The sequence below is a fragment of the Notolabrus celidotus genome, chromosome 6 (assembly GCF_009762535.1).
Source record: "Notolabrus celidotus isolate fNotCel1 chromosome 6, fNotCel1.pri, whole genome shotgun sequence".
In the NCBI taxonomy this organism is placed as follows: Eukaryota; Metazoa; Chordata; class Actinopteri; order Labriformes; family Labridae; genus Notolabrus; species Notolabrus celidotus.
This window is the reverse complement of record NC_048277.1, coordinates 8,922,521-9,066,699: the sequence shown is the minus strand read 5'-3', so window position 1 is coordinate 9,066,699 and position 144,179 is coordinate 8,922,521. Positions and strand designations below refer to the sequence as shown.

The following is a 144,179-nucleotide window of genomic DNA, read 5'->3' as shown; positions in this document are numbered from 1 at the left end:
GCAGAGTGGCGAACCACTTCGACCCTCTCTCTCCCTGTCTCTCATCTACTGGCATTACCCCTCTAATCCTCCTCTCATTCACTCTCCAGGCCCGGGGATTTGAAGTGGCACTGCCACAATCAGGCAACCTCTCGAATCTTGGAGGAAAGGTGAAACTTGTGTGCATAACTTGCTCAAGTTTTGTTTTCCTCCCCCGAAAGTTTGACTTCAGGCTTTAAAAACAGCAACAAAACAAAACAAAAACAAGGAATCAAGATGATTTGCTTTGTAATTGAGCTGCACAGTGTGCAGGAAGCAGTGTGCGCTGTTTTCATTTGAATTGCCTGCTGCTGGTACATTGCACAGCATGCTCGAGATTGTAATTGCATGCCTGATTGGGACACATTCTTGCTAAGGGGTGTCTGGAGGTTTTTCAGGGGGAGCAAAAATAGTCTGAATTCTGACGGGTTCCTATTTTTTCCCACAGATGCATAGCAGAAATAAGCCGCTCTATCCTGACAGATATTCAGATACCTTCCTCCATTTTGCCTCTCACCTGCAAAACTCTCCTCTCCTGATCAAAGACGTGGCGTGTCCTTTATCCTGTGACTGCAGATTTTCAAACAGAATCCTGACGGGCGGCAGGGAGGACAGGCCTTTCTTCTGCTCATCTCATCCCCAATCCCCCCATACACACCCGACAGTGTCCATTTCAGCTGTTTTTTATTTTTAGAGATTTAACCTAATCTCCCACGTGAATTTTGCCTCCTCTGGCTGAGTGTGTGTTACAACAAATTCCTGGTTTGTCTCACAGATAAAGGAATGAGCTCATAGACACATCAGAGTGTGAGAAGGATGAGTGAGCTGCTTTGTATGTGTCTTTGTGGGTGTTTGTTTGTATGCAAGTGTGAGACTGCGTGGTCGTACCGAAACTGACCCCAGGTACAAACACAACAGTTCTAATAAGGCCCTGTGCGTTTCATCGTCTCGACTTATCTTCGCACCGTGAACTCTCTGTAGCACGGAGCTGTCCGTGGTGCTGACAGTCACCTGCTGAATGTCAAACAGAAGGCTCTGTCAGGCAGGCAGCAGTCTACCTGCAGTTCAAAGCACAGTCTCTGTTTACCTTACAAATATTTATTCACATGCAAGCGCTAGACAAAATAAAGAGCTCTCACAGAATCCAGTGACACAGCGTGACAACCCAACCTCAAAAAACCCGATCAGAGCTGGAGGCGTGCTTCTCAAAGATAGCTACAAAGGTCCAGAACTACCTGTACCTTTCCAGGTAGCTTTGGATGCAGCAGCTCTGTGGGGATCCTGTTCCATGGCTGAGCCTTCCTTTCATTATCTCCACACCTTGTGAATGCAGAGTCACTTTCATTCTGCTCCTGGTCCTCTTCTTCTAAAACATCCAAACTGCGGCTCCCCACACTTTCATCACAGCTTTTATAACTGTTAGCATGAAGCTCCTCTCGTAGCATAAATGTAAATGTGCACCATAGTGCAAACAGACATCCCTGCTCCATGTTTACTCCCCTCCATGGCTCCAATAATGCACACGTTAGCTTCAGCCTGTGTGTGTGTGTGTGTGTGTGTGTGTGTGTGTGTGTATGTGTGTGTGTGTGTGTGTGTGTGTGTGTGTGTGTGTGTGTGTGTGTGTGTGTGAAAAGATGTGGTTATCAACTGGTGAATGCAGATGTGCATGTTCATTAACTGGTTAATTTGGGCTTGAAATGCTAATCGCACTGGTGTGAGGCTTTCTTATGTTAATAAGTTTGCTGTTATGATTAGAGCCATCAGTGGAGCTGATTTTTCTGCCGTTCAGATGAAGATTAAAAAGTCGACTGTGACACTTGGATATCTCAGATTAATTATGCTGGCATGCTGCAGATAAGAGGGAGATGGAGCAGCAGAAGTGGATTACTCTCAGCAGGGGTCCATCTTTGTTGATACAGTTACCTGAGAGAAAATGTGCTGCTTACCCAAAAACTCATCCTGTGCCCCGTGGATGTGGCAGGGTGCACTCAGATCAGCCTTTTTAGTCTCTTTTATTCCCTTTTACAGCTTTGAGTTTTAAAGAGTACAATATGAGGTGCAAAAATGTGCGATTGCATTGTTCATTTTAGCAATAAGTACAATATGAAGTGTGATATAGATAAGTGTGCTAAAACTGACTGTTTCTGTGTATCTGCTGTTCTCTCTGTTTCATACAGAGCTGCATGTCCCTCCTGAGTCCAAATAAATTCAAAAAGCTTTTTTTTTTTTTAAACACTAAATTGGCCCCAATTAATCTGAGGGTGGCTGGTAGTAAGCTTAGTTTCATCTGACTGCATCAAAATGGTGTGAAAGCATCCAGGACTCCATCCACAGGTAAAATGTGCACATGCCGAGTGAGGATTTACAGATTCTTTTGATTTGATTTTTTGACTTTAGCATGTATTTATGGCAAATATCAAACTTTATTTACTTTATTTTAAAACAACAGAGTAAAACAGCATAACTATGTACAATCAAAAGCTTAAAATGATGGTAAAACAAAACGAGAATCACAAACAACAACACTACAAAAACGTTCAAAAACAGCCCACATAGACCCAAACACTGAAAAATAAAAGGTATCGCGTTATCTTAAATTAAACAGTAGGTTTTTAAAAACTTTATAAAAACACTCTGGATATTTAACTCTGCAGGGTTCAGAAGCTCAAACAGAGAAGGAGCAGTCACCTTTGGTTCAAGTTTTAAAGGTGGTATCAACAGGAGGTTCTGGTCGAGAGCTTGGAGAGGTCAACCCGGGATGTAAGGGGTGAAAAATTCGGAGATGTTAGCTGGAGCTAAGTCATGTAATGCTTTGAAATTAATTCAAATATCTTGAAATCACTTTAAGTATCATTTACAGCCAGTGCAGTGAGGATAAATCTGGTGTGAGGTTACATATTCATCCCAGTGAAGTCCGGCTGCTGTTTCTGGTGCGAGTTGAATTTGGGGCTTAAAAAGAAGATGTTGGTCATAGATCACAATTGAAGGTACTAATTGAAGAAAAACGTTACATCTACAAACAAAGAAAGCCAATGCAGCATGTTACAACCACTGACGGTAGATAGAACAGACAGCGTGCCTTCATTTCTGTCCACTTTGAGATGTGAAGCTAACAGACTGCCTCTCTGGGTGCTGACATACTACGCTGATGCAGCCAAGGCACGTGCAGAAATGACCTGGCTGTTAGAGCTGTGGGACTGACGTCACATCCTTTCCTCTGACCAAAGTACTCATTTAGCTTCCTGATAAAACATCAGAGTTCCCTCAGACGGGTCAAGTCCACAGCAGGACCGATTCTTGTGTTGGTTTGAAGCAGACACTGACTTATTGAAAGTTGAATGACTCTTGTGTTAGGGTTTGTTACGTATACTCTCACCGTTCCTCCTCTACTCTTAAAATCTGGTTCACACAGCACTGCAGGAGCCTCATTGGTCAAAGGAGCTGTCAATCAATCATCTTTTAAAATCAAATAATTAAACTAAACTTCTCGGAAACATGAACACTTGGACTAAGAACTAACTTTGGATGTGCCCCTTACTGCAAGGGAGTGTAGTTGTGTAGCTCCTGAGAGGTTTACACATAGTGTAGCTCCTTACCTTGGCTCCACCTTCCCTTTCCTCTTCCTAACTTCTCTCATCCCCCTGTTGTTCTATACTGTGTTTTGTCTTTGTGCATGTGGGTGTGGTGGGTGGAGAGAGTTTGCATGGAGAGGGACGATTCTGAGATGTCTGAGTTAACTGCTGAACCTCCTTGAAGTGTGGTGGACAATATTTTGTGTCTGCAGAGCTGGAGTCTGCAGTTTAAGGACCGCAATTCTGGGACCAGGTCTCCAGGACCATTGTGTTGTTACAACACCTAGAGTTAGGGTTAAAGTTGGACACTAAAAATGCAGTCCTTTGTTGTCCAGTGTACTTGGTGGTGCTGTCACAAACACCAAGGGTCTTAGAATTGCAGTCCCAGAGGCATCCTGAATCTGCAGCCTCAAGGTCTGCAGACACATGCTGCTTATTGTGGGCTTAACATGGTGGAGCTTAACATAGAGGAGCACGATTGATAATCCTGAAGCTGTGTTGGCTCTTGTTGGCCGTTGAGTCCTACGGTGAGGGTGTGGGGGGCTGTTATGGGCCAAGTTGTAAGGTCGGTAGTATCAACATTGTCAGGTGGCATTGCCGCTTGGGTTGCTGAGGCCATTAAGGGCCATTTATAAGGCTCTTAGTGTGTCAGACAGTGGGATGAGGGCACAGTTGTGGTGTTGGTTCCTCACTGTGTGCTGATTATTCACATTAGTAGCTTGTGTTTATTTGAAAAGCCAGGTAAATACGTTTGTCATCCATTTATAAAAAGGTAAACGTGATTATACTGCAGCCATGAATATGATTAAAATGATTCAGCGTATCACTCACATCCGCAGTGATACCGTCGAGATATTCCTGCAGAAATTGATCATTACATTTCCTCTTGTGAAAAAGTGACACACGCTGCTCTTTGCAAACAATGCCTCGTGTTTCCACATTGGGAATCTTCTTTACTCCTGCTCATTTCTAAAGTAATGTTCCTACATTACATATCATCATCATCGCAGCGCTATGATTCATTACACCACTTACTTTGTAATTACACTCCCAAAGTTAAGAATTTCTCTTTTGCAAAAGCAAAACAAACAGTTCCACTTTATTTTTTCTTCTCCTTGTAATCACACTTTTCTTCAAACTTTCTGACTGATGAAGAAACGGAGGTTTTCTCCCTCATCACTGGGTTGGAAAAAGCAGTGTACAGGCAGCACCATCACCCTGTTTGCAGGAGTGTTCTGCAGCTTTGGGCCCCATGACAGCATCCCTCCTCTCTCCTTGACTCGATCCCCTGCTAATGTTGGGGAAATATTTACCTTCTAAACTTTATTCAGTACACCAAAAATCCCTGGAGAAAACAATGCAGTGATATTTTTCTGACATTGCCTGTGTGTATCAAACCAGCAGCAGAGGAGAAAAGAAGGTAAAAGCAATGGAAGTAGGCCATGACTCATGAATCACACTAACTGGTTGTGTGGTGTTGTTTGGAGGAGAGGGAGTGAGGGACCTCTTCAGCTCTTCCTGTAAAGGATTTCTGCCGGCCCACAGAGGACGTCACTTTAGATTTGTATTGGAGGGGAATTTTTTTGCTTTTGGTTGTCCCGCCTGAAGAATCCTTTTCTTTGCACCCGAGAAAGAATCTGTTAATGGTGTTTGACATGTTTGGAGGAGTATTGAACGAGTGGTGCAGTCCTTTGTGAATTGGAGTGGGGGATATTGGAGTGGTTTGTCCCTCTCCTTTAGGTGTCTGTGGGCAGGGTGTCATTCAGCTAGTGGTAATCACCTTTTCTCAGCCTGTTTTGTTAGGAAACCTTCTCCTCCTCCTCCTCCTCCTCCTCCTCCTCCCTCTCTCTTTCTGTCTCATATTCAGCATCTCGCCTCATGCTGTCTTTAATCCAATTTCCCCTTTCCTACTTACCCCCTACACCCCCCTGTTATATTTGCATATTCCCCTTGTGATGTGAAATGAATTGAGAGGAGACCCTATCTCGTTTTTTGTTTGTAATTTGTGACTGTGGGGCTGTTTGTTTAAGTAGAAAACAATTTCACAAAAAGCTGTCCGCATCTATTCAATTTAGTAACAGAAACCGCCCTTGGTGATTATTCTTTTTGTGTGTGTTTTAATCGTCAGTGTGTGTGTATGTGTGTGTGTTTGTGTGTGTATGGTTGCATGTGCAGACACTTTTTAAACGTCTAGTTGTGTAAATGTGTCTGTGCATCAGAGAGTGTACATGCTAAACGCTGTGATTGTCCTCTCACTATCCAGAACCCCTCAAGCAGAGATTCTCAGATTTGTTGCTTCTGATGACATGCTGCGAAGCTGCAACACGCCTGCAGCTCATGATTCCTGCTCTGTGGTCTCTCAGATATCAAATGGATGTGCACAAGCTGCAGCCCTGCAGCCCTTTCTTCTCTACAGTCATAGCATGTATCTGGAGCCATGTAGGAGGGAAGGGAAGTGCATTTGCCACAGTCTTTTTTCCCTTTTTTTTTCAAAAAATGGGCTTAAGAGGAGAGAGAGCTGGAGTGGGGAGAGGCGGGGAGGCCGCAGTGTTGTACATGAGGAAGAAACATTTAAAAAGGGAAGCTGAGTTAATATCAGGGGCACAGAAAGGTCAGGATTGGGTGTAATGCAGGGGCATGGTCACAGAGCGTGGCTTTGAGGTTAGGGAGGTTAAGTGAGGCAAAGTTTAGGAACATGAGGCGAGCTGAGAACGAAAGAGAAGGATGAAGGCAGAAAAAGATAGAGTGGGTGAATTTACGCCTGTGTGAGATTGTTTTTTGCTGCGTGGCTTTAAGCCCCTCAGATGATAAGAAAGGGCAGCCAGATCACAGGCGGGGAGTTGTATACTGCCGATGAGGTCGGCTTGGTGAAACATAATTGTCAGATGTTTAGAGGGCAGGAGAGAGAAAGTGTGGAGTGGCAGGAGGGGAATGAGGTGAGCATGTACTCCAGCCTGTAGTAGGGAGTGGATAGCTACAGGCTGCAGAGAAAATATAGTACTGTACAGCTGCGAAAAGGGCAATGTGGACTAGTATTTGTCTGAAGATCGTTTGAGGGCAAATGGAGGGAAGACAGGCAGAAAAGTATGAGTTGCCCTTTGGAATGGCATAAACAGAGAAAGCAGAGAACAGAGAGATAGAAGGACAGATTATCTCTGAAACAGACGGTCAACTGATGCTTTCCTTTTACTTCTGTTGTGGGATTTCTCTGGCATTGAAAAATGAGTTGGCTGTGGGATCAAAAAATGTTAAAGACAATGATAAAAAGTTTATGTAAACCTGGGCATGGATCAAATTGGTGGATCCTTACTGACAGGACAACTGGCAGAGGGAGGAAGGGAATGTTTGTGTGTGTGCATGCTGATGTCAAAGCAGGATAAGTTGCCCTCAGTTGCCAAAAAGCATAATTATAGATCCTCAGCCGTGGATCCAGCAAGTATGCATATGTCGTTCTGTTTACACAAGCGATGTATATCTCATTACAGCAGAAACCTCTGCATAGGAACACATAAATTACACAAGTTTTCTTTGCGAGGTGCAGTGGGAGGCGTGAGTGCTGCATATGTCGCAGTGCTGTGAGGACACTCGTGGCGACAGGGAGTTTTTATCTGGCCGAGGGTCTGCATTATTGATGCCCATTACCACAGACATTGTCAACTCCAGACTCTGCACGGAGGCAGGCGCTGTCAGGTAAATGTCTTGCTGACCTCCAGCAGCACAGACTCACAAAAAGCCTGAGTGCAACCTGGTGTCTACCTGTGTGATAAATGAGCCTTACTTGCACACTGTAAGAGGAGCTTATCACCCACTGAGAAGGTTTTCTTTTATTAAATATAATGCAGGACTGGCTGGCACCAGCGGTGGGTTTCAGTTTGAGGGTTTTGCTCCTGTAATTGAATTTTCTGCCTCTGTGTTTGCTGTGATTGCCTAAATTTGTAATGATTTGTAATGAACAGAGAAGCAGTTGATTTCTCTGGCCGACTGTCCCCTCCTTACCTGCCACTTCCCCACCACATCACTTTGAAACTTTTGTTTCAGCCCCACCTTTACATGCTGGATCACCTCTCTGTGCCATTTCCCCTGAGAGCTGCATTGATTTTGTGCTATTGATTAACCACAAGCTGTTTTGCTCCCAGTCACAAAACATCACTTTAAACAACAATTTATATGTCGCAGAATAGGCTGTGACAGACTGTTGCTGATAGTTTACAAAGTCAGGGGTAGGTGTGTGATTGAGTCCACTGGCTGATAGAACTGTCCTGAAGCACTCTAATGAATCAGTCTTTCCGTCAAGCCGCCTATAGGCCTGAATGAGCCGGGGAAAATTGGAGCTAGCGCCGGGCTATGCCATGGGAATTCAATGCTTGTACTTATTTATCTATTTGGTCTTGAATTTCTCAACCTTTTGTACCCAAAGGTCCAATTAACTGAGCATAACAATGGTTACAGCTGTGCTCTCAGTGGCCCAAGGAGGCGCTCATAAACACCCAGGACACAGACAACTTTGAAAGCTTTGCTGGGTGAACTGTGAACGAGGAGATTTTTAATGCTGGAGGAAAGATCACATGGCTGGCCAAGTCACCCAGTGAGATGTTTTGACACGCCATGAACTTTGCTTTAGAGTAAAGTGCACAAATTGCAGAAATTGTAGTAATTGCACGACACCAATTTGCAGAGTGTGAGCGCGGCTTTTGTTGAAAAGATGAAAATGACTGCCATGCGAAGAGAGAGATGGTAGAATGAAGAGTGAGATTTTTTCCTCTGGTATTTTGGTCTGACTGGCAAATCAGAACGACGGTGGAAAAGGCAAGGGAAGTGCAGCACGTATTGGGAAATGTGTTTGAAAATGATGTCCATCTCATGGTTCAGTTATTTAATCAATTCCAGGAAACAAGGAGACAGTCTGCATCTCCATCACAGCCAGAGGGCGGCTGATTACTGTAGCAGGTGTCTTTGATGCAGAGAAAATGTAGTGCCTCTCAGGGCTGATGAGCATCCAGGAGAGAGTGAGGGTACAGGGGCTGTTATATGGATATTTTCTAATATTGTCTTTGTGTCTGAGAGATAGAGGGGCAGAGAGAGAGACAGAGAGAGAGAGAGAGAGAGAGAGAGAAAGAGACAGAGATATGCAAAGAAAACATCTAGAGTCACAAAGGAGGACATACAAAAGACCATTTCTATGTCTGATGTTTTAGGATCTGGCTTGTGGACTGTCTGTTGTCTCCTTTTGTTACTTTCTTCCCATCCACTTTTGGAAATTTCTGTTATTTTCCCGCAGACTGGGCTCATGTGTCTGTGTTTGTGAAGCATGCATGTAAAGGTTTTTTCCTCTTGCTGCGTTCCAGCTTCCAATTTGTGTCTGTTCTCGGCAGAACCAGTGACAAGCATGGCTTTCTGTTCGTCTCTCCCGCTGCCTCGACAGAGTAGGGCTTAATTCTGTGGACTAATCAGACCATATGGTCTCTACAGTCTTATGATGTGCTGAGAAGGAAGGGGTAGGGATGCTGCTGTGTCGTTAGTGGTGCCAGCCTTTGTGGAAACACAGAGGCACGCACCACTGCCACACATTAAGGATCAGGATCTGGAACTGACTGCACAGACTTATCCCCCTGTAACCCCATTCACCTCAAATGAAGCCAAGAACAAGATTTTACAAAATAAGGAAGTGGGAAGACACAATTTGAAGTTTTATGTTGCAGAACAGCAAATCTGCTTTTCTGTTTGACACTTTTCACAAGTTATGGACTCATAATTACTGCTGCCCTTTCTGCCCTGTCACAGCAGCGTCTGTTTAATCGAGTCATTTCAATAATTAATTGTTGGAATGAGCTGAACTTGGTTTTGATGGATATCTCTGACTGAGAAATAGCTGCGTCCGTCAAACAGTAAATTGAGGATCTGTCCCTAAATGTTCAGTTATCCCTCATGAATAATCACCCGCTGTAAGTTACAGATGAAGTCAGATCACTCAGCCTGTCTTAATATTTGGACTGAGCGCAATCTGACCCGATATTTAAATTAAATCCCACTGATGGAGCCTTTCAAAATATTAACACCAGATCATGTTCATCCTATGTGGATGTGTTAATATGATCACAGATTTGGGACATTAACGTTGATTAATGTGCTCTTTACCACATATGCTTCATATAATCATAGATTTTGGTTGTGGACTTTCCTCTGAGAGCCACATCGTGATGAATCGTGATGAGGTGGGGGAGTTAACGCTCGCTTTCTCTCGCAGACAGTGGGTGATAAACATTGATCTTGTTTAATCTTGCTGGCCTGCTGTTAATGATGGGAGATGATGGTCCACACAGGACAGACTGCTCCCTGGATTAGATATCTAAATGAGGACTTTATCCTCATCCTCTCTTCCTCTTCCTCCATTACCAATAAGCCAAACCGCTGTCACATGCTGGGCTACATTTTAATGCCTATGACGAGTGTGGTGTGTGTGTGGTATGTTTTGTGCACATGTGTGTGTGTGTGTGTGTGTATGTGTGGTGCACACAATGGACAAAGCGTGTTGTTGGGGCTCTGTGCGGTCATGCAGGCGTTTGAATCCATGCTCACTCTGCTGCTTCTCACTAATCTGCTGTACTTCCGAGGGAATACATCTGCAATGTTCAACACGTTATTATAGCTCTGCACAGTCCCGGACATTGATGGGTTGTTCCCACAATACCATCCTCTCTGGTGGGCTAAACAAACACAGACCTAGGTTCTGGTAGATTAATGCTGTCTGCACCCATACACTCAGGCTTGTTTCCTATTAAACCTGTGTGGCTCCCTCTGTTGCTTCTGCCTGGCCCTGCTCTCGCTGTGTGTGTGTGTGTGTGTGTGTGTGTGTGTGTGTGTGTGTGTGTGTGTGTGTGTGTGTGTGTGTGTGTGTGTGTGTGTGTGTGTGTGTGTGTGTGCGTGCGTGTGTGTGTGTGTGGAGGAATCTCAGACTCTGATTGGCTGGGTGTTTACGTTTGTTTGCCTATATATGTGTTTCTATGGAGAGATATCGAATGGAGCTCCAAAGACAACCTCCATCAATCACCAACTCAGAAGCAAATGGAGAGAGAGATGGAGGATGGAGAGAGATGGAGGTCGCCACAGGAAGCAGCATTTGGAAAAAGCAGAGAGTGGATGAATGGATGGAGCGGCCGGGCTGGCTCTGATTGAGCTGGGTAGTGTAGTTTATATCCTTTAGAGATAAGACTGGGGAGCACTGCTCAGCAGCTTCCTCCCCCTGTAGCTTGAACTGAGCATGATAATAAGAAAGCGTGAATGGGGCAAATTGAATTAATGCTGCAGCACACCATAAAAGCCCTAACTATAATGCATTTTAAAATCCTATAATGAGCAGAGAGCTAAAATAATTTCACACTTCAGTGAAGAAGATGGCCTTGGAACAGATTTTGGGCCTGGCTGACACCGCTGGGGCTTTGTCATTTAATGTGACCCTAGGTGCTATGTCAAAGTGATACTTAATCTTACTCCCAGCAGCATGAGGCAAACTCAGCAAACCAACTATTCAAATTCCTGCGTGAGCTCGTGCACGCCTAATATCAGAGCAGGAGCGCCCGCTCGCCTGCTGATGTCTCGCTCCGGTCAGTTTTACAGTCTCGGGGTAAAACAGTTGCAGAGAGGGCACATCTGCCGTGAAAGTGCTCCCTCATTACTCTCCATTAACAGCCCATTCAGTGATGGGGACAGTGCTCGGAGTTGGACCCCATCCTGCTTGAGTCCACACGTGCACACACAGATACACACAAACACACAGAGCGGGCACAGATGTGGGCTTCTCTCTGTGTGTGTTGAGAAACACTCAAAGTATTTTTCACTGTTGCCCGCCCTCACATGCTCTCAGCTCCCCCATTCTCATCATTAGAGTCATACTGTCATAAAGCTGAAATTACCTCTCCATCATCAAACCAGGGGGAGAGAGAAAGATGGCTCTCTGACACACACTAACACTAACAGACGGGTGCTGATAGAGACTAATGACCGAATGAAAGCCTCTGGTATGAGCAGTGCAGCTTTCTGACTGGAACAGAGGAGAGCAACAATCGCTATTTCCTCTTCTCCTCCCTCTTCTCCTATGCTTTTATCTTATCCTCTCTTTCGATTCGCTCTCAAACTTCTCCGGCATCAAACCCAACCCATCCCTCTTGGATTTTTTTTTTCCGCAGCTCTGTTGGCTTTCTTGGAACTCCTTCTTCTTTCCAGTTAACCCAAGGCAATTGTGTGCTGAGGGGTGCATGGTTCCAGCTCACTCCTCTGCTTTCTACTGGAACTCACACTCACACATCTGCACATGCAGCTACTTTTACACATCAGTACACAAACATCAGACAAAGCAAAGCAAAGCTCGCCACACACACACACACCACATCAATACATGCATGCATACTTCTGTTGAAAGCTCACAAACACACATGAATGGACAAACAATAAACAATCCAATAAAGCTCTGACATCAACAGCACCCACAAGGACAGCACAGAACACACATAGGCACTCAAACATAGTTTATTCACAAGTTGGGAGAACATATAGAGCACATGTTTGACGCTCCATGCAGGGAAACACAAGCCCGGACTGATCTGAAGGCCCGGTGGGGAGAGGCCAAATAACAATTTATGTCTGTTTACTTTAGATCTCAGTGAGAGATTGCTCTGGAATATTCCATCCTGCACTGTCGCTTACATTAACTCTCCTCGCCGCCTTTCCAAACGACTGCTCTCTGCCGTGAACCGTGCGACGGGGGTTGCACATGTGCAGCCGCTCGTCCATGTCATTTGCAGTGTAGAGGGTTGGTGGGTGGAGAGGTGGGTGAGTGCACTGTGCTGTACACTGTACACACACCCTGAGCGTGTATTATTCTACACCAGGAGCGTGTTTGGACAGCAGCGACATTGTTCCAGCACAAACCCCGGGAATAGAAAGCGTACTTCACAGCTCGATCTCATTATGTATGATATCACTGATAGTCGTCAAGATCCAATGCTTGACTACTAATGTAGTGCTTATGCAAATGTGACCCTAATACCTGTCTGTACAGTTGTTCTCCAGTTTCATTAGAGGAGGAATCTCACACACTGTCACATCACCTGTTTGCACGATAATCTGGTACTAAAATACCAAACACAGAGCTTCATATACTTTATCCTCTGCCTGACAAAAGCACATAGAAAAGAGAGCTGCTTCGTCAACAGAGCTGAGACAAAATGTGACACTAGCTTGTTATTCCGAATCTTGTTTCTTATTTTTACAGAACAAAAGAACCGCCTTTCAGGAAGCTCCCAATCTACATTAATCTAACAAACAAGCTAGCACTTAAAAAAGCTGTTCTGCTTTGACAGTTGTGAAGATAAGAGACGAAAGATGAATGAGCAGCTTCAAGCAAGAGCTAAAACTTTGAAGCCACATGCCTCAATAAAGCAAATACCAACTCTGAACCGTCTTTGGATTTATACACAGTTGAAAACCTAATCACCTCACATCCACAGTCAACCTGTCACCGCCCTCATTACTCTGCAGGACTGGTATTGATTTGTTTGGAGCTCTGGCTCCTGTTGGCTTTGATGCTGTGGTTTGCATTTACTAAAACAGTGAGAGGACTTGAAGGCTTGTTTTGCCGCTTGTTGAGTTGTCTGACTTTAAACAGTTTTTATGAGCACTTTAACTCGGGAGTTATCAGCTCAGTATCAGTTTCGCCCTGTTGATGAATATTATTGACAAATAATTGGGCATTCACTGATTGCGGATAGCTGATAAACCCCAATCATTTATAACATATGGCCACTTGAGTAATCTAATACAGTCCTATGCAACAGCTCTTATTTGTTGTAACTCACATTAAAGTGAACATTTCATTGAAGGTAACGTTAGACGAGGTGAATGGGACTTCGGCAAGAATATTGATTTTTACATTTCTGTCCTCATTCAGCTCTCCTTCTTTTTTTTGACGTTGACACACCTTTAAACATAAATGAGGCAAATGCCTCAGCTTTGAACATTTTTGTTATTATCTCCACCTCTTCTGGTTTAAGAGACTTTGTAGATATCAGCAGCTTAGAGATGCTCTCAACAGCTCTGCTTCCATTGCCTGGATTGCAGGACAGGATGCTGCTCCACTTTTCAGGGTGGCTGTGATTTAGTGGTAGAGTTGTTCATCTCTCAATCGGGAGACTGGGGGCTCGATCCCCCCTTTCACATGACAAAAGTGTCCTTGGGCAAGATTGAACCCCAAATTGCTCCCACTGTTGGTCAGCAGCATGTGAATGTGTATAAATGAGATGAGCTAATACTGATGGTGCCTTACTATAGCAGCATCTAGACCAGAAAAGCGCTATACATGTACAAGTCCATTCACTGTTTTCCCTCTCAGAGATGGTTGAGGTCCAGTAGCTCCTCAGGCTGCTCTCACATCTGTACCCACTAGCTGTCATTATTTCTCCACTCTCAAGACCAGCCTGAGACCACACTAACATGTTTACCACATTGTCGACAATGTCAACTAGCAGAGGGGGAATGTGACAGACTGCTTTCTGTGGCTCAAGTTAATATGTTGTGTGATCAGGTTGTTCTTGGGTTACTGTTACTACTGAGAATGAATAACCATTGATGAGGCGTTTTGACCAATCAGAATCAAGTATTCAATGTAGCAGGCGATTAGAAAGGAAGCTGGGTAATGAAGAAGTGGACAGAAGCACTTTCCAAAATAATGCACACCAGTTCACCCCCAACCACTATGACTTGAACTACATATAATCATAATTAACATCTTTCTGACCATGTCAACAAAAACTGAAACTTTTGAAGTTCCTCAAAGTAGAAATGATAGTAGAGATGAGAGGTTAGTGTTATGTATGATCAGTGTATACACTTTGCAATGCATCAGCTCAGGTATGTTAGGCTTTTAAGCCCCATGTTTCAACCCAATAAGCTTTTTTCTTCTAGAAATGAAACTAACTGAATGAAACAGCTATAATTATTCATCATCCATACTTTAGATCATTTTATTTCACTTCTTTATTCAATTTACAGTTTGTGCTTTTAATCTCATTGCAACGTTACAGTGTTTATGTTTGAATATGAGGCAGGTTTTTGTTGGGCTTAAAGTGGCTTCTGAAGCAGCTTCTTGTTTTTTCACAGAGAATCTTTTTGATGTGAAAGGAGGTTAATTTCAAAGTTTTATGCGCATGATTTGAATTTGTGCTCCCTGACAGTCAATGTAATAAAGGCCTGGAAGACTTAAACAAAACTCCATCATGCTTTCATGAGGAAAAGTAATTTGTGTCCCTGACCCAGACGGGTGAACTTATAACAACAGATAAGAATTAAACATCAATAATTGATTAATAAGAACATTTGCTACCTGTTTATTTGGGGGATCGGTGCATCCCTAACAGGAACATTTGGGGCAACATTTTGTGCGTGTTGATATGAAGAAGCAGAGACTGAAACAAAGACTATCTATCAAAGTGATCTTTGAATATTCGCTAGAGGGCTGGGTGTTTATTATAACATTAGCTCAGCACAAAGGATTTTATATTAGCCGAGTTAGCTCAGATAACACACAGAGAAATAATCAGTCTAATTAAAGAAGATGAGTTTTTTTTACAATCTTACGCATTTTAACAGATGTAGAAATTCATTCAAAGCCTTAAATTGATGTCTAAAAGAATGCAAACTTAGAAAGAAGTCCTCAAAATCAAGAGATACGAGCTTCTGGTAGTTTTGCTCTTTCTTTTGAATTCGCCTGCTGCTGTCTCTCACACACTCAGCAGAATCCGACTCTCCATGCTTCCAGCCTACAACAAACAGCTAAGACCACTCTGGCTGCAGAGAGATTAAACACTGCCATCGCTCATCTCTTCTGACTTTACACATAGCAGCTTTCCCAAAACCTCAGTTTGTTTTTTTGGAAAGTACTGCAACAGACTGAGGAGTCAACATTTAACGTGATAGATGTTAAGACCTGTTTGTTATGTAAATAACCTGAGAGCTCAGCCCTGTGCGATGAAGGTTTAATGAGTCTAATGTAAGTCTGGGTGTGAGCGGGTGTTATCACATTAAAAACTAATGTTACTTACTCTCTATTATTTATATCTCAGTGTTTGATTCGCCTTCAGATGTTTATATTCACAGAAAAAAGTCTTCCATTAAAGCTCCTTTTTTAGCTGCTTATGAAACAGCCAGAAATTAAAATGCTGATTCCTCATTATGATCGAGATACAGCGCTCTGCAGCAAAACACTCGATGAGTGGTATGAGTAATTGTTGAAAATACACAGCATGAGATCCTTTTTTTTTTCAAACACTTATGCATAAACAGGGTGAGAACGTGTTCTGTTTTGTCCACAGGGGGCGCCAAAATCAACATCCTCCAAACAGCTTTAACTCAGCATTTCAGTGCAATTGTTTGCAGTTTGTATCATAGTTGTTAATTTTACCAGGGCAGTTTTATAAAGAATTAATTTACAACGCCAAGTATTCTGAAGTACTCGTATCAACTTTAGAAATTAATTTAATCTCTGCTTCACACACAAGCATAATAATCATTTGCATCTGTGTGCATGGATTTGTGTTTTCTCCATTATATTCGATGATCTGAATCAATCAGTCTGTGTAGTTTCTTTGTGCGTTTATATAAACGATGATGTTTGTATAAAAGAGGCATTTTTTGTCTCGTATTGATGTTGGGCTCCTGGACTACAATGGACCAGAATCGTATTGTGACAGACGTTGCGATATCAGTAATAGTTGTATTGTGATGAAACTTGTGATCAACACTTCACATTGTTCAGTTGAAACTGTGGCTTTGAGCCTTTTCAGTTTAAAAGAGGAAACTCCAGATGTGTGAGACATCCCGTCTCTCCACTTTACAGAGCAGAATGTTCATCATTCAACACTTTACTTTAGAGTTGACTTCAAGCGTGACATTGTGCCCTATATTAACTTACAGGGCATTGTAGAAATGAAAGGCATTATTAGAAGTGTTGATGTCTTCTTTCTTTCTTTCATTAAAGTAGTTTTTGATACCTACAGTGGCAAAGCCTTGTTTTACTCCAAACGTAAAGTGACACTCAGCTCAGTGCGAGTGTCACTGCAAATTACAGAATCAACAGTGAGCTATGTTCACGTGTGCAGTTTATCTTCAACCCCATTCAAATCACTCAGCTTAGAGATGCCAACCTCTCTGTTTACATGGACGCCAAATAAAGTGATCTGATTAAGACGTGTGTGCTCATGCATCAAGTACTTCATCTGAATAAACATTCCGACATGTGCAGAGTTGTTCTGCTGGTCTAATGTGGTGGAAATAACTGAAGGAACTGTTCCCTCTGTCTGTTCCTGAAGAGTCAGAATTGTTTTTGTTTTTGAGTTTACAACAGTGATTTCAGTAGAGCCGGTAAGAATAGAATATGTAAGGGATGACGTATGGTTAGCAGGTGGTTATGAAAAATAAAATCATGACAGGGTGAGACAAGACCCTGACGCTTATTACCCGACTACTAGCTTGAGATACAAATACTTTGGTTTAAATTGATTTGTATATACAGCTTTTGAAAAATGGTCCTGCACCAGTTAGCATTCCACTGTGATGGATTCTTATATAACTGTTGTGGTTGATTTGACATGGAACTGTCCTCATTCAGCTCCCCTTGTTCTCTGAGCTCTGTGGTTTACACACCTTTAAAAATAAAGGAGGTAAATGTCATGACTTTTAACCCTGCTGCCATCATCATCACTACCACTCACAATTTAGGTTTCTTTGTTGTGATCGGTAACTTGTTGCTAGGATTGCTAACGGAAACTAACAGATTTACCTCACCTTACGGTCTATGGCTTCAACGAGCAGAAGCAAATGTGCCGGAACTCTTTTCCACTGATTGATTTGACATGGCGTGTGATCAGTTTGCCTCTGGCGTTACTCATGTTAATGAAAGTTAATCACTGTCGTCAAGCATCTTAAACAGCCGGAAGATCAATAAGAATGTCAGGTAACAATAATATACATGCATCTTTGCTCACCCATTGCAGCCTTGTATACCCTCAGGTGTGCAGAGACTACACATTTTAAAATTCAGGACTGTATCAGGGGCAGGTTATGATCAGTTCTCAGTATGGGCTCAAAAAGATCCCTACCATAAACATGTTGGGAAAATAAAATAATGATTAGGAGGCACTGCGAGTGGGTGCCCAATCTACATAGGCTACAGTCCTCCTCTCACCCATCATCGTATCGATTCCTGGTCCCAGCATGACTTGGTGCATGTCACCCCCCCCCTCTCTCTCCCCATGTTTCCAGTCTTAACCCTCTTGTTATGTTTGTTTCTCAGGAACAGCAATAATTTTCCTGGGTCAATTTGACCCGGGGCATATTTAATTATCCAAAAGTGTCAGAACCCAAAAAAATTCCAATAAACATTTTTTAATCTCATTACTACTACCATTTAAATCAATATTAAGTGCAATGGTGTTCTTTAATCCTCACAGATAATGGTTTAATGAGGATGTCTCACTTTTTTTTAATGAAAATTCACGTTAAAACGTTTTTAAATGTACATTGGAAAGACTTAGATATAAATACAATAGTTTTATATGACATAGATTTTTGTTTATTTTATTTTGATTTTCTTTTGTTTATGAAGTGATGTTGATAGATTAATACAAGACACCTCTTCTGTCACATGCTGCCCAGATTTTAAGGCTGTTTTTAGCTAGTTTGGAAGGCATATATTGCCTAAAATGTGAGATGAACCATTTTAATTTTATATGTTGATTTGACCTATTAAGCCAAGCAGAAGACGTTTAATACCGAAAAAATACTTTTAACATTTTTTATTAGACTTTTGAACTTTAAAAAGGGTCAATTTGACCTGCAACATAACAGGAGGGTTAAGCTGTCCCATCAAAATAAAGGCAAATCTCAAGAAATCATCTCAAAAGAAAGAACACAAGTGTCTCTCTTATCATGATCCTATTGTTTCTTAGCAGTATGTCCAACCTCAGCTTGCTCATTACAAGGCTTCATGCAGTGACCATGTGCATGACAACAGTGGAAGGAGGGACGTTAATGATCTTGAGTGACCTGAGCCAGCTCATATCAACACGTGTTGTACCTTCTTTTCTAAAGGAAGACATGAAAGATGAGACTGTGATTGTTTTTTTCGCCCAGATCACTGACTTAGTAATTACAAAACTTAATGCACAACCTCTCTGCAGCTTGTGCTTTAATTCGGTTCAGATAATGTGCAGTCACACTATCAAAAAAGGGTTAATGCACTTATTTAATGCACTTCTGATCATCAGCTAGGGATAGTTTAAAAGAGACACAAAGTAATTTTAAGAGTTGATTAAGACACCGTTTTGAAAACAAGCCCCCCAAAAGGGGATAAAGGAGAAGAAGACGATACAACACATGAATCCTAAAACCATACAAGGATTATTTTCTCTTTTACTTGATACACTCGATCTAATAAATGTGAACATGGACTGCATACCAAGAGTGAAATATTTCTGACACTTTTGTTTGCTGCAGATGTAAGAGAGTAGAGTTTTGAATTTTTCAAACATTTCCCACTTCACCGTGAGCAGAGGTCAAACCTTTCAAAGGAATTAACACGCTTTACAGGTTGTGCAGAACTGCAAATATCCATCCATATTCATCTGCACAGTGTTATTTGTGTCATATAGTAACCTCAGTATGTGCGCGGTCGATCAACACCCTTGATGTTTCTCCTTGCCTTTGTGTTTTATAACAAAGCCTGACATGGTGGGAGGGCAAAGGGGCTTAGTAACAAGGCAGGTGGCCAAAGTCAAGGACTACTAAGAACAAATTCTCAGTAATATTATTCAGTGATAAAATTAGACTTCATTTGAAACTTCTTTTCCAGTAATTTCTCTGGTCACCCTTTAATAGCAGTGACAGTTTGGGGCCTGTTCTGTAAAAGAAGCTTTTAACTGTGTGATTAATCGTTTCTCTTTATTGCAACATGCTGTGGCCAAGGTAAATGTGGGATGAGAGGCAACAAACAGTAAATGAGAATTGTCAGGAGAGTTAAACGGCAAGGAATAAATTAAACTGAGTGTTTGCACCTTGAAGTCACAGTTACTTCATAAAGACACAGAGCTTAAAGTGAGGTTTGATCAACAGATTCTTTGTTATGTAGCTAATATGAATGTTTGAAGTCTTTCCATGGAGGCTGTTTGGAGCTTGTGAAAAACTGTCATTGTCACTGTTGGCTTTCAGACACAATCAGCCCCTTTTCAACTGCGTATTGATTATCTAGAGTCAAAGGCAGGGATCTATTAAGTGTCCTTTGTCTGCAGAGAGTATGAGGCAGAAGGAGCAAAGTCTGTGCACATATAAGCATGTTGCTTTTCTTGACACACGTCTCTTTGTGTTTTTTGGACAGTACAGCCTGACAAATATAACAACGTGACTAAAAACATCCACCAATGCATGACGCACATTCCCTTAAAGAGCAGGCCAAATGTTTTGTTTTGAGGGAAACTGGAACTGACTCTATTGACAGCCTCGACTTTGTATCTTTCTTACTCACATAAATAATGTGTGCATTAAACATCGGGAAACACGACAGATTTTGAGCACATGCTGTGAAATTTCATGGCAAAATTTTTCCTACGTCACAGCGTAACATAGCTGTGACCTCGCCGACAGCAGCTAGTCAGGTTTCTGATCGATCTCAATGACTCAGACGTGTCTTACTGAATTTTCTGGCTGTAAAAACTCACCTTTGTTTCTCACTTTTAAACACACCGCGACTGAAGGGCTCCATGATGCTGGATTAGGAAGAGACTTTGACTAACACCACTGAAAAAGACACAAGCAGCATTTTACATGTAATTTAATTCATCAAAAATGTGGGTGATTTATCAGTTTTTCTTCTTGGAGAGCATCCACCATGGGGAAATAATCAGTGTGTGTGTGTGTGTGTGTGTGTGTGTGTGTGTGTGTGTGTGTGTGTGTGTGTATGCAAGTGGAACTGTAACAATGATCTAATCTCCAATGCTTTGAGCCTCAAAGCATCAAAAGAAATCTGACATTCAGTCAATTTTTTTTATTTGACTCTGTTTCCTTTGATCAGTTTGATCAGTGTGATGCTTTCAAGCAAACATTTCGTAATACAGCTGAACTTTTCTACACACTGGTGAATGAATGAATGAATGAATGAATGAATGAATGAATCAATCAATCAATCAATCAATCAATCAATCAATCAATCAATCAATCAATCAATCAATCAATCAATCAATCAGGGTACTTCTCTGGTTTCTCCTGAGATATCTCCACAGTTCTCATGTTGAAATAATTCTTCATCAATGTTAGATGTTCTCTCTCTTCCTGTTAAATTTGGCTTTCTCGGTTCGGACATGATATAAACGTCATTCCGCTGGCTCGTGGTTAATTTCCTGCTGTGCTGTCACAGCTCACCTCCACTTCCTTCAGAAACTGTACTTGGGGCTGGCAGGTGAAAGTCCTGGTGAAAATTTCAGCTGGTTGCGTTCCAGCAAACTTGAGTACGTTTTGAGGAGTTTTGTGTTAATGCAGCTTATGATTGGCTATTTCTATATGAGGCTGAAGTTGTATTAGAAACAACTATTGCTGCTGTGAGTCAACAAGTTTGCTTTGTATTTTATTGTGTCACAATTTATTTTATTGGTTCTTTGATTTGGCACTTTGGATCCTTTTGAGTCCTTAAAGCGTAAAATATTTGCAGAAGATGCTGCCACTTGTGTTACCTTGTAAAATAAAAAAATATCTGTATATTGGAATTTAACATCCATATGCCACTTAGATGTTTGTCGTAAAAGTAAAAAGGAGTTGTAAATAAATACTCATCCAATGTGTGTGAACACATACTTAAAATAAGGCCTCTGCATGGACACATTTTTACTTACACATTTACGTGTAAAAGCGGCTCGCAGACTGAGCAGAGTGAACTCAGATGAAAAGACAATCAAAGCTGACTGTATATTTAATACCATTACCACTTAATCAGTCCAGTCAACGTTGACCTTTATTCTTGAAATGGATGCATCATCATTTTAACACATTTAGTGCTAAAGAATTTGAACTGAGTCTTTTTTTAATATTCTTTGTCCCATCAGATAAAAACTGTGTTTGCATGTTTTGACCGTTGCTGGACTGAAACCTGAAATGTTCTCTCAAAAGAAGGCAGGCGGCCTGATTTTGGTGCAGACATGATAAATTTGTATCCTCATCTTTATAGCCAGCGGGGCTTTGATGAGTCATTTAGATTGTGACTAATGTTTATGTCATTGATGTATTTTTGCTTCTCCTCACTCCTGTCAGTTCACGTTCACGTGATGTCTGGTCAGCGTGTTGTTCCATCATGTTACAGGCTTTTATGTTACAGCTTTGATGTCATACGAAAATTAAGTGACGCTTGTCCTAGTTTGTAATTTTCCTCAAATGCAATCACTGTTTGCCGAGAATTCAATCTCAATACACATACAAAGGCTGTCACTGTCCTTTAGATTTTCACTTCACGATTATCATGTCTAAAACATTTACGGTTACTATATTTACTTTGCTAACTCTCGCTTCTAGAACGTTGCCTGAGCGCTTTTCAAAGCAAATTACAAAGCACTTTACAAACAATTAAAAAGGCAGTAGGCAGCATTAAGAACATATTATTATCCAACATAAGTATTAAAACAAGCATCAAAACAATAAACCATAAGATCAATAAAAAGTCTAAAATAGTAAGTTTTACTAAAAGTGAGTTAAAAGACAACAGTGTGTTAGCTTCCTGGGTATCCTCCAACAGGTCATTTCACAGCTTAGGGCCCAGCAGAAAATGCTCAATCGCCTTTGGTTTTTCAGTTTGAGCGTGGAATAGTTAGTAATGACCTGCCGGAGGATTTGAGGTTACATTAAAGCTCCTAGGGAGTCAGGAGGTCAGCAATGTTTTCTGGAGCTGACCCCCTCCAAGCTTTAAAAGGTGTCATTTTAAAATCAATTCTAACATGGACTGGGAGCCAGTGAAGCGATTTTAGAATAGGTGTGTTCTCACCTGCTGGACCTGGTAATGAGTCTAACTGCAGCACTCTGGATCAGCTGAAGTCTATTGAGGTTATCTTTTGTGAGATGAGAAATCTAACCTTAATGAAATAAAAGCAAGTTTTGGATTGATAAAAATGACTGAATTTCTTGACAGTTTTCTTAATTGAAAAAAGTATGCTTGGGCAACAGAGGTTGTGTTTATCTAAACTGAGGTGGGACTCAAAGATGATACCAAGGTTTTTACAGGAGTCAGTAATTGTAAATGGAAGGGGACTAAGATGGGCTGAAATATTATTTTGGTGTAAGTCTGGCCCTTTAATAATTATCTCTGATTTTGAGTTTAATTGTTAGAAATTGGTTGCCATTATCTCAACAGTATGATAGTTTCACTTTAACACTATACAACAAATATCTTATGTTGCATTCCTGTCCCAAATTTAACCAATTTAACCAAATCCAAGAAACTTCCAAAACCTTTTTTTGGGTGCAGGTAGAGTACCTCTCTTCCATCTGTCCTCTCCTCTGACCTGATTTGCGCTGCAGTAGAAACCACACACTGTGGTAAAGGCTAGCTAACTAACTTCTGAGTCTTCTTCTTCTTCTGCTGCTGCTGCTGCTGCTGCTTCTTCTTCTTCTTCATCTTCCCTCTGCTTTTCAGCAGGTGGATACCAGGGTAAAAAACACTACTGCCCCCAATGAACCAATTAGTTGAAACAGTATTATTGTATGCTTATTTCTAGCAAAATATTATTATTGCGACAGTCGTACAAATTACTTATTTACTTTTCTTTTTTTTAACTTGTATTTTTGGGGCTTTTTTGCCTTTATTGATAGTGCAGCTGAAGAAAGACAGGACATATGGGGAGTAGAGAGCAGGGGAAGACATGCAGCAAATGGTCGCGGCCAGGAGTCGAAGCGGCGACCTCAGCGACATAGACTATAGCCTTTGTATGTGGGGCACTTAGAACGCTAGGCCACCAGCACCCCCTTTCCTTTTCTTTTCAAGGTGGGTATTTTAACTGGACAGAGAAGCAAAGAAAAGGTGAGGCTAGAAGTACTAAAGGAACTGTATGCATACATAATTTTTATATTTGTCGAGGCATTCAATACATAAAATTCATTCTGTGTCAAAGGTAAGAAAAGTTTGCTGTGGTTGCATTCTGAGAAAATTAAATTATGTGGCCTACCTGCCAACCTGAAACTACCTGAGCCTACACACTCATCGTACTTTGACAAAGTCTTCCAAAAGCTGACAGATCAAGGTAGTTTCATCCAGTTGCAAATGATGTCGATGTGCTGTGCTTCACCCGTCCACTGTCCCTCATGGCCTGGACATGCTGTGAAGCCCCTTTCACATGAGTTCCACACAATTTTTCCTTTCCCCTTTTGCACATTTCCCAAGCAGCAGGAGATTGTCAATGTCTGACACATCCTCAAATACTAAAAATACTTATAGCTTGTTATAAGTGACGGGGCGCCTTTGGTTAGAGAGTGCTCAGGAGGCGGAGGAGAGTCCAGCAAAGGTAGCTGTTTCTGTGTTAATATGTTGTAAGTGAGGTCTTCCTGATACAAACCTAGCAGCAGGAAACAGAACACAGATAACTGAGGCGAGCAGTAAAGAGTACAAAGCAGACAAACTTAACAGGAAGGACGTCATTGCTATGCTCACCTGGTCTCTGTTAATGTCTATTGCCTGCTGTGTTCACACGTCGGCTCAACGGGACATTACACAGAACTCATACCAGAGCTAGTTTTCAGTCTAGTTCAATGGATTTGGTCGTCTTCTCTCAAATTCAGCCTCCCTGAGTCATTTCTGTACATTTTCAGAGTATGCTCGGGTGTCAGATCCTCCAGAATCTAACTTACTGTGGCTATTTTTCATTGCATATTAATGATGGCAGCATGATACAAAATTTAAAGCCTACTTTCTTAGTTTACATGCACTCACTGTTTAAGAGACATGCTTTGTATTAGTGCTTCTTGTTTTGAGTCTTTTTATGGTGTTAAAAATAGAACTGGGACGATGCAGATGCAACTTACTGGCTTTACACCGCAGAGAAGCACAAGTTTTCTTCAACGCTTCCTGCTTTTGCCTGAGAGCTCATGCTTGTATTAGGGTGAAAGTGTGTGTTTGTGTGCGAGTGAGCGGCGCCTGCAGTCTTACCAACTGGGGTTTAAGCCTTGGATGGTGGATCCAAAAAAAAAGCCGTGTGATGCATGTGAACCCTTCTGTAATGTGCAGCTTCTTATCTGGCCCTGTGTGGCTGTAGCTCTGCAGAGCAGCAGGAAATGTGGGTTAGGTGGGGTTGGGGGTTCAAATGTGACACTTCCTCTCATGTGGATCAATTTAATATCAACCTTTTTTTATTTACTACCGTGTAACTATTTTAACAAATTGATTCCTGAGGTAAAAGCTCATTATTCATCTCACTGAACAGTCACTACATGAATTATTTAACGTGTGCTAGTTTGGGAGAAACATTGGATGGTAGATATCTAGTAGATTTGAAAGCAGGTTGCAGAAGTGGAAACAAAAGTAAATGTAGACGTTTCCACTTGTGAAGCCAAATGCATAATCCAGAGACGAATTCTGCTATTTTCTTCCTTTTTCTTCCTCAAAATATTTCAGTGAAATTTTATTTTCCCTGAAGGCTTAACAGTTACAGTATATCTCCATCCAACACTCGCTCCTATAAATCCTCGTCTTTATGTAAGTACATGGACGTGAATGTGGGACATCTCTCTCTGCTTAAAGCCACAATACAAAATGGAGAGAATAGGTTTGGAAAGTTTTTTGTATGAACAACAAACAAGAAGAAGAGACCACTGGATAACTGAAACCACTACCTTCCATCCATTCATCCATCCATCCATCCATCTATAAATCCATTCATCCATGCATCCACCCATTTACCCCTCTATCTGTCCATCCATCCATAAATCCATTCATCTGTGTATTAATCTGTTCACACATTTATCACTTGACATATCAGTCCATCCACTCCTCCATCTTTTATCAATTCATTCATCCATAAACCCATCCATTCTTTCAATCCTTAATCCATCTGTCAAACCATCCTTTCATCTATCAATCCAAACCTCCATCTTAATTTCAAACTCTAAGCCTATCCAAGAATCCATCCCTTCAACCCTCCATCTCTCCATCATCAATCTATCTGTCTATCCATCTGTATGAATATATTCATCTTTCCATCCATCCTTTAACCATCCATCACTTTTTGATCCATAAGTCCATTTGTCCATCCCCTATCCATCAATTCCCCAATCTATCAATCTATCTATCTATCTATCTATCTATCTATCTATCTATCTATCTATCTATCTATCTATCTATCTATCTATCTATCTATCTATCTATCTATCTATCTATCTATCTATCTATCTATCTATCTATCTATCTATCTATCTATCTATCTATCTATCTATCTATCTATCTATCTATCTATCTATCTATCTATTTATCCATCCATCCATCCATCCATCTATCTATCCATCCATCCATCTGGTCTCTCGTCAGACTATATATCCTTTGTTCATCTCTTTAGCCATCATTCATCCATGTATTTTTCTGTCTATCCGTCCAACTTTAAACATCCATCCATCCATCCATCCATAAATCCATCCCTCCATTGCTGGTGCAGTCAGGATTTGAGTTTGACTTCAGTCTTCTTCAGTAATGGAACCAGTGTTACTCTGAGTGCATGTAGAGGAAAATGTTCGGGGGTTTGGTTGATTTGATTTTTTCATAAATTGAAGCTTCACTAATGTTTGTTTCTGGGCCTCAGAGTTTTTCTTCTTTGTTAACAGATGCTGATGTTGCATGCAGATGTTCATGTTTTTCACATGCTGTCTTATTTTTATACCTATTTTTTTATTATTTGCAAATGTGAGCTGTGGCCAAACCCTGTCAATAATGCTGCAAATTGTTTTCAGATAAAGTTCCTATAAACACACACTGGCCGTTTAATCGATCTGTTTTAGTGCATTTTCTGCAGAAATGCAGATTTGCAGTAAAAAAAGTGCAGATCTTGAGAACGTCTACCATTTGTAATTGTTCTGGGATGAAAATGCCTGCTTGCGAGTTTACACGGTTAGACTGTCAGCCTTTCTGAGCTGCAGAGCCCACAGGGTGTGCGGTGCTGGGATCCCTGAGTTAATAGATTTCCGTCCCTGGTGCTTTTAGTGTGTTGATCTCCTGCTGACGACTTCACACTCTGCTGTAAGCACAGAGATCAGGGGTGGGGGTGGGCGGCTTAGAATAGAGCCTCCTTAACACTGCAAACATTTGGTTAATGTACCTTATTACTCCCCCATTGAGCTGAATTTCACTTTCCATTCACATGCTGCTAAAAAAGCACTCCTGAAATTCCACGTCTCGCACGGGCCATTGATATTTATGCTTGCAGACGCAATTTGTTTAATCCCACAAAGAAATATTTGTTTCTTAATTCCCCCTCTGACTGGACGTAGGAGGAACAAGGGACCCATCAGGAGCCCTCAGACATTAATTATGCTGTATGTTCTCTGTTAATTTTCTCCTCTTGTGGTCTTTACTCTACTGCTGTATGTTTTCTTTCCAAACATGGATGCTCCCAGCTATCTGAGCCGCTCTGTTTGTTGTACTTCCCCTGTGCTCTTGTCTCTGTTATGTTACTCTACGTTCTGTGCTTAGCATCACATAATACTCCTTCCTCCACGCTGCCGGCTTCTTCTTCCTCTCGGTCTTCCTCTCCCTCAGTAGATATTTGTGTTTCTGTATCTTTGCCTCTCTACTTCACTCATTTTCCCTTTTCCTCTTCCCACACACACTCGGTGTCCTTGTACTGTGGGCAGCCTACATGTGCACACAAGCACTTGAGACAACTTTTTTTTTTCATACCAGCAAGCCACTTAGCAGCTTTATATAGCAACTACCCAAGGAGAGGATTAACAGCAGGAAACATCAACAGAATGGCTTGCAGTGATATGGAACTCACTCTCTCTCTCTCTCTCTCTCTCTCTCTCTCTCTCTCTCTCTCTCTCTCTCTCTCTCTCTCTCTCTCTCTCTCTTACTCTCTTTCTCTCTCACTCACACACACACACACACACACATGCAAACCCTCCACAATGATTGTACTACTCACTGAGCCTTAGCCAGCCACACAGTACACCCTGCCATCCACCTTTTTGTGATGCATTATCATGTTAGTCATCCAGCGGATGCTCTTGTCCTTATGGGATTGTGGAGTAATGTGTAGCCCAGCTTTTCATCACTTTCAGTGAGCAGGAAGCATATTTGACTTTGAAAAATCCAGTGGCGCCTCTGAACGTGCACATTATTTGATCTTTTGTCTCGGTCAGGTGAGGAGGGGCGTGTCGGTTCAGTGCTTGTGGGGCATCGCTCACAGCTGCTCTGCTCTTAACTCACCGGATCAGAGAGGAAAAGTCACACACGTCTGCAGCCTCAGAACAAGCTACATGCACTTTTACATGCATTCTCTCACCTCCCAAACTCTCACACACACACATATGCAGGCTCACACACTAGTATATTCTTCATTATCATTCCAGGGCTGATAGGCTCTAATTATCTGCCTTGCCTCTGATTAGTCTCTCAGTAACAAGCTAATTAGATGGAGCCTTGTAAAATCATCACCAGCATTACCACAGAGACATGGTTGGGAAAGACACCAACAAGCAGAAGGCAGGAATGTGTCTTGCTCTGCTCCCCGCCAACATTTGATAGTCAACTAAATGTTAAGTGCTGGTGCTCTGATTTCTTTTTGATTAAGTGCCTTTTAAACCCCTTCTAGCTTTGCAGAGGAATCTTTATCCTTTCTCATTATTCATCACGCAGGGATTGTTCCGTCTTACAGGGCAGGATGATCTGGCTTAAACTGCATAAACTGCCGCTGTCGACATTTTCGGAGATAGCATCTGAACATTGATTAGTTTCTCTGCCCCCACGATACAGTGGCTATTTATCCAAAGCGATCTATCGTCAGATCCGAGTCAGAACTTTCCTCTTCGCAGAGCAACTTTAAAGCCTGAGCAGAAAGCGAGATTAATTCTCTCCTCTCGCTTCTTCCTCCCTCTGTTATTATCCCTCTAACAATCCTTTTAGGAGCTGTCACACACTTTATAGCTATTGTGTTACAGTTGTGAACACTCCACAGCCAGTCTGGAGCACAGCACATTGTATTTTCCATCAAAATGCATCTCAACTGTAAGCCAGTTAAAAAAGAAATAGGAGCTGTGATCTCAGCGCCTGCTTTCTGCTTTCTGGCTCATTTGAGCGAACACGATGTGCAGTAAAAGATTTATTGGTGCAATTCATACAGATTGAGGTCTTCATATTGTTTGCTGTATGCATGCACTTCTCATTACCAGCGTATAGTTTTCTATAATAGCCTATAATCGTCTTTTTAGAGATATTATGTCTCAGAAAATTAAGAAAATCAGTACATTAGAACGCTTTCAAACAGCGACAGCTCATCTGTTGAGTCAGCCCTCAGCCAGTGAAAGGATGCAACGCTAACTCCTGCTGCTTTTGTCTGGGATTAAAGAGTGCATATATAGCCTGTGGTCACACACAGGGGAGCTTTTACATAATGGGATTTGAAATCCATAGTTACTTTTAGCCCTCAGGTTACTAAGGTGGTGTGTGTTTGTTTGTGTGTTTGTGTGTTTGTTTGTGTGTTTGTGTGAGAGAGACGGAGGCCTGCCAGTGACAGCTATACGTCAGCAGTGCATCCATGTGTCTATCTGATGGGATGGCTTGCTTGTATCTCAAATCCTGTGACCGTATCTGTGTGCGTGTGTGTGTATGTGTGTGTGCGTCTGTTTGTCCTGGATGGGGTTCCTGTCCTCCGGGGTGAGGCAGATGGCCTCTGTGGATCTCAGCCGACTGAGCTGGTTGGCAGCTCTTCTGACATTCCTTCATGCCACGTTGACACAACTTCACAGCCAATATTTGCTGAAATAGTGTCTTAGCTCACAATTGGGTGACTTGCTCCACTTTGCAGGAATAGATTGTACACAGAAAGTGCCCTAGATCTGGCCTGTGGCAGTGTCAGGAGTTTTTTGTGCACATTGTTTCCAGATTTTGTCATTGCATTTAATGTGGATAACGAACCCCTGCCATCAGTTCCAGCTACAGGCACACTGCACTCCTGTCATAGAGACTGCAACGCAGTTGTACACCACTTCTCCTTGGGCGCTGCTGTGCACTCTTGCTGTCTGCCCCGGCTCAGGGTGAGTGAGTTGGTAATTGGATTTCTAGAATCTTCTTATTCACTCCAGTGATGCAGTGTGCAGGCGACAAAATGCCTGCAGCCATGAGGCTTCATCCCCAGGCCCTGAGGGGAGATCAAGGTAGCCTTATACAGCCCACAGATGAGACTGTGGCTGAGGCTCTCTCCCATGGGAGTCTGGGAATCTGGATGGAGCTCTAATGGAGAAGGTTTGATGACATCACATCCGCCAACCTCCACCTTGGGCCCAAACAGCCCTCCTGACATCCACTTAAACCAATCTCGCAAACCTGGCAGCTATGGTGGAGCAAAATGAAGTGAAAAGATAGTGGGTACATTGCGTGTGAAAGATAGTGAAGTAATGACTTTGACCAAAACTCTGCCCTGATCCGAGGCCGTATTGGTTTCAGTTTCACTTCACTGATAAAAGATTCACTGAGAGTCTTTCTAATGCAGCATTTATATCTCACGTACCTTTACCCTCAGTGACTCTCCTGCTGTCAGTGTGCTGGGTTCCCCTGGCTGCTTGTCTCCCTTCTACACACACAGGTACATGACAGCTGTCACTTTCAGTAACCACAGCTCCTCCACTATCTCTGCTTTCCCCCCAGGCCCAGACTGGTACCTGAACAAGGTGAAGCTGAAGATCACTGATGTCAATGACAACGTCCCTGAGTGGAATATGAAGCCGTACCCGTACCTGGCTGTAGTTTCCCCTGAGGCCCCCGCGGGAACATTTGTCTACCAGCTCCAGGCCCAGGATGGAGATGAGGGCAAGAGTGGAGAGGTGGAGTACTTTCTGTCCGATGGTAAGCTTCCTGCTCTTTGTGCAAACACAGAAACACACACACACACACATGCGTGATGTATAGAAGGGAAGCGGTATTAGAATGGACTGTGTTGTTTTTAAAATAGGTTGACAGGCTATAGCGCCTGGAAAATAAAAACAACTAGTCAGACACCAGCACAGTCACTACACAGACTGCCACAGGCGTTCACACATTCATTCATGCATTCATACACTCTTTAGGTGTCCATTAGTTTCCGTCTCTCTGTCACGCCGTCTCTCTCTGCCTCTGTATCACCACCGCTCTCTCTCTCACTTTCTCCCTGAAAACACACAGACACACAGACACAATCTCACACACACACAGCCAGAGGCTCTCACACATTTGTTTATGCACTTCTCATGCACTCTTGTCTATCTGTCTGCTTCTCTCTGTTTCATGCACACACAAAATCATGCAAGCACACACAATCACACACAGCGGGCTGCTGGAAGTCTGCCAGCGTGGTAGACCCCCTGGTGGTTGTGGGGATAGAGGTTTGTTGGCATGTCAAAGATGGGGGGATGTGCTAATCTCGCCAAAGGGGCTTTACGAAACACTACAGACTTTCCTTTGACTCACATTAGTCTGTTGCACAGCTGCCTGATGTGAGGTAAACCACATTTACCACAATGCACCCCACGGTCTGTACGAGCATGATAAGAACTCTTGTAAGCACTGAGGTTTACCTCTAAAGCTCAGAATTAAATACTAAATACCCTCCCTTCAAAGTAATTTAGACCCAATTTCAAGATTTCAGATGTATTTATTTAACCCTCTTATCTCCTGATTAAGATTTAAGACCTCAAGAGGATGATTGTAGCCGGCCTTTTGATGTGCCTGGTCAGCCTGTCTGACCCCATTTTTCAGTGTTTAACTGTAGAGGAAAAAGTTGATCTTTTATTTAAAAGGTGCCCCGAGGAGTTTACACTCGCTGTGTGTTTCTTTGAGGTCTAAGACATGTGTTGAATGAATTTCCTTCCTCATGAAACATTTGTAAACCCTCTTTTTATATATGCAAAATATGTACCTTGTTTACACCCATGTTTGCTTGCTTGCAGTCTTCTTCACTTCCTCTCACACCTTTGTGCTGTTGCTGGTGAGATTCTACCTCCAACTGTGGAAAAGTGGAAAATTGAACAGTGGGATGGAAACCAGCAAGAAAGAAAGGAAGGAAGGCAGAAGGGAGTAAGGAAAGAAAGAAACAAACTAATAGTCAGTGTAGAAAAGAGGGATGAGCCCAAATGTGGATATGAATTCGGAAAGACACAGATAACAGGATGGATATAGATATTTTTATATTTGAATATACTTATTACCAGAACTAATAATAATGATGATAATAATAATAATAATAATAATAATAATAATAATAATAATAATAATAATAATAATAATAATGATAAAAAATGATATTAATATTGTTTGTTATTATTATTAATAATAATAATACTTTTTAATTATTATTGATTTAATTATTTTTTATCATTATCAGAAATGTAAATAATAAGTTAATTTGTTTTTTCTCTGGTTTAATGACGCAGCATGCACCACCTGAAGCCTGCAACTCCAGTAATCTTCCTCTGCCCCTCCACACTTGATTCATTCCCTGAAGCTGTGGCTTAATTTCACTTAAATGTCAGCAACTTACATCAAAATAAAACGTACAGACTGCTGTTTAAACGAGAAGTGTTAATTTTCTCCATCTAAACAAGCCCCAGTCCAAAGTAATTTAATTTAGTCCACATTATTAAGGTTATTCTCCAGGTACTGCGAACCTCATCTCTTTATTCGCAGGCAGCAGGCTGCAAACCAGCGTAAAAACGTCTATCACTGTCATGCATTCAAGGAGGAGGCATTAACAGTGCAGCAGTGACAGCCTTGAGTCAGACAGATTTTTTTAACACCCCCCCCCCCCCACCACCAAATTAGAATCAAGCTTAGAACTTCAGTTCTTAAACGTCTGTGTAAAAATCCTCCAATTAAAACAACCCTGCTCTATTTTAGTTTAAACTTTGTCTGCATCAGTCGGGGAAACTCAGCCTCGCATTGTTCCTGAAAACACCAAAATAAAGGATTTATACAGTTTAATTCTCAGTGCCAAAGACTTTTACTGATTTCTAAAAGTGATAACACATCAAACTGAATCGCAGAGTTCCGGATGAGGAGTCTTTGGTAAGTGTTGTTGGAAAAACTGTTTGAAAATTAACACAGGGCACATTTTCTTGGAGTTATCTTGAAGTTTGGCTCAAGATTTCTTTGGGTTGGACTTGCCAAACTGTCAGCACTGACAGAACTCAACTCTCTCCAGAGCCACAGAAAGACGTCATGAATTCATCTTAAGACTGCAAAGTTTCAGTAGTGTTCAAGGAGTGTTCAGAGGAGAGACGACAGCACAAGCCATACGTCTGAACCCATAAGTCCAGGTCCCATTATAGTTTCCTCAAGTTAAACCAGAGTAACAGATTTAAGGTAATCATCCAGAGGACGCTGAAATCTATTTTGGCCTGAGTCCCAAAGAGTTAAGTGCAGGAATAAAAAACGACTACACAATCACAGACAGACAATTCTTACATTAAAAATGTATCACATTCATAAAGACAAATTAATACAAGTACTTTCAAATAAATAGATACAAATAAATGAGAGGAAAAGTAATCTAAATGTTTTGTCTGTGGACGCAGAGGTTGTTTTATGTCAGTTATAACTGAGTGATGCCATTCAGGTTAACAAACATCAGTCCTCCTTTAATTCACAAAAAACAACACAAGAAGTGCTCACACAAAATTATAAAAAAAAGTATGACTGTGACAAAAATATGCAGCCCTCTTTAAGACAACAATCAAACATTAAAATACCCTCCACAGAGGAACAGCTGGTATTTATTGAGAACATATGTGTGTTCATCACAACAAAAATGAGCATCTGTCTTTTTAAATGACATTTAAACTCCTGTTCTTAAATTCAAAACAGTCTGTACCCAGCTGCAGGTTTAAGATCAAACAGTTTTCAGTTTTTAAAGTTTTGTTCTCCTGCGGAGGCTGAAGGCTCTGAGAGCTACAGACGGGGCAAGAAGTCAGGTAATAGTAAAAGATAGATGATCATGTCTTCTTACAGGGTAAGGGTTAGAAATATGTACAGGGTAATGTATAGTGCCCTCCATCATCCATATCATCAATCAACTTTTATTTATTTAACATAGACCTTTATAAATGTATCATCAGAGTCATGATATTTGTTGTAACTCACATTATAGTTAATATCTCATTGAAGGTAACATTAGGTGAACGGGACTTCCTCAGGAATGTTGATGTTGACATTTCTGTCCTCATTCAGCTCTCCTTCTTATCAGAGCTTTGGCGTTGACACACTTTTAAACACCTTTAAACATAAATGAGACTAATCTATCAACTTTGAACATTGTTGCTGTTATCTCTAACTCTTCTGGTTTAAGTGACTTTGTAGAGATCAGCAGCTTAGAGATGATCTCACCAGCTCTACTGCCATTGTCTGGATTTCAGGACAGGATATTGCTCCTATTTTCTCAATCAGAGATTTTTTAGGTCCAGTAGCTCCTCAGGCTGCTCTCACATCTGTGTCCCGCTCACTGTCACTATTTCCCCACTCTCAGGATCAGCCTAAGCCCACACTCACGTTTTTACCACAATGACAACAGGCAGAGGGGGAATGTGACAGACTATTTTCTGAGGATCAAGTTAATATGTTGTGTTAATAGGTTGTCCCTGGGGTTACTTTTACTGTTGAAGAGGCATTTCCAATCAGAATCAAGCATTTAAAAAAGCTGGGTAATAGTATAAATAAAATAAATGCTCTTTCTTGTTCTCAAAAGGTAACTTTTTGGTTTTAAATCCCTTTAAATGTATAATACAGAGTTTCCCTCCCCGGGATAAATAAATTATTTCTGATTCTGATTCTGATAAATGCTATTTGTAGTAATGATATTATCACATGCATGTGCAACATGTGAAACCTCATGCATTTGCACAAGCATGCAAAGAATGGCACACACACACACATCCGATGATAGTCTCTCGGATTAGCTACAGGTACATGTGCAATTTTTCTTCCACCTGATTCAGCTCTCCTTCAATTTGTCATCAGAGATTCTAACTTCTCTGTCTAAATAAGCTCTAAATAAAGTGATTATGAAGTGTGTCTTCATGTATCAAGCATTCAATCAGAATAAAACCGTTTTGACATGCTCAGCATTGTTCCACTGGCCTAATGTGAACATTTCAAAAGTAGGAACTGTTCTCTCTGGGTGTTCCTGTCAACAAACACAGCTGTTGTTGTATCCTTGTATATACTGTTTACAAATACTATCAGAATGTCTAGCCCCCTTGCTGTGCACTGGAAATTTCTTGTGTCTTTGACTTTGGATGTCTGTTTTTCATTCTTCATATATATATATTTTTTTACTATCAAGACTTCCAAAAATCCTGAGTTCATCTGTAGGCTCAAGGAAAAAGTTGTTTCAGCTACAGATCAGTTCTGCTTTTCTCCCGCCATGTGTCTAACGATTCTGGCAATATTAGAATTGGAAACTCATCACGTCATGTGAGTCAAGACACACACAGGGAAAATAGTTTTGCTCTAACCACAAAGAAACAATTGGATCAAGTGTTTCCCTGTATACTGATCCGGCTAACAAACAAGCACCCTCCATCTTAATCTGAATGAGATTTGTTTCTGATCGTGTTGGACCAGTCTGTTCTTGATGAGGTGTTAACGTGAAGCATTTTTATTCTGATCAGGCTGTTATTCCAATTACTAGTGGTAAAACAATCTACTCACAGTGATGCTGGAAGTGTAAGAATAAGCATCAATGTATTAAAAGAGATCCCTGATAGAAGGCTCATAGCCACCAGGAATAGATACTAACCTTGTTTGCTCCAAAATATGAATGTATTTCTGTTTTTCCAAAGGTGTAGGCTCACTGAGATCAAGAATGTGTTTGACAGAGATACCTGAGACAAACAACTAAATAAAAATAGAGATGAAAATCTATTAGTTTCTTTATTCTTGCCCTCTGCTACAGTTCTTTTTATTGCACAGCGAAAGCGTCTTACTCACATACACTTCAGTATGTTTGTACTCAACATGGAACTTCAACAATCTTTGAAAACGTTCAAAATTAAAAGACTAACTTCAAACAATGATATGAGGACATTAGCCTCACATGCCTTTGGAGTTCATGTGAGTTCAGAAGTGGAAGGCAGTTCAGTCTGGGATTTATAGACCCAGCCTCTCCTGCTTTAGTACCATCAACTGTTGTTTAAATTAGTGAAGAGATGTGATGTTCTGCGACAGCTTTACAAGGAGACATTCATTATAATGATAATTGCTCATAGACTTCTGATGACCAGTGAAGTATTCACACTGTGCACAGTGTGAGTAAGACATTAATAACCTGAAATGAAAGCAGCGCACAGAGGTAGAGTGCATCAGGTTGTTTTGAGGTGAAAAAAGCAGCAAGTTAGTCAAGGATTTTACAGCAAGTGGTTTAATAGCACCATGATTTTAAAAGTAAAGCGTCCACCTTCACCAGATCTGATGATGAAGGTTTTCAGTCTTATGAGGCCTTATTTTGATGATCTCAAATGCACGGTCTAAAGCACACAGCGCACAGTAAATGAGAGCGTGTCCTACCACATCCTGCCACTTAAAGCGCTTATTATTATAAGTCATTCGTCAGCTCTCATTCACCTTAAGGCCAGGTGTAACTGTAGACAGGCGTATTACTATATACATGTCTCTACTCAAATACACCGGGCTCAAGCTGACATATTTAACTTCTCCTCTTCCACTGTGCCTCTAAAACCACAGAAAACACACGTAGGCCAGAACAGATAGAATGAATGAATTTGTTAAATACTACCAGCAGGTATACACCCCCAGAGTCTCAAGAAACTAACCCAGAAAAAATCTGGAATTACCTGAAAAATCATAAATTTACATGGAGTAACAGAAGAACAAAATACAGAATTGACAAAGAGAATAACAGAGGAGGAACTGGTAGAAATTATTCAAAAGACAAAACATTTGAAATGCCAAGGTAGTGACGGCTACACAATTTAATTTTATAAAGAATTTCAACAATAAATAATATCATAGTTATGTTAAGTATATAACTGGGCCCTTAATAGAAATGAATATGCTCACACATGGAATTCAGCAATCATGAGTGTAATTCAGGAAGAGAGTAAAGACCCATCAAACTGTCTCGTTGGTGAATGCTGAACAAAAACTGCAGCAACTTAGCAAATATGCTAATAGAAATACATTTCTGATGTTATAGATTTAGATCAGTCTGGCTTTGACCCTATAGGTACTTTGGTTTTAACTTGAGGAGGACGATGAAAATAATGGAATACTCTCAAAAACCAAGACAATAATTAATCATGTTGACACTTGACACAGAGTATTGTGGAGGTATTTGAAGAGGTACAAGACAAGGGGACTCTATCTTTCCCTGGATCTTTGTCCTAGCTGGAACCACTAGCAGAACAAAACCGGAATAATTAAATTGATGAAGTAAACACAATGGCTATATATGCAGATGATGTTATCTTGCACTTAACGAATGTAATCCAGTCACTTACTGCGGTGATGGATGGAATCAAGCAGTATAGTTAGATAGCTGAGTATAAGTTTAATAATACTGATAAATCAGAGGCAATGGTAATTGGCCAACTAATAGCTCAAGATTCAACTGAGATATAAATTAAATGGGAACACATTCAATTAAATACTTAGAGGTGCTCATCCCCAAATACCTCAGTAAATTACTTGAATGTAACTAGGCAACATTGGAAAACAATCTTAAACAGGACTTACAGAGATGGTCAACAATACCATTATCTATAACAGATGAATTGAAACAATTAAAACGAACATTTGCCAAGAGCCGTGTTCTTATTTCAAAACCAGCCAACAGACCATTGAGTACCTTTATATGGGAGGGAAAAAAGCTCATATCAAACTTAAGACACTTAAAATAAACTTATTGTCTAGAGGACTTGCATCACCAAACTACTATATTAGAGCCCAAATAAGAGTAATCCTAGCCTGGATGAACAATGACTGAACATTGAAATATCACAGATTAACAAAAAAAGAACATTGAACAAACAGATATTTACCAAAGTCACCAGGCCAACTACTGATAAAATGGATAATATCTGTATTAGCAGTACACTAAGCCTGGATAAATGGAATACGAACAAAACAACTTTGAAAAGACACTGCATATTTGAGAGATATTGCCAAAGATAGAGGATTCAATCCAGATATGATTGAAACTATGGGCTGAAAAAGGGCTGACTTGATTTAGCCAGGTTATCAGAAATAAAGGGGTGGGTACTTCTCAGAATATCTCAAAAAGGTTCAAAATTCATACCTTCTAAAATGTCTTCAAGTTAGAAGCTATTTAATAAAAAAAAAGGGCAATAACAAGACCTAAAATTATATACACCCCCCTAGTTACATATATAAAGTTAACACATACAATAAACTAAACACTGAGAACGTAATAGGACAAATGTATGGACTTATTCAAGGGGAGAGGGAGGAGCTCACAATTTAAGCATTGACTACCTGGGAAAAAGCACTACAGGTGAACATAGAGAACAAGAATGGGAAAATATTAACACTAACACCTGGGCAACTACAAGCTCTTTATTCTGTAGAGGGTTCTCCTGAAAACATCAAATACGATACCTCAAAACACCTACCATTCAATCAAAATACAACTACAATATCACACCAAGCTGTTGGCTTAACTGAAGAAACTGAACCCCACCCATATATTGTATATATTGTGTTGATACAGTACTGGTCCTCAGTCAGGGAGGAAATACATGAGATTGTAATATTTCCCTGGGTCCATCACATCTGCACCTAGGGACCATCCCTTAGGCACTGTATCTGATATCAGACAAATACCTGTATAGGATTTTAAGAACAGCAGCAATGAAACAGGTAACTAAAATCAGGCTGAAACCACAAATAACGAAATGGAAAGCAACCATTAATGAAATTCCCAACATGGAGAGACTAACGCATAGATAAGGAATTCAGGTGACGTTTTTGAGTGATGGTGGAAAAAGATAACTAACATTGATGTAACATAAAAGAAGATAAATGACAAATGTAGATGTGTGTGAGCTCCAGCATTGGATTTGAGCTGGAAACAGATGGTGAAGAATATAAACAGGGTACAAAACAAACACATTTCCAGGCCCCAAGTAAAATCTGATAACATTTACTCTGTGGTTTCACTTTCACTTATTTTTGTTTCTCTTTTCTCTCTTTTCTTTATACAAATTATGAGCAAACTCATCCATGTTAATGCTGACATGCTGTGACTTCTTTGTTTTGTCTTGTTTTGGTTTTGTGTATTTTCTCTCTCTTTCCTTTCTCGAAAACTATGAACTAAAAAGTAAAAAAAGAAAAGAAAAGAAACACGGGTAAATGTCTGAGTTACGTCAATGCATGGATTGATGTTACATACACTGAAACAATGACTCTGCACAGCAGTAACAGTCAGTAACTTTACAAATGAACAGGCGTGTACATTTACACACGAGACACAGCAGCATATCTTCATTGAGTCTTTAAAAGTTTGAGGATCTAATGATAACTAATATCCTGTTTGCTAAACTTTTAAAAGTAGGCTACACATTTTTATTGACTCATTGTTTTGCTGCTTGATCACATGGTTTTATTCTCTGCATGTGGGTAATATTTGGTCTTCATCAATATATAAGTGTGTTTGTCTGTTATTGTGTGTCCATCAGTGCGCACCAAAGAGCTTGCATGATGGAAAGCTTGGTCGCATGTCAAGCTGTAGTTTTTGGCCTGTGCAGGGCTGAGGTGAAGCAGTTGTGTGAGGAGATGGCAGTGACCCTGTCCTTGTCTTCTGGCATCTGTAGAAGCTCCATGTACCGAAAGCAGTATCATGATGTGGGGGAGACTAGGGAAAAACTACTCACAACTTCAAGCCCTCTGTTTGATTAAAAAAAAAAAAAATCACTGTATCAGCAAGTAAACAGAAAACATAAATATTTGATTATGAGTGGGAGCACTGCTGCACGCCTTTTGTATGTGTCTTACTCGTAGGAGCATGCACATTTTGAACTCTTAATACCATCTCACTGATACACCCCCAAAATATCAGGAAATTACTGCATCACAGACTTTAGACTTAAGACCAGCTGTTTCTGCCTCCTCCAGATGCCTCCTGACCACACCTCATTTAAAGATCCACCTACTCATGGGGGCTAAATGTGAGTGCAAGTTCACTTGGTATTTTCCCAACGTGGGTTGCTGAATGTAAAATCGATCATCGTATCTGTTGGAAAACAAAAGTGACACTTGTGCTGCACTGAAAGATGCTTTGCGCGAGGGTACAAGAGGGCTCAAAGACTGAAAAACTTATATTAAGAACCATTATGTGTTTTGGTGGAAGAAAGACGTTGAGTTAGAGGTTCTTGAGGATAAAGCACTTTCTGTCTTATCAGCATTCAGTTCAAGTACGAGAGCATGAATCATAGCTCTTCACTTTTAAGAAGTCCTTTTTTTTTAAATTAAGAAATATTTCTGAAATTGGCTTTTTCAAACTGCTTCATTGGAAAAGAAGCTCCACGTGTCTGTTAGAGCTCAAGGATACAAACTGTATAGTGTGATAAAAACACAGTAAAGACACGCAGTAAGAAAGCTCCACAGGGCACCTTCAAATGCTGTTATTGGGTAACTATGGTTTTTATCTTTCCCCCTGGGATTTACTGCCAACACTCCAACTTCCTCAAGTACAGGAAGGCACGTGTTTGTTGTTTGGTGTTAACAGATTCACAATATTTGGCTCTCCATCATCCATATTCATCAATCAATTTAATTCATGATGCCCCAAATAACTACTGGAGTTGTCTTTCCATAAAGAGCAGGTCTGGACTCTACTCTGTATTTTTTACAGGTAACCGACACAAATCCACCTTGAGCAAGAAAAACTTTCTTTAACAGGCAGAAACCAGATTTATTGGTGAACTGGCATCTGCTGGGACTAAAAGAGCAGAGAGAGTGAGATAGAAAGACAAAAAGAAAATGTGAGAGAGAAAGGGAGACAGCATACGTGACAAAAAAGGAGATGTCGTTAGCTACAGAAATAACAAGGCATTCCCGAGAGTAGTATATTTCTACCCAAGCTGTTAACGCAGGACAAGACCTTCCAATGGTTTACAATTGTTCTCAGAATATTGTTCTCAGAATATTGTTGACCAATCAGGTATCAGCAGGCTTGGGTATCTGCAGGAGTCTATATGGAGAGCAAAAGCAGGAGGAACGCAATCCAGCATAATGACATCCTAGCTCACATGGTTGGTAATCTGAGGAGGATTTATTTCTCTGTATAAACAGATATCTGCATGAAGAGCAGCTAACAATCTGTTCTAGATCAAACATTTACACTGAGACACAAATCTGCTCCATGCTGTGTTATGTACTGCCTGAGTGGAGGTATGAATTAAAGTTTAACGCCAGCCCTAACCTGCAGAGTGAACCATAGATACAGGGGATAAAGGTTGGATATAAGGGACTGGTTCTTAATAATGGAAATAGGAGACTGGGTCAGCTCACTTGCAAGCCGGTCTGCCAGGTTCTGGACAGCGTGGGGGTGGGTGGCGAGCCCAAGCTTCGTCTATGAGTTTAATTTACTTTTTTTATTTGGTTGGTTTGGTTTTCAAAAGATAAGGACTGGTTCTCCAAAGTTCATGGGTATCTATCAGCTGGTGGATCCCGTAATAGTTTTCCAAGTCGGTGTCCTCACATCACATCTGCAGCCTGTCACATCAGTCTTGTGACGTCATGTGAAGGAGACCAAGCATCTTCTCTGTGCGTACCTCAGGAAACAGTGCGTTTAAACTATCGGACAAACCAGGCACGACTGATCCTGTTCCTTATTTCCCACATAAGAACCAGTCCAAATAAACAGAAAAGAAAGGACAAGAAGAGGAGGCTTAAAGTACCTATCACTCCTAACTCTCTGTCACTGAAGACAATCAGCATTTAGATTTCCTGAAATCCTGGAAAGCATCATAAATGATTGACCCCATCGTCATTCAACAAACAGACATTGGAAAAGTTTTTGTTCTCCTCCTCTTGAGCTGTGGATCCCCAAGTGGGGGTCGTGTGGGCCTTCTAACAATGATTTGATTTTTTAACGATTATTTATTCTACAAGTTTAGAAAACATGAGAAATGTTCAAAGTCTTTGGCGATCAGACTCCATTGTGTTGTTTTCATGCACTGGAACTGAGGCCCAGAGCAGGATAGGAAACATCCCACTGGTAGGATGCAGGATGAGCTGAGGAGCTGAGGAGCTGGACACTGATGAGATTGTAGATTAGGTGGTGGAGGAGGGTTGTAATGTTTGAACTGGAACACTGATTGAAAGTGGGGCAGAGGAGAACAGATTTATTTTTTTGGACAGCAGCAGGATGATTGGTGGATAGAGGTAGAGAGTGATTGAAAGAGTTAACGCCCATAATAAGCTGATCACCAGAACAGGAAAAGACAGAGAGGGAGAGAGATTGAGGATTGATGTGATGAGTCTTCCTGAATGACCTTACACTGAGTTTCATTTGTTAAACTTACAATAAAACAATGCATATTAAAAATGTTACATCAGTTATCTACTTTTCTTTGTAACATTAATCGTATCATTATCTTAGTTTTTGTGTCTGTTGTCCTTTGTTCTTTCGCTGATTCAGTGTCTTTAAGCTGAAACTTTAAGTTCCCCAGCTTCTTATTTTAAAGTTGTTTACCATTTTCTTTGGCTTCCTTGCTCACTGTCCCTCCCCGAACTTTCAGCCTGATTCACTAACGGATGGACTTTCACACAAAGACAGACGTTTCTTCTGTGTCTCCATTACTTCATACTGTCATTACTTGAAGACAGCTAGGTTGAGGACACGTGAAGAGGGGACCTGCAGCGTGGAGAGGAGGTGTCTCATTAATGTGATGTCTGTGAGTGACAGGGAGAGGAACACTTTTACTTCAGTACTGTGGGGACATTTCAGAGCGTGGACGCTAAACTTGTCCTGCAGGAAACTAACTCAAGCCATACCTCAATTGTTCCTATTCTTTTTAAACACCAGTAAGAGTATTTTTACTTTAGTAAGTATGTGCGGCTTCACCTCCTCTGGCATTGGCTGTTGTCTCGTCCTTGTGTTGATCATTTCATATCTCCTTACTGTCTACATTAGTGATGTGCATCAGAGTGGTATGGATATAGATGTAAAACTTGAACAAAGAGGGATCTGTTGAACTCACAGCAACGTGCTGGAATAACACTTCTTTTGAGAATTAATGAATAGCTATTCAGCAAATAATCCTTTTCATACGACCTCAAGCTTTGTATTCAAAATGATTACAGAAATTAAAGGATGAGTTATGAAAGCATTCACAGAGTCTATGCAGTTTTTATCGACCTCTATATCAAAGAAAAGGGGTTCAGGCACTTGAGAATGTAAATGTTTCTTCAGGGACTTTGATTGTTTGGCTTCCAGCAGGTGGAAATCTTTCTCAAAGTTTGTACTATTAGCTAGCGTCTGTGTGTCTTTGGAAAAATTCAAACCACTGTGGACGTAGGCTGAAGTTTCCATTAAAACTGCCCCGCTGTCAGTGATAATAACAGTGAGGAAGGCAGAGCTCCGGGAACATGGAACTGAGTGTTGAGACATTTATTCTCCACGGCGTCTTCTATTGTGGCCGGATTGTTCCTAATTTGTACATCGCTCTGGACAAAAGCGTCTGCCAAATGGATTCATGTAAATGTAAATGCAAATTCAGCTTAAAGTCACCGTTGATTGTCTGCCATACTGCCTGAATACAAAATAGCAATTAAAGACCCATTTTAATATAGCTGCTTTATGTATCTTAATCCATGTATCATGATAAGACTATGTAGAACATGGATGGCTTCTATAGAGGTCAAATTGGTCCAAGCGTGACCACAAAAAAAGCTTTATTTAAATGTGAATGTTTTCATGCCATAACTATTGACATGTTGTGATAAATAAATGAATTGTTCAGAAATGTTATATTTCAACTTTATTTCGGACATGAATCATCAGAAGGAAAATGTGCTGCTCTGCACTAAGCAAACCCAGCAAGAAAAAAATCACCTATTTCACAGTGTAATTTGGGCAGCATTAGTATTCCAGCCAGCAATGTTTGGCTTGGATTGGTTTGGATCCGCTTCTATAAAAATAATATAATTGTATTTCCCTGTAGGCGGTGACGGCTGTTTTGCAGTGGACAAGAAGACGGGCCAGGTGGTGACCACAGGGCTGCTGCTGCAGAGGGACAGGGAGTACTTGTTAAGCGTGGTTGCTCTGGATGGACCCGGCAGCCGCAGTGCCCCCGCCATGCTCTCTGTGGTAGCCGGAGCCAGAGCACCGCAGTTCACCAACAGCAGCTACGCCATCTCCATCCCAGAGAACACGCCTGAAGGACAGCCGTGAGTAAAGCCACGTGTTTGCATTCACACACATGCACATGCAGGTCGGAGCAAGGGCTGTGTGATACATCATAATACAACATGTCCAACAAGTCTGGACATGGAAACATGGAAACCTGATTTAATAACACAGATACTACATATCACTACAATTGTTTTTAGAAAATGATGTGCTCATTCACCGCTGCCATCTACCTCTTTGTTTTATCATCTCTTTTTTAACTACAGTCAATATTTGTGAACTACATGGTAGCATCCAAAGTCTGTATTGTTCAGCATTAATGGTACCCCTATAAATGTGCAGGTTATTCATGACATGTGCTGCAATGCATCCCCGAAACCATCAGGGAAGCTGGCTTTGAACTGTGTACTGACAACCAGCCAAGTGGTCCTTCTTTTCCTTAGAGTGGAGGACACAGCATGCATGATTTCCAAAAAGAATGTCAGATTTTGATTCTTCAGACCACAGGACAGTTTTCCAGTTCCTCTCAATGCATGTTAAACCGGCTCAAGTCCAGAGAAGTCTCCAGTGTTTCTGGATCATGTTTATATATGGTTTCCTCTTTGCATGGTTCAGTTTTGACCTGCATTTGTGGATGCAGTGATGAACCGTCTGGTTTTTAGAATTGATTTTCAGGCCATGCAGTGATTTACAGAGTCATGTCTGTTTTTAATGCAGTGCAGCTCGAGGGCCCGAAGATCACGTCCATCCAGTCCTGGTTTTGGTCCTTGTTCCTTTTGCACAGAGATGACTCCAGATTATCTGAATCTTTTAATGATATTATACTGTAGATGATGAAATCCAGTCTTTCTTTCTCATTTCAACTGTTGAACTATTTGCTCACACAATCTCTCTCAGAGTGGTGAACCTATTCCTATCTTTCCTTCTGAGAGACTCATCCTCTCAGGAGTGTCCTTTTTATACCCAGTCATGTTACTAACCTGTTCCTTTTTAACCTCATTAGTTGGGAGATCTAACAGGTGCTGTCTTTTGGCATTTTACCATTTTTTACATGTTTTTGGTGCCCCTGTCACAACTTTTGTGAAACGTGCTGCTGACATCAGATTCACAATTAATGTACGGTTTTCTAAAAACAAAGACATTCCTCAGTTTCATCATTTGATATGTTACCTTTGTACTATTTTCAGTTATGTATGGGATTTTAATGTTTCTTAAATATTCCTATCCTGCTTCCATTTAAAGTATTCAACTTTTTAAAAAAATGGGGTATATCTAAATTATATAATTTATTATATTTCCATCTTTATGTGACAATATTTGGCCTTTTCAGTTAAAATAACAGTAAAGTGAAATCTATCTGAAGTCTTCTCTAGCAGTAAAACCGTTTCTGTGGGGTTTTATTCAAACCTGGTTTATTCCCATGAGGCTATCACCAAACACTCTGTCAGATGCTTTGATGTTACTGCAATAGGTCTGTCTGATACTAAACTGTGTACGGATGAACAAAATATAAATAATACTGTTCGTTTACCTCATATCTGTAAATAGCCAAACACTGGAATGAATTCATTATGATCCAGTGACAGGAGATTTAATACCCTGCATTTGTAACAATTATAACAGTAATAATTAAATAAATCTGTGCACAAACAAGTCCTAAAATAACTGCAGCATACACACTTGTTTAAGGTGTCAGTTTCCAAACACTACCTGTAAAGACTTATGATGGTGATGTTGATTTGTTTGGTAGGACCAGTGCACTGAAGCATGAACTGAGATATTGTAATCACACAGCATTATGGAAAGGCAAAGTCCCTTAACCATAAAAACAAACACTGCATGATAGTGTGACATTATTACATACTGAGGATGATTGACTGCATTAATGACACACAGTTAATGGGCTGTACAGTCATTGATTTCATTACAGAACAGTGCTGATGCAGGATAAGCGGATTTTAGTTTTAAATCAACATGTATGCAATGAAAATCAAATATGTTAATATATATTTTTCATCTATTCATTGTTCTTTGTTCTGCAGCTTCCTGGTAGTGTCTGCCATTTCCTTCCAAACGCAGCCAATTAGCTACAGCCTTCTGATCAATCCCAGCAGCCTTTTCAGCATCCGGCAGGAAACAGGGGAGATCAGCCTGACAAGGACGTTAGATTACGAGAGCGACCAGCGGCGATACCTGCTGATGGTGCGAGCCAGCGAGGAGGCCGGCAGCCTCAGCACGGCCACAGAGGTGAGTGAAAATGAAGAGGGAGACAGACTGAGACCAGGCAGCATCCTGTGGTGTCAACAAATGAGCACAAATGTGCAAAGAGCAGCAGTTACAAGGGTGTCCACTTGAGGCTGTCCCCAAAAACCATAGAGTGGATAAAACATGGATGTGCTCTCTGTAAATATTAAACAGACTTTACTGTGATGGATCTATCTCTAGTCCTCTGACCGCTTTAATACGCTTTTACCTGTTACATTCACCCTTTAACATGCATTCACACACTGCGGGCAAGGCCACTGAGAGAGGTCTGGGGTTCAGTGTCTTGCCCAAGGACCCTTTTACATGTGGACTTCAGGCAGGGTTAATTATGGCAGCTATTTTAGATTTGACCTAGGTCTTTAGACAAATATGCTTTTCAGTTATGCTCCATTATCCCTGCTGATCTACTCAGAAGGTCATTACACATTAACAAACATGGTAATGTAGAGGAATGATCCTAATGGTGCGTTCATACCAAACGTGAACGATCGCGCTATTTGCGCAAATATGGACGCGAGAATGTTTTGTGTTTACTCGCTCTATTCGCGTGAATGACTCGCTCAATTCTCACGAATGAATTTGCTTCATGCGCGTGAATGAATTTGCGCTGTACGTGCAAATGTGCACGATTCGTGGGAATGATGTGCGTCATTCGCATGAATCGCGCCATTCGTGTCGCCCAATTTGCGCGATACACGCCTTCAGACCAGTACTCGCATCTACTCGCGTCTCTGCATTGACTTTACATATACTTCATTCGTGCAAATGATTCTATTCGCATTTGGTTTGAATGCACCATTACAAAACACTCTTTCTTAGGCCACCATGGATTTATTAGCCTTACTAAATACACTTTCTATTACATCCTGAAGAGGATAAATCAAGGCTTTAACACAGAGTTATTAAAATAAACGGTAAAAACAGCAACTTTAAATATTGAACCAATGTCACCCTGGTAGCTTGTTGTGGCTCCATCACTGACAGAAGAAATCCTCAGTGAAAATGAGAGGGATGAACGGAGGCAGTGACAATTTGTAACTGTGGGTGCATTTGTTTCAGATAAGTGAAAAATGAACACTGAGCCCAGATCAGACACTGCACAGTGGGGGATATATCACAGATTTTTTCATCTTGTTGTCTCCTTGTCATCATCAAGGGAAGATAAGGTTGATGGCGAACATTTATTGTCATAATTTTTGTCAACAAAATGAACACTAAGTGCAGAAGCTGGGATCAAACCACTAACCTACTGAGTGAGAGCTAATTGACTCTACCACTGAGCCACAGTCTCTGGGACATCAGTGATTGGTTTCTGAAGCTGTTTTATGAAGCACAATGATAACTGACGCCATGTTGGAAATGATGACTCTGGCTAATGTTTGATCAGCCTCGAAAGAAGCAAAGAGGAGGAGCTGAGGCAGGCTTTAGCCTCCTGGCTAACAGCTACTATGCACCTACCTGTCTGTCAGATCAACAGTGGCCCTAATTATGCAAATGTATTAACAACTCCTAGCCATTATAACATTTTATAAAATCTGCCTTTAAAAATGTCACCTCTCATATAGTGTGTGAGAGTAAAGAAAGGATTTATCAACACCAATGTTTCTTTATTTGTGACAAACAGAGTTAATTATTCCATACCTTTCCAATTTTATTGTATTTGGCTCACAGTTCTGCATACTTAGACATGATTTGAAGTGTCGATGATTATAGTGACAGGTGTTGACTGTAGTTGTTTGCCAGGCAGGTGAGTTGGAGTCAGCATTTCCCGATAACTATATGCTTCAGAAACCAGTGGGTGACATCACAGCGCCCATGTTTTTTTCAGTCTTTGGATGAAAACATGAGTCACAGAGGAGTTCAGGTCAGCTGAGCGCAATGCTAAGGTGCACTGCGATTTTTATTATTGCTTCTGTCACAGAAAGCTTTGCTGGAATAGAGGGTAAATAAATACATCTGCTTTGTTGCTGAGAATTGCTGCATTTTGCTCTCCAACTGGACTCTCACAGAGCTCTAACTCAGACCAGCTTTCACCTCTATGTTCTTATTCCAAGTGACAAGGCTGCTTTTACCAGCAATGATCTGATCTCAGAGCTGACCTATTGACACTGCACTGCTCTGCCATAACCACAGAGAAGAAGCAGCAGAGTGTGTTGCTGCCTGCATGGCTGAATAGGTTTGAGATGTTAACAAGTGGACCCGGGGCCAAAGTCGTTTTTTTCTCCAGTTAGTTCCACGTGTTAGTTTTTGTCTCAGAGAGAGCTTTTCGCTGACAGTGTGATCTGTGGATGCGAACACATAGAGCACACTTTGAGAGCATGAGAGCTCGAAATCCAAAAGCTTCATTCACAAACAAAAAATTCTGGATAAACTATTCATGAATTCACTGCCCTTAAATTATTAATTGAAAGATTCTGTTACCCAATTATCATGTCAGGCACTCACTCCGCACCACAGATTTAGTGGGAGAAATCTGCCCCTGCTCAGCTGCATGTTGTGGAGTTGAAGATGAAGCCTAGGAAAACCTATCCCTGCTATTTCAGGACTATTACTCAGCTGTCACTTCACACTTTACACACAGTGGTGACAGGGAGCTCGTAGGGTGCAGGGCGGCTAAGGGCCTTTGTCGAAAACACACACATGCTCAGAACATTTCTATTTTTGACTCAGGGAAATCATGAAGTGGAAGATAAAGAATGTGTTGAACTGGCAACCCGAGAAACTATAAAATGCAATTTAGATTAAATTTTTGGGTCAGCTTCCTGTGCACATAATTTCAAATGGTGTCTCCTGGATGTGAAGGTTATTAAGGAGAAACTAATTTTGCATCTTCTTCTCTTAATTCTTCTGTGTTCTCTCCTCTCTTCCCTTTCCTTTCTTCTTCTCTCCTCTGCTCCCATCACTCCGGCCCTAATAAGGTTCAGGTGTTGATAACGGATGAGAATGATTGCGTCCCAGAGTTCCTCCAATCCATCTACAGTGTGGATGGAGTCCCCGAGACTGTAACCACAGCAACGTCGCTGCTGCAGGGTGAGGCTCCTCTGACCCCATAATTCACATCCATCTGTTTCTTTTTGAAGTGAGGGGACAAACTATTCAGAGAGTCTTTTCTGTACAGAGAAAACAACAGATGCACTGTGCTGCTCAGACCTCCAGTCATTGTATTGAGACGTAATGTTTCCATTTCTGCATGCATCAAGAAACTAATAGATCCTTCAGTGCTGAGATCATGCTCCAATTACACTGAGCTAAAGTAGCTACTGCAAAGGAGGCATACATTTGTTATGATTTATTATTTAATGTATAAACAATGACATGTCACTTTATCTGGTACTGCATGAGGATACCTTATAATTACCAAACAGCAGACTGGAGGCATTTGTGCATCTGCAGTATTCTCTTGATATTGTACTCAAAGGTTTGATTTACAATCTTGTATAATCTGTGTTACTAAACATGAATGCCCCCCCCTCACTGGCACCTTGTCTTGTTTGCTGCTTGAAAAAATTACACTTCCAATTGCAATCATTACAGTCTGTATTTTTAGATACCATAACTGTCAGATCCCTTTGCAATATCTTGCAGCTTCCAAACATAGAAAAGTACCTCAACAGGATTTTAGAATCTCTCACAGTCTCACACTTCGACAGACTTTCTTAGAAAAAATCAAATCTTCACCTTTCACCTTTCACTGTTTCGTTATTGTCAAATGTTTCCTCCTTGTGGGACGTCTGTCCCCCATGGCCGCTGTTAGACGAATCGTGGGAATCTCAAGCTGAGGGATAGTTTCTTGCGGATTCTGGGTGAGAAAAATGGAACAAATTTAATCTGAAAACATTCGAACACAGCCTGGAGCGGTAGAAATTGTTGGCACAGCAGAACCAGCAGTAGGAGAAAACAGCACCCAATATAAACCAGAGCATCAACGAGAAAAATAAAACAACCGGTACGGAAGAAAGAACTCAGCAGTGGAGAGATCCAAGGTAGCGAAAGCAGAGATGGGGAGTCTTCAGAAAGAGCTTGCAAAGGGAAAGTTAGATCTTTATGCTATGAATAGACCCAGGCTCACATTAAAACCCAGAATGCGCCGACAATTTAGATCAAGGGGGGAAAAATTCAGACAAACTCTCTTATTTATACAACCTCAGTTCCATAAGAGCTGGGACGCTGTGTTAAGTATTAATAAAAACAGATTTTGATGGTTTGCAAATCATTTTAAATCTATATTTAATTAAAAATAGAGCAAAGACAAAAAATATTAAATGTTGAAACTGAAACATTTATTGTTTTAGGAAAATAAAAAATGCACTTTCTAAATTTGATACCAGAAACATGTTTCAAAGCAGTAGGGACAAGGACATGTTAAGATTCATCAGACCGCAGGACAGTTTTTCACTTTCAGTCCATCTTCAGCGGGCTCAGGTCCAGAGAAGTCTCCAGTGTTTTTGGATCATGTTTATGTATGGTTTCTTCTTTGCATGGTACATTTTTAACCTGCATTTGTGGATGCAGTGATGAACTGTGCTCACTGAGAATGGTTTTTGGAAGTGATTTTGAGCCCATGCAGTGATGGCCTGAAGATCAGGTCCATCCAGTGTTGGTTTGGTCCTTGTCCCCTTTTTACAGAGATGTCTCCAGATTGAATCTTTTAATTATGTTATACTGTAGATAATGAAATCCACTCATTCCTTGTCATTTTACTCTGAGGAACATTATTCTGAAACTGTTGAACTATTTGCTCACGCAGTCTCTCACAGAGTGATTAACCTCTTCCCTTCTTTCCCTCTGAGAGACTCAGCCTCTCTGGAGTGTCCTTTTTATACCCAGTCATGTGACCAACCTGTTGATAATTAATCTCATTAGTTGGGAGATGTTCCTACAGCTTTATTTTTTCTTTTTGTTACATTACACAACTTTTTTGCAGTTTTGTTGTCTCTGTACCACCTGTTTAAAACGTGCTGCTGACATCAGATTCAAAATTAGCAGGTATTGTTCATAAAACCTTAACATTTTTCATCTTCAATATTTATAATAAAAGCTCTGTTAATCTGTGATGGGAACATGGCAACGAAATGTCTGGCTCACGCTGGTCACCCAACGAAACACCTGTACAGCTTTCCACCGGTTCTCGTGGTTCTGTTACATCCGGTTGTTCATTTTGGTGCAGATATTAAAAAGCAAACACACAAAAATAAGTGACTGTTGGGATTTAATTCTTAGGTTTATTTGAAAATATACAATTTAAATAATTTCCCTGCACATTGATTCTCTCAAGTCTCCGTCCTGCAGGTTGCCCTTTAAGGAATTTTTACGACTTAGTTTCTGAAACATACAAGTCATTCATTATAAACAACAAGCACAAGAAATGTAAAAAATATGTATATAACAAGACATTTATGTGGACGGAGACTGGACCAAGTGTATATGTTTATATCTATTTAATCATTAGGAGCTTCTATAACATCCTGTTGTTACATATGATCAGATATGGTCAAGAGTCTGCTACACTCAGTTTGAGCTGCATCCATAATAGCGGCTCTATAGCCTTCTCAAAATGAGCTAACGCAGCTGTTATAACATCAAACTGAACATTTCCATGGTGGAGTAAAACTAGGTGAACAGGACTGCATGTATCAGAACAGCACCTCATTAAGTCTGTCAGAGTCTGTGACATTCTGCTTCCTATTAATCAGTCTGTACACACCGCTGTATCCCATACTGTGCTCTGTTTAGTGTTTACTTCAGGAACCAGCTTCAGTTCAGTAGATTCCTCCGTCGTAGCCTCTCCTGCCCCTTTTCTGTTGTTGTCGTTCTGTGTTTTTTTCCACAGTGACCAAACTGGTGTCCAATTAAGCAGACAAAGATATGATGACAAATGTATCTAAAACTGCAAATACTAACCTGTCCGATTATGTTTAGATATGATTAAAAACATACAAGCTTGCATTCACTGGATACAGTGAAAAAATAATAGTGTGTGCAGATTAGTTGCATGAAAAACCTCCCTGGTTTGCAGAGACCTCAAGTTCTCCAGAGCTTGTCATTAGATGCGCCTCTTTAGTGACAGTCTGTTGTAGAAAAGTAGCTAACCAGTGCTGTAAAATGTAGTTTTGTAATGACCTTTAAAGTCAAGTACACAACACAGCAGTGTTATACAGGAAAACGACGTATTGATGTTGGTACTAACGTTAGCTTACAGCGCCTTCCTAGCTAATACAACTGTTAGTATTAGAGTAGCTGAATGCCAAATCTACCTTTTGAAAACATTTTACAATAAGATAGGTATTTAACTTAACTTAAGACAAAAGCTTATTAACTGCTTCTCTGCTACCTATAAATGTACACCTTCTTTATCTGGTCATCTGTCATCTCTCCAGAGTGTCACCATGTATTATGTCCTCAGTTACTGATCAGCTGACATGCAGTAAAAATCTAACGATTGATATGATTCAGTATTTTACAAGACGTGAGAAATACAGCAATGAGACATAACAACAGTTTAACTTGCCAGCCTCATCGTGAAGTCAGACAAAAATGGCTGCCTTGTCAGTACGGTGATAGAAACAAGGAGATGTGCAGACTGTTAGTGTTTCCGTTTTATAGCGAGGAAATAAACACATCAGAAAATATGCAATATAAAACGTGTTTCAGGGGGCTGTGTGAGAAACTGAGAGCTAAAGTGAAATCCAAACTTACATTTAAATTAGCTGCGCAACCAAGAGTGTCGATATTTGTGGCCGTAGTCCTGGAAAGAAATCTCATCACACATTAGAAACAAATCCATATTTTTTTCTGTGTAATTACCTCAGTATAAAAAATCATTTCCAAACACCGTCTGCAGAAAACACTGTTGTTCATTTATTTTGTTTCTTGTTTTTTTTCTCCCTCTTTGAGCTTATATTTTGCAGAGATGGTTATTATTCCACAGAGGCACCGTGCAGTTTGTGTGCTAGTAATTGTAGCTGTCACAGCTTATGATCTATTACATGTTTAGCAAGGCCATAAAAAGATAATGATGTACACAGTTGTCAACATATTCATCAGCTGATGCTGTCTCATCCGCTCATTAAATTGTAAATTGATGGTCGTGGTGTGATATTTTCCCTCCTGCAGTTTTGGCCACAGACTGTGACTCCGGGTTAAACGCTGAGCTCACCTATTACACACTAAGCCCTGACTTCACCATCTCACCCCACGGGACTGTTTTCCCCGCGGGCAGGCTGGACTATGAAAGACCGAACCATCTGTATGAATTTGTGGTGATGGCTACAGACAGCGGAGACGAACCTCACTCCGGCACCGCTACGGTCCGTGTGCGGATGGCGAACATCAACGATGAAGCCCCGGAGTTCTCCCAGCCTGTGTGAGCAGATTTATACAAAACACAATCCTCTCTCTCTGAAACCCTCTCCCCCTCAGCAGTTATTCTTGTTATTTGGTTTAAAGTCACTTGAGTTTAATCGTTTCTGTTTATTTTATTAGACAGGAACAGCGCACTTTCACGTATTGCTTAAAAAGAGCAAGAATCTGATTCATTGCACAGAGTTTATAGCTTTTGCCTTGTTTAAACTCTTATCCCCATGTGAACTTCTATATGCACAGTGTGATTAAAATACAAAGCTGTATTTTTCTGACTAAAAATATAATTCGTAAACAGTGAAATGTATCTTGCCTCATGCAAATTTGATGAAGTAAAAAAAAAGGTCTCTCAACTTAGCTGTAAATTGCCTCATCTGACATCCAGCAGTTGCACGCATTCAAAGTTACAATTGTTATGATTGTCAAGCTTTTCGCTGAGTTTGCTTTCAAAGGTTATAAGAGGCATCACTGTTATTATCAGTCTGTTTTATTACTGGGTAAAAACTCCTCACAGGAGCTTTAATTCACTTCAGTTGGACAGCGTTGTAACAATTGTATGAGTTTGGCATGCAGGCTTTCAGATTTATTTTATGGGGATAACATCTTAACCCCCATGTCAGAGAATACAAACGGGGGTGGTTAGGCCTTAAGTTTAGGCACATGGTGCAAAGCAGGGGTGGCAACTGACCTGAGTCCCACGACAGCCATCTTTTTGTGACATCAGGTTCAGCGTGGGGAGCTCAAGACCTTGTGTGAAAAAAGTTTATAAGTTAGGTTATTTTTATTTTAACCAGGATTTGATATATTTAGTGAGGGATTCATTTGATTTCGTTTTCATGCATTTATTTCGTCTATTGGCATTTTAACTCACAATAATGAAGAGCAACCTGATTCCCAAGATGTAATAAGAGAAAGGGATGAGGGATGAAGTTGTTTTTTCCCTTTTATTTATTTATTCAAACCCTTGGAAACACATTGATTCTCAGTGGCGCCGAGGTTCAGACACCAAGAGTTAGAGCAGATACCAATATCAGAGGAGGCTAGGGGTAGCATTAAGAGAAAACAACACGCATAAAACAAGAAAATTGATCATATCAGGAGGTAAAGGAGTAACAAGTAGGGATATAATAGATCAAATGAAAAAAACAATCAATAAAAACAGTGAGAACAGTGAGAACAAATACATATTTACAGCAAAAACAATTCAAACAGTTGAGACCAGAGATAAAACTTGGGAATGTTTCTGAAATATCAACGGTATTTGTGGCATAAGGCCAGAAATTAGATCTCCCCGACTCTGGGTGAATTTTGGGAACCTGCAGAGTGAGGCATTGTGATACCTGTAGTATCTTAAACGTAGCTGCTTTAAGACTTAGCTTTGGAAACAAAAGTGCAAAGTCGAGACACAAAAGTGCTCCGAGATCAATAAGCTATTAAAAGTATTCAGGGTTTGTTTGGGTGTTCTGTGCATGAAAATGTGGCTTCAGCTATCAGAGTAATACATTCATTTGCAAAGCAGCTGTCTTACACTGAATTCTTAAAGCTCAAGGTACACTTGTTATGCTCTGTTCTGTATAACTCAAAAATTCATATATCATAAATCAAAGGCTGTCTCCTTCAGCAGACTGATGGTTGCATCACAGATATTTAGGTCGTTACATCACACATCACGGACCTGCCTCCCTTCAGGCTATTCCTCGCAACAATTTCTGATACTGGGAGTCCTGCCATGGCGAGTTGGCAACTTGTGTTAATGCTGCTGTTGTTAAATCACCACCAGCAAGATGAACTGTGTGTAATTTACTTGGTGTGTTAATCACAGCAGAACAATCTGTTACTCACTCTCCCCGTGTGACTGTGTTACTTTTATATCGTGTTGTGAAGCTCTGCTAAAAATGTCTCTTTTCTAGTATTTCAGTGAAACGGAGCATTCACATGACTTTGTCTGAGGTTTGTCTTGGCCTCCTGCAAAGATTCGCAGCAGACTGACATATGGACTCAGTCCAGGTTGTCCTCGATTGCCTTTTTGGCAAACTTGTGTGAGTGTGTGGGCAGAAACTGTCACTGGGTCTCAGCTGCATTTATTCTCCCGAATGAGTGAGCCGGTTGTCCCGTCAGTCCCAGCAGTCTGATGTGTACCTGTGTTTCCTGCTCTGGATGCAGTGTCAGGTTTCAGTCTTGGTGGGTGGCTAGACACTGAGCCACAGAAACACCGGGGCAGAGAGGTGGAGGTGTAGGCAGATGAATATAAAACTGAAGGAAGACACACTTTAACATGTCTTCAGTTCAAGCAAAACAAAGACTATGAAAACAAACACAGAGAGTGGAGCGGAGACAGCCAGTCAGATATGCAGATAAACAGGGAAGCCTGTCGGCACTCAGACAAATACGCTTGCCAGACCAACACATAGATAGTTAGAGATGCAGGCAGTTTGCCAGTGAGCGTGTGTTGTGTGCTTCGTCATACTGTGGCTCACTGAGATGCAGATGAAGGCTGCGAGGGCAGAGGAGGAGCTAAAAGCAGCACAAAGACGAGCATGTAGAGGAGGACTGATGGATGTAAATGAAATTAATCTTCAGCTCAGACTAATTGAGATCTTCACTGAGTGGACAGGATGATGTTTCCCTCCATGTCCTGTCAGTTCACAGAGAGGCTAAGAGTGATTGAAGAGCAGCAGAGCGACAGTGAAAATGGAAATATCAGACGTGTAGTCCAGCAGACGGACAGCAGGCTCACACCGTCTGAGTTCAAGTTTACAGTTGAGTGAGACGCAGGGAGACGCTCCCAGGAGAAAAGCCAAGGGAGTGTATAGTCTCATCCCAGAAAGCTGCGGAGAGGTGGCCTCTGAGCTGGGTGACAGATTACAGGTCACTCATGTTGCCACGGAGACTGCAGCGGCTGGCGGAGATGAATCACCCATCAGCGTTCTTCTGTAAACCATCAATCACCCCTGACTTCTCACTTCAGACACCGACTCCCTTCCCCCTCCACACACACAAAAATACAGTCTCACACACACATCAGGAGAGGATGCAGCTCAGATTCTCACAGGGGATCTGTGTTCTGCTGACGAATCAACTCAAAGTTGGAGAGAACGCCGCCCCCCTCTTCATCCTCTCTGTCTATCAGCCTTCCTCACTCTCTCCTCTCTCGGCGCCACCTATCACTTTACCTGTCACTTCAGTGCCAGCCTTCTTTTTTTGTCACCTGCTCCTCTTCTCGCCTTTGCCCTGTTTTCCATTTCTCTTCATCTCTGCGTCCTCAGAGTCACGCAGCTCATCTCCACCCCATCGAGCTTTGTTCCACAGCCATATATATCAGTCTCTTGTGTCTGGACGGGCATCTCGCTGCCCAGCACCACACAGCGAGCAAATCACTGTTGACATTTTAAAAGGCACTGGATCAAATGGCCCACAGTGGGCCGGGTATGTGGAAGCACCATTTGTTCAATGACTTCAACATCCCAGTAGACATTATCATTTGTCTCTGGTCTGGCCGGCTAAGAGGAAAGGTTAAATCATAGTGACAAGCAAAAGCCACAACCATAAGTCCAATCAGGCTGCTGATGCTTTGGACTGCAGAGATGATTTGTTTCTCCTGCCTGTGTTTGTTTCTATTATTGACTTCCATTTGCTTACCCTCACTCTCTTACTCCGGCTCAACTTGACTTCCCTGTTTTTTCCTGCATTTCTTTATTTAAAACAAGAACATTTACAAAACAAGAATGGGAAATTTTTTCAAGAAAAGGAGATCTCTTTCCCAAGAGTGACCAGGGGCTATGAACTATGAAGCTAGTTTCCAGGGTATCTTTTGGTTATCTGGGCTCACCTTATCCCATCAAAGAAGATCTTGCTAAGCAGTCACATGAAACTGATTATCAACCTAGTGTTTACATATGTGCCAGTTTAGCCTTGTGGTTGAAGGTCCCATATAATGGTATTTCGAGCTGTTTACAGCATGTCCTAGTTGTGTCATAAGCAAGGTTTTGGTTAACATGCAAAAAAAAAAAGAAGAAATTCAGCCTCTGTGGTTGATCTGCAGCCTCTCAGTTTCTGTATTCCTGTATGTATATTCGAAAGTCTTAGAGCTGATATTCAAACTGCAGCCCGGGGGTATCAAACAGAGAGGTATGAAGATAATAGAAATATATGAAAATATAATTAAAAGCGATGACTATTCATGCTTAATGCAACAGCTACAAGGCTCCAGTGGTTTATCAATCTCTGTTGTAGGATGATATCAGTCAGACAATACATATGATTAATATTCATCATATTAATAATCTTAAGGGAAGACAGTCCTGCTGGTCTCTCTCTTTATCTCTCCTCTGCTCACAGAGCTCTGCAATCTGATGTTTGTCAGAGGAAGATCTCTTAACCTGAACGTAACCTGATACAGAGCTCATTAGGCAGTCCCTCCAGGAAGTAGCGATTTCGCGATCGCAACTATCAACGCGAATTCAACCAATCAGCGCGATTTTTTCGCGGCCCTGCAATTTTTTACAATCACTGCAACTTTCCTGCAAATTTGACCAATTACATCAATCTCAGCCCCTGCACGTCATCGGTTTTGTCATCAATCTGACTTCCTTGGAACTTAAACGTAAGTCCTCACTTGATCGGCACTTTTCAACAACAAAACACGCACAGAGAACGGTTGAAAAGAGAGGACAGCAGGAAGGACAAGTGACGATGACAACGTTGTTATTTATAGATTGAGGGGCTCAGTGTTCGCTTGGTCTCTACCTGCAGCAGGTGTGCTTTATGAACCAGCTCTCCTCACCTCCATGCATCTGTCTCATCTTCATTGATGATTTTTACCCCCGGTGTGCGTTAGTGACAAAGACACAACCGGGGACGTCTGTTTACTATTTGATGTTTGACGTTGTTGCCGTGGTTACCGTAAAAAGCTCCTCGTCTACAGCTTGATTTATTCCAGTTTGGTGATACATCAGACACATTCAGTAAGTTTTGATCAACTCATAGTCATCAAAGATGCAGATTCTTTTCAGAGTGCCGTGAACTGACTGTGCATCAGTCGCTGTGAGGTGCATTCAGGGACCGTCGTAAATGTGCAATACAGTCCTTTCATGGCCACATCAAGAATGTTTTCTAAAAACAACTGTAATTTAGCATATTTACTTGCCCCTGAGATGTTATTGGGGGAAAATAGCAAAAAAAAGAATTGCAACTTTCAGCGAAATTTTTTCAAAAAGCTGTCGCAAATTCAGGCTTTTTGGGCCGCAAAAATCACAAAAAAATCCCGCGAAATCCTGGAGGGACTGATTAGGTGCTCAGCATAAGTAACCAAAGGGATCTACCCTGAGTGAACCACCTCTGTGGTACTGAAAAATCTGAGTTAACCCTGAGGATACCGCAAAAAGTGCTAGCCCTGCTTGGTCGTGTACCTCCCTGGAAAAGAATGACGGCAACAAAGCTTCAACAAAAAACAGACAGAGTTATGGGATACATATGAAAGTCAAATAAAATGATCAACTAAAACATTGACAGACCGAAACTCAAGATGTCACTGAGGATTTAATAACAGAAGCAGTCAGCAGATTGTTCTGAGCAGTAGGTGAAGAAAAAATTAAAACTTTTTCTCCAAACTCAGTGAGGACTTGGGAGATGACAAATTGCAAAATGTCAAACAAACAATGATTATAAAGTTCATCCTTCAAGATTAAAAAGGAGGAGAGGCAGGCTTTATAAATAAAGAAAAACCCACGCCATAACCCTGACATACTCAAAGCAACCCAATGAGATTGGAATATTAAGTTCAACGGTGAGTGAGTTTGACGTGAATCTCAGTGCGTCGTGATCCACGCTGTCCAACATGTGAAACTGTGAGTACAGACATTCATGTCATGTACATTCAGGTATTCAGACAGCAATGTGGGAAACATGATGTAACACAATCAAGTAAAAGCAGTGATGTTGTCAACATACTGTACCGGAATGTTAAGTAAACAAACTGTGAACAGACAGAAGAGCACAAAAGGACAAGGTACAAGACATAAAGAATGAAAAACCTTGGGGTGCCAGTTTAGCTCAGTGGTTACATCCTGCACAGAGGCTGTAGTCCTTGAGGTGGGCAGCCTGGTTCAGTTCTGACATACTGCCCCTATACCATTCCTCATATCTCCACTGCCATATCTCTCCAAAGGCACCAAAAGACAGAAGAACTATCTTAAAAGAATTCAACACTCCCATCACTTTTTTTGCGACTTGGCCCGTCACCACAACTTTCCTACAAATTAAACAAATCACACTAATTCCCCGAGGGCGTACATGTACGTCACCTAATACACTACTTTAATATCAAATATTGATCTCCATAGGTCTGCAGTGTTTTATAAACAACACAGAGTACAGTTGTGAGTGCGTCTTAAATATCTCTGGAGGCTGTGTGATAGAGACTCGCTTTTGTATTCTGTAAAGCAGACAGCTGCTCTGATCTAACACGAGCTCTGGTGTGATTGTTTTTATTTTGTGAGCTTCATAATTCACCCTCAACCCACAAAGTCTGTGAGGAGACTGTAAAGTGATCCTTAATTATTTATCTTTGTTGGCTGCAGCTTCTTGATGTCTTGTCTTGTGTAACCAATCAGATGCTGTGTTGGAAATTTTCCTCCAATCAGAGATTCTTTTAAAAAAGTGACTCACGGCTGATCTAAAAGAGTGTTTGTTAAAAAGAAAGTAATCCCACTGTGTCTAGGTTGTTGGTTTCATAAAAGCACAGCACTTGAATTAATTATCAGAACAATGTAAAATGAATTAATAACATGTTAATTATCTTCTTCTCCTATGGATGTCATTAAAAATTCATGGAAATCAACTAGAAGGGACATCAGAAGAGAAAGAGCTCGCTCAGCTAAGAGACAGCTTTAACAGAAGTGTGTGTCCCAGGCGCTCACAGTTGATTTGTAATGTGTTACACAGAACAGGAGGCTTCAAAAAATTACAACTTGCATTTTAACTTTTATAAAAGCTGCAGAGAAAACAAGCGTATTAGGCTGCAACAATGACAGTGTGGGATCCTGGAAGGACTGAAAACAACAAGAGCTGTAGTTTACTGTTCCATTTCATTTATTCCAAACATTTCAGCAACTTTCAGTTATGGGCAAAATTATATATAAACACTTAAAAAAAGGTCAATGCTTTTTTCAGTTAGAAATATAATTATGATAATTAACGAAAAATAATTTGAAGTTTAATAATATCTGAAATGTTTGCTTTGATTCTACTCATAAAAGAGATCGTATAGCTGGGTGTAAATGTTTGTGTGTTAACTTTTAAAGGCAACAAGCTGCAGACATCAGAGCAAAATAATTTCAATCATGAGAGACTTCATTATGAGAAAACAATTATTTATGTGACAAGCTTCAAAAATATATGAAAAGTCTTCATGCACATGAAGGGGTCGTGAGGAAGGGATAAGGATGCAGGATGAGCTGAGATGCTGGAGCGGGACACTGATTAGACAAAGGAGGTGATTGAAGTGGAGGAGGTCTTCAGGAGAGCACATTATTTGGCAGCTAAAATGATGATTGGTGGATAGAAGTAGAGATTAAATGTGGTTGGTTTGGTGCTTGAAAGAGTTAAGGCCAATAATCTTCTGATCATCAGAAGGACAGATATAGAGAGATTAAATGAATGAATGAGTACAAAACAGTCTTCCTGTATGAAAATGCTTCATTTCATTTAGTGCAGAAACAATCAAATTATTGACACTCACTTGTTTCTACTTGAGAGGAACGGAAGATATACAGGTCCACTTCAGATTTGTGTTAAAATCCCTGACAAGGTAAACTCTAGAAACAATATTGTATTGTTTGTCTTGACTTTAGGAGCGACAGGATGTTAAAGTAAAGAAAAACAAAGTAAGCTCTACATTAATCTGAACAGAACCTCCACATCTGCTCTGTTTAAAAATTTAATAGCAGTGTTGTCTCATTTTTTAACTTGGCTTCCTCTTTACAGATATCGAACGTTTGTGTCTGAGGATGCAGGCCCAAACACTCTGGTTGCAACGGTTCTGGCCAAAGACCCAGACGGAGACGGGATAATCTATTCAATAACAGGCGGCAACGAGGAAGGGAACTTTGTCATCGACAGCCAGAAAGGTGATACTTCTTAATTTTACACTTTGCAGCTCTCAGAATAATTGACAGCCTTTCCGTCAAATCACATATTCAATTTTTTCTAATAACGCCCTCTGCTCTCAAAGTCAGTGTGGAGGGATATTGAAGGTTTTTTATTAAAAGCTGTAACTTTAATGTGAGAGCTGCTCTTTTTATTATTGAGGTCATAAATGTAAACGATGACATTATTTAGGAAATTTCCACTCTGTGGCTTCAGAGGAACGTTTCCCGTCTTTCCAGCATTGTCGACTGCAAAGTTTATCTTTTTTTATTTACGCTTTGATCCGAAACCAGTGGCAATCACTGTGACATTTGTCACCCAACCCTTTCAATTCAATTTCACAACAACTGCTCTATCATGGCTCACAATCTCCAGGCTGCGCTCTGCCAACTCCTCTTTCTTTTGTGTCATCTTTTATATTCCTTCCCACCTTTTCTGTTGATTCTCAGAGCTAGAAAATGCTCTGGCTAATACCCTTCTGGTGCAGGAAAACCTACTATATGACTTCCCACTTACTGTGCTGTATATACCGAGAGTGCTGGCTCATTGAATAGCTGCTTGAGCTCATGTCGCATTTGTAAACAAGGTTGACATTTAAGCCCGGAGAATTACCGTGTACATCCCACAGTTCACTTATTTTAATGTAGTGGTGCAGTGCTGTCAACGTCACACACTGTCATTAGGAGCGAGGATGCTCCTCTGCTCTCTCTGGGCAGCGAGGAACACAAGCAAATTGGGAGAGAGGAAAGTCAGGCACTCGCATCCTCGTGTGTCAGCATGCCGAGCTGTCTTTAATCAAAAGCATTAAAAGAGATGAATCGAAACACAACCAGAAAATAAAAAACCTCCCGATGCTCCCACTTCAATGAGCTTCCCCACATCACAGGCTGCTTGTTCGTCCTGCAACCTCTGATGTTTTTGTTTTAGTCTTGACGAGAAAGATGTTGACTCAGATGCTGCGTGCTTTTATCCCACCTTTGATCTTCACTGTTACATGAAAGCAGACAAAGAGGGGAAGGGGGAACAGCTAATAGGCATCTGCTGAGCCTGGTTAACTTCTAACCCGACTCACTTACTACTTCATGTTTGCGCTCAAGTGCCTGAGTTGGATGGGCATCTTTGGAGAAGGGCGTGCAATTATTAGATTAGAAAAGTGCCAAAATCACAGCTGTGAAATTGGTTTTTGGATTTACTCTGCATATCTGATATTTTTACCTTTCTCTGGAACTCTGAGGTAAATTTCTGCAACTCGCTATCTCACTTTGAAGAACAACAACATCCAGTTTACATTCCCCGCTTTGTTTTTATTGATAGCATCCTTCAAAACACAAGGCCAGGGAGGCAGTAACATCCTGCTTACAGACTAATGGAATAGTTGTACTTACCGTGTTAGGAGGGACCGCGTTTTATACTGTGTGATTTAATGGCTCTGTTGTCTTTGAAGGGTTGATTCGTCTCCGCTCCACTCCCCTGCCCAAGCTTCAAGGCCTGGAGTACGTCCTGAATGTAACGGCCACAGATGACAATGCATCAGGCGGACCTCACCCTCTCTCCTCCACCGCGCGTGTCATCGTCGGGGTGGACGATGTCAACAACAACAAACCTGTGTTTGAGGAGGTAGGGATCTATTTCCTCTTTCTATTTTTAAATAACTAACCTTCTTTAGTCATAATCTGGCTGCTGATTGCAGAGTGATCAGGACACATAGAGCCTCTGTTACAGCTCCAGAAAGTTTCCAGACGGTCAAGTCTTGAAGGTGTCTGCACATGCTCACCCAAACACTCCGTAGAAGGTTTGAGCATGCAAAAGAATAGGAACTGTTCAGTAATGCGACTGTGTCTGCATTTTTCTCACTACAATATGAACAGGGATGTATTTGTAATGCAACACACAAATGAAAAACAATGCACGAGCAACCTAGACCGGCCGTGCATGCAAACATGTGAAGAAAATTGCTTCCAGTAATCAAACAAGACTAATACATGCAGCATTCACACAGCAGTTCAGCCCAATATCGCTGCAGCTGGCAGAAAGACGTCTACGTTAGGTCTTGTTGAACTGATTCAGAGATTTGTATTCACACGTGCAGCCTACATGGGTAGTGTCTGGAAATGTTCAGGATCACAGTGCATGTTTGAAAGGGACTTATAAGAGCAGAACTAGAGTTGAGATAGACCAAAATGTGTCTGAAAACAATCAGTTAAGACAATGCAAACAGGAGGAAACAGCATGGAGAACAACTCGATATCTTTAGAAGTTTGCTCATTGGCTTTCTCACTTATACTCACTCAAAATATGAAACCCATCACCCTGTTAGCTTAGCCTAGCACAAACACTGGAAACAGGAGGAAACAGCTAGCCTAACTTATTCCAAGTGCAACAAAATCAGTGTAGCAGCTTCTCTGAAAGTCACTGTGAGGGGTTTTAAACTGATGTTGAAACAGTCTTCTATACTAATGCCCCCTTCAGAGTCAAATGAGATCATCAGAGATCAGATTGGTTATTTCTTTACACAGAATTTTAGTTTCTGTGTTCAGGTCAGATTTTAAAAAACAAAAAAACAAGTTGATGTTCATTCCTCATCCTGAAGTGTCTCTCTTTAGAGCTCTGCTGTTAAAGTTTGTCAGTGAGAAGTAAGTTATCAAGTAGGAGTTTTCTTTTGATAATTTTGTCTTAACATGATATTTTGTCCTCATGATTAACAGCAGGTTTGACATACAGACGTATGTTTTCTGATGAAATATTGTTTCAGACGGAGAAAACTGCGGACTAAAGGGTTATACCATGTGCATATTTACGTTAGTCAGACATTTATTGGGACACCCAAGTACACATCATGGCACTGGTAGTGTGACGGGTGACATTAAGCCAGTACATGGCTCCATTTTGTAAACTAACTAACAGTAATAAATCAGAGTTTACAAAGTTTAGTTGTTGTTATGTTATAGTTAATAATTTGACATAGCATTAAATCAATACATGACCTCATCTTCTGAAAAAGAAAAGAAGGATGAAAAAGGAAATTCATTAATTTACTTCAACGACAAATGAGACACATATTTACCACAGTGTGTGATAGTGCTCATTGGAATTTAAGTCTTCATCCCAGAAAAACACTATAGATCATCCAGAGGGGGCACCATCATCAACACAACATGATAACTCCTCACAGTGTCTCTAAGCTCACTTATTAACATTTTAAACCTCTAAAAAAGTATTTGTCGGCCATTATAAGTCGTCAGTGTGGGAAACCCTTCAAGGTTTTTTGACGGAGCTGGGCTGTTTCCAGTCTTTATGCTAAGCTAAGCAGCTACTGACAGTAGATTTATATCGACCATACAGAAATGATGGTGGTGTATATCTTTCTGTCTGTCTTTAACATCTATTTTCCAAAATGCTGAACTTCTCCATTAAAGCATTGTTGTTTGGGTTTCTGTCGGTGCTGTCAACCTGAGCCGTCTGAATCGCTGACAGTCGGATGTTTTGCCTCAAATCAAAGTTTGTGCTTACACAATATGGCCCACAAAGTTTCCTCTGCCTGTCTGTCTGCCTTCCTCTCAGTGCACATCAGTTATTCCTCTATCTATCACTCTTTCCTTCCTCTCTTCATCCCACCTGCCAGCCCTCTTTTTTTTGCCCTGGTGTTCTCATTTCCCTGGCCTGCGTCTCTCTGCGCTCTGTTTTCCCATGAGTTCTGATTAGCCTGCACACCCACTCTATCTTTAGGCGCTCCATTGGGATTTCAATTAATTTATGAAAAAAAAAAGTGCAGTATCATCACAATATACTGTACCTGTTTAATTAACTTGCTCCTTAATTAGGAGGGACTTGAACTTAGGCAGGAGACGTTCTCATGTGGAGCTCCTGAGGTCTTTCAGTTTGGCTGGAGGTCTTGGCATCTTGATGCGTTAGAATACCAAATACACCTCAGAACCATCCAGGCTAGCATGACCTTATGTTCAATATTATGTGATATTTTATGAAAGTCTACCTGCAGGCCATACTGTCTGTGCCATCACATCCCATTAACCCCTACTTTATTCCTCTTTCTATCTCTCCCTTACATCCTTTGATCCGTCTCGGTCTGGCTCTCACTCCTCCTTGCCTTTTGTTTTTCTCTTTTCATGGTCATTCTGTTGAAAGAGAAGCCTGCGTTTATGTCTGATTTCAAAAAAGAAGGACTCCAGAGAGTAGCTCTTTATCTGGGGCATATGTTCATTAGGGGAATGGATTGAATTCCCGGCTAAGACAAAGCTGTTCACTGCTGGCTCTTCAAAAGAAATAAGCACAAGTGTTTTCTTTTTCTATACATGTGGGCTACTGTGTCTACACCTCCCTGTGTGTGCTGTGTGACCTATTTCTTTGATCCCTTTACTCTCAATGCTGTAACTAATTCTCACATTGTATTCCCACATATAGTAGAAATGCTTCTTGTTTTTGTTTGTCTCTCTCCTTCCTCTCCCTCTCTCTCTGTATCTCAGTGCCAACAATATCGTGAGCAGGCTTCAGTGCTGGAAAACCAGCCAACGGGGACTTTTGTGTTGCAAGTGCATGCGGTGGATGCAGATGAGGGAGCGAATGGAAAAGTCAAATATGGCTTAATGCACAGAGACAGTGCCATGCCCGCCTTCAGAATCCATCCAGACACAGGTAGAGCGGACACGGCTTGTCTTGACTGAAGTATCTCTCAATTAGGCGCAGAGCCAATAATTATTTACAGAAAAACAGCACTAATTTTAAACTGTTATTCACATCTTTGTTAGGCATTCAGGGTAAACTGTGACCTTATCTGGAGAGAAATTATGATATAATTCACATTTCTATTCCAAAGAAAATGAGCCTCATGCCAAAACCCGACCGTCAATCATTGTTTAGTTGAATGTGGGCAGGCTCAGTGTGAGTCCTCAGTGTATAAGAATACATCTACATAATAAAGACAATATAGATCCTGGTCTGAGTCCTAACACATTAAGTCAACATGTCATTTTATTTAAGGCCTCTGTTCTCATTTCATCAGCCCAAGATTTAATAACAAAGTTGCTGCACTTGAAATAAATGCTCGACTTACTCTGAATACATTTATAATTGTTTACTTCTTGTCTTGATTTATGGATGGATGGTAAGACGGATAAAAAGACGGATGGGTGGGTAGATGGATGGACGGATGGGTGGATGTGTGCACAGATGACTGAAAAAGAGGATTGCTGAATGGCTGACTGCATAAATATGTATTCATGTGTGTTTGTTTTGCTCTGTCTTTGCAGGAGTGATTGTGACAGCCAGGAGGTTCGACAGGGAGCGACAGAGGGAGTATTCGATTACAGTAACCGCCACTGACTGGGCGGAGGAGCCGCTCATAGGCATTTGTCAGCTCACCATCCAGATACTGGACCAGAATGATAATAGTCCAAAGTTTGAGAATTTGCGCTATGAGTGTAAGTGTGTGACATGCTGATACAACAAAAATAATATAACTATAGCAAGAGCGTAACTAAGACCCTAAATATACTGAGGTGAAAATGTTGAGTGGTGTTCTTACTTTCCCTTTTTTAACCTTCATCTTGCAATTTCTTTTAAATAAAGATGTAGACAGAGTACAGTTTTCCCTAGATTGCCCTCAGTTTTGAAAAATGAAGCATCATTCATTCCCTGCTTAATATTACTGTGATTAACTTTCACTTTGTGTCAATCTTAACATCCCACAAGATAAAGTGGAAGCTCTAATCACTTTTATAGTCTTTTCCTATCCATGTGTAAGTAGTATTCAGTGTAGAAAAAAAAAATCCTCGATTCACTCGCTGTCAATCTTTTCTAAGATAAATGAAAGTAAAGGCACCACCAGTCTTCAGGCTGTCAGTCCAATAGAGTAGTGCCATTCATCTGTTTGTGATGAGTCTCAGTTTCACTGTAAACAGTAAGTTCCTTAGAGGCTTCATTCTGGCTGCCTTCAGTGGTATGAACTTGAAATAGAAGCTGATGCTCTTGGGATTTTCTTGTAATTAAGGGGTCTTAAGTTTGCTGAAATAACGACATCATGATGCAGATTAATCAAAGGACAAATGCCAAGCTTTGTCAGGTCTGTCCTCAAGAGGAGAAGAAAACTACTTTTACAATGTGTGTTTGTTGAATGGAGATGAGATCCATCATTTCTGATGCATTCTAGGAAGTCAGGAAATCTAAAAACTGATGGTCTTCAGTGAAGCAGCATCAAGCAGATTTGTGTTTCAGTGTAAATGTTTGATCTAGAACAGCTCGTTAGCTGCTCTTCATTCTATTTATAGAGAGAAATATATGCTCTTCAGATGGGAGCCGGGATGTCATTATGCTGGATTGTGTTCCTCCTGCTTTTGCTCTCCATACAGACTGTTTTTCCTGCTGACACCAAAGCCTGCTGATTGGCCTATACATGAACTAAAACCGTACTACAAATAGAAACCAGAACCCATCTTATACTACAGCACCGAGCTCCAAGTTCAGACACTGTAAACAGAGATTGGAAAGCCGAAAATCCCTTTGTTTGACACCAACCTGCTTTCAAAAAGTGCACCACTGTGTGAAATTTGTATGAACTTAACAAATACAGTGAATTGTGCATCACAGCCAATGTCCACTACTTCCCTTCTGCTTGACCTTTACTATGTTTTGCACTGAGCCTCATCCTGCTGTTTGTTGTACTGTGCACTGAGAGTACTTTGATTATTTCTGCCCCCTGTAGACTTCCTGCGAGAGGACACGTTGGTTGGTACCAGTTTCCTTCGTGTGGCCGCTCACGATGACGACTTTGGTACTAATGCAGCGATCACTTACTCCATGTCCCTGGAGCAGCCGGAATACCTGCGGGTCAACCCTGTCACTGGATGGGTCTACGTTAATCAGCCCATATCACAGGTCAGTCACCAGTTATTACATGCCGTCCTGTCAGCCTGCACAGCTATAACACACACACACATAAAGACTGCCTGCTGGTGTGTGTTGCATGGCTGCCTGTGGGTGTGTGTCAACAGAGTTAATGAATGAGCCACCTTGAGGTGATGTGGGGTGTATGAGCTCCCTCAGGAGCTGCACGCGGAAACACCTCCAAGGAAGAAGTTGGGGGTGAATCATTCAGGCTAAACAAATAATTAAATCTGAACAGCTTGTGATTCCTGTGGTTATATGTGATGACGACAGCTCTGACTAGATTGCACTGTTACTGAAGATTAGGCTTAAAATGTGTGTTAAAAAAACTCACCGCAATAGCTGTCAGAAAACGCACTGTTCTTTTATGGATGGCTCAGGTTTTCTACGAAGCTAATTACCAGAAGCCAGGACTCTTTGTTTGGCCTTGGTGTAACAGGTTGAAGACTTTAATTCTAATTTATCATCTAAGACTTTGATAAGAAGACTGACAGCGTGCAGCAGCTCTGGGCGAGTCGTGTACTTTGATGCTATTAACTGAAACAATTTGAAGGCCATACCTGAGATTTAACTCACAAAGCACGATCACCTCGATGCTAACACCTCCTCCAAAACTAAAGCTTAGTGATGTGCTTTCGGGAAGTGCTGCAGAGATAATTTCCCTTAAGATAAATTAAACAGCTCTTTTTAAAGAGAGGATTATTCCAACTCTATAAATGGTTTTGCTGAACTTGAAAAGCAGCTGTAAAGATTAGAAAGCTGTCCTTAAGTGCTTGATGTTTGTTGACTAATTGATGTTCTTTAAGTGAATTACTGTGTCAGAGTGTCAGTGATGTAACAGTTCAGGTTTGATAGGTGTGTTGTGCACTTTCATGCTTGCTGCAGCCTATCAACACTCCTCTTTCTGTTTTCCTCTTTCACTTATTCAAAGACAGAAGTTGTTCCTCAGCTAGAAACTTGCTATAGCACTATGAAGCCGTGTATTATTTAGCATACTTTTTTAGTGTGGGAAGTCCCTGGCAATGTTGCTGCTGACTTCATGCAAAATTAAAAGTGTTCAGCCCTAAACCTCGCTGAACAAAGCTGCTGCATATTTAAGAGCGGTTTCAGAGTCTGTCTGAATCATGCAACAATCTTTGTGCTGTAACTAAGATTGTAAAAGCACTTCATTAAATGTTAAATGTCTCAGTTGGTCTGAGACATTGTTCCATTTTGATTTCCTCATCGTTTTTCTGATTACGGGGAACAAGTATGAGGGGAAATTCAAAATTTCTTACCACAAAGTTCACAGGAAAACGTGCTGCACAGCTCCCTGTTGGCTCGTAGTCTTTGAGAGAAAATATGAAGGAGACAGTCCATTGAATAGAGAGATTATTCATGTGCCCAAACGCACCAGAGTTAGCAGGATTCATGCAGGGCCAGCAACAACTCTGCAGAGAATTAAGTGGATAACATGGGAAGATTGCAGTCTAAATTATTTGATGAATAATTTCTGGTTCATATCCGGCACTATTAACACAAATTTAATTCTAAACCTTGGCTGGATGTTACCACAAAGTCACTCAGCGCTTCATTTATTGTAAAAGCAGCAGCTGCTTGGTCCACATTGACATCACAGATTTCAATCTTTGTTCACAAGCTTTCGAAAAGACTTGTTCACAAATACTAATTGGATTGTCCCGAGAAGAGAAAATGTAATTCTGGAGTTAAGTGAGATTTCGTTTTATCTGCCTGCTGCAGCACAATAATAGAGTCAATAGGTCTTCATTTGCATAATAGAATAATACAGCAGAAGGTTGAGTCATTACATTGTTACAATTGAATCTTTATTTGACCAATTTTTCATTTACAAAGTGGTTTAACTATAACTTTTATTATCATTAATTGTGAGTGGTTACAATGAAGTTAAATGAACTCATCTCAGGAAAAAAAAGCCTTTTAGAGGTTTTTTAAACTCTGGTATGATTTAATATTAATGTTACATATGGCCTTATTGAGATAAACAAAATCAAACACTTTCGGGGGGGTGAATTGGCTGAGTGGTTAAGTCATGTGCCCAATGTAAAGAAGCTATAGTCCTCAAGCAGGTGGCCTCGGTTTCCAGACCCTTTCTGCATATCTCTCCCCACTCTCTCTATCTACTGTCCTATCCTCTCTGAATAAAGGCATGAAAGCCTGACAATATAACCTTAAAAAAAATCAAACCCTCTAACAACCCTTTAAGGAGTTTCTCAGTTTGCCTCACAGTGTCCACTTTGATGAAGTTCAAAATCACTGCTTTATTTCCTGGTGGTTCAATTATAGCCCAATAATCAGAGTAGAGGAGCTTTTTGCAGCCTGAATTATGTCTTAATCAGCCATCTCTGTTGTTCAAAATCTGCCCCAATTACTCCTTGAAAGGGATTCATAGTTTGGGACAGGCAGAAACTTGTATTCACTGATACCAATCAGTGGCCATGAGCCATTTGTGACCAACAACTTTAAATACTGATTTTAAAAAGCACTGTTACTGTAGATTCATACTGTCAATTTTAAGGGCCCTCATCCCAACTGATAGCTCTCTCTCTCTCTCTCTCTCTCTCTCTCTCTCTCTCTCTCTCTCTCTCTCTCTCTCTCTCTCTCTCTCTCTCTCTCTCAAATTCAAATTCAAATTCAAATTTGCTTTATTGGCATGAACAACGAGATATTTTTGCCAAAGCACATAAATTCATACAGTACATTATATATATTCACAACACATTACACTCACCATATATACATTAATCACACACCATATTCATTACATATTATATTCATCACATACATATCAACCATATATTACATATTTTATATGCATTAATGAACGATGATAAATAATGATATTATTATATGAAATTAATGATCTCTCTCTCTCTCTCTCTCTCTCTCTCTCTCTCTCTCTCTCTCTGATGCCACTGCTATGGACATTAGAGGGTTCACCAATAATATCCACTGTTTATACCATGATGTTAACCATGATAACTGATCCATCACTGTCACAGAGAACTTACATCACACGGGACATCATAGCGACTGATGGAGGTAACCGAAGCACTTCAGTGGAGCTGTCAGTCACCATCACCAACGTGAAGAACCAGCCTCCGGAGTGGGAGAAGGAGAGCTACAGTGTGGTCATCCCAGAAAACACGGCCAGAGATACACCCATAGTGGTAAGTGAAGCTTTGATAGCAGGTTTACTGGGTTTAATATCTGATATGTTGTAAAGCTTTTTGTGCTATTCTGAGATGCTGTAATTGCTGTTTGTTTGTTGGTTTGTGTGCTCCTCTGGATTAGGGCACAGTCTGAGTGTTATTCAGGCACTGTGTTCTCTTTGTGCTCATCGTACACTTTGAGAGCTTGTCAGTGCGCTCAAGAATCTGTAAACGTGTTTGAGCTGGAAGCTGTACAAGAAAGCTGACATCAGATCGCATGTGTTAAGCAAGTTTCATGCCTGCAGGCTAATTAAATCCAATCAAAAATTCTCCTTTGATGTGAAAATATATCACTGTCAATCTGAAGACCACAAAAAATGTTATTTTTCGAGGTCCTCACATGGGGATTCATTCTGAGATAAGAGGTTATTTCAGGACTCTGGTAAAAGATATGAGCAGCACCTTACTCTCTTTCTTACTCAGATAATCAATTATCACAGTTACTGTTATTAAACTTCAACATAATCTGAGTGTACAAACTACAAACATGCATGAGGTCTGACCTGGTACTAATGTAGCTTGTCACATTATGAAAAAGTTCAATATGTCAGGAGATTTTCTATGGCAGGTTATCTTAACTTAGTGAAAGATTGGTAGTAAAAAGAAGTATCAATTAATGTTCTAATTTCAAAATATGCCCGCAGCATGTAAAGAGCTCACCACTTCTATATACATAGACTGTATAATGAATGAACTTAGTCTCTGTGATGTCACCCTTTTGTTTCAGAAGCAGACTTTTGAAGCATATCGTCCACGGTTGTCATATTGCAAATACACATCCTAATTTCAGTCAATGTAGTAAGAGGCAAAGGTGTTGAGGCAGACCTTTAGCCTCTTTCAAAACAGCGTCAGTGTGCCCGCCTGGTATTTAAGTCAGCTGTGACTCTAATTAATGCAAAACTCGTAATTTTTGTATCTTCCTAACCCTTTGATTCACAACATGGGTACAAAGTGACCCTACTGAATTTGTATGTGCTATATCTTTGCAATAAATTAATTTCAGCGTTCAGTATTCTAGGTCTTCCTCAGTTAACTTGTTTTGATTATAATACATCCTTCTTTTATTTTTTCCTTCTTTACTTTTTGAATAAAAACACTTTTTGAATCACTACCCTTCTAAGAGGCACTTGGAGGCTTCTCTAGTGACAGGACCTGTCAACTGTCACACTAGTTTGAGTTTTATTTTGGTGACCTAGCTAAGATAGCTTAGCTAACTACAATAGAATACGTCAACAGCTTGCTAGCTAGCTAATAGGATTAAAGAAATGTCCCTTTCTGACAAGTAACGTACTTATTCTCAAGGCAACTCAAACCTAATCAATTATTATTCACTTTTATCCTTCACAAGTCATCAAATGTATTCTTAGGTAAGATTAGACTAATTGTAAGACAAAACTTACATGTATCAGATGTACATGTACCATATGAAACAACATGAAACTATTTTTGAAAGAGTTTAAAAAAACAACTCACAGCATCAAAACTTCCCATGAGTATAATATTGTATTCACTCCCATACGATACGATATGATATGAAATTATATGATACGATACAATACAATGTGATACAATACAATAAGATGATAAAAAATACTACAGGACACTTTACGATTGGATACGAAATGTTAGAACATGATATTAGAATACGATATAATACATCAAATACAATACGAGGTGATAGAGAATTGATACGATACAATGTGATACAAAGAGAGAGATCCACTTTTGGAGTTATTTTAATGTTTTAAAATGTATCACTCATCAGAAGTCTCTTCCATGGAAAATTTAAGGCTGTTTTCATAGCATGCACTATCTCAACCAACACCTACCACCTTGGTTTGTTTCTTAACCAGTTAAAAACTCCTCACAGGACCTTTAGAGTCAGACCAAACTTTGAAAAAAATGGAGCTGAAAATGAAGCTTGGAGACATTGAAGGTGACATATCATGCAAAATCGACTTTTTAATGGTTCTCTACCTGAAATGTTTCCCTGGCTTGTCTACAAACCCCCCGAGAATGAAAAAAATCCATTCTGCCCCTGTTCTGATTTCTGCACCTTTCTGTAAATGTGTGTGAAACGAGCCGTTTTAGACTTCCGTGTTTTTGTTACGTCACAACAATGTCCAGTCTGTAACGGAGTCAGAGCTCGGAGCTTGTTCAGCCCATAGACTGTATAAAATAATACTGAATCCCTCCCCCGTTTTTCATTCCCTGCACACGTGTGGTAACAAGGAGCTTAGGAGGGAGGCATGCTAGTTGTAGGCTGTTTTAATAAACACAAAGGTCTGTTTTACTCCCCACGTCTGCAGATTTGAAGATCTAGTGGATGATTTTTATTTTCCATGGAAACGTGCTAGCGCTAGTTAGCATAGCTACATGTCGTAGCTGTAGCTGTAGCTGTAGCTGTAGCTGTAGTTGTAGCTGTAGCTGTAGCTGTAGCTGTAGTTGTAGCTGTAGCTGTAGCTGTAGCTGTGTACCAAGACACACGTCGACATACTGATAAATAAAACAACAAGAAACACTAAATCTGTGACCAATCCTTCAGAAAGGTCCTGCTACAGGCGCCTCTCCGTCAGGATCAGATTCTGGATTAGATTCAGAGGGTTGAAGTAACGCCATCTGTGAGCAGCGGTGTATATTCAGCCAACATGTAAACATTAGCTCAACGTGCTGGAGAGCCGAGGGCACATCCACTTCCTGAGGGGGCGTGGTCAGAGGGAAAACAGACTGTTCTGAGGAGGGCTGAAGAAGAGGGCTTTTCAGGCATGCCAAAATCTGATTTCAAAGTGTTTTTTTGAGCATAAACTTTAAAGACATGTTTTGGGGACCTCTTAGAACAATATATATTGATGAAAAAAGCGTGATATGTCACCTTTAAGCTTAGCAGGCATGAAATCTAGAAGTAGCAACGAAGTGCGTCCATTTTTAAAAAATGTATGCTAACACACACTAAAGTAATCTACGAGAGCTGTAAATGACTTCCTATTTACTCTTCTTTGGGCTGGGAATGTTGACCCACTGGAGTCTTTTAAGTTTTAAAAGATAGTTTGGATGTGTTTTTTAAGTTTAGGGGAAAAAAGGAACGGTTTTCTCCCTGCTTCAACTGTTTGTACAAAGCTAAATTAAACATCTCCAGGCATCTCAGGGAGAATTCTGAGCTTCTCATCACCCTCATTGCAAGAAATCATTGCAACAAACTTGCCACAGGGAACTGGTTTATTTCCCAAAATACTGAATTAATCTTTTAAAGAAAGGGAGGGAAATGTCTTCCACAATGTTATAATGGTTGAGTCAGATTCCTCTTTTTTTCTATAAGCACTAGGAACATTTGTCTAATGCTTCTTAACATCAGTCCGCCTAACTTTAACAGAACTTGACATCCAGGCTGTGAGCTAAGCTGAGTAATGATCTAACTTCTCATCCTGCTCAGACAATCAAGGCTACTTCTCATTTGGGTGACCCAAGGGTGACCTACAACCTGGAGGACGGGATGGTCCCTGAAACCAACATGCCAGTTCGGTTCTACCTCTCCCCCAACCGTGAGGACGGTTCTGCATCCATTCTGGTGTCTGAGCCTCTCGACTACGAGACAACGCCTTTTTTCTCTCTCCGGGTTCGAGCGCAGAACGTGGCTGCCGTTCCCCTTGCTGCTTTCACAACATTCTACGTCAATGTTACAGGTGGGATTTGTGATTTGCATTGCATTAGCAGATTTAAATGATATTCTGTATGTAATATCATGTGTGGATTTAATTGTTTCCAATGTCATTTTCCAATTTATTACACTAATTAAAAGCGCCAGTACTGTGGTAGGTGATAATGTTACTTTCAGTTGGTAAAAAATGGAAACATAAGAATAACTTTAAAGATGCCACTATAGCATCCCCAGCTTGAGCAAAGATGAACTCTCCAATGGTTTATGAAACCTATACTTTCCTTGATGCAGTGCCTCAATTTTCACAAACACTGTGAGAGCTGTATTGAAAGAGAAAAAAACTATGCAAATAACCACTGTGAACACATGTGCCAGCAAAAATGATACCATAAAACGTTTACTACATAAACACGAGGCAATAAGTAAAAGGTGTTTGAATGGAGATATCCATTAGGTGAAGCTACGCAGTTTTAGAGATGGTGCACATAATTGCACAGTCTAAAAAAACTGTGAAAACAAACAGTATATTGACCATTTCAACATAACATTACTTACAATTCATAAAACATTAACTTGCATTAATTGTGTTAAATAATGCTGCCAGGTTTGAAGGCTTCAAATACAAAGAGCTATATCTTGCCCTCCCTGAACGTTTGTGTTTATTTTGCAGATAGGATAAACTGCTCTTTGTGAAATGAGAGACTGTTTAGTATGACCTCACACACAAGACACTTTAAAACTGACAATATAGAATAAAACTTAATGTTTTACTTTACAGAGCCATAACAGCATATGCAGAGTCACTTAATGGTGTAAATCATTCTTAAACAATGCTCTTAACTGCTAACTTATCACCTGCAACCATAAGGTTAGTTAAAAGTCCTCCAGCTTGTTGCTAACATATAATGGAAATTCCCATTTATGGGCTAACGGAATTAGAATCGCCATCAAGAGTACTTTTACCCCTGAAGACAGTTGATTAAAGATAAAATATTACCCAAGCAACATTATTTACTTTGACGCTTACAGGCATATATTTCTATAACTCTTGGAATTCACTTTAAACTGCTAACTTATGATGAAGTAACTCACTGTGCTGCCTGACTGCTTCTTAAAGACTGAACTACTGTTGCCTGAAAGTAAAAAAAAAAAACTCAGTCACAACTGAATTCAACAGAGCTATTGATGTGATGATGTTGCATGCCCACAGGCTCACCAGACGACACAGTACGACTTGACATGACACGACACAAACGTAATGATACATCACGATTTCTGTTTAGCATAAGTGTACAACATGCGTGAGTCTCATGCATCATGATAGTTTGGAGCATGTAAGATTGCATTTCCTATTCTTCAGTAAAATAGTCAGAAATTTTCACATAGGACTCACGTGTGGATTGTAAAGTCATGGAACTCGCCATACTGGAGCACATACTCCACCTTTCCTCTCGTCCCTTTCCTTTATTTCTTCTTTTTGGTTTCGATGGCTAGAACATCTGTGAGCTTTTTTCCGCCACTGCCAACTTTATCATGCTGTCCTCTTTTTCTATTATGAAGATGTCAAGTTTTAATTTGATAAATGAACTTACGTTCACGTTAGCCTCAAAGGGTCATTAGCGCCACTGATAAGTCACTAATTAGAGTTGCATTGAGTCAAATCGGCAATTGGAAAATTGAAGATTAAAATATCAATATTTGGCGCTCGCATATTGATAATTGTTTTACACAAGTCATGTTGTATGTGAATTTAAATTCATTTCACAGACAAGCAAAACCAACATAAGCCAATGAAGTACAGGCCTCAGCTAGCAAAGAGCTAAGCTATGTTAGTAGGAAAGCTCTCCCCACCATCACTTTAAAACACTTTTTCATGAATCACTGTTTTCCCTCTCAAAGAAAACAGAGTTTATATGTTTTACACTTTTTAACTAGCTATTCAACTGTGCGTAGAGAGGATGACAGGGTTTTATGTGTTCTGGCACTCCAAAAATGTCTGAATACTTACATTTTATAAAAGTTTAGAAGCAACCTTCAAAACAACGCACCACAAACATTTCAAAGGAAGATTAGGTGCAAAGTTGTAGACCAGATCAATTATGAAAATTTTCAAGAATGAAGTCGTAAACTCACAAGAACAAATTTTGATTTTACAAGAAGAAAGCTGTGAATAGAAGCTATGGTTAATCTTTATGTAAAATAACAGAGGATTCAGAAGAGCAGCCAGCTGCCTGTATTAAATTGGGGGATGTGGATCATCTTGTGATGATTAACAGCTTTTTGCCCCCATAATATTATGACTTCATTATTGTCTCATAAATGTAGTTCCTAATTCTCATAAATAACCAATTTATAGGTGTGAATTTACAACTTTATTCTAGTAATATTAGGACTTTATTCTAATCATAATGTATCCCTAATCCTCTGATATTAACGTTTAAAAACCATAAACAAAGAAAAGAAAGGTAAACATTTTGTTTTAAACATTTTTGGTGTTAAACTGTTCAGCTATGCCTTGTTTTTTATTTTTTCAAAAATAGGGAGATGAAAACTTAATACACATACAAAACGTATTCTAGGTTCTGGCAACCACATTATACCTGACCAAAACATCAGCCGATTATCTTTAAGCTTTGAAGCATAACGTTGGGTTCATGTGCAGGGGAATTATAAAATCCAGTATGCTCAAGTCAGCAGCAGCAGAAAACAGTGTGAGCTCATTTTTTTCTTCAGGAAATCAAACCCCTAAATCTTTAATACACCCCGTTACAGAGACTGCAGCTCAGGATGCAACAGAATTTATTATCTAATTAGTATCTGGAAATTAACACATTATTAATCTGCTCCTAAATCTCTCCTCTCTCCATAGATGTCAATGACAATGTGCCATTTTTCACCTCCTCCATCTACGAGGCCTCGGTTACAGAGGGAGCCCAGATTGGGACCTCAGTTCTCCAAGTGTCTTCCCACGACAAAGATCTGGGGCTTAACGGAGAGGTTGGTGGATTGATATGTTTGTTTATGTTGAGAAAAGACACTTTATGCTGGCTTTTTTTGCTAAACCATAGGTTCCTTCTGTAACATATTGTTGAAGTTTTGTACTACATCTGTTGAAGTGCTGTGAGACAGTGTCAATAACTGAGCAGTTGCTTCTGTGTGACAGAATGTAACAATACTGGTGGAATAGAGTATCGATCGGAGTTTGCCTGTGATGAGAAGACAGTCTCTAGGAAGATGATGGAGAGCTCCTGACATTTTCAACTACAAAGCCTTTCATTTCTACGGCTTCTACAAATAATTGCCTGAAAAATGCTGCAGCTTAATTTTCTAATTCCCTGTGCTCCTCAGATCACTTACTCTCTGCTGAGTGACAGCAGCGGCGACCACCATCTGTTCCGCATAGACCCAAAATTTGGGATCATCTGCACAGAGGCTGTGTTTGATCGAGAGGCACGGAGCTCTTATTTGCTGGAAGTTCAGTCAGAAGACGGGCAGGAGTCAGCGCGACCCGGCAAGAACAAGCAGCCCAACTCAGGTTAGATTTTAATAATGACAGCAGACTTTGATTTTTCTTGCATAAAACTCCTCATGAATAATAAGATATTTCATCCCTCGAAGAATAATAATTTTGAGAAGTACTGATAGGTTGTCTTGCCAAGAGTCACAGAAGAATGTTGATCCTTTCCTGTATGGCCTGTTAGCTTTGCATTAGTTTTGCAAAAAACATGGTAAACAGGTGGCCTGTCTCGTTCCAGGGCTGACTGAGGCACATGTTGGTTCAGTTAAAAAGAAACTGCGCATAATCCAAATAGAGGTACAGTTAGTTGGTGTTTTTTATACTTTTTTGTATGTTTGACAAACAACATTTAAATTGCACTAATGATCATTAGTGACCCAGATGGCAAAAGACTGTAGACTGATGTCCTTAGCCATCATGTCTTCATTGATTTCTTGACTTAGCACATGGAGCCTCATGTTGAGTAAATTGGAGCATGCATGCGGGTTTTCTGAGTCTAGAAGTGACCAAATTTGGAGAAGAAGGTGGAGCCGGAGGAAGTGAGCATTAGGAAATTATCATTTGTAAAAGCAAATGGTTGGCATTGCGTAACTTAGTCATTAGCTGCCAGTGAACTAGTTTTCTCCCATGTCCTTTACAGACTGAGGGGGTGTTTCAATGCTGCTAACAGTACTATGAACTGTGCATCAACTGTCCCCATTATCTGCTCCATCTGCAGCTCTGTGCAGTTTGCTCCAGATTTGCATTTATTGTGCCTGAGATGAGCTGTAAGCATCTCCACTCTCTGCTGTGCAGAGCTGCACTGTTCACTCTTATCCTGACAGTGCTAAACTCTATCAGCATGATGAGATGGATGGAGAGGGAAAGTCCTTAACATTTATGGGGTGAATTTATGACAGATGTGACACATATTTCACATTTTATATCCACCCTACATCCTGGATTAAGCTAGCAAAAGGCAGCTTGTTCAGACGGGGGGATAAAACACTCTGTGTGTAACGAGACAGCATTTGTGTCCGAATTAAGCTACAGACAGCTTAAGACTGATTTAACCGTTGATTATTATAGAAATAGGAGTTTAAAAGAAATATTAACAGACTTTGTACACAGATATAATACATCTAGTCGTCCAGAGGAGGAACTGTTCTCTTGATCATTTAAGAGATTAAGCCTAATGACACTTGTAAATACTCCAGCACAATTACCACCAGCTCTAAGCAGACGGTAAATATTTCACTCTAACTCTCACTCACTGTGAAATAGAAGTTATTTGTAATGAGGCCCATTTGCATAGAAAGGGGCACATTTTGCTCCAAATGAATGCATAATGGCTCATTTAAATTTACACAAACAACACTAATGCAGATAGATTATATTTTGCTCTCAGCAGTTTGTGAAGCATTTTACCCTTTGCATGTGATACGTAAATTAGAGGATGTCTTTTTGGACTGTTTGCACAGGATTTACTTTGGTTCATGTAGACCTGTCAGTCAACTCAGTGGGGTCCCTCATTATGCAAATGTTTCTATGACTACTTGTCTTAATACCTTCAAAATGGATGAGTTAGGGAAAATGCAACCCCTGTGTGTGTACATAAAAAGATATGAGCTGTTCAGACTCAAAAAAACAGAAGTAAAGATGGACATGTTAACATGGGTGTAAAGGGGGATTCCTTGGCTTTTGGATAGAGAGATAGAGATAGAGATAAACTTTATTTGTCCCCCGTTGGGGGAAATTCTTTTGTTACAGCAGCTTACAACACGGGACAGGGGAATACAACAATGTACTAACATAGTTAAAAAATATAATAACAATAGTAATAGCAATGACAAGGGTAAAATATAATATAATAAAATAAAATAGAATGAAATAGAATAAAATAGAATAAAATAGAATAAAATAAAATAAAATAGAATAAAATAAAATAAAATAAAATAAAGTACAAATATTGTTTCATTTTTCAAGACTCGAGGTAGTAGCTGGATCCAGACTTTTATACACAGGCTAACAATTGTAAATAAACATCGAAATGACAATCAAGCTAGGTATGACTAGTCATACCAGAATTTCATTCACTGAAGAAGCTTGAGCACAGACTTCTTGGATGGTCATAAACCACCCAGAAAGACAGAGAATTGGTCTGATTTGTGCTTTACAAGATTACATTAACAAGAGAGGTTAAGTTCAGTGGCTAGATTAGCTGTGTAGATATCTGCCAGACAGACAGCAGCTTACACCTGTCAGTCAAGGTGACCCCACCATAAAACTTCAAGGATTTATGTAGTTAAAACATGAGATGAGAACATAAATCCAGCCCGTTCAGTTGTCATGAATAGAGGAATGAGCTATAGAGACCCAAACTGTCTTTCTACCAGGTTTTACACATGTTTATTTCTGCTGCAATATTTTAACATGTTTAACAGTTCAGGATTATTACAGTGCATTCTCTTATACCTGAGTCAAATTGTGCTGCTGCTGTTACATTATAAAAGCTGTATAATGTAAAGTGATGTCTGGCCTGGCTGTGAATTGTCAGTCTCATAAAAAGCAGCATTGTTATGTTCCTATAAGCCAACAGAGTAATTCTGCGAACTCATTTATGAGGACTTCTGTCTGTGTGCACTGTGTTTTAAACAGACTACATAGTGTTATATGTATTTACATTGTGGTAATGACTTTAGAAAAAATGCTCTAATGTGGTTTACTTTAATGCCATGACCTGACAGTCTAACTGTGAGATTTCCTGGCACTGTTTTAGTGACAGAGCCTTTTCCCTGCCCTCCTTCTTTAATTTTCGTTGTTCAATATTTAACCAGAATGGCCCGTGTTTGTTTACCATTCTCTCCTTGTGACATTTTGGCATTCGTAAAACCTCGGCCTGTATGCAGAGTTACATAATATGACGTTTGTATTCAGGAGCGGTTCTTTGGTAAATGTTTGTGAAGGAGGTATTAGGGGTAAAGGGTGATGTTTTGGAGCCATAAAGCCTTCTCTCCAGAGTTGCCAAGGCTGCTTAGCATTTGCAATGAGCCTTAGCAGCGTCTTGTGCTACAAATCTCCCACATCCAGAAGGGCTCATCTCCTCTGCAAACATTACCTGTCTCTCTGCGTCACCACTGGAGCACACAGGGAGGAGGAGGAGGAGGAGGAGGAGGAGGTAAAAACACGCTGAGAAAATAGAGCCACCTTCCACCACCATCAACGCCTCTTTACTGCAGCAGCTCTAAATTAACATGTCACCCATGTGATATGTGAGCAGATAATTTATTCTTTCTAACTAAAGAAATAAACAGCGTAATGAGGAGGTGGGGAGGGGGGGGTATCAACAAGGCACAAACACTTGTCATCTTATAAATATTTAACCTTCCCTGTAGAGAGGTTCTTTATCTACTCCCTGTGACGGAGCAGCTTGTTGAAGAGGTTTAGTCCCATTAGCGTGCTTCTTTCGTCTGAAAACTGTTCGCCCTGTAAGAACAATAAACTCTTGACAAAATGAATAATTTCTGTAATTTACTGCACATCTTTGTGAATAATGTTTTTTCTGATTCCCATGTCAATGAGGCACATGGCATCAGGTTAAGTGCCTCTTCACACTAAGCAGTGACAATGAATTGTTGAATCAATAAACAGATGGAGTGGAAAACACAAACTACACTGAGTGTGTGTGTGTGTGTGTGTCTGTGTGTGTTTGTGCATGTGTCTGTCTGTGTGTGTGTGCATGCTCTTTAATCTTCTGACACTCTGTCATTCTTGCAGACACAGCGTATGTGAGGGTTTTCATCAGCGACGTCAACGACAACAAACCGGTCTTTGCTCAGCGGCTGTATGAAGTCGGAGTCGACGAGGATGCAGATGTGGGCCTGGCTGTTGTCACCGTTAGTGCTAATGACGAGGATGAAGGTACGCTTGATGAGGCAGCAGGTCCCGGGGACGTTTTACCGATAACGTTCCCTTGAAATAAAGGTTAAAGAAGCTGTCCAACCAGAAAGAGTGTGAAAGTTTGTGAGACACTCAAAAACTTCACAGTTGTCTCTCTCTCTCTCTCTCTCTCTCTCTCTCTCTCTCTCTCTCTCTCTCTCTCTCTCTCTCTCTCTCTCTCTCCTGAAACTACAGAAAACATTTTGGCAGTCTATCAGTCAGTGTGTTTTTTTTCCAGCGGCGAGTTATTTGCCAAGCAGGCACCTTTTTGGAAGATGGCCTTGGTATGCAGCATTTTGCATATAGTGACCCTCTAGGCAATCTCCCAATCTGGCCTGAGCTCTGCTGAAATGATTCAGTGTGCTAGATTTAGCAGGAGTCATTTGAGTACTCTGTAATGTTCTATAGCACATATGTTCCAGAAAGAGTGACACCCTCCCACACAGTAGGTGGGTCGGATTTAACCAATAAAGCGGTTGCTCATCCCCTGTTCAGCGGTGGGCCTAAGATCCCTTTATCGGGCATGTTTGGGTCCGTTAATCAAGTATTTATGGCAAGCGGGGGTGCAGCTTAGGCCGGCTGCAGCACTAATGATGAATAGCTGTGGAACAACACCCACCCCCAACATTAAAGTTACAACACTGTTGCACTTGTATCCAACAGGCTGAGCTCAATCCGTCTTGTTTAAAATCTCCACCCTGGGCTTGACTGCTGTGAGCCCGGCAGATCCCTGTGGGAGGCAGGGAGCACTTTGTCAGCCAGGGTTGTGTTAATAGAACAGATTAGTGTATTTACATGGGATTGTAGCTACTTTAACCCAACAGCATGATTGAGAGCAAAGACTGTTCATTCCAGGAGATTATTTTATCTATTCCAGTGTTAAACCATTAGGCTGGACGGTCTCCATGGAGACACAGTAGATAAGTTCAGATACTGACTTCCCTTTTTTACTAAACTACGCCTCCCCCTCCCCACACCCTCTTTCAGGCCTCACAATAATCCCCCAAAGGGTGCTATCAGATTGCATTACAGTACGCTGCTTTTTCCTCTCATGCTCCCTTTTACTTTTTCAGCTCTCTTTTTTAATTAGTATCTGATTAAAGCCGAGGAGACGGGCTACAACGTTTCCATTTAATTAAGTAATCAAAACAAGAAAAGGATACATGAAAACCTACTAATGCTCAGGTCTCAGAGGAAATGAGGTGTAATACTCTCGTGGTTACGCCGTTCTGTTGTTTCTAAAATAAAAGTGCTTCTGCACAAAGTAAGAAAAGTGAAGTGCTGAGGAGTTCAGCCTGCACATGAAAGAAAATGACGCCAGTAGGAGCTAATGCAAAGTCTACTGCCTGCTTAAAATCTAAGTCAGAGTCAGCTGTAGAGGCCGAGTGTGTGTGCACAGACGAGGAGCGAATCGCAAGGCTCCCTGTGCACACACACAAACACACAATAAGGCCGTAGTGTGATGATGAGGAGTGCAAAGGATGATAAAATAAACATATAGTTATATAACCGGATTGCTTACACATACATGAGGTGGGAGATTCAAAAATGTAATACAGTTGTATTAAAATATTTCCAGCATCTACAAGTTCCATGTTGACAGAGTTGTAATGGCTACACAGGGAGAAGCTGGTAGTTTGAGACGGGTGAATAAATACTAAATAATGAGAGGATTTTCTACGGTGGCCCTGAAGGTCAACTACACAAAATTTTAATGAAATGTAAAATCATCACAAATTAATATTTCAGAGGACGCAAAATATTTTGAAAAACACAAAAATATATTATGTTATGCAAAATCCATTAGCCGCACGGTGTAACCATTTCACCTCAATACAAACATTTCCACTAGTTCTTTAAATATTTTAAGAAAAACACTGAACGCAAAAAAATTCCAAATTCAAAAATATTTGATGAAACATATTTCTTTTTTCAATGTGAAGAAAAATTCAGAAAATATAGAAATATTTTTATGTTTCGTGAACTGTTTTTGTGTTTCATGAAACTTTTTTTGTTTTATAAATTAGTTTGCAATTAATTTTTGTTCTTTTTTTTTATTTTTCATGAAATATTTGAACACTTTGTGAGTTGTTTTTGTTTAATAATTATTTTACTTTATTTAAAATTGTTTTTGTTTTTTTTTGTGAAATGTTTAGTTCAAAGTTTTAGCCTTCCTGTGAAATGTTTATGCAGTTATGAAATGTTTATTCAGTTGACCTTTAAGGCCACCATACTTTCCCATAGAACAGTTTAATTGCTGAGCCTTGTTGGTGATTTAATCTCATTCATGCATTCTGTGATTCATGCCACAGGTGCAAATGCCAAGCTGCGCTACCAGATCACATCTGGCAACAAAGGAGGTGTGTTTGACATCGAGCCAGAGGTGGGGACGATTTTCATCGCCCAGCCGCTGGATTACGAGGAGCAGAAGAGATACAAGCTGCTGGTCCTTGCCTCAGATGGAAAGTGGGAGGACTACGCCGCTGTGGTCGTTACTGTGGTTAATAAAAATGATGAGGCGCCCGTGTTCTCCATGAGCGAGTACTATGGATCAGTCACAGAGGAGCTGGATGGGTCACCTGTGTTTGTGCTGCAGGTGAGAGGCTGAGATCATCACTGCTGAGAGGTTTAACTCTGCAGTAGTTTTCTGTAATCCACAGACCTGTAATTATTCACAGAGCGTGATGAGTACATAAAACATCAGCTTTTAATAATGTGTGAGACAGTATTTCTTCACATGCTTGTTAATAAATGTATTAAAAGCTGTATTGTTCATAGGCCAAAGAAGCCTGATTATATGATGTTTTTATGTTTTACAGAGACTGTAGTGATTGATCTTAGGCAGAGAGGTTCCGCAGTGAGGCTGTCAAACTAACTCTGAAGCCAGATCTAAAAAAAATGGCTGATCAGAGTGCGTTGCTTTAATTTAGGCTGTCAGGGAAAAGTGCAAACACTTAAGTGGGCTGTCTGAAAAGATCCCAAAGCAGTGGAGAGCTGTGTGAGGTTTGAACGTAGATAAGAGGAAGCAGTAATTTGGATTTGACTGGACGAATGAAGATTCATTTCCCTAACAAGTCCTCTTAATCTCTTCAGGTGACGGCTACTGACCCAGACAAGGATGCCGATCAAGGCGCTATACGCTACTCCATCCACGGCCAGGGGGCGGAGTCACACTTCATGATCAACGACATCACAGGGGAGATGTACGCCCAGCGCACTATGGACCGAGAGGAGCGTGCTGTTTGGCGTTTTGTTGTAATGGCGACAGATGAAGAAGGAGAGGGACTTACTGGCTTTACTGATGTCATAATCAACGTGTGGGACATCAATGACAACGCCCCCACCTTCACATGTGCGCCTGATAACTGCCACAGTGGCGTGGCAGAGAACTCCCCACCTGGGACGTTTGTGATGGAGATGACAGCCGTGGACCTGGATGATGCAGCTGTAGGTCAGAACGCCATCCTCATATACAGGATTACTGAGAACTCACACAACGCAGACAAAGAGGACCTGTTCACCATCGATTCCAGCACCGGCACCATATCTGTGGCAGCAGATGGACTGGACCGGGAGTCTGCTGACAGCCACAGGATAGCAGTGGAGGCCCGGGATGGTGGGGGAATGACAGGCACAGCCACCGCGACTATCTCTATCACAGACATCAACGACCACGTTCCAAAGTTTAAAGAGGAGTGGTGTGGGGCTCGATTTCTCGAGAGCACCAATGAGGACGCTCCGATTCTGGAGCTGAGTGCTGTGGACCCTGATGCCGGCACGCACGGACAGCTGGCCTTCAGTGTGGTGGCAGGAGACACAGAGCAGAGGTTCTATGTGGTGAGTCACAGACAGGAGCAGACCGGGACACTGAGGCTGAAGAAGAAACTGGACTTTGAGAAACCAGGAGAGCAGCGCTTCAACCTCACAATCAAGGTGGAGGACTCTGACTTCTCCAGCCTCATCCACTGTGTTCTACAGGTGGAGGACGAGAACGACAATGCTCCTGTGTTTTCACCCAGCTCACACCTGCTCTCCCCGTTACCTGAGGATGTCACCGTGGGAACCAGCATCATTCAGGTTGTGGCCACTGACTCAGACTCGGGCCAGAACGGGGAGATTCTGTACAGCATCCTGCCTGACTCTGACCCCTTTGGACATTTCTCAGTGAGCCGAGCAGGTGTGATCACTGTGGCGAGCCCGCTGGACAGGGAGACGGTGGCAGGTTATGAGCTGGTTGTCATGGCGACAGACCGGGGTACCCCAGCGTTGACTGGCAGCGTTACGCTCCACCTGCCTCTGTTAGACGTGAACGACAACGGGCCGGAGTTGGAGACAGCCTATGCTCCGGTGCTGTGGGAGAACAGTCCAGCGCCTCAGGTGGTCTGGCTGAACAGGAGCTCAACTCTGCTTCACGTTGTGGACAGAGACTCCCCAGAGCACGGGCCTCCCTTCCTGCTCTCCCTCCCCTCGCTTCACTCTGTGGACTTCCACCTCCAGGATCACGGAAACAGCTCTGCCACACTCACTGCCTTGCGGAGGTTTGACAGGGAGAGGCAGAGCGAGTTCCGCTTGCCCCTGATTATGATTGACAGTGGCCATCCGCCGATGACATCCACGCACACGCTCAGCATCACCATTGGTGACCAGAACGACAACGCCCACCAGGCAGGAGAGAAAGATGTCTATGTGCATTGCCGCAGGGGTGAGTCGCCCTCTCCCCCTCATTTCATCCTCTTTGCCCCGTGCTCCGCCTGCAGAGCGTTCCTCTGCAGGCAGAGCGCACCAGGAGAGGGGAATCTGAGGCTACAGCTGACGGGAAAAGTTTTCTCTCCCGTACCTGCCGTGTAGTCTGGAATTCATAATTGTACTTTTCCTTTTACATTCTAACACTGTTTTGTTATGGTAATATCGTTGTCAAATCCTCTCTCAAGCCTTCTGCACATTCCTCCCTTGCCAGCCCCTCGCCTAAAGCTCCTCTGAACATCACATTATGATAAGGATCAGGATTCTCCTCTTTCTGTAGTTTTTTTTTCCCCCTCAAGGCAAGTAGGTTAGGTGTGTTGCTTTGTTAGCACCAGATCACACACTTAGCTACATGGCAGTTTTGGTAATTGTGGAAAACAGGAGCGCTGTGACTCATCCTGGCTGCCATTGTTTACCCAGCTGCAGTACTCTGGCACTGCAGGTCGATAATAACATAATCCATACTGAGATAGCCCTGCTTCCTTAAGCTGCACGCTCTCTGAAGTGGAGCACTGAGAGCCTATTCATTCCAGCAGTGGGGCTCCACAGTTATGAGCATAATAAGTAGAACAGAACACAAGAATGCAAGATAAGGAGAAGAGAGGGACTAAAAGATAAGTGTTGGCATCAGCAGATTCTGTCCAGACTGAATCAATGTGAGCGTGTGTGTGTGTGTGTTTACCTTGAACAGGAAGGATGGGAAATGCGGCCATGGGGAGGGTGTATGCCCCAGATCCTGATGACTGGGACAACAAGACCTACACTCTGGAGACGAGTGCAGCCAAGTAAGAGTTCTCTGTTAAATGCATATGACTTTTCTTTTTGTAGTGGTAACCCGCTGAGCTCTGGGTGTGCAGCACAAGAACAAGAACAAGTACAGATTCAGAGGAAGTGCCTACAGTGTGAAAGATAAAGAGGAAGTGGACTCGGCGTGGAGGCTGTGTTTCTCCAACACGGCCTCCGTTAGTGATATCACTCAGCCTGAAACATACCTCACAGGTACCTCTCCCAATCTGAGATCCAATTCCCCAGCTTCTAATGTAAGCTGCACTTTCCAAAGAGACCTTAATCACCGCCATCGACAGTGATTGCCGCTCTGGAAAATGCAATCAGATTGAAACAAACTCAGCAATCTGGGTTCACCTGTATGATGTGCTTGAGATGAAGCAGCCTGACTCCATCAGGGACCTTGTGCTGCTATTCAGTATTCAATCCCTCTAGATCAGATTAGAAATACCAAATGCATATTTGTTTTATTCTGAAAACAAATCCTGACAGTAACCATGACAACTATCATGCTCTTTGGAGCCCCTAGATTTTTTCCCTCATCTTCTTGGCGTCTATTCTTTTTCTATTTTCTTTGTGTATTTTTCTTTGAATCCACACTCACTTCCTGCTGGAGTTAAACCAGGTATGCTGACCATTCCTCTTCTTGTCTGTCTGCCATCTGTCAGGTGTTTTCTTCTCTGAACAAGAGCTCAGAATAAAAAGAAGCCACTTGTCTTTGTTATTTTCTGGCTCTCATCTTCCACTGAAGCCTTCCTCTCATGCTCAGCGGCTCCCTTTGCTTTCCTCAGGTACTTCAGTCTGAACCAGAGCTCAGGAGTGCTGACCGTCCGACAGAACACTCCAGCAGGCAGCTACTGGCTGAGGGTCGGGGTGTCTGATGGCGTTTGGCCTGATGCAATCGCAGGGGTCAGAGTTCACGTGAGGGAGCTGGAGGAAAAGGCCGTCCTGTCGTCTGCCTCACTGCGTCTGACTGGTAACGTTGGCAGAAACGCTGACTCACCTGTTGGCTCTCTCAGTGTGTTATTTTAAATCACAGTGTGCTTGCAGCTCTGCAGGTGGATGTCTGTTGCAGTGATTCAGCGAGGATTTTACCTGTTACATCTCCACACAAGCTCTAAAAACAATAAATCAGGACAATATTGAGTCTAAAAGTTTCCAATTGGGTTCTCTGTCTCAGTAAATCGGCACATAAAGAGAAAAAGCCTCCTCTTCGTTGCTGCTCTGTTGTTTAATTCTTTTGTGAGGCTGATTCTGAAAGCAACAGCCTCTGCAGAAAGCATGAACAGAGTGCTTCTTTTCATTGAATGATTATCAGCTTGTCAATCCTGTAACCGCTGATAATAATAGGTTGTCAGAAGGAATTCTTAATCTTGCGTTATTTAACACTTCTTATCCAAGCAGCCATTCACACAGCTGGTTGGTTATGGTTTCCCCCCCGTGTTGTTTTCCTGAACACTCTGCAGTTTATGTTGCAGTGCTCATTTTCTGTCAGGCTCTCAGAACAAATGGGAGTTAGAAAGGTCAATTTGGAAGTGTCAGGTAAAGTCCTTGACATTTAAAAAGCCATTCAGCACCGGCTTTTATGGATGCCTCCGACTCCCAGTCATTATCATTTTTGGAGATTAAGAACGACTGCCCACCTCCTCCTGATATTATTGGAAGGTGAAACCCTAAATATGATTGATTTCCTGGGCATTACAATATTTTGTAGAAGGCAGTCCTTGAAGACCCCTGACTTTATCTGAGTGAAGAGATGAATGATTTAAACTTGACAGCATCACGCTCGTTCACCTTCTGGACGATTCAGTGAGTGAGCCGATCAATACGGGGAGATGTTAGGATCCTCTCGCGCTAATGGAATCAGGAACTCAGCAGACTTTGATCAACTCTGTAGTTGTCATTGAGGAGTCAGTAGTTCTTATTTTCATGAGCTTTCTCTTTCTTTGTCTCCCGAAGGCATTACGGCCAGAGATTTTATCGACTCGCACGTCGAGGGGAAGAGTCGACTGGAGACGTTCTGGGACTTCTTGTCTGAAACGTTGTCCGTCAGGCCAGGGAGCATCAACATTTTCAGCATTGCGGACAGAGAGCAGAAAACAGTGGACATCCATTTCTACGTGCGAACAGATAACGGCTACCTGCGCCCGGAGAAGCTGCATGCCGTCCTCGCCGCACATAAAAAGAGGGTATATATACCACGCTGTCTGATAGATAGAGATCAATGCTCATACATCAAGTGATACACCGGGGAGCTTGAGGGGAGGAGATAACAGGCCGTTTTATCTGCCCTTTTATTTTCACACCAACTTCCCACCTGTTTACCGCCCGGCCCTGTCATGTCTCTTTGTCACTCTCATTCATTCTCTCTGTTTGGCCTTTTCTTCCTTTTAATCGCTTTCCTTCATCCATGTGCATCATTCTGACTCCTCTGTCACTCCTATCCGCATCCTCCTGCTCGTTCAGAAGCAACCAGCTGTTGCATATCAAGAGCTTTTATGCAGATCAGGCCTTCTTCTTTTGCTTTGTGCTTCCATGTGTATCACAGTGCACCCCTGGATGCCAACATTCCAGATACAAATCCTTGCATCTGCACTCACAAGTACTGTAATTCCAACTTTTCCCTCCCTCATCTCCTCCCTTCCTTCCTGCCTCCTCTGCCTCTCCACAGCTGCAGTCACTACTGCGTGTCACTGTGAGCCAGGTGCAGGTTGACGAGTGTGTGCGCACAGACTGCAAGACATCCGGCGGCTGCTCCACACAGTTAAGCATCAGCGACTCGCCCACCCTAGTCGACTCAGGAGCTTTATCCATGGTCTCAGTAAAGGTGACTTCCTCGGCTGTTTGTGGCTGCGCTGCCCGGGAAATGACCCACCAACTCTGCTCATCCTACCCCAGCAACCCCTGCCTGAACGGGGGAACCTGCATCGACACGCAGAACGGATACAGGTGAGAGGCAGTTTTTAAAGAAGCTTTTAAAAGATATGAAACTCTTACACGAGCTCCCTGACGTTCTGCAGGTTTCTCTCTCACCCTGTTCCACCCACTAAAAGTGACTTCTCACAAAATGAACCCAATATTACTAACTGCTCCCTTCAGTGGAAAAATCTCCTTCACCTGCAGCTTGACCCAACTTTCTTGAGCTTCTGTGCTGTGTTGTCAGCTGAATATAGAGCAGCAGCTTTGGGCTTTTTTCTGCCATGGAAGCAATATGCATGTTTGTGCATATCTGAGTGCATCTTGCCAAGATTATTAAATTAGGTCTCTGGTTTTAGAGCCTGGTATTGATTCTTTCTTTAAAATTCTGGCATGCTGTGTTTTGTAAAAGTTAACGGTAATTAATAAACACAGACTTTAGATCAAGGTCAGCGAGCAGTGCTTTAAATATTAACCCTTTATATTGATGACAGTCTTCAGTCAATACAAAGGCCTTTAGCTTCAAGTGTATAGAATTGAGTTGGAAGCAGAAGGAGCACACATTAGATTTCATACACACACTAATGCGCAGATTAAATAAATATAGGGCAAAGGGATTAGTACAAATGCGCTTCCCCCCCATGCTCACAACTCTCAAAAATCTCATTTAATGCCATTTACATGGGCATGTAAGTTTGTCAGAGGAAGAGTGTCCAGGGAGAGGGTGTACAGAAATGTTTCTCCCACTTTCATCTTTAAATTGTCTCTGCTTTTGTTGATCTCCACGGCGCTGAGAGAAGCCTCTGTTCTCAGAGAGGAGAAACTTCCCCTATGTGCTATATGTGACCTCATGTGAATACAGTACACCATAAAGAATCCAATTTTTGGTTCTTTGCTCTGTCAAAGGAGCTTAACAGGCAACCTCCGTCAGCAGCTGATCAGATATTGTCAGTCAGAAGAGAGAAAAACATGCCCTGCTCTTCTTGATTTGGATTGGCATTGCTCTCTTGAGCCACATGAAAGAGCAGAGAAGGAGTGAGGTGTGCTGTTCGCTGTGTGGATATGTATGCATAAGGTTACGCTCTGCCTGAGCCGTCCCTTTGCTGCGTATGGATCAGTATTCCTGACATGTGTTGCCCCTCTGCAGAATAAACAGCAATGGGGAGAAACAGCCCCTAACAGCCTCAGCACACACAGCTTCCCTCACACACTGCATGAAAATAGATGGCTTTGACATTATCAGCAAAGCCAGCTTGTCGCACATGCCTGCAGTGAAAGGGACCGGATGAGATCAACTGGTCGCTTCCATCCTCGTCTTAACAGTTAAAGAATGGGCTGCTTTTCATCACTGCATGCATCTCTTCCTTTTGTGGTATTCTTATTTATATGATTATTATTTTATTAGCATATACCCTCTCATGCACGAACGCTTGTCTGCAAGAGAAGTGATCATCTACAGTCAGGATGCACAGAAATCATCCAAAGTGTGCAACACTGTAAGACTGAGGCTGGCTAGGTTCGAGAGGAAAAAGTCCTGGAAATAAGCTTCAGTGCTTCGGCACATAAAAAAGTGAAAAGAAGTAGAATTAATTATCTGTTAACAAAGGATATGTGGTGTGTTGAGTCTCCAGAGGGTTGAGCTGTGATAGATAAAGAATCGTGCAGAGTGCCGTTATGTTCATAGTTAATTGATTTAATTTAGAATTAAACATTCTGGGCTTCCCGGCTAATGCAAACAATTGATTGATAAAAGCACTCTCTAGGCTGACTGCGGACAGCTGCTGTGTTTGAGCAAAGTCAGAACCTCTGCCTGAGAGAATCAACACGACTGTCACGTCCGCCACAGAGAAGTCACCGGCTCCGATCCCGAGATTGAACAGCGTGAAGATTTCACAGAACACAAAACAAGGATCAAACTGATTGTTTCTCCTCCTGTGTTTTGCCGTGATTCTCCTCACTTTTGTCTTTCTTCCCGGTGCTACAGGTGCCGCTGCCCCCCGCAGCTCGAGGGGCCAGACTGTCAGCAGACGAGACTCAGTTTCCTTGGCAACGGCTATGCCTGGTTTCCCCCCATAAGGCCGTGCTTTGATAGCAATCTTTCACTGGAGTTTATGACTGAGGAGGACGACGGGCTACTGCTGTACGCCGGCCCGCTGGCCACTCTGCTGCCTGGAGATGCCGAGGACTACATGGCCATAGGTAAAGAATGAGGATGGATAATTAGCGGTGAGCCGAGGGGCCTGCAAGATGTTACTGCTCCAAAACTAGAAACTTAATTCTGTGTGTTTAATTACTTGGAGCAGGCTTATCTGATATAAGAGGCACATTTTGTTCGTTAGTGTACTGCTGAGGGATATGAAGAAGTATTTAATGTGGAGCTACACAGGCAGCCCTGTCTCACAGCTCATTGTGGATATGCTACTCTGTGCTGTGCCATAAGGAACACTGTCTTTGTTTACCCTCCTTCAGTGTCACAGCAGCTTCTGAGCACCGTCACTGCGAGTGTCTCACTCAAGGACTCATCAGCAGGGATTATTCTTCTCTACGGCTCAAATATAAATCCTTCAGGTGAAGGACGGAACTAAATATTTGATCAAACTGAATAGCTGATTTGGTGTAGAGATGGTTTCATAACTATTATACATCTATTAATAGTGCTCACACTAAATAAGACTCATATTTCAATGCATTACAAAGAACAGGAAGGCCGGGGGATAAAGAGTCTCTCTGCTGTTAAACATCATGTTAGTTATTAAGATAAGGGGACTTGTGTCTCTTTTACAAAACATCTGTTCTTATAAATATTGTACAATAATGTAATGAGCAATAACAGAAGTGCAAAGTCCTCCAGACGAGAGTTCATGTATTATTATTAATACTATTTTAAACAGTCATAGTATACATGTTGCACTTTTATTATAATGCAGTGTTCCCCACATACTGAAGCTGACCCTGTTGCAGGAAGGGAAGAACAGAGGGGACTATTGAAATATGGAAATACTTAATCTTTTCTATATTCAATTATCTCAACTATTACTCTGTCATGAGGTTGGTTTATGCATTAACTAGTTTGATAACTTGTTGTCCTTTGGCCCTCATCTAATTTTGGTGCGCCCTCACAAACAGGCAGATGTCTGTCTAACATAAGTCTGGTTCTGCTGGAAGTTTCTGCCTGTTAAAGGAAGTTTGTCCTTGTCCCTGTAATTTGCTAAATGCTGCAAAGTGCTCTGCTCATGGTGGATTAAGATGAGATCAGACTGAGTCCTGTCTGCAAGATGGGACTGGATCTTATCCTGTCTTGATGTTGGGTCTTTGTTAATAATAGAACATAAAGTAAGGTCTAGACCTGCTCTGTTTGTAAAGCTTCTTGAGATAATTTTTGTTGGTATATGGCGCTATATAAATAAAGATTGATAGATTGAGACAGCTCTACCGTAAAATCTGTAATATAAGTTGCACCGCTATTTGAGACACAGTCTGTGTTTGGGCCTTTCCAAGACGGAAAAGCTTTAAAACGTCTTCCTGCATGAGGACTTCCATTGTGTTAAGGAATGTGCAGTTTCTGTGCAGACGTGTAGATCTCTCTTCTGGTCATTTGTCCTGAATTAAGGAGTCTTTTCTATCAAACCAGAGCACCACAAAGTTAATTAACTTAACAGTATTTCACTGTTTCCTACAAATGTATGATTAAATGCAGGATTATGACCTCATGAGGGAGAAAAGTGTTAAAAGATGGCGCCGCTTTGGGAATTAAAGCAGTTTCTTGCTTCTTGGAGCGCGTTCTTTGGGTGAAATACGGTAAAACAATAAAACACCTCTCTGCATGTTATACTTGTATATGGGTCACACTAGTGTACAGGATGCAGCTCACTTTTTAGACAACAAAAACAATATTTAAAGCTCATCTTATACACCAATCTTAACAGTGATTTGTTCAACTACACATTAACACACAAATACGTAAAGGGACAGCTTTGTACTCGGTGTGTCTGATTTTTTGACCACATTCATCATCAGCAGCGCGTTTTATAAAGACGTCCACATAACACAACTCAGGTTTTTAAATCTGAACTCTATATTCTGTTATCACAGCAGGTGATCCATGTGTATACAAGGCTTCTTAATGACGTAGAGTTATGCAGTGATCCAAAGCAGAATGACATCAGTAGCCACCAGCTGCACATAACTTCAAAAATAGTGACATGAGAAGGTTCATATTTAACATCAGGCAGCACACCTCAATCACTGCTTTAACAGGAGGCACTCACTGAAGGACCCCTCTCTCTCTGATCACCTGCAGAGCATGTATCAGGAGCTGCAGGTTATCAGGCGTGAGGGGCAGAGAGCGACAATAGATTGTGTAGATCATTGACATGGGTGGTGATTGTGTACAGATAAACCAAAATGTAGAAACGGTCATCAGTTGTACTTGCCCAGGTATCCTCTGAGTGAGATACTGTAGTGCGTACTTTTAGTTATATATTTTTTTGAAAATGTTGGGGGTTTTGTTTGTGTCATATTTTTCATATTTCATAGAGCTGACCCAGGATTAAACACACAACACTCAAGTGCACCTGGGCTGTATCATACAAGCTTCTGTTCTCTCCAGCTCTGTTCTGAATGAGGAGATGTGAACAGTCAAAGTGAAACATTAAGCATTTTATTTATTTATTTATGATGGACCATGCATAATAACTCACATTTCTGTAAATACTGTATGCCAGAGTTAGCCAAAATGCTAGATTCCCTCTGCAGTCCCTTGCCAGATGTTAAAATAGGCTCCCAAAGAAGAACAAGATTAAACAAAAAGGTGGGAGAAGAAGACACAACAATTAGAGTACAAGTAACACCTTGTGATTAAAAATGAGTAAAAAAAAACACATACAAAGATAACATGACAGTCTTAGAGAAAGTGGCTAAGTGGTTATAGACATAAAATACATGAAGCATGCAAGACAAGCAGAAAGCAGCTATAAGGAAATGTTAAGAAATACATGAAGCATGCGGAACATGCATGAAACCAAAAAACAAAGCACTCCAGGCAAACAGGAAGTAGCATTAGGTTCATATTTATAAAGGCATCCATGAAGGACTATATAGAAGCATATGACTTATGAAGCAAAGCATGCATCCGCACATTGAGCAGTATTAAACAGGTCTTAGTGAAAACATGCAGAAATCATGCTGACCATAATCGACCAAGGTGTATGAACACATGTACTCAACAGCACAACATTTAACATGCTGCTGCTGGTGGTGCTTTTGGAAGTGAAGGTTTAGATGTTACCGTGTGGAGGTAGCATGGGAGGTATTTTGTGTTTGAAAAATAATAAAGGGTTCTAATCATGACAGCATCACACACTTGTACAAACCTATTCTCCTATTACTACAGTACATAAAAGCCTGAAATACTAAAATATTTTAAAATCTCAACAGATGTGGAAATTAATTTAAAACGGTCACACACGAGGACAAATAGTGACAGATTTAACTGGTAAGTTCTTACAGTGTGTGGAGAGCAATGATATGACCAACACAGTGAGGTCCACACTCTCTGAACTAGAAATCTATAAAGTCTCTGCTTCCTGGTTCATTCATCGTGTTTGCAGTTTCTGTCCAGCTCCTCTCGTGTCAGTGTGGCTGTGGTTTGTCTTACACAACATATAAACACAGATCAAGTTAGTCCTCCATCTCTGAAGTCCATCTGACTTTTTGCTTCCTGTCCTCGGGGTTCCCACCACACAGCAGGTTGATATCTGATCGCAATGGGTAATCCTTAAAATGATCAAAAATCAGGCCTTTACTGACTTTCGTCAAAAGTATCCCACTGCGGTACCAGTTCTTTATTTTTTTAAACTGGGTTTAGCTTCTAAAAAATGTTGCAACATTTTTAACATTTTTTGTGCAGAGTTTGGTTTCTTTGCCAAGGTTTGAAGATACCTCTCTCCCTCCACACTAATAAAGTTATACTTATTCATTTTCATTTGTGGGTGCTCATATCGTTTATTAATAAGACCAGATACATTATAAAGCTTCAGAAAAGTCACAGCTCCGAATACCAGACCTTTTAATTGATTTGTCTTTCCTGTTTCACCTCCATGTGTGACTGTTTTCCATTGCCTTGTTTCAGGTGATATCCAAACTTCCTGCTCTGATCCAGTTGTGATATGACTGATTGTTATGCCCCCCCTCTTGTAAAACTGTGTGTTCGTTTTGAATTGAGATGTTAGTCTGTTTTTTTTCTGTCTGCTCAAACCGGTAATTTGCATCCCCCCTCGTCTTGTTTTTCCTCGTTTCTGAAACATTTAATCAGATTTTTTTTATGACCTTGTTCATTTTATCAGTGCAAGCAAGCTAAGCTGTTTTTTTGTTCTTGAATTTCAATAGCTGCCTAATTGTTTAATTTAAAATGTATCATTGAGATTTACTTTAATCTTTATTTAATTCACATAACAAAGTGTTCATTTCTTTTCTCCAAAGAACTGATTGGTGGGACACCCAGTCTGAAGATTAACCACGGCTCTGGGACCTTAGTCCTCCAGCTAACAAACAATGCTGGAGTGGCCGACAGACGGTGGCATCGTCTGGACGTGAGGAGCAACAGTAAAGTAAGAGATGAGCATTCATGCTAGAATCTCATAGAGCAACCTGCAGGCTGGAGACCCCCGGATAACGAGTGAATACACTACAGTGACTTGTGGAGTCATGTCAACAGACAACCTGGATTAACATTTGAATACAATGTGCCACTTTTTTTATAATGAGCATGCTGGAACATGGAATATTAACCAGGAACATGTTTGGATTAGAAGAAATCATGGCAACAGACCAAGAACCGGACGCAAGAAAGAACAACAGGTCACAATCAGGAGAAATGTAGGGGTCAAAAAGGCCAGGGACAAACCAGGATTAGGAAGAAATAATGGCTTGAAATAGACCAAGAAGATCCCAGGATGAGGAATAATTTTGGAGTCACAGTGACAATAAACAGGCCAGGAAATAGAAGATAAGTCAGGAGTTAAGAGACCAAGAACAGGTCACAATCAGAAAAAAATCAGCAACAAAGAGGCCAGGAACAAGCCAGGATTAGTAGAAATTACAGCTCCACTGACCAGGATCAGGACAGGATGAAGGGAGATAACAGCGTCACAGAGACAAGACCTGGACAGAATTAGAATTAAAAGCATCAAAGAGACAAGAATAAGTCCAGGGTAAGGATACATTTTAGCCTCGAAGGACCAAGAGCAGGTCAGGATTTGGAGAAATAGGGGCATCAAAGAGAAAAGGACCAGACCAGGTTGGAGAGGAATAAACCTTGGAATCAAAAAGAGACCAGGAACAGGTCAGGATTAGGAGCATAAAGATGTCAAAGAGACCAGGAACAGGCCACAATTTGGAGAAATAAAGGTATGGAGGAGTGAGAAATTACAGTGTGAAAGAGACAGCGTGCTGGGGAGAAAGTAATGAAGGTCAAAGATTCCAGGAGCAGGTGAGGAGAAGGACAGACAATGGCAATAAAGAGACCAAGAGCAGACCAAGATTAGTATTAATAACAGTGCAATAGAACCAGGATCAGGACAGGGTTAGGCGAAATAACCCCGTCTAAAGCGACCAGGAACAGACAGGCATTTGGAAACTGAATGACTGAACATCATCATCTTTCCTCTGACTTTGTGTCTGAGTGTCTTCTCAAACATTTAAAATCAAGGATTAACTTTAACCTGCAAGTTGCTCTTTGCAGGGAGTTTATTAAATGAAGACAGATTAAAATATACGCTGCAGGTTGTAAAGAATGTTGTGCTGTTGTAGACTCACACCTTTATAAATGCAGAAGCACTGACCTCTCTCCACTCTACCAATTTAAAGGAAGTGCGCTTCACTCTGGATCGATGTTCCTCTGCGATCATCATGGAGACCGAAGGCGTGGACTCCTGGGCAATGACAGAGGACCGCTCATCCTGTGAAATCCGAGGGGTCACTCCCAACAGGGACAAGTAAGATCAATAATTAAGTGGAAAAAGTCTGCAGTGAGTGGAGAGGGGGACGTGACTCCACAGTATAAAAAAATCGAGCTGCTCCTCTGAACCCTAAAGGGAATCTTAGAGCACTTTGGACCTGCAGTTCAGAACAATGAATGAATGGAAGCTTTGAAGGATTGATGGGTTTTTTTTTATATTCATCAGTGTTTCCAACAGCATGATGCTGTAACTGTAGAATTGGAGGTGGCGATTAAGGGTTTATTGAAATCCTGAGACACATTAAGTGACCAGGTTTTCATGCTACTGTGTGTTTTGGTTAGAGGAATCAGTCTAGTATCTCCACCAGCTAGATCGCCTCTGCACGTCTTGGCTAAATATGTGCGCAATATGTATACCAGCAAACATGAGGGGGTATTTTGGTTTCATATCTCACCATGGGAGGGGCTCGTTATGTGGCCCATATTAAACGGAAAGGTCTGTGCCCTTGCATATGTACCGTGGCAACCAAAAATTACACACATGGGTCACGGTTTCGGATAGCGCAAAAACAAATTGGATTCCATCTATATGGTTTATTTGATAGGGACAATGCAAATGATATAGTACAACATCTGTCTGATGAAATGTTTGCATTAAAGTTCTGGTGCTAAATTTGCGAACATTTAAAAAACATTTTCAGGTACGAGAATTTAGTGAAATTATCAGAACTGAGCAGATTATACTGCTTCAGTATGTGGCAGTGATGTCACATTTTTAAGGCTTGGTTATACTGAGATGCAACAGGCTTCAAAATTTGAATTTAAATTAATTTACCATCACAATGTCTTCTTCGTGTACATTTACGCTTTGCTTGTATTGTTTTTGTGATGGAAAAGCACACAAAGAGTCTCTTTCGTGTTCAGAGTGAGTTTGTTTTGATAAATACTCTTACACACCCTGTTCATATGTGATCATAGTCTCACAATTGCCTCGTTTAGTGTATTTGCCAAAGCACACAATACTGTATCATCAGCGTAGAGGTGACAACCTGCCACTGGACAGCTTTCAGGCAGATCGTTAATAAGAAGACTAAAAGTCAGTGGGCCTAAAATTGAGCCTTGGGGAGTCCCCATTTTATTTTGTGGAGGAGCAGACATTTTTGAGTCTGTCTCCACACATTGCTCTCTTGACTGTAGATAAGGAGCCAATCAGCTTAAAGCTTGCTTGGAGAAATTAAATTTAGATAACAGGATGTTGTTGTCGACAGTGTCAAAGGCCTTCTTTAGCTCAAGGAACACAGCCAACACAATTTTCCCCTGTCCATTGAACACATCACATTGTCTATTTCTGTTGAGTGGTTATGTTGAAAACCAAACTGCTCAGGAATATAAAGTTGATTTGACTGTAAATGATCAACCAGTTGTTCTGTCACAACTTTTGCTAAGACTTTTGACAGCAAAGGAAGAAAAGAGATCGGATGATAATTGCATACCTGATCAGTGTCTCCTGATTTAAATATGGGTGACACTGATCAGATATGCAGTTATCATCCAATCTCTATGGGTGATAATTGCCTACTGTGGCATAAATAGGCTTTCTGATGTCAAAGTAAAGTACTGAAAAATGTCCAAATAGAGTGTACTCTTACTCCAGCATTAGTGTTTGGGTTGAAGTTCCCTAAATTAGCTAATTACTTGGTACAGCTGACCCTTACTGCAGCGGTTTATAGCCTAGCTGGACAGTTTCTCAACAAAGAGGCTGATCTGACTGGTTCCCCCTGTGGGTAATACACTTATTGACACATACCTCATACAACCACACTTCAAAAACTCTGAACTGTTCCTTTAATATGCAGTCATTGGACGCCACATGCTACACTATATTACCAAAAGTATTCGCTCACCTGCCTTGACTCACATATGAACTTAAGTGCCATCCCATTCCTAACCCATAGGGTTCAATATGATGTCGGTCCACCTTTTGCAGCTATTATAGCTTCAACTCTTCTGGGAAGGCTGTCCACAAGGTTGAGGAGTGTGTTTATAGGAATTTTTGACCATTCTCCAAAAGTGCATTGGTGAGGTCACACACTGATGTTGGTCGAGAAGGCCTGGCTCTCAGTCTCTGCTCTAATTCATCCCAAAGGTGTTCTATCGGGTTCAGGTCAGGACTCTGTGCAGGCCAGTCAAGTTCATCCACACCAGACTCTGTCATCCATGTCTTTATGGACCTTGCTGTGTGCACTGGTGCACAGTCATGTTGGAAGAGGAAGGGGCCCGCTCCAAACTGTTCCCACAAGGTTGGGAGCATGGAATTGTCCAAAATGGTTTGGTATCCTGAGGCATTCAAAGTTCCTTTCACTGGAACTAAGGGACCAAGCCCAGCTCCTGAAAAACAACCCCACACCATAATTCTTCCTCTACTAAATTTCACACTTGGCACAATGCAGTCCGAAATGTACGCATGTAACGCGTCTCCACTGCTCTATGGTCCAGTGGCGGTGTGCTTTACACCACTGCATCCAATGCTTTGCATGGCACTTGGTGATGTATGGCTTGGATGCAGCTGCTCTGCCATGGAAACCCATTCCATGAAGCTCTCTGCGTACTGTACTTAGGCTAATCTGAAGGCCACATGAAGTTTGGAGCTCTGTAGCAACTGACTGTGCAGAAAGTCGGCGACCTCTTTGCACTATGCGCCCCAGCATCCGCTGACCCCTCTCCGTCAGTTTACATGGCCTACCACTTCGTGGCTGAGTTGCTGTTGTTCCCAAACTCTTCCATTTTCTTATAATAAAGCTGACAGTTGACTGTGGAATATTTAGGAATGAGGAAATTTCACGACTGGATTTGTCGCACAGGTGGCATCCTATGACAGTTCCACGCTGGAATTCACTGAGCTCCTGAGAGCGGCCCATTCTTTCACAAATGTTTGTAAAAACAGTCTGCATGCCGAGGTGCTTGATTTTATACACCTATGGCCAGGCCAAGTGATTAGGACACCTGATTCTGATCATTTGGATGGGTGAGCGAATACCTTTGGTAATATAGTGTATGTACAGAAGGTCACAGAGTGAGGGGAGTAATGTCATTGTTTCGTTGATCTCATACAGACAAAAAAGAAAAATGTGAAAATGGTAAGCCTGGGCGGTATCGTCTGTGAGTGAGGAACACTGTTCATCATATTTAAATAAATTATATGTAAATAAATGAAATAAATCCTGCTGCAGGTTGGTTTTGAAGAACCTGTCTACTAATGGTTCTTGGTGTTAACAATTAGGTCTTAAAAATTCTGCAGAGAGCCTTCAGGGGTTTTCTTTGGTCGCTAACTGCTTCAGGTTATTTTTCCTTTACTGTTTTCAAATGTCAATGGATGGATGCCCCATAGGGGCCGTGTCTAAATGCCCCATGTCCCTTCAGGGGTAAACAATGCCATATAGAGTGCAGTGCTAGCAGTCACAGAGGCTGCAGTGTGAAGGTGCTGAAAGTTAAACATGAAGAATGAAGCTGAACATATTTGATGATGGGGTTTGCTAACTGCGATGATGTGTGTGAAGTTTATTCTGGCATGAAGTGTCATGATAAGAATGAGTGGATGTATGGTGACTCTGCACTCCCCTTGTAGACATGTATCATTTAATGATGGGTGATTAATGCTGTTTATTACATGCTGGCACACTCACAACCCACCTAGAGCAGGTGTATCAACATAACAAAGGGAGATGTCTGCATACGATTACAGTCCATGTTCTCTTAAGTGGTGTTTGTTTGGAAGTTTTGTGGAAGCATTTATTGAAATCAGAGCAGATAGAGACTGGGTTCAATTATTCGTGCAACCAGCTGTCCTCTCTAGAGGGGAAACAGTATCGGTAAACTCCTCAGATATTATCCTTAAAATGCCAGCTCTTTTTTTAAACAATGATTTTGTACACAGCTGGTTCTGCTTTGCCAAAGCAGCGTTTGTTTTCCCCCATCGTGGGCTCGGCCTGCCACTGTGCTGTTTGCTTTGTTGTTTAATTATTCTGTGAGTTTGTGAAGTTTAAGAATGTACAGTCGGGCTTTGCTGCTGCTATTAATTGTAATAACTTCTCATTTTTAAGAACCTCTGACAGCATACTGTGATCACAGTGTTTGAGTTGAAACTTATTAGCTGGGTACTGTATACGATTAGCAAGGGAATGTGCAGAGCAACAGACTGAAATTAAAAAATGTGTTTTATTACCTTTGTGCAGCATGTACTGAAAATTCAAAGAGCTGTGGCGCTGGACTTGTTTGTGTTTCGATCGTTTCAGGGAAAAGCTATTCACCTGTCATGCATTTTCTTTAGCAATAAAAGGAAAGTCACAATGAGAGTCAGAGAATCAGATGTCATATTTGTTGTCATAAAGCATTAAAAGTGAGGACAGCTCCTGCAGGAAAAGAATGAAACCATGAATTTTAACCTTGACAACTCATACGCTGTTCGTTCTTTCTCTTGTGCTTGTATTTATGTTTCCGTATATTGAGTGTTGTGTTTTGAATTTTAAGCTTGAGAGCTATGTGTCTTTATCCTTTCTCTGCTCTCATTGTTTTTTCTGTAAATTGCTTTTGTTTGCAGGTATCTGAATGGCACGCATGTCCTGCAGCTTGGAGGCGTTAATGAGAACATGTCGTATGAATACCCACAGCTGCAGCACAAACATTTCACCGGATGTATCAGGAATCTGCTTGTGGACAGCAAGGTAACGTCACAAACATCTATAGTTCACTGAGTACTCTCTGCTTTATGAAGGCATGTTTATAAACATTGTAAGGGATTCATAGATTTGATTGATTATTATCAGTATATAATATACTTCTTTCTTGTACCTGTGTGCATTAAGGTGCTGGAGAACTCCTTTTCAGGAGGAATATAAAACTGGCCTCAAGGCTATAAACGGAAACAGATTCTGCTTAGTGTAATCATATCATCCATGTTGGCTCTGTACCCACTTTTAAATTATACATTTATAAACCAGTAATGGAAGAAGCATTTAGATTATTGAGCTAATGTATTTTATTAATTTCACACACTTAAAATAATGTATTTTGCACATTTATTGCATAATCCAGGTGTGGAGGAGAGAGGTCCTTAAACACTGCAGGTTAATCCTGCTCAAAAAACAACGTATTTAATAAAAATACAGTAATAAGCCGTTCCTTTACACATAAACAGCATTTTTGGCAGCTAATAATGCAAACTTTTGAGAGAGTGAGAGGAATCTTTTGAAAACGCCACCCCTTTGGTTGAATATAAACTGGCAATACACAGATCCTGTGAAAACGGTGACATCACAGCTCGACTCACACATGTGCAGCACGTTCCGTTCGAGTCAAATAGCCCTGTACGTGGAGGAGGACAACATACAGGTTGCTCACAGACAGCCACCGACTGATTTAACCCCAGATTATTACCTTAAAAATCATCAAAAAAATATACACAGACTGTTTTCACAGATATTATTTAAGATTCATGCAGAGGTGACACTGCGGTACTTAGTGCCGGAAAGTTTGAGCACATCCCTTAAGAACTGCAGCGCGGTTACCAACAACTCTCAGCAGATTGTAAAAATGTCACTCTACAGTAACTGTGATCGGATCTGCCAGACCACATCGCTAAACCAAGAGTAAAATATAGAATGTGCTGCAGGGCCTGAGGTGACAGTCTCACCGTGGCCTGTGTCCTGTCGATCTCAGGCAGTTTCTGATCTTCCTTATAGCAGAGAAACTTCTCTCTAAGATTCTGACACCACTGAGGTCTGAGTTCAGTAAACCCCTCAATATCCACAAACTCCGCCTTTGATTGTGACCTAAGCCTGGTTTATACTTCTGCGTTGACCCTACACAGCAGTGGCCAACACAGACATGAGCACTACATACTTGTTCGTCAATGTGTCCATGTTGTGCAGCAATACTCTGCCCAAAGGCTTGAGGTAGAATGAAATGGAAGTAAAAGAACGAGAAAAAAATAAATCAAGAATACAAACGTATGCTACCTGAGCTTAGAAACTGTGGCATGACTCAATTTTGGAAAGTGTGCAGGACTGTATTTGCAGTAACTCCCCACAAAAAAGACGATTTTGTTCAGGCCTTTAAAAGATGCTTTTAAATAAATCTTATAAACATAATTTCTGTGGGAGTCCAAACTTTCTGACCTTATTGCTTGTTTCCACGGATTAAACACAAACCTGTTGAGGGCACTTCTTTCCTTATAAAATATGTATAAACCAATTTATCCAGCAATATGAAACCTGCATTGTGTACATCCTTGGTAACTTGCCATCAGTCCTCGCTGCGTTTAGTCGGCACTAAGCTCTATTTCTTGGCACATTACTGCCATAAGACTGAAGTAAAATTGTTACAGTGAATTGGTGTTCTGAATAGAGGCTCTTGTTTCTGCACCAGAAAAACAAAATGAGGAATCCACTCATGAAAATATCTCCAAGTAAAAATGCAAATGAACTCCAGTTTTTAAAGCAAAAGTACTCATAAAGCAGAAGAATGGCTTCAGTCTCTGTGTTATTGCTTGCTACCATATTGGGTTAGTATGACTTCTTTCTATACAGCAAATTGGTATACTCTATCTATGAGAGGCCATAAGTGATAGATGTACTTTATTGATCCCAACCCAAGAAACTGTGGTGTCACAGCAGCAGGTCAACTGAGCAAATGAAGCACCAGAGAGCTATATTTACTGTAAATAAACCCAGACATGAGAAGAAGAACACACAGACCTCTGCGGAGAGATGTTTTTCTCTGGTTCTGCTCTTTATACGTTTGAGTTTTATAAAGGTGAGCATTTTTGTTTAAATGCAAACAATATTTATCCTGACTCCTGATGTTCTCTCCAGCTCTGCTGCCATTGTCTGGATTGCAGGACAGGATGTTGCTCCACTTTTCTCTATGGTTGGGGTCCAGTAGCTCCTCAGGCTGCTCTCACATCTGTGCCCACTAACTTGCATTATTTCCCCACTATCAAGACCAGCCTGAGACCGCACTAACGTTTTTACCTCAGTGTCAACAGACAGAGGGGGAATCAATCAATCAATCAATCAATCTTTATGTATATAGCGCCAAATCACACCAAACTTATCTCAAGACTCTTTACAAACAGAGAGCGGGTCTAGATCGTACTCTATGTTCTATTGTTAACAAAGACCCAACATCAAGACAGGATAAGATCCGGTCCCCTCTTACAGACAGTACTCAGTCTGATCTCATCTTAATCCACCATGAGCAGAGCACTTTGCAGCATTTAGCAAGTTACAGTGACATGGACAAACTTCCTTTAACAGGCAGAAACCTCAAGCAGAACCAAACTTATGTTAGATACACATCTGCTGAGTCCGAGTTGGGGTTGGAAAGAGGGATAGAGGAGATGAAAAGAGAGAGAGAGAGATGATAGTGATGAGATAGTAGTAGATGTAGCCGCTGGAGGCTGGAACGTCTACAGCAGCAGGTCGTCTACGACAGGACTACTTTCTGTGGATTGATTTGATGTGACGTGTGTATCCCTTGCGTCACCGTTAATCACCATTGTTGTTGGTTTTGACCAGTCAGAATCGGGTATTTAGCACAGCTGGATAGTCATCATTTTGAAACAACAGTAAAAATATTAACATTAAAGAAGAGCGGACAACCTGCCTTCTTGCCGTGCTCTCCTCCAGTCTTCACATCGCTGTCGGCTGTTTATGACACTCCTGACAGTAAGATTCAAGCAGCTCGTCTTGTTCCATGGCTTGTCAGATCACTAAATCTCAACCATATAAAGTGGATTGAGGTGTTTCCTGTGTTGAAATTCATCTGACACTGGAAAAGAATTGTTGCCGTGCATGTTGAGATGCTGATTGAAGGGAAAACTTTTTTACTGCAGGGCTTGTATTTTTATTCAGAGATTCTTTTAGTGTGTAAAATGGTTTAAATAAAGTAGTAGTGAGTTAAATACATAATGTGGAGTAAGGGCAGGAAATGGCCAGGTGACTTACATTATAATGTGATGTGATACACGATAATAACCATACAGATTGAAAGGACTTATATGGAGGTGTTTCAAATACCCAAAGAGCTTTAGCAAAAATATAAAATACAGAAGTACTAATGCAACATTTATGAGTTTGACAGGAGAAACGGTGGGAGTCAGATACTGTAGGCTGTATGAAAAGGTGGGCTTAAAATGAATGGAGTGAGTCTGGGTTGAGGATAATTGGAGGGAGGGAGTTCCATATGGTCGAGGCAGCAGTGGCAAAGGCTCTGTCCCCCAGGTGTGGTGCTTGGTTTGGGGGATGGGGGTCAGAAGGTTGGCATCTGAAGATCTGAGGTGGTGCGTTGGGGAGTGATGTTGAAGTGGGGTCTTTTGTCTAGAGTTAGTGAAGGTGCTGAGGATAGGTGTGTTGTGGTTTGGAGTGGGACTGGGTAAGCAACCGAGCCGCTGATTCTGAACATGTAGTTTTTTTGGAGGTCGGGGAGGGAAGGCCATAGAGGAAGCAGTTGCAATACTCCAGCCTGGAGGTTATGAAGGTATGGATGAGTGTTTTGTGAAGTCTACCCATCGCAGCTGAGGAAATTCTCTCTGGAATAAATCCTCCACCTTTCCTCTTGTCTCAGCAAAAAGAGCTTTCTGGCTCTTTCATCTTTTTGGTTTTGAAAGGCCAGCACATCTCTTAGTGTCTTTCCACCACTGTCGTCTTTTTCTGTCTTTATGCCGCCGTCAACTTCTGTTTTTTGGCCACTTAACTTCCGTTCACGTTACCTTCATTCATGTCATCAGCTTCTCTGTGTGGAGTCAAAAAGGAGTGACACGGTGTGTCAAACTGGCGGGGAAATCTGCTTCAATATCGCCATATTACTTTCATTTAAAGTCTAGAAAGCCATCAGAACAATAAATGTATCAGCCAGTCAGGACTTCAATATATTTCCGTATGCATACTTTGTCTCTCCTCTAGTCTGGAGGACAAAATGTACAAAAGTGTCCTCTGAGATGTTGCAGAGTTTAAACAAGGGATAATACTCAGAGTACAAGCTCTCTGAACTCTTCTTAGTTCCAGTACCTGAGTTCTTCCAGCACTGTGAACAGATAGGTTTAATAGCAATGCTTTAAAAATCAACATAACTCACATCTCAGCAGTATTTCCTTCACACCAGGAGCTCCCCACAAAGTTGTTTTGTTGCAAAAAGAGCAACAAGCTCATTTCCATGCAGCGAACACACCCTGTGCTGCAGACGCAGGACTACAACCACCTGATTGCATTTATGTGGTGCATGTGTTTATTGCTTCATTACAACTTTATCATCTTTTCACGGCATCTGAACAGAGCTCCTTAAGTTATATATGTTGAGTGTACAGCAGGTCTGTTGTGTTCATAAATTGTGATAATGTAGCGTTTTGGTTTTTTGTTGCGTTTCTTATTCTGCTGCTGTGACGCTTTAATATCTGCTCTTTATACAAATACTGATCATTCAGAATTTAAAAACACCTTAGAGGAGAAAGAATCGAGATGCAACTTATTATTAAACAAGCAGTCATTTTTTTATTTCTGAAGCATATTTCATTTAATAACGAGGTACAATTTTCTACCATCACATTTCCTTTCACTCATCGATTATTTCTGCAGGGAGAGAGGCTCTCTCTCATTTCCCTCCCTCTGCTAAGTTTTCTCTGTATATTTCTCTTTTCTTCTTCTTTCAGCTCTATGACCTTGGTTCTCCAGCTGAATCTGCCAACACTGTGCCTGGCTGCTTTCCTTTTGATGACCACTGCACCAACGCAGAGACACTCCCCTCCTGTGGCAAGAGGGGGCGCTGTCATGGGGAGTGGGGCTCTGTGGGCTGCCTGTGCGACCCGGGGTTTACAGGGCTACAGTGTGATAAAGGTGAGTCATTTTAATCACTTAAAACTGACCAAGAAGTACAGTGAGACCTCTGTGGAGTCACACATTTTAAGCCTCACAAAGCATACAATCCAGCTGGGAAATGAGAGAAATTTTATGTTCATAAATGTCACTTTGCTGCTGCAGAGAGATAACCTCTCCTCACATGGAGTGCTTCAGCAGAACAGCACGTCCTCACTGTGATATCCTCGAGTATTTCCCACATGACAGCTGAATTAATTAAACAAGCCTTGTGTGTTTTTGATTGACAAGCGGCTCCAGAGCTCTCCTTCGACGGCCGCAGCCACATTCAGTTCCAGCTCTCGTGGTCGTTGCCTGCGCGACAGACAAGGCTGCAGGTTGGGGTTCGGACACGTGCCGCCTCTGGAGTCATCTTCAGTCTATTATCTCAGGAGCAGAATGAATACCTGCGTTTGGAGGTAAGTCACAGCTGGACACTCCCCTGTAGTAATGAATTATATAAAATAAAGATATCTATGGTGTAAGTTTGCTGCCCCTTACTCAGCCATGACTCCACAAGTGAATTAAGGTACAACACTTCAAAATCCCCATGCAGCTCAATAACATATCACATCCTTCATTTTCTTCACCAAATACATGTTGATACAACTCCAGTGATTAGTACAAGCAGTCTGATACACATGAACTCATTTTTATTCAGAAGGTGCTTTTAAAACATCTGAGTACATCAGTGTGTGACATTAAAAGCTGCATAGTTTGTATTTAATCCCCCTGACTAAGAACACCAACATCACAAACAGGAAAAAAAAATCCTTCTGTGAACAATGAGTCTGATGTTATCCACAAAAACAAGTTTTTTCTTGTATGTGATGTGACAATTTTGAACACATGCACACCATTAATTTAGTAGAAGTCTGTATGTGTGTGTGTGTGTGTGTGTGTGTTTGTGTGTGTGTGTGTGTGTGTGTGTGTGTGTGTGTGTGTGTGTGTGTGTGTGTGTGTGTGTGTGTGTGTGTGTTTGTGCGCTATCTGCTCCTGTAGTGAGTGCTGTGTGAGTCAGAAGAAAACAACAAACAGGGAGCGTGCATTGAGGGACTGCTTCCTCAGTCTCTGTACAGAACACAGCGCTGTGTGACGGTATTTGTGTAAAAGTTTACAGACTACAACAGGCAGCTGGATTACAATGCCAAAATTGAAATACTAAATTCACAGAGAATGGACCCCACTATCTGCTTTTTCTATAGGTCATCAATGCAGTCTGCATTACTGATGCTCAAGCCCAGAAACACCCACAAAGTTCTGCAGCTCTGTGCAGTCTGACTGTGACTGAGATGAGCTGTCAGCGTCTCTGTGCTCTACTGTGCTGTGCTGGGCAGAGCTGCACTGTGTGCTCTCATCCTGACGGTGTTAAATTAACCCATATATATAATGAGCTGAATGGAGAGGGAAAGTCCTCACCAGTGGAGTCAATTAATAACAGATGTGAGACCTATTTCACTCCATTATGAGTAATTGCACAGCTTGCATGTGCGGGGGCTGAGCCTCAGACAGCTCCAGACAGACTTAACCCCTGGTTATTATAATAACAGTAATGTCCAAGTAATATTAACAGACTTTATGTACAGACATGTTATTTTTTGATCATCCAGAGTGTGAACGTAAGAACTCCAGCACAGTTCCCACCAGTCCTCAGCAGACTCTAGCTGTGCTCGACGTGTCAACTCTGCTATTTGTGAATTAGGGGATTTTTTTCACTCTGGCTCTTTTGCATAAAAAGGGGGTATATTAATCCAAATCCAAATTATTGCATAATGGCTCCTCCTAATGTATGCAAAGAACACCAGCGCATAGAGATGCTATCTGCTAAGCAGTGGAGCATGTGGAGCGTTTAACCCTTTGTGCGTTAGACGTTTGCAACGGTTGGGGGGAAAATCCATACAATGCTTTTATAAATCAGGTCCTGATTGTTGTCACATGCAACCAGCAGCTGGTACTTTCAGTATAAATGCAGGCATGCTGACACTGAGAGGATAACAGTTGATATATAGAAGCCAGAGATAAGAACTTTATGACCCTTGCCTGTGTGAAAGTTTTTTGCACAACTTGTTAACTGTCTTCACATGTGTGCTGCACATCTCCGTACTGCCACACACACACTACCTCAACCTTAAGTAAACAGCAGTAAATTTATTCTACACAGCAATGCTACATTTTTCATCCTTCCACACCTCTGGGAGTCGATTCGTGCAGATCAAGGTTAAACTGTGATCCGCTGCACCACTGCCCCCCCTCCTGCACCTTCATTGCTCTGGTTGTCTTGTTTGTGGGACTTAAAATGATAATTAGGGCCCGTACAATGACTGCTGCAGGAGCCTGTCAGCCTGAGAGTGAGTAATATCAGGGTTGGAGACATATGGGCGGATACTGAGGGGGCTGATGATTGACATATGTATGTTCTCAATAAGGTCTTACAATAAGTCTGCTGAATGCTGCTATGAGAGGCTGCTATTTAAAAAATTAGGCCTCAGCTATTCAAGGTTATTTCTGTCTTTGGTTAATGTTTCCAACACAATTCATACGACAAAAATCAGATGTGTGAGCCATAATTTGAGGGCCGAATGTTCTCTGGTGAAGGTCAGCCCCCCTCCTCTACACTTGAGGGTTTTGACACAGCTTGCTTGAAGTGCTGAGCTCAAAGTCGGGTCTGCATGCTGGCTGCTCGCTTTGCCACACCTGGGCTGGAGTGGTGCTCACACAGAGCATTTCTTCAGGAGGAAAGTTGACTCTGCTCAGCCAAAGCACCATAATAGCGTGCTTCTCCTGCCTGACACGTTGGCTGAGTGGATATGAAGCCGTTGTTGCCTGTCAAAGCCTTTCGTCTCACTGACTGACAGGCCGGGTGTGAACAGCACCTGGAAGTAAATGGCTCTGTTAGAACTGTCACTTTTGGCTAACACACAGGTCAGGTGTGTGCAGTGAACCTGTCTGTGTTTGGTGAATTTCACACTGGCGGTCTGTCTTTGAACACATCCTCTCTTTGTGTCTGTGCTTGTTATTTGTGAGACAGCATTGTTTGAAGAAGCATTTCCTCATCTTCTTTGGTTCTTTACACTACATGAGAAAAACAATGTTGTCTCCTCCCCCGGCTGCAGCCCCGCAGTGACAGGAAAAAGGACAGCACTGTAGCCTTTACTCCATGTGTGCTGCACAGCCTCTCGCTGAGCTGTACGAAACAACTGATGTCTGTCTGCGGCAGCACACTGAAGCATTTTCTGCCTGGCTGTCTCAAAGCTCTTAGAAACACTTGAGCACAAGCCTGTAGTGTTTGCCGACAAGTCCTAATTTAAAGGGCTGCCTCTCTCCCCTTTCTTTCTTAAGGGTAGATATGGGATAGAGTGCACACTGAATAAATAACCACACTTTCACACAGAGGTTACCAGAGGCTAGCTGGGTACAAACAGCATCCAGCTCTCCAAGGAATACAGCATCTCTGCAAAGAAAACATTTACAGGATCTAATGCACTCTATGAAAGAGTTTTAGGAGTGAGTGGCACCGACTATTACTTTATCAGAGATCAGCAATCCATAAAAACAGTAAACCTCTGCAGTCATAGCGGCTCTTTCTTATATTATACTTGAAAAGTCCCTTAAAACTCAGACCTCAGAACCTAACTTGAACTTTTGTGCTCCGTGCTGATTGCTCCAGTCTCTGCAGGCGCAGCAGAAAGTGTCAGTAATCAGATTTTTTCCTGACTGTTGATTGAGTCCTTTGTCCTTTGCTCATCTTTGTTGTGGACTTGAGGGCAGGATGGGATGGAGGGGAGAGCACAGTCAGCTTTTACCTCATGTGAGTGTCCAGCGGGGGGAGACTCATTGGAGAGCTCCATGCTGAGGGAGCAATAGTTAATGCAGGCCGAGGCTGAATGTGAATTATCTTGCCCCACTGTTTCCAATTAAGCCTCGGACATGAACAAGCTGCAGTTATGGGAGCCCCTCATTGGTTGAGTCCATTGTGTTCACTCATCCTTAACTGCTGAGGATAATTGTTGTTTCTTGTATACCTTCCCTTTGGGATGGCTCCGGCGCTGCCATGCACTGATGTGTACGCCAGCTCTGCAAAGTATCATAGCTGCAAAATTGCTGAATTAATTTTTACCACTGAAATTTTCATGCCATTTTTTTCTGGCAGGTTCGCCACAGAGAGTCTTTTCTGGGTAGTTAAATCTCACAATTCTTGTTTTGCCCAACCTTTGCTGGCTTTTCCCCGCCTCGGGAGCTGGCCTACTTCTTATGATGTTGTTATTCACAAGATCTGTTTATGCCCATCAATGCTGCACAATATGGCAGCAGTCCAGGTCTGCCGCTTTAGAATTTGTGTCACCCCATTTTACAGTCGTATTCACTCAGCCATTGTAAGCCTTGAAATCCACACTAATTCAAGAAGCATTACTGCAGCTGATGACAAAACAGACCAGAGAAATGTTGTTATCCATGTACAAGTCATTCTTATGTGACCCAGCAGCAGAGTTTGAAACCTTAAAACTGTCTAAAAAAATGTAACATCTTAATTATTTATGTTTATCGTGTCCTCTTGTCTGTTTGAGTGCCAGAAAATCACCCAGGCTCTGCTGTGTTTCAAAGGTGATCCAGGGTCTGCTGACTGTTTTGTATAACCTCGGAGACGGAGACTACAACCTGACCCTGACCCACCAACGCCTCACTGATGGAGAGTGGCACGAGGTGGAGCTGGACCGGTTTGGCAGAGAGTACACTCTGCGCCTGGATGGAGGCGGGGGGCGACGGGAGGTCACAGCCTCACTCGGGCAGAGTCAGGAGATCATCATCGACCCCTCGGCTGTGATGCTCGGAAACTCTTTCCCGTCAGGGCACAACCGGAGCTTCCTGGGTGTGTGACCGTACAATGTTTTTGGAATTAATGAGAATGAGGATATATGAGTGAGATTCAGTGTTGCTCATAGGAAAAGTCTCCACCTTGAATGTGTATGCCCAATAAAACTGACAGAAGTATGAATGATTTAGTATTTTTCATTACCATTTCCTGATGCTTATACTTTTCACAGCCTGCCCAAAGGTGTTTGGATCCCTTAGTTAGGGAGATGAGAGACAGCGAGTCAGTGGCACTGATCTGTGTTTAAATGATGTGTTAGGGCTCATGCTTCCCACAGAGAGAGCAAACTAACCAGCTGAGAAAATATCCTGCAAAAAAAGAAGTCCATGCTGACAGCTTAGCCCCAGGCTGTTTGGCTGTTTGCATGCATGAGAGCGTGTGTGTGTGCGTGTGTTACTCCGCAGGTGTGTCGGGCAGTCTGTTTGTTGATGCATGTGTGTCTGTGTATTAGAGCTTACACCCTGCCTTGGTGTAAATGTGAGTCCATAAAAGATTTAGCCTTAGGACTGGTGTCTTAATGTGTCTTTTTGACACCGTAAACTCTGTTTTTTTCCCTCCTCATCCCTTTTTCTTTTTTTTTTCCTGCCTCTCCATCAGGCTGTTTGCGAGATTTGAGGTTTAATGGCCGCTCCATCTCCCTGGATCAGGAGCAGCCCTCCGAGGGTGTTCAGGTGGTGGCGGTGCAGGGCGTCTCTGCCGGCTGCTCTTCAGACGCCTGCAGGAAACATCAGTGCTCTACTCCGCTGGTCTGCGTGGACCTCTGGAGACATCATGAGTGCAGGTGCTGTAAATATACAGAGCATATAACCCGGCATGTTCACTGCATATCTGCACACGCACATTAGGAAACGAGGATGGCATACAGCAGCCTTGCTTATGATAATATCAGCCACACTAGCACTCAACTTGCAAATTGCATGAAGAAACAGTGTGAGGACCGACATACTTGCACAGTTTGTTAAAGATTTTTCTGCAGTGGATGCACGATCTGAGTACCTGCTGCAGAGGGAGGTCAGTGGGGGCTTAGGTGTTCAAGTTTTTTAAAGCAGTGCATGACTCAAAAAATCACCCTCTGTGGCTCAATTACGTATGCACTGTTCAAAAGAGGAGTGTGCCACAATTATGAAAACACACAGAAAAGTCACCAAGCTACCATAACATCATTTATTGACCCGACTGAATGAACTGTTGTTGATCTGGAGGGGTGAGAGGGTGTCAGAGTAACATGCATTAACTGTTCACTGTTTTAATGCACACATGAATTAATTTATGACACACTGGACTTAAGCATTAACCAAAAACAGTTAAAAATAGGTGTGAGGTCAGTTCACAACACTTTGCCGAGGGTTGAGATGAACAATAGTGAAGTTATTGGTTTGTGATTTTCAGTGTCTCAGTGTTTGAAAGCAACTGAAGATGATATCAGAGCATCAGTGATCTTTCTGCTTTTGTAAAGAAAGTTTGGTGTGATCCTCTAACAAGATAACCTTTAAAAGTTTTTCACAAGCTGTGACCGAGGAGTCTGGTACCCCAGTCTTAAATACAGCTTGTTCTGATGTTCTTGTTTTTAGCTCAGTTGTAAAACATTAACAAGAACAGTGTTTGGGTTGCCAGGTTGTGACAGATCCTGCTGGACTAGTACTTGAAGTTCCACCATCATGACTTTGCTCTTTTTTAAGTTCATTTGGTTGACTCTGCACATTATTCAGGATGGACTCCACATATCAAATGTGTATTCACAGGTGGAAGTGTGTTGTCATGATACCAGAAATCTGAACTTTGATACAATAAAAATGAATCTGCACAAGTTCCTGTTTGACAAAAACAAAAATGAACTCCAATACTGGTTCATTTTGTAATGTTTGAGAGAAAGTCAGTGAACACAGACCAATGTTGATCATTCATAACTCAGAGGAGGTGTGAGTATCAGCAGAGTCTGCTCTCTGCTTGAAATCCTAATTTTCTTATTTTGGTCATTTAATGGGCGTCTGCTTTTGAACCGTGGTTTCGAGCCAGCAGTCCTCATGTCGATACTGATCTCTTCTCTGCTCTCAATCCGTCAGCAACAGACATAAACATAACACTTGCATCTTTGGGAGACACTAGAGGTACCTAGCAAAGTATCAGTTTTTGCTAACCTGCGAATGAGAACAGCTAGTGATACACAGGCTGTGATAGAGGGCAGACCAGAGAGACTCTAAACAGGCAGGAAGAAGCCCCATGCAGCAGCAGACAAAACCCGGCCTCTTCCTGCACACTTGTGCAGAGGTGTGAAAGTGTTCATTTGTTTCGAGTAAAACTTCTGCAAAACAATCAGAAGATAAAGTTTGATTTCCCTTTTTTCTTTATTTTCCTCACAGCTCTCTCTCTCTTTACTTCATCCTTATCTCCATCGACCATCACTGCTGTCTCTCTCTATCCTTCACATTATGTAGCTATGGGTTGAAAATGTGAATGTAGATGTGTGTTTTTTTTGCATAGACAATGTAGATTATTATTATATCATTTTAAAGCAGCTGGTGTTAAAAAGTATCAAACGTTTGATAACCTTACAGGATTCATTGTTTTAGAAACTTTATTTGACCCATCAACTCTTTCTAATGGCTTAAAATGTAACTAATAAAGCCAGTTATTCAGATTCTTTAATTCACATGCACAAGCAGTGAAGACAGACAAACCCACTTGTTCATAAAAAACTAACACCTTTCATTTCAGATAGATTATGATTATGACGCACTGTAGTCTGCTCAAAGCTCCTGCACACTTGGATTCAAAGCGTCCAGCAGATGGCAGCTCGGCTTCCTCCAGTCCCGTTACTCAGTGTGCATGTAATATTGTGTCAATCTGAGAAAACAGTGTCTACCAGCAGTTACTGTCAGAGAGTCATCTGCTCTTTTAAACTCTGCAGGACCACTCCTGGCTGTGATTTCAAGACGCTGAACCAGTGTGAGACTTCTCACTGCGGCTGAATATCCACAGTCTGTGATTGCAGCACAGCCTGAGGATACAAAGCTCCGAGAGAGGCAGGGGGCAGGGGTGAATGATATTCAGGGGATATTTTGTACAAATATACTGTGGGAGTACTACCGCAGAGCCAATCTCACTTTCTTGTTTTTCATCCCTCTTTTTTTCCTGGTCAAAGTACAGCTGCCACTGTGTAACGTTCAAAGAGCATATCTTTGAATCAGGAATAAGAGGTGTAACTCCTGAGGGATTTAGTTTTACGCTGTCAGCTCAGCTTTCATACGTCTGTAGAATTCAGTGTTTCTTTTATCTGACAGCTTCCTGAGTGTCTCTTGGCTTTGCTTTACACCACACTGTCTCCACTGTCTCGTCTGTGCACAGGTGCCCTGCAGGCCACCTGACCAAAGAGAGCTCCGTGGGCAAAGTGTGTGTCTACACACTATGCGCCAGCCGGCCTTGCCGCCACGGCTCCTGTGTGGCTCACTCTCCGTCCCGCTACACGTGCCTCTGCAGCGAGGGATACCGGGGTCGCCACTGCGAAGTGACACTCGCCCTGTTCCACAACGAGGACGGCAACAGCCTGAGTCTCAGCTCCATGTTCGCCATCAGCATCTGTGTCATGGCCTTTCTAGGTAGCTATGTGGAATACGTCCTCTTCTACCTGTGGTGACAAGCACTGCCATCGTCTCCCATCATTTGTAACGGTTGTGTTGTTTGTTTCTTTCTTATCTTTACATGTTTGTTTTCATCCTGTTGTATTTTTACTTTCATTTGTTCTAATTTTCATGCTTTAATTCCTGCATTATGCTTGCTTCTTTCACTGTTTTATCTGTTCTCCACCCTGCTTGGCTCTGAAATCCACACACACACACACACACACACACACACACACACACACACACACACACACACATCTAGTAGCCGTATTGATCTCCTGAGTTGTACCAGGAAGTGATTTCTCCATGGGAGGTTGCTGATATCAGAGAAGCAGAAAAGGAAGAATTGAATGTCTTCATTTGTGATTCACAGGGTTCTGGAGTCCTCTGAGGACAGGTTTAGGACTTTCTTTATGTGTGTTTCTTTATTCCTCATCACCTCTGTGTCCCCCGTCTCTTTCTGCGTTTCGCCCTGAAGTCAATTTCACGCTCAGCCTTTCTTTTTATCTCTCCAACTTATTTTATATCCCACCATCCACTCATTTCACTCGCTCAGTGTCTTTGCTTCTGCATTTCTGTGTACATTTTTCCCAATTCACCATGAATGTCTCTGTGCTGTGCACTTTAGTCTCTCGTGCACTGTTCAGATCTGTGATCAGGGTTCAGCTACATCAAGAATAACCTCTCAGGTGAACACAGATTTTAATCGTCCTGCACTTTTTCTGGTTCATCCAGCCCGGGGCTTAAAGTCAGACTAAAAGACCGTTTCACAGATTCACTCTGAATAATTGGGGGTTAAACTTTTGATCAGGAGTGTGTCGATTAAAGGGAAAGAGCTGTGAGGTACTCTCTCAAAGTGATATTACCCAGACATTTATGCAGCAGGGTTCCTGTGGTCGGAGATGATGCTGAAATTGGAGATGCAGTTTAAAAAGAACAAACAAGTTATTGGACAAAAACATATTAATCATTCACAACAGCATCTTTGTGCCAATTACTCTAAAAAAAACTTTGCATTTGGCAGAACTACTTTGTCCATTGGGGATTGAAAAATGTGAAGGCTTTCCAGCTGGAGAATAATACTCCAGCTTGCTTTTCACATCCTCTTGCAATTAAAATACCCAAGCAGCCCAAAGTGTCTTAACTACGAGCGTCCCTCATCTGAAAAGGTTGGTTTACTTCAGGTTGTTGGTAAATTGAAACCTTTACACAACACTTTTTAATCATGACCTACGTTCAGCACATGGACGGCTTCATGGACAGTCTAAAACATGGAAGTCTCTGTGAAGTCACCCAGTGGTTTAAAGAGATGTCATGAAGGCTGATGATGGTCAACCCCTACGACATGCCCACCGACAACTCCTCTTAATCGTGCAGATGTTTGCATAACTCTTAAAATAATCAGGTTTTTATACTTAGACATTGGCTTCAATGGACCATATTCCCACAGCAGTTACCTTCTTGTGACATCACGCTCAGGGTAAGAAGCTCAAAGATTATTATATCTTACTGCTGTGTTCACGGTCGTAGGTCGTACTACCATCAATAATTTAACAAATTGAGGTCATTTCACAGCTCTAAGATTGAAAAGCAGCTAACAATGGATAGTTAAAATCCAGGGAGAAGTCGGCCCTCATTTAAGTTAAAACATAATTGACATCCCGTTAGCTAACATCCGAGCACAGCTAACATTAGCATTCAGACACTTTTTCATGAACAATTACGTTTGTAAATACATACTAAGAGATGATGCTGAGCACACAGCCTTGCAGCCTTGCAGCCTTGCAGCCTAGCAGACAGTCACAATGCATCCACCTGTCAGTCAAACTTGCCATGCTTAGTGGCTTAATTCTGCTGTTAAAATGGACAATGGGCTTTAATGTGAGTGGTTCACTCTGGGAGACTGCTTCAAGTGAACACTTGAGGAACTGCAGCATTTTGCACGTTTTCACTGGCTTCATTTTCAAAACTGGAGTTTGCTTCTTGCTCTGATTATAAATCCCATTATTGAAGACTAAAGCTCTGTTTGAATCTTGCTTACAATGCAATTTTTAGTTGACCCAGTGGTTCTCTAAAGGCTATAATTAGACAAAGCAGTATCCATAATTCAGCGTGTAACACTTGAAAATCTTCTAATTAGCTACCTTTGATCACAGTCCCTTTGTAATGTGACCATTTAGTACTAGAGAGCGTAACAAATTAAATAATCTGGCCTCAATGAAAAGACTGGCTCTAATAAGGAGTTTGGGACTGAGGGTAAAAAGGTAGTAGAATGAATACTAATGAATGTTTGGAAAAATTGTGGCATGCCCGGAGCTATAATTCAGTTTAAATCCAGTAAGGTCAGAGTTCTTTGCAAAACACTGTTAAAGTGCTGTAGCTGATAATTCCAATTACTCTCAGTTTATTCGCCTTTTACTTAATCTTGGTGTTACATCTGTGTGAGGCTGTGGTTCTGCAATTTGTTGAGCTTTTTTAAAAAGTCACATCACACTCACAGTTATAATACAGCATGCAGAGTCTGGTCCTGACTGCATGCTGTGACATGAGACCTCAGGTGAGTCAGGCCTGACAGAATGGCCAGTGGCACTTTATAAATGATGGATGTTCCCACCTGACACAGTAATAAATCATAACTGTGGCACAGAGAGGAGATAAATAAGATATACTGTATGTTTAACCAACAAGCTTACTTTTTGATGCCTCAATTATATTAAGAAAACTGTAAGAGCAAAGTTATTCATTCACTTCTGGTGCTTTGTGGGCAAAGGGAAGGACTTTAAATTATTTAAACTGCAATAAATAAGGCAACAAGAAAAAACAGATTAGCTCAGCACATCACAAGACATCACAAAAGAGAGAGAGAGAGAGCCACTGAAAGAGGAAGTCATTGTAACATTTTTGAGCGTGAATGCAGGATTGGAAGGCCTGGGATGAGAGAGTTTGAGGGCCTTTGCTATAAAAAGTTTCCCTTTGAAGACTTCAACTTTTTGGATGATCTAAAGCTGCTCTCTGACATGCACAGGGTCATAAGTTCAGAAATGTATACCAGCTCCCGACCATCGACTGCTTTGTACTGTAGGTGAGGAGCAGAATCTTAAAATCAGTGCGTAAAAGACGAGGGTTATGTTGTCTCTTTGTAGAGGCTGCAGGGAGCTCAGCTGCTGAATCTTTAAGTCCTAACTTTTGTAAAAGAATATAGTGTGTGTTTTTGAATACCCAGGTGACCTTTCCAAAATATATTTCTTAGATGAACAGAGCCTTATTTTCTAATCTATTTTTTAATTGCAATAAAATATATTGTATTTCAGAGATGTAAAAAGCAGCACACCTGCTCTGAGAGAGATGTTTAAAGATGTAAGGCCAGCAAGGTCATGTGGCGTCGGCACATACAGAAGTGCTTTTGTTGTAAAAGGATGGAAAAAAAATCTTTGCAAAATTAGATTATATTAGATTAACTTTAAAGTCCCCATGAGGAAAAATTTGCCTTCAGCGTTAGAGCAACAAATACACCAGTTTGTGCAGCATTGTGTAACAGTAAGTAAAAAAAACAGCTCTCAAGAAAGCAACAGTAAAAACAATCAAGTACACATAAAATATTAGAGATAAATAAGTTCCTTAAGTATGCACTGTAATGTAAAAGCCAATACAACAGTATAAAGGACTAAAGGCTGACATGACATGAATGAGTGAGGGTAAAGTACCGTGCATTATGCTGTGGATCATCATGGTCAGGTTTAGCTGGGTGTCTGTTCAGTAGTGATTGAGGTCAGAAAGAAAGACGGCTTAAATCGGTTGCTCTTACTTTTACATCTTTATAATGTCTGCCTGAAGGTGATAGGTCATATTCAGAGGATAACACGTGTGAGGGATCTTTTCTGATTTTATTTGCACATCTGACATCGGCTGGTTGTTCTTTTCTCCTGAACTAAGCATTAAAGTTGCCATACCACCGCACAAAATACCTCTGAATCTCTGAAGACTAATATATGATGTAATCCTGTAATACAGGATAATGTCCGACCACAGCATTGTAAATGTCATATCTGTGAGCACATCTGATCTCTGTAATGGGACCACTTTGAAACCATCAGATTATGGTGTTAAGTTGTTCCTGATATGTCTGAATGCCATACACGTCACGGATACTACGTCCATTATTTATACAGTCTGTGATCTGGACACACGAGGGGATTTCTGCTCCTTTTTATCCTGATAACAAGCATCAATAAATCTCTGTATATGCTCCCCATTTAAACCAGATTCTTGCAAGAATTAAAAAGAAATGTCTCCGGATTATTGGGGGTTTGGTGCCCTCATGCTGTACCCGATAATACTTTCTAGGACTTGGTAAAGTAAAGACAGGATAATAGTATGTCATCTGAGAATTTGATGAAGCAGTAAATATAGTATAGTCTATAGAACAGTATACAGCCAAGTGGAAACAGATAATCCATTTCTAGATTATACTTTGTTTTAAAGGTAAGACCTGAGCTTGCTGATGAGTAATTGATAAAAATGTAACTTGACCTGCTGTACACTCTTAAAATCTGTGCGTATGAATGAATGGACAGGACAGTGGAGCATACAGCATGGGGTGAAGGCCAGCTTCATGGAGGACTATAACCTCTAAACACAGGGTGTGCAATTTTACCGCAGAACTCAATCAGTGTGTACTTTTTATTTATTTATATATTTTGAGTGAAACAGACATTAACCAGGGATGACCTCACACAAATATTCAAGGATATATTTTAAAGCCTTTTTAACTCAAATGTTTTTTTTATGGCATTGAATTTTAATTAAGCTCAGGGATTTCAAAAGCAGCACGTCTGTTTTAAGTTTAATTTGTTTACAAAAGTTTTATAATAGTCTGAATTTTTAATCTCTGAGAGTTGAATAAAGAAGTTAAGGAGGTAATTTGGCTTCATAGGAACATACCATTTATATTTGGAAAAAAAGGGAAAAAAATATAACTTTGTGAAACAAAGTGGAAGCATAAGAGAAGCCAGGGAGCCAAACATTGAACCCTGAGGAACACCACAAGTCAAATGTTCCGCCATGGAGGTCCAGACTTTTGTTTTTACTATGAGAATGTGTTTAAAAAGAGAAACCTAATCATAATGTTGAGAATAGTAACTTCCTTTCTCTGAATGAATCTGACATTCTTTGAAATGTAAGAACATTTAGAAAAACAACCTTCAAAATGTTTCCTGGTCATCTGTGAAAGCTTCAAAATGTTGGTATAAACTGTCCTTACAACACGTTCCTTAAAAAGTGTGACGGCTAGTTAATGTGTTTTAAACACTCCAATCTTTGTTGAAGATTTAACAGTTTGTAGAACTACAACACAAAGCTCGCACAGACATCAAAATCAACTCAGACAGATTTTAGCGGTGTCCTGATTCAGGGGTAAGATCCTTTGAAGTAGCCTGGGCAGACAGCTTAGGCTGAACTTAAATGAGACGTCTGCGCTACAGAGGATTTCCCTCTTGCCTCACCAGCTGTTCCCGCCCTAAAACTGACGTCACATAGCAACTGGTAACTAACTATCCTTTAACCATCTATTACTCAGCCACTTGAGAGTCTGTCATCCTGTTTGAATTAAAGCACAAAGAATCCTGGGATATGCTGAGGCGCAAAGGATGAACAGATGCATCCTCTGTGGCAGGGTTTTTGAAGTGCACCCTCTGAAGGATGGAGCCCCTGAACTGGGACAAAGATATTATGGCACAAAATAAGAACACCTTAGTCATTGTGCTGGGCCACTAGCTTACTGCTCTGTTAGACTTTGATTCACTGGATTCAAAAGTTTTTCAACAACCAACTAAAGTAATTTTCTCTGCCTTTGTCTCTAACATCTAGATGATAAACAACACCACAGTACTTATATAAATAGTATGTAAGAAAACCAGGCTGGAGATCAGTGCTGCAGGAGTAGAGGCAACAGAAGTGTGATTACACAGAGTCAGCAAAGAGGGAAATAAAGTATTTAGATGCAAATGCAGCAGAATGACCAGGTGGAAAACTCAACATACTCAGACACAGCATCGTGCTTCAGAAATCCAAAAGCCCAACATCCAACTCTTTATGTGATAAAAAGTGAGGAATGGGGAAATTTGAATTTAGAAAAATATTAAATTTGGGGGGGTTTTGCCCCAAAAAATACTAAAATAATGAGTTATAAATCAAAATGCTGCTTATTAATTTGCACCTTTATAATCAGCTAATGTTTCTGAAGTAAATCTGGTTACATACCTGACACCAGCCTGAGTAAGAGAGATCACATCGGCTTCATGAAGATGGTTAAAATCTAATAGCATCAAGATTCAATATCTTCCCACATCTCCTGCCAGCGGGTCTTTTTAAATGTATATGCATCGATATTTCAACGCACCCGCTGACAAAAAACAGATAAACTGTAGCTTTTCCTCCTCGTTACAGTGGAGGAGACGGATGAGTTAATTGAGTTAGTTTTAGGCGCTCCAGCTAAAGAGAGGAGATATTTCTTCCTGGTCCTCAAAAAGATAGGAGAACATGTTTGTGTGTGGGAGTAGCTTGCATGTTGTTGCACTCGCTCCCCTCTGCAGAGCCACATCACTGTTTATGAGTCTTTCTGTCAGAGATGGGCTTATAAAGTGCCCGGGCAATTCAATCCAGTGTCCCTGCCTCTATAACTGACTCAACAGTCCCTGCAGGGCATGAGGCAAGTATTGGGACATCAGTTATTCTGACACTTGAGAGTGAAACGTATAAAGCGGTCTTCAATATTTGATAATGAATTCAGAGATGATACGGTGTGGCCTTGGCATCATTCATGAAAATTCATGTGTTGCTTGCATGCTAAGTAAAAGAAGGTGCAGACTGTTTGAAGCAGCTCGGCCACTGTCGCCGGGGAGTCATTGATATTCAGGAGTCAGACTTTTCACCTCAGAGAGAATCACGGACTGTTCCTTTGTATAATTTAGATGGAAAAGAGCTGTCTTTGCTCACCTGTTATTACATTTTCACACCTTGAAAAAACGAACAAAATAAGCCAAACAATTCTCTTTACTCAGACTGAAACTACCCTGAGCCTCTGCAGACAAAATCATCTTGTTCCATCCCACATCAGATGCAGTGCTGCACTGATTCCAGCTTTGGACACGCTGGAACAGTAGCTCTTTTTCAGATGATAGTTTTATTAAGAATACATATTTTATAGACTTTACATAAAGTACAGACTCTTATTGTGCTTGTGCAGACTGTTTATTCTATTGTCTTTCATCTGGACCTGGAGCCTGAATTAAAAATAAGTCTCAGCCTCACCTCGTGATCAGCTCTGAATGTGAAATTAAAATGAATCCAGCAGTCAGGTTTGATGAACAGCTGCTTTTAACAGCCTGTAGTTGTTTAATGACGACCCACTTCACCACAGGAACCACTGCCATAAATACACACTCTCTCACACAGAGAGCTAGCCTGGTGCTAAATTAAAGGGGGACTCCTTCTCTGTCTCAGCGTGCATTAAAAGTTAAAGTGATCATCCATTATTAAGTTTTACATGAGCCGTCATGGAGCGAGCAGGGTGTGAGTTCAGCATGTTATTGACAGACGAGCTGATGTCTGACCGGGACTCGTTAGTCCAGAATCAGGTCTGACGTTTGGTTTGGGAAGTACAGAACAAATGAGCGTCCCATATGGGCTCTGGATGCCAAGTATTCATGTAAAGTGCCTGTTCTTTTTATTCCTGACACTTTTATAAATAAATGATGTTTCCTCATCTCTCACCTGTCTCATTTCCTTCCACTTGTTCCTCAGTTTTCTTCCTCAGCCTTTCATTGATGTCTCATCTGTCCTGCTGCTCATTTTTCCTTGTTATCCTCAGACTGGATTTGGTTAAAGGGTTAAATGTTTGGTGTTGTAGTTGTTTACTCGATCATAATGCGCGGTCCAATCGAGGCAGACATCATAATACTCCGATCGTAGTAACGGTTCGAGGGCAAAGAGGCTGCAGCATTATGGATTGATGAATGACTGCGATGTTTGCTCCACAGCCTGATTGATATTGATCTCTCTGGGATGTAGCTGCACACACACACACACACACACACACACACACACACACACACTCACATACACACTCACACACATATAAATCCTTGTAGTAGTAGCTCCAGGCATGGGGCACCTGGTGTGTGTTTACCTGCTCCTAATTGTGTGCAAGTGTGTTTATCAGCCTCTCTGTGCTGCATATCGAACCCCTCCCCAACAGAGATGTGTGGATCAGCTGAAGTGATGCTGAGGCAGGGGCTGGCCTGCAGGCAGCAGGTAATTCTGGAGGTGAGGGGGAGAACCAGAAGCCGTCCTCATCGAGATTCTGGTGTTTTCTGCGAGGGTTAGGGGGCCGGGTCAGCTGATCAATACCACTCTCAATCCACCCCTCACTGAGGCCGGCAGGCTGAGGAGCGAGGGAAGGGGGGGAAGCTTACAATCTTTCTCTTTCTGATATGAGGCCTGCATAGAAATATAAAGAGCAGCAGCCAATGTGAGGCAGTGAATGCATCGAGATGATGATTTTTAATTGAGATACGATTTTTGGGGGGAGATTGTCTCTCTGGGAGTTGTTTTTCCATCTTTGTTTATGAATACCTGCCTGTTAGTGTGACCCCAAAGAACCGTCAGCACATTATTCTCTACCGAAGCAATTACTTTAAAATCTCAGACTAATGTGATTACCTTGCATTTCTCAGAAGATTTCCAATTAAACTGATACTTAGCACGCACCATATAAACTATTCTAGTTGAAATGGATCCCATCTAGTGCAGGAGATAAAAGCCGAGGCCAGGCAGAGGCCAGAGAGGAGCCGAAAAATAGCAACAGCGAAAGACTTAATGAGTGAGGAAGAGAGGAGGGGAGTTCCACAACAGAGAGATGAAGCAGAGAATTACAGAGATGAAAAAGAAAACTTGTAAAAAACAGATAGCAAGGAAGGAGGGAGAGAGGAAGAGGAATGGCAGATGGGAGAAAAATATTGGTTGAGATTAATGGACTTTAAAGGTCAGTCCAGCATGTTGTATAATTCAGCACACAATAGCTGTGATTGATGTGTGTGCTTTAGGACCTTTTCCAGCTCCACTCTCTTGCAGTATTCCTCGCCACGTTCAGCCGAGTCACCGAGGCTTTGAGCTAAAGCGGGGAGGAGTACAAATTCAGATAATAGGTTTCTGAGGACCAGCGCTCTTTGTTAAGACAGGAACCAGACCAAAGAGGTGGACAGGTGGTGCCTCTGCTTCTGTGGGTGCTCCATTAGTGTGTCTTAACTGTGCAGACATACAGGACGGATCAATATGATGGAAAATCTATTCACAGGGAAGTCATGGCTGTCTGTTTCAGTCTGCGGATGTTTTGTATTTGATGAAGGATGCATATATTAACACATTGTATCGTCACTTTCTGCTCACGTTATCAGTTTCATTCACACCCAAAGATGTGTTCCTCTGCTCTGAATCTAATTTTAATTATGAGTGAGAGCCCCCGCCGTGCTAACTTGCTCTCTGGCGCCCCTCAGTGTTGATGCTGGGCCTGTTTCTCTACTCCTGCTGGAGGAGGCACAAGGGCCTGAAGGAGGGCGTGTACCATGTGTCTGCGCACCATGGCGAGTGGGAGGACATCCGAGAGAACGTGCTCAACTACGATGAGGAGGGAGGAGGGGAGCAGGACCAGGTAAACATTTACACATGCTGGTATTTAGACAGACAGGGGAGGTAAATACCGCTCCACTAAACACAAATATTAAACTTCTTTGAGTCCTCACTTTCCTAGTGTACTCTAAAGGTCACTGCGGGTATTTCAAGACCTTTTAAAGGCATAAACAAACAAATAAGATAAAACAGAAGCTAAACCAGCAAACACTTTATAGAGAGGACTGTTTGTTGGTGCCTTGAAATGAAAACCAAATACGGGTTCCCTGGAGATCCAGGAATACGAGTCAATTAGCTGAAATTAAGCAAGTAGACAGCAATAGCTGTTAATGCCTCTCCTTTAATAGTGGTGGTGGTAATAGCAGTTTTCTCTCCTCTGCAATCAGATAATTAATTAGTGGGTTAATCAATGGGGCTGTTGTAGCCAACATCTCCCCCTTCATGCTGGATCTTTGTCTCAGACAGAGGAGCAGGTTCATTTGCTAGTAGAGGCATTAGCTGAGCTACACTGCTCTGAGCACAGATTGGTGTCATGTGGCAATGTTGTTTTTCATTATCTCTTAAATTCGAGGAAAAAAGCATCTATTTTCTTCTCTTTTTTTCTGCTCTCTCTCTGTTTTCTCAGAATGCCTTTAACATGGTGGAGCTGCAGCGCTCCCTCCAGCCCAGCCCAGCTCAGTCTCTGCGCTACAGCTACCCGCAGAGCATCATCTCCTACCCACAGACAAAGCTCCCCCAGGACAACAACAAGAAGGGGATGTCTAATGGGAACGGAAGCGCAGCCATTGCCCTACGTTTGGCCATCCCCCCCTCAGAGACGGAGTCACTGCCCTCCCCTCTGACTTTCCGCCGCTCCCAGAAAACCCTCTCCTTCTCCAGCCAGGACTTGGCCCGCTACCTGTGTGAGGTCATCAGGGACATGGAGCACCCAGGGGAGGTGGGCACCATGACAACGCCACGCCGTGCCAACGGAAAGGAGCGCGGCCTGGCAGCGGTGCGCTCACTCAGCTCCCTCAGTGCATCTCAGGGTTCAGAGGTCAGACTTCAGGCGGCCCCGAGCAGCAGGCTGGACAGGTTCAAAACCCTCCGAGCCGTGGTGAGCGATCTGAGAGGAGACTCCAAGACTACGGAGGCCCAGAGAGACAAAGTGAAGGAGAGCAGAGGGCAGCTGAACTGTGAGAAAAGCGGCTGAGGCTCATAGAAACAGAACTGACGGCTGCAGAAAAGCAACCCTAATCAGAAGTGGTTGGTGGGAATTCCAAAGGGAGATAATTAAATGTGAAATACTCTGAGACTGGGAGGACGCCCAGGGTCTGTGTGAAGTCTGCTATAAATGTACTGTATTGATGAAACTTTGAACATTTGGGTTCTTTGATATAAAAGATGTTTACCAATGAATGACCAGATGTGATGTATTGTTTACTCGGCATTGCACTGTACAGTATTTACTCCACAGAAAGCACTTCTGGAAGTGTCCAAACTCTTCATGTCATTAAAGCTCGTATGAGTAACGTCTGCAGACGCTAATCGAGTTTCCTGCCTGAGAGGCTGGATTCTTTTCGCTGTTAATGACTCATGAAACCGTTTATGTGACAAAACCATTTTGTTTCATTTGTATTATCCATTTCTTTTTCAATAAATAATTATCTTTGATAATATTCCAAGCTTGATCTTGTTCAAACACTGAATCTCATCTGTGATCGTCGAATCTCTCTTTTTTTTTATGTTCAAGCAAACTTTAAACATCAAATGTGGGTGAGGGCGTTTTTATTCTCATCTAAATGTGCAGCAGACACAAAGTGAAACTAGACGTCTTCATCATTACCTCCAGATGAGTAATCTGTCTAAGTTTTTCCAGTTAGTCTGTCCTCTTTTATTTGGGATGAGTCATGACTAAAAAATAACCTGGTCCAGCTGCTCCTGTCTTACTCAGCTACAGTCTCTGAAGAGAGAAGAAAAGTCAAACTCAGGATTAATCATTCATGTCCACAGCCTGAAGTCTTCTGACCCGAGCATCTGGGAGTCTCCAGTTTGAACTCGAGGCGTGGGTGTCCCAGCAGGTCGGCCCACACCACGCTTAATTAGCCAGAGTTACTGGAGTTAAACAGCTGAGACACTGGAGCAGCACAAGGAGCGGTGATGGTCAAAATGTTTATATCACATACATCCACACACATAATGCATTATACTGAGATATGAGAGGAGGGGAGGATGCTTTCAGCCCCCTGCAGTGTGTAAAGAGCTCTACATTGATCCGTTTAGTATTCATGAGTGTTGAACTCGGATAAACAGATCTCTGTGTGAGCTAAAACATCATCTCTGCATTCATGCTACACTGAATCTGCCTCCCCATATCTTCATTAATAATTATTACTGATGATCTGTGTTTCTCCAGGCTTGCTTGGATACAGTGTGTTGTATGAATGCACACTGCCACCTATAGGCCAGCTCCTGGCACTGCATGCCATCCAAAAAGCAGCTCATTACTTCAGATTTACAGTTTCCCTCCGTGGGATTTCCCACTGTGGATTGGAGGATCCTTGAACGAGTTCATGGTTGTTTCTGGCATCATAAATTTCGATTTAGCTCTCAGATAATTACACTGATTAAAAGTTGTCCAAATACTGTATGCATGATGAGTGAAAATTTTAAATGCAAATTGTACTTTGTGCAGGTTTTCCTATTTCCTATTCACGGTGTAAACACTTACATAATAGAGTCTGAATTTGAATTAAAAACAAAATTAAATTGCAAATTGGGCTCTGGTGCTGCATGCATTTCTGAATCAAGGTCCTTGACTTCATAGATGTTGTGATGATAAGTTTAAAATCCCAGGATTAGAGACCCTGACCCTCGTCTATAACTGACAGATTAGACAGGAGTTATTCTGGGCTGCCTTTGAGAGAGCAGGAGGATCTTTAAGAAATCAGCTTTACACTCAAAAAAGTAACAGTGAGGTAAAAAAAAAAGAAGGGGTGAAATGAGAAACACCCCACCATTATCTATGTTTGAAAATATGTCATTTCTGTTTCTGCCAGTAGAGGGCACTGTACATTCATATGCAGCTTCTGCAGCTTTATTGTAAGGAAACTAGAGCACCTGACAGTATCCGATATAAAACTAAAGCTTTTAAAACAGGTTTACATTAACTGTTTTCATGTTAGACGTGTAAATCTAATAATTCATTATTATCAAGTTTGACACTTCTAAACTCCCTCTGCTATAATGGCCTTGATAAGTTATTTCATAGTATAGACTGTTTGTTGGGATCGTCCACTAACTGAAAAACAACAACAACAGATGAATTCATTGACCTTAACTCAGTTTGGCTGCTATCACACAAGTTTCTCTACAGGGAGAAATATTTTTGTGAAACCTTCAGTAAAATCTCAGATCAAAACAGCGGTCAACTTCACTAAAATCAAAACACCTGAGCTCCTGGGAGAAGTTTCCAACTTTTTAAAGGAAACACAATCCCTCCTTTAGAAATAAAAAAGATGCATTCAATAACAGCTGATGCACATAAATATTAAAGCCCCTATGAGATGTTTTTATCTGGTAATGAAACAGGATAGAATTACAGTATTTCTCAGTTGCTATAACACTAAACCTTATTGTTTGAACCAAATTCTTAGCAGCCTGAACCCATGTATTGAATCAGTCACTCTTTTGACAAAACCATAAGCACTTTTCACCTGTTAGACACAATTTGCAAACACATTCTCACTCACTAAAACACATGCTGCACTGTGATGCACTTGTGTTGCATAATGCTAAGCACAGGTAGCAACAGTTCAACACACTTGAAGCACAGGAGTCACAGCTTCAACACGACTCAAAACTGATCACACTTGTGGCTAATGATGTGAGGAAACCAATATAAGCCTGGAACCAGCACCCCAGGGTTTTTCCCCCTGTTGCCTGGCCAGGGAGAATGGGACCTGTGATGTGGAGGAAGTCCTGTGGCCCGACCCAGCACGTAGACTTGATGCTGTGGCTGAATGATTGTAGAAACTATAAGCACTTCAGTTTGATTCTGTGGATTACACTGTAATGTGCTTCTCATTTATATTTGTGGTTACTTTATTTTTACTGGATACAGGTGCTAAATTCAAAGTGAATTTATTTTTGTTGTTGCAAAATTTATTTAGCCTACTGTGAACTATAAGAAAGATAGGTACTTTATTGATCCCCAGGGGGGAAATTCAACTTTTTCACTCATGCTTTTTTTGGACATGCTACACATACAGTTTTTTTTTTTTGGTATATACATACAAATGCACACACATGCAGTGAACATGCTTAGTGAGAGATGTCAGAGTGAGGATACTGGCATCAACCAGCGCACCCAGAGCAGTTGGGAGTGCAGTGCCTTGCCCAAGGGCAATTCGGCAGTGCCCAGGCAAGTGAACCAACATCTCTCCGGCCACCAACCGGTGACCCTTCGGTTCCCAAGTCAAGTCCCTATGGACTGAGCTACCGCTGCCCCAAAATAAACATAATAAACATTATTTCTACAGCTTCATGTCCTGAGAACTGTGTTTTCAATTTTGTTATGTAATGTGTAATGACTGCTCAGTATTGTTTTAATTTTGATTGACTTGGGGTATGATCAGACAACTGGTTTGGTTTTGCAGGAAGATTCAGAGGTTTGGTGAATGTAGTTTGAAATGTGGGTTTTGTGCTTACAGTGTTGAGTAAAGCATGGTGGATGTCAAGAAATGTGTTTTAGCAATTGAGAAATATTGTAACACTGATGCCCCTGTGTGAATTATAAAAACAGCCATCGTCAACAAAATGATTTCTATGATACATCATCTCTCCTGTGAGGTCGGTGTCAGATGAGGTGATTCTCAGCGCACTGCAGAAACCTTTTTTTATTTACAAATTATGCATTTTGGTATCCCAACATGGTGAGCAAAACCCATTTGCAGCAGAGTCCTGCTCACCCTGTCAAGAATTAAATTTGCATAACCACCTGTTTACTATTCGTTATCTCACTTATTTACCGGACTTCCTACTAAAGCTGATGATTGTATTGATTTCAAATGTATTTATTTATACAGATTTAAAAAATCCCTCTGCAATGTCAGACACACTAACCATGGCAACTGATTGTTATCAGCCTCCTTGTGGGATGGAGGGTCTTCTCTCAAACCTGATCCTACTTATTTCTATGAATTCACATTTCCATTTAAGGTAACGTTACAGGAATACTGATGTTAACATTTCTGTTTTTCAGTTTTGAACATTGTTGCTGTTATCTACCTCTTCTGGTTTAAGTGACTTTGTAGAGATCTGCAGCTTAGAGATGCTCTCACCAGCTCTGCTGCCGTTGTCTGGATTGCAGAACAGGATGTTGTTCCACTATTCCCTCTTATAGATGTTTGGGGTCCAGTAGCTCCTCAGGCTGCTCTCTCATCTGTGTCATTATTTCCCCCCTCTCAAGACCAGCCTGAAACTACACTAATGTTTTTTTTTACCACAGTGTCAACAGGCAGAGGGGGAATGAGACAGACTACTTTTTGTGGATTGATTTGATATGCCGTGTGTGATCAGGTTGTCTAGGGTCGCTGACATAATGGTTCATGCATAACTTTAGAAGGCTGGTAGAGTTTATTGTACTGTCAATACTCATGCATTGATGCATTAGCAGCACTTAACTGTTGTAGCGGCCTGAGGAGGAGCCAGTTTTAACTACTTAATGTTCCCATCCAGAGGTCAGGACTCTCCAGTTAGTCACAAAATAATCTGCTTTTCAGTCTGAAAAGTTTGGTGACTTTTTTAAATTTCGCCTTTTCTGGGGACTTTTTGTTTTTATTACTTTTAGAGTTCAGAGACTTTGAGGATGCTTGCTGAGAAGCACAAACTCCAAACTGAGACAATGTGTTGTTTTTGTTTAACACTTTTTAATCAAACTTCTGCAATCAGCAAAATCTTTCCATGAAACATCATTTAAAATGCATCATATTTAACAGACTGACAACAGTATGAGGTAATATTTACCCACAGACGGTCAGGAAGGATCACGCACTGTTTTTTTTTTTTTTTGTGTGTGTGTGTGTGTGTGTGTGTGTGTGTGTGTGTGTGTGTGTGTGTGTGTGTGTGTGTGTGCGTGCGTGCGTGCGTGCGTGTGTGTGTGTGTGTGTGTGCTCTGTTGAAAATATCTCTGATGAGATCTCTGTACAGAAGGAGGGGTGGCGGGGGGGGGGCGGCTGGAGGCGGAGCTACACAGAAGCAGAGTGTTTGATGTGACAGCTGGAGATTGTAAGAATGAGGGGTGACACAGAGCTGCAGCATCCCCAGCCCCGGATGGTCAGACTGTCAGTCAGTCACTCTTTGAGATTCCAGCTCTGTTTACTCGTGTGTTATTAACAAGTGTGAGTGTGTGTAGCTGCGTGTGTGTGTGTGTGTGTCTGTTGTTTATCCTCAGGCGATGGATCTGGGAGAAGTGACAGTGTGGCGTGGCCCTCTGTCAGTCGCCCAGTAAAGTGGCATGCGTGTCAGCTCTCCTGACAGACGCGCTCGTCCTGCTGGCCAGCGATGGCGGCTGCAAATGTGGGACATGTCTTGTGACAGAGCGACACAGCCTACACGACAAGCCGGCATGCAGACAGGACACGAGCAGTCGAGTCTGATGTGAGGGGGTCACTGCTGAGGGCCCGCGCTCTCAGAGAGTGAGTGAAAGCAGCAGTGATCTCTGCACAGCTGGAGACAAGCGGACTCTGCTACACCTCACTTACAGCCTCTCGTTCCTAAGTGGGTGTAAGAGAAACCTGTTTTTGTCCTGGACATGCTGACCAGGCTCTTTATTGTGGCGCGAGGAGCATGTTAACACCTTGTTTACCACAAATAAATCATTACCAAACCCACTCTGGGACATTTTACACAAACAGGATAATCATTAGGATTGTCAGACTGCATCTGTCTCTAAAACTAAAGTCATAATCCTTAAGATATTTGTCCTGTTGTAATAGAAAGCAACTCCAAATGATATCCTCTGTTCAGTTTTGCCTCCTTTACCACCTTATACAGGTCTGACACAGCCGCTGGAAAGGAAAAGGTGAAATGCGAGGTCTACACCAGCATGAAACTGCTAACGGTTAAGCTGCTGCATCACTTCCTGTGAATGTCTTTAGCACTATGGGAACAGTTACTACTGCACAGAGAGGTCATAAACAGATTTGATGAAACTTAACTGTGAAAACATGCACATCAAAGATAGAAGGTAAAAGAGGTTTGATTTCCTTCTGCGTTAAAATGTAGAAATGTAATACTGCATTGCTGCAAGGTACAAGATCGAATAGATTTCTGTACAAACATGAAGAGGCTCATTCTGATAGCAAACACTTACTTAAACTCCCATTTAAAACAGACACATGATACCTGTGACCTAATGAAGAGGATAATCACTCACTCTCAAGAGCTTTCGACTACTGCTGAGTTCTGACACATGACTCTAGAGGCCACTGCATCCCAACATCACAGCATCACCACTTACAGAAAACCCAGACTCTGTTTATGCAAGTTTCAGGTGATGACAGGTCTGACAAAGATGGGCACAATTGTGTTTCTGGGGTGTTTTAACAATTGATCAGTTAACTCATATGTTGACTTTGACAACAGTTAATCTGTTAACTCCGTTCAAATTTAACAGAAGTCAACATTAACGTAAAACCTGGTTTAACACTAGAAGGGCCAGAATTCCATTTCTACTAGAAACGCCACAAGAGGTAGTTTTGATCGCCAAATTCCAAATTGTATTATCTATTATGATAAAGAACCAATATATAGAATGATGTGTTTATAGTTTAAAGTTATGTTGTATTTTTTCTATATATGATGAAACTTTCCACTACGAGTCAATTTTATCCGCTTCTTATTCAGATAGATCGCTGGACTGCGCTGTCCCATTCCTGGAACAACTTCCAGGCTTCCACAGCAGTCATCGCTCCCTTTGTGCTTCTCCTCGCCATTATTGTCAAGATGGAGTTGTCAAGCAACCAAGAGGTGCAATAATGTATCAATCTAGTCACAACAGTCATTATGACTGCCTGTGGCCGAAGTAGGTAAACATGATAATATATTTTTGCCTTTTCTGCAATTTGTATAAATGACATTTTAAACTTTAGGAAAAGTCAGCAACCCACAGCATTTTAATCTTTAATTCAACAAAGTTACATTGCATATAAATATGAAACAGTAAACATGACCCCCATAGCCGTTCTAGTGTTAAACATGTTGAAAGTCCAACGGTCCACCCACTCCCACTGCTGCAGCAGAAAGAGGTCCAAGTCCAGTAATAATTTAATCTCAACCCGTTATATCCATAAAGATCCACTGATTACTTCACATCTACAATAAATAATAATAATAATAATAATAATATTTTTTATATTTATAGCACTAATCAAAACAGGGTTACTAAGTGCTTTACAAATAGGAAAGAAACTAAAAGACAATAAAAGAGAAATATGAGGAAGACAATGAAAAATAATCAGAAGATTAAAAAACAATAACCTGCAGGGAGATGACAGCAAAAATAAATCACAGAAAGGAGGATAAAAAAAAGGTTAATACAAGAGGTCAGGATAAAACAATGTTGGAATACTAAATACAACAAAATAAAATAATAAATAATAAAAGATTAAAACAATTAAAAGGTCAGAAATATAAAATATAAAAATATTAAAGAATAAAAAGAATAAAGAGAGTAAGAACCTGCCAGGGATACTGCCTGATAAATAATAAAACATCTGAAATAAAAGCAACCTTAAGGCTGCATGCTCTCCCCAAGTGGTCGGGGATCCTTCTGACCACGTATGAACAGAGTTTGGATCCTTCTTTTTCTTTCTCGGGTGAACTAATTGACCGTGGGTGAACCGAGTACGCTGTAATTGTTGTCACTCAGTCAGTAGCACACACAAATTGTCTCCTCTCTATGTCCAGCATTACATGACACAGACATGACAGCAGTGTGATAACGTTTAATGGGAAAATAACAATGTTAAAAAGAGTTAAAGCAGTTCAAAGTTTGGTTCATCATTTTTCAAATTAACCTCAACATTCTGACTTCATTTTAAAAGACTGATAATTAATGTATTACCGGATGTTCGCCCAGTTCTACGTGCTGATAATACATACTCCTACATTGGCCCCCAGTGGCCCACACACACCAACCTTAGATATAGATTCAGCTGCAAGAACTAACACTTAATCAAGTGGGCGCCTCCATTCACCAGCGTTTTGTCAAGTTAAGCCCACAACACCTCAGGGAGGCTCAACGGTTAGCTCCAGCATCCCAGACCTCCCTCCCTCCATGTGAGCACTCACCTTCCATCACACCCACATGAGAGGAGAGAAAAGGAAAGAGAAAACAGTGAGGAGATGAAGAGAGGGGAGAGCTCATCTCTGCCAGGTTACGTTGTACGTCCTACATGCCCCTACTCCCCCATTTTTATAAAGAAAGAGAGAGAAAAGCAGATAGAAGAGTCTGTAGAGAGAGTTTAAAAGAGGACAGGAAAGGCAGGAAGCCCTTTGGGTCCTGATCTCACCCTGCATGGGTGAGGCTGAACTCAATGGGGTCAGATACTCTTATGAGGACAGACGTCAAATAGAAATAAAATCAATCAAACAGTTTGTTTTCTTTTGACATCGTCTTTTTCATCAACTGCTCCTGACTAAAGGAAAAAAAAATCCTCCTCTTGCAGAACAACTAAAACAAAGTACAGTGAGGGAAAGACATTTTTAACACAATATGGGTAAAGACAAGTAACTTAACCTGGAGTCAAAAAGTTTGAAGCACACCTCCTTTTTTAGGAGATTGTGGAGATTCTTTTAAGTTCCTGTTACCCCAAAAATGTACTTCTATCCTTCACAGGATCAAGACAGGAACAAGGATGAAAGAGTCATGAACAGTTGTATTATTTCTCCGGACCAAAACTAAAACTTTTAGTAAATCCAACATCTAATTCTCTCTCTCGTATCTTATTTTGAGTTGATCTTCTTCTTATGTTTGCTAAAATATGAGGATTGCTCTAATTTGTGCATAAGTGCCTCCTGAACATGTTAATCATAAGGCATAGGTTATATCAGAGTTATATTGTGAGAAATCTGTAGGAGTGTGTCTCAGATTTCTTCAAAGTTGAGTGTTGGATTCAAATGAAAGGTTCATCAAACAAAAGGCTGAATGAACTTCTCACTGGACCCTCTACTGATATTTCTTTGCACTGTTGTTTTCTAAGATCAAGGTTGGGATCTGAACTTCTCTGGCTCACCCAAACATCTAAATAAATCATTAAACCTGGATTCATTAAGTGATGGACAGCGCCTCATCTGCTGTTTGCAAGGTCAAGAGTGAAGTCTGAGACTCAGTGATAGATTTCCACACTGATTTATTTCACACATGCAGTCCCTATTCCTCGTCCACAGATGGCGCTGTTAGCCACAGCTTCTCACTCACATCCTGATCCTCAGGTTTCCTCTTGATCTCAGACAGTCAGATAGTTCCTCCCCTCCCTGTGTGCTTCACTCTGCTCTGCACGGATGCACCGCAGCACCTCCCAGAAATGCAGCGGCCCACTTTATCATTGACTTTATTGGGAGCATTTAATGGCACAATCGTGATGGATTCTGTGAGCAGGTGATTTATTGATCACTGTCCACGGCTAAGCTGTGAATACTCAAATAGTTACCAATCACTTCCAGAACTCACCTTCACACTCAGCCTTCCTTTACAAAGTTATAAATGGTTCCCACTCAGCGCCACAGGTGACTCTGAGACAGTAACTGATTGAATATTTGTGAGGGGTTGTGTAACAGCAGCCGGACCTGTGGGGTGTTGCTGTGCTGAAAGTGGCCGTTTGAGCCTGTCAGGGACTTTATGCATCCATCACAGAGGAAGAGGAGGGTTGATCTGAGCAGCAGTGAGGAGAGGAAGAGGGCGTCTGACAGATGGGCTTACTGAGTGAATCATTGACAGCGGCCTGCTAACCGATGCTGCTTCCATCAATAGCTCAAAGCCTGCGTGATGAATTACTGCAGACAAACAATGCTGAGTAAGCAGACGTGTTTTTAACAAAGCCAGGTGGAAATATAACAGCTTCACACACACACACACACACACACACACACACACACACACACACACACACACACTCACACACTCACACACACACACGCACACACTTAAATATAACATCTGTGTTTAGGAGTGTCTCCTTTTTTGTGCTTAAAGCCTGGCAACAGTACAGACACACTTTAAAATGTTACAGTGTTTATGTGTTTGCATTTTAACCCTTCATATTTCGCTTTTAACTTCTTGGTTTAGTTAGAAGTATAGACACAGAGAAATAACTTGATGTAAAGAGACAAACACACAGGTTTGTAACAATATTTGTCTTTCACAGGCACAGTGTGTAGAATATTTAGCGGTCAGATTCTTCACTGAAACGCTCCCTTGTTCACCCCTCCTGTTGCTGAAGTGACAGAGGCTTTTGAGGACAAGAAGCTCCTGGGATGCAAAGTAAGTATGATCCTCCTGTTTATAACATCGAAAACTTATTTTGCACGCAACTACTTCCTTTTTTTCCCTTCCAACCAGTGTATTTTGCTCAGCCGCTAACTAAATACAAAAACCTGTATGTTTGTTCGTTCTGAGTTTTGTTTTCAGATTATTTTACGCATACTTATGAATATTATTTAACATTTCTACTAAGTCTGCTCTGATAAAATTAGGTTAAGAAATACACACTGTACCTTTAAATACTACACATTGTACTTTTAAAAACTACACACTGTACCTTTAAATACTACACACTGTACCTTTAAATTCTACACATTACCTTTAAATACTACACACTGTACCTTTAAATACTACACATTGTACCTTTAAATTCTACACAGTACCTTTAAATACTACACACTGTACCTTTAAATACTACACACTGTACCTTTAAATACTACAAACTGCACCTTTAAATACTACACACACTGTACCTTTAATCATACACACTGTACCTTTAAATACTACACATTGTACCTTTAGATACTACACACTTTACCTTTAAATGCTACACACTGTACCTTGAAATCATACACACCATACCTTTAAATACTACATACTGCACCTATAAATGCTACACACTGTATCTTTAAATACTACACACTGCATCTTTAAATACTACACACTGCATCTTTAAATCATACACACTACCTTTAAATACTACACTGCACCTTTGAATACTGCAATCTATATATTTGATATTTTTTTATAACATGTTTTCTCGTTGGTGACCCGGTCTCACATTGCTGCTGTTGATGTCATACCTACAACCCGAGTGTTTGCAGTTTCTGTCTGTTGAAGAAGACAGCAGGGAGAAGAGTTTTTTGTCCCAAGAATTTCTTAGTCTTATGTTGTATTCACACATGCACAAATTCCTGAACACTTCCCCAATATTGTAAAGGTGGGATGTGTGTGTGAATGCAAACAGCCACATTTTCAAACAGACTTTTTTAAGAATCTTTCCTGCTAGCCTCCATGTAAACATCTACAAGACTTCAGGGTGAACCGATGTGAGTGGATAAACAGGAGGATTAAAAAATTTGAGGTTTAAGAAGGAGAATCATTTTCAAGAGGAGAACACTGAAGATGTCCGCACATCTGCCTATTTACACGCAGCATTGATGTAAATGCAAAAACAGTCGTCAGAGTGTAGGTCTCTGTTGCTTCATTCAGGGTGAAGAAGGTGGCAGCTGAGGTGGATGCAAAGCAGCAGCTTCCACCAGTGTGAACTTTGGTGATGCTGACTGCTGGCTGCCTTTATCCACACAAACTATTCCTGACTTTTTTAGACAATTTTTTGCTGCAAAAAAAATCAAACAAACGAGGAAATACTTTGTCGACATTTCATTTTGGGACTCAAGGTACACATGGCTGCCAGCAAACTTCAAAAACCAGCAACTTAATACTGTTTATAGTGAAAGTTAACACAAGGCAGGTCTACTTGCAGGAGTATGAGATGCATTAGATATAGTCTGACCAGAGATGAGGATTAGTCATGTGGGTAGACTTCATGATGTGATTGAAATTGATCAAGAAGCAACATTTGCAGGAGTGGATATGTCAAAGAGGCTTCAGATAAAAATATGGATACTGTATTGAAAGAGCTCATGATTGACAGGGGGCCTGACAATGTAATAACATATGTGGTAGTGCATTTGGAGAACCCATGTGTTTTTTCTTGGGGTTCAAAATCCCTGGCAGTGCCCCCGGATAATTAAGAGGAGATTCCTTTGTTACAGCCACTGTAATCATGAAACCACATCTAACACTGGACATATTAACGTTTGACACATGCCAACCAACAACACACCAAACTAGGTTGCTAAAGCACACTTACAAATACCATCATAATCAGAAGTGTTGTCAAAACAACCAGGGAAGAAGTCTGAACTTGAACTGAAGAAAATCTAGAAACAGACAGCTCAGGTCAAATTCAAACTTCCATTCTGTCCCAAACTTTGTGCTGCTCTAAAAGAGTCACCTCCTCCCTCTCCAAACTAATCCTCCCCCCTCCCTCTGCGTCTCCTCCTCCCCATTACTGCAGACATAAACTCCACCAGGTGCTGCTGGAAACAATGGCCGGCCCATGCAGGGATCAATGCCAGGCCACTGATGGGCTCTCATTCCTTCAGCAGCAGACGTGATAAATGACACGGCCCATATGTTTCAGCAGCGTAGACTCCAGCCGCCAGCCTCCTTTGTCTCCACATCTAAAGGGAGTTATGCTGTGAAAAATGTAACACTCACACACACACACACACACACACACACACACACACACACACACACACACACACACACACACACAGACAAAGCTCACAATGACTACATGTTTATGTCAAAAGCCCGGATATGCTGTATTAACTGCTCCGTGTTTCTATGTTTAGACAAGAACTGATGACAAAGACTCACTAATTGGAGGCAAATCCCCATTGTTTATAATAATAGATTTTACCAACTACACTATGTGATCCTTTTCAGATATTTATGCTCTGTCTCCCTTTCTCCTCTCTTCTTTCTTCTCCCCTCCTTGGCTGCAGTAAATCCTGATGTCTATACAGGTAGCAGTGCTCTGGCCCCTGCCTGCACAGTCCCAGGTGTCTTGTCAGCTGTCAGAGACGTCCGACAGCAGACAGGGATGGCATGACCAGCGGGCCGGGCCGTGTTGGACGGGTCAGCCGTCAGCGTTGTGGACAGACAGGCATGTGGCAGTGATCTCGCTGTGACAGGCTGTCAGAGCCACCGGAGAGCCACCAACCAGCTCTCGCCCCCTGTCATCCCCGCAGACAGAGGGGAGGCTCTGAATTCTCAACATGGCACCCTGAGTCCACCGCTTCCTTCCCCTGTTGCTGCACTGTACATCCACTGTGGCTTCTTTATCTGTGAAATGCCTGGGTGTGGTGGCTGGGAGTGTTTGAGTTTAAGTGGGGTGACCAATAAAGACGACTGCACTGCAAACGGCCCAAATGATTTCCATTAGTAGGAGCTACAAATTCAAACGCACATGTAGAAATCTAAAACAAGTGCGATGACAGAAATGTGCTGCAAAAAAAAAAAGAGAATACAACCACAACAAATTTTTTAACAGCAAATGTGCTGCAAACAAATAAACAATGCAAAGTAAAATAATAATTCAAACTAGGGCAGTCTGGGGATAAATCTTTTTAATTGCAATTAATTGCTAAACTTCAATCGTTAATCACACTTTTATTTGCATGTTTAAAATTGTTTTAATTTGCATATTAAAACTCTTTTTAAGTCCATATTAACAACGTAAAGCAATTTTTCCCAGTGTTTTGATTTAAAGATCAAATGAATGTAATGAAATGTACTTTATGATCTTGACTTTTAGATTTAATGACAGCTTTAAATTCCTTTATCTTGTATTTTAAAACAGAGTTAAGTCCACATTAACATCCATCCATCCATTATCTTGACCACTTATCCCGTTAGGGGTCACGAGGGGCTGGAGCCTATCCCAGCTGGCTTTGGGCGGAAGGCAGGGTACACCCTGGACAGGTCGCCAACCTATCACAGGGCTAACACAGAGAGTCAGACAACCATCCACACACACACTCACACCTATGGGCAATTTAGAGTGATCAATTAACCTGGTAAGCATGTTTTTAGACTGTGGGAGGAAGCCGGAGTACCCGGAGAGAACCGACGCATGCACGGGGAGAACATGCAAACTCCACACAGAAAGGCACCTGCCCGGCCAGGGATTGGAACCAGGAACCTTCTAGCTGTGAGGCAACAGCGCTACCCACTGCACCACCGTGCAGCCCTCCACATGAACAATGTAAAGCAATTCAGTTTTGGGAATCAAATGAATGCGACGAGATGTTCTTTATGATCTTGACTTTTAGATTTATTATTAAATAAATGCTGCACTGCTGCACCAGTTTTGTCTGAAACCATGACTTTCAGGGAGTAGACAGCTTCAGATAGTTAATTCTGTCAGATACAGGGTTTATTATTTTAAATATAACATACAGGTTACACATTAAGAAAGATGAACAAAATGTCCAATCAGTGTCAGTATGAGGTTCAGTTGTTCTGAGATAACTCTGATTGCTCACTGACGTCCAGTGATTCCTGGTTAATATGACGGTGTTTGTACTTTTCAGGAGTTCCAGTTTGATTGCTCTGTTTCATACAGGTCCTGTATGTGTGATATTATTGTTTGATGGTAAGGCACATCACACCATGCCAACCTGAGGACTTCCCTAAGACCTGAGTCCTCCTCAGTGTTGACTGACCTGCAGCCACTCATTTGTAGTTACCATACTGTATCTAACTTCTTCTGCGTAGTTTCATTCTCAGGTATGTGGTGATTCTCTCTCTCCAAAATAGTGATCTGACATCAGTCTGATTAGCTGCACCCGTATGCTTAGCTCGCATGTGGAGCTCAAACTTGAAATACTTCAGTGATGTTTTAATTTTGTTTGACACAAAGTGCTGATTACTTGCATTTGTTAACTATGCCATCTAAAAGCCGTTCAAAAGCCCAGTGGTGTCCTTATTTTAAAACCCAGCAGCACCAGGAGCAGTGGCTTAACTATGGTGTACTGAAAGGGACAAATTCAGGACTTGATTGCAAAGTAATTACCTGCTGACAGCCTTATTTTAAACTCAGACTCATTTTGAGTTTTTCCAGACAAAACACGACATGAAGGCTTCACAGTTCACAGGTGAAAGAATGAGTCTGTGCATTGACTCAAACATTTTATAAATGTATGCTGGGTTGATAAAGTGACAGTCAAAAGGAGGGTTGTTCTCCCTGAGACAGATTATGGGCTTACAATTAAATTAATAATGACACTAAGTAGATATAAGTTACTTCCATGATGAAATCCTGCAGTATCACCCAAGATGGGGCCTGTGGATAAAGTCAGTGTAAACAGATTTGGACACATATGCAG

The 144,179-nt window shown here is 41.4% G+C and overlaps 1 protein-coding gene and 2 long non-coding RNA genes across 3 annotated transcripts; 2 read left to right on the top strand and 1 right to left on the bottom strand.

Moving 5' to 3' along the window:
- Positions 1-30,346: 30,346 nt before the first annotated feature.
- Positions 30,347-129,349, top strand: LOC117813819 (neural-cadherin-like). The gene is made up of 33 exons (XM_034684858.1): positions 30,347-30,448; positions 30,511-30,708; positions 44,037-44,262; positions 46,267-46,471; positions 49,408-49,519; positions 53,603-53,852; positions 61,832-61,974; positions 63,438-63,610; positions 66,475-66,643; positions 67,258-67,428; positions 68,709-68,881; positions 71,911-72,078; positions 75,551-75,800; positions 78,645-78,772; positions 79,124-79,310; positions 83,049-83,192; positions 85,523-85,806; positions 86,304-87,912; positions 88,645-88,738; positions 89,531-89,715; positions 90,699-90,928; positions 91,411-91,688; positions 93,640-93,854; positions 98,136-98,263; positions 99,522-99,649; positions 104,210-104,333; positions 109,316-109,499; positions 109,770-109,936; positions 114,120-114,384; positions 114,985-115,168; positions 117,733-117,983; positions 127,559-127,713; positions 128,317-129,349. The coding sequence occupies exons 2-33, from the start codon at positions 30,582-30,584 to the stop codon at positions 128,881-128,883; spliced, it is 7,674 nt and encodes a 2,557-aa protein (XP_034540749.1). The 5' UTR covers positions 30,347-30,448; positions 30,511-30,581; the 3' UTR covers positions 128,884-129,349.
- On the bottom strand, positions 85,460-89,158 carry LOC117813832. Its single transcript, XR_004631468.1, has 3 exons — positions 88,946-89,158; positions 88,636-88,798; positions 85,460-85,872 (listed from the first exon to the last, which is right to left on the bottom strand). It is a non-coding gene; the product is annotated as an uncharacterized LOC117813832 (long non-coding RNA).
- Positions 129,350-139,108: 9,759 nt separating the features above from the next.
- Positions 139,109-142,178, top strand: LOC117813833. The gene is made up of 3 exons (XR_004631469.1): positions 139,109-139,215; positions 141,299-141,490; positions 141,795-142,178. It is a non-coding gene; the product is annotated as an uncharacterized LOC117813833 (long non-coding RNA).
- The last annotated feature ends 2,001 nt before the right edge of the window (positions 142,179-144,179 follow it).

Bases quoted from the DNA above. Each gene is read 5' to 3' on its own strand.
- LOC117813819 (XM_034684858.1), top strand. From the start codon at position 30,582: ATGAAGCCGTACCCGTACCTGGCTGTAGTTTCCCCTGAGGCCCCCGCG. The intron at 46,472-49,407 runs GTGAGTGAAAAT...GGCCCTAATAAG, and splicing joins GCCTCAGCACGGCCACAGAG to GTTCAGGTGTTGATAACGGA. The intron at 75,801-78,644 runs GTGGGATTTGTG...CTCTCTCCATAG, and splicing joins ATTCTACGTCAATGTTACAG to ATGTCAATGACAATGTGCCA.